This window comes from Hevea brasiliensis, chromosome 7 (assembly GCF_030052815.1).
Source record: "Hevea brasiliensis isolate MT/VB/25A 57/8 chromosome 7, ASM3005281v1, whole genome shotgun sequence".
NCBI lineage: Eukaryota > Viridiplantae > Streptophyta > Magnoliopsida > Malpighiales > Euphorbiaceae > Hevea > Hevea brasiliensis.
Window position 1 is genome coordinate 97,710,254 of NC_079499.1, and position 144,179 is coordinate 97,854,432.

Genomic DNA, 144,179 nt, shown 5'->3' on the forward strand with positions numbered 1-144,179 from the left:
ACTATGCTCCTTGTTCATCGAGACATTGAAGGCTCCTTATTTCAATCTGATGATTGGAAATACCTCCAACAGCTTCTCAGACATCATCCAAGCGGGTGAGAGAATTGAGGCCAACTTAAGGATGGGGCGACTGCAGGAGTTGGCCGAGAACCCTGCGAAGAAGACTGCCAGTTTTGGCAAAAAAAAAGGAGGGTGATGTGCATTCCATCACCCAGCAGAACAATTACTCCCCGCTTCCTCAAAATAACTATTGGCCATATCTTCCCCCTCATGGCCAAACAATTGCCAACATTCCTCCCCCTTTTCCAAATTATCCTCACCCACGCCCACAGTATCCGCCCCCGATAAACTACCAGCCCAGACCACCTCCTCCTCCTGCTCAACCTAGACCACCTCAAAACAACCCGAGACCACCAAGAAACCCTGATCCACCCCTTCCGCTCCCACTCAGCAAAATATACCGATACCTCGTCAGTATAAACCAGATAGTACCGGTTCCCCTTGACCCAATTCAGCCACCATATCCTAGGTGGTATGATGCCACTGCTCGTTGTGAGTATCATGGAGGGGCACAAGGGCATTCAACCGATAACTGCGGGGCACTCAGAGGGAGAGTGCACGCTTTAATCAGGAATGGGTGGTTGAAGATTGAGGGAAATGGTTCCCTCCCCAATGTTACCTTAAACCCGTTGCCCAATCATAATACGGGCAATGGTGTAAACATGATAGAGTCAGACGGAGAGAGGTCGGCACCAGAGGTAGACAAGCTGATTCCTCACTTTGAGGAAATTTTTAGAATGGCAGTAAGGGAAGGTTACCTCCACCCTCAAGCCTCAGAACATGAGGTTGAAACGGGATGCCCCTATCATGGAGGAGCGGCTGGCCATGAGCTGCAAAATTGTGAAGAATTTAAGCAAGAGGTCTAGAACTTATTGTCCCTCAAAGTTCTGAGATGCCAGGCAAAGCCAAAGATGGAGGGCAGAGTAAATACAGCCCGACTCAGCCAAAACACCTCCACTCATAATCACAGAATTACTTTCTCACCCCCAGTATCCTCACCTCCAGTGACAATCATCCGAACCCCACCTCAGCTCCCTGTCACAAACACCCATGCCCATACCTTGGAATTATAATTTCCAAGTTTTCACCCAAGGAGCGTCAAGCAGTACATCGGCTCCTAATCTTGCTTCACCTTCGGCACCTCCAAAGCCGTGCTTCACTCCTCATGAGCATTGTAAGATGACTTATGCTGGACCTACCAGCAGTACTACTCCCCAAACTAATCCTCAGCCCGTCACTGCCACAAAATCCTCCCCACCTGAGCAAGAAGTCGAGTTTATAACTCGAAGTGGGAAATGTTACGGGTATGAAGAAAAAGAAAAGAAGAGAGGGAAAGTAAAAATGGGAGAGCCTCAAGAGAATACAGGAGAGGAGGTTGAGAGAATGGAGAGAGGAGAACCCGCCGGGTCGAAAGAAGAAGAGGAGCTGCTGCTTCAAATAATGAAGCAAAGTGAATATGACGTGGTTGAGCAATTAAGGAAGACACCTGCCCGAATTTCACTGTTATCACTAATTCAGAGCTCAGAGGTGCACCGTCAAGCCCGGCAGAAAATTCTGGATCAGGCCTTTGTGAACCCCGACATCACACCGGGGCAATTTAAGAAGATAGTGGGACAAATCCAGGCATCCAGTTTTGTCACCTTTTCTGAAGAAGAGATAGACCCTGCAGGCTTAAACCACACTAAAGCTCTGCATGTGACAGTGAAATGTAAAGGTTGTATAGTGGCCAAGGTCCTTATTGATAATGGATCTGCACTCAATGTACTGCCTAATGCCACCTTGGCTAGGCTGCCAGTTGACCGGTCCAATATACGTCATAGTGCTATGGTGGTAAGAGCCTTTGACGGTACAAGGAGAGAAGTGCTAGGAGACATCGACTTGCCACTCCAAGTTGGTGCATGCACCTTCAACGTCACATTCCAAGTGATGAACATTGAACCGGCCTATACTATGTTGCTGGGGAGGCCTTGGATCCATTCAGCAAATGCCGTTCCTTCAACTCTGCACCAGAAGATAAAGTACATTATGGATGGCAAAATCATCACTGTAAGAGGGGAAGAAGCCATATTGGTCACCAAGCCACAATCACTTCCTTATGTGGAAGCGGCTGAGGAGTCGTTGGAAAGCTCCTTCCAGGCCCTCGAACTACAAGAAAACATTTCAAGAAATGAAGGGGCTATGGCTATGGTAGCCAAAGTGATGTCAAGGAATGGGTATGAAGAGGGCAAAGGCCTAGGCGCCGCATTGCAAGGGATTGTCGAACCTATACCGGCTATCCAGAAGGTAGGCTGTTACGGTTTGGGTTATGAGGAGGACGCCCTCATGGATGGGTGATTCTGGATGAGGAGTAGACTTCGGGATCAAAGATTTGACCAGAAACTCGAGAGAATGAAAGTAGTCCCGAGAATCACAGAGGTATTCACTAAACCGGTCATTGAAAATCTGGCAGAGGTTGAAGAATCACCCGATGAACCATCTGTCGATGTCATCCACTTGGATTCCTTGTATGAGGCTCTGGTCTCGCCAATAGCTGAAGGGTAAGAACTGGACAACTGGACAGCAGAGGACATCCCTATACTTAATTTCGAGTAAAGTACTTCTGGTTATCTACACTTGATCATTTTGTCCATGGTGACAAGTGTAATATTGTAAATGGACTCTTTTCTTATGTCATAAATGTTAATGAATTAATAGCGCATTTTATATCCAAATCTTTTTTTCCTTTCCTTTTGAATTCCAATCTTATAATATATTCCATTTTCGTTCATTCAGGACCATTCATCAATTAGCACCTAATAATTCAATAGACTCAGAAATTCCTCTGGTTAATTTTGAAATCCCCATAACTGCCATTACTTCAAATGATTATGAGGTGGAACTCACAGAAGAAAGAGATGAACCTTCCCTAGTGCCTTGTGGGGACGAAACGCGCACCGTAAACTTAGGCACGGAAGAAGCGAAAAGGGAACTTAAGGTTGTGGAGAATGAAGAATTAGAAGATATGATCAGTTTGCTCAAAGAATTCCTAGACATGTTTTCCTGGAGCTATGATGATATGGTTGGTTTGAACCCTCATATAGTGACGCACAAAATTCCTCTAATTCCGAGGACAATCCCGGTAAAGCAGAAATTAAGAAGAATGAATCCTGACACACTGCTCAAGGTTAGGGATGAGATCAAGAAACAGTATGATGCTGGGTTCCTGGAAGTAGTCAAATATCCCCAATGGATAGCCAACGTTGTCCCGGTAATGAAAAAGGACGAGAGAGTCAGGGTGTGTGTTGATTACAGGGATCTTAATAAAGCAAGCTTGAAATATGATTTCCCTCTCCCTCACATTGATGTGTTAGTAGACAATGCTACAAGATTGGGCAGTGTTCGTGTATCGATGGGGCATCAGGGTACAATCAAATCCCAATGGATGAGGAAGACAAGGAGAAAACTGCTTTTATCACTCAATGGGGGGTATTTTGCTATCGGGTCATGCCTTTCGGGTTAAAGAATGCTGGAGCCACCTACCAATGTGCTATAGTCACATTATTCCACGATATAATGCATAAAGAAGTGGAGGTGTACGTGGATGATATGATCATCAAATCCCGGGGAGAGGAGAGCCATGTGCAGGTGATGAGGAAAGTATTTGAGAGACTCAGGAAATATCAGCTGAAACTGAACCCTGCCAAATGCATATTCGGAGCTAGATCTGGGAAATTGTTGGGATTCATTGTGAGCAAGAAAGAAATAGAAGTTGATCCAGACAAAGTCCGAGCCATTCAAGAGATGCCATCCCCAAAAACAGAAAGGGAGGCGCACAGTTTCTTGGGGAAATTGAACTACATATCAAGGTTTATTTCCAATCTCACCGCTAAGGCTGAGCTTATTTTTAGACTACTCCGAAAGAACAACACCACTCAATGGGATTCAGTTTGTCAAGAGGCTTTCGAGAAAATCAAGCAGTATCTGTCCAACCCACCAGAATTGGTTCCGTCGGTGGCAGGAAGGCCTCTGATTCTGTATATGGTAGTCCAACAAAGCTCAATGGGATGTGTTTTGGGGCAACATGATGATACCAGCCAAAAGGAAAGGGCTATTTATTATCTGAGCAAGAAGTTCAATGATTGTGAGTCAAGGTACTCTTTCCTAGAAAAAACTTGCTGCGCGTTAGCCTGGACAGCAAATCGCCTCAAACACTACATGTTGAATCACAAGACATGCCTCATCTCCAGGATGGATCCTATTAAGTATGTATTCGAAAGCCCATTCGTGCCAGGAAGGATAGCCAAATGGCAAGTCATTCTCTCCCAATATGACATTGTCTATATGACCCGAAAAGCGGAAAAAGGTAGAGTGATCATTGATCTCCTAGCAGAAAACCCTATCCAGGATTATGAAGCTCTGGATTTTGAGTTCCTTGATGAGCATATTAACGGAGTAGATTGCGGAGAAGAAGAGCCAGCTGATGTATGGGAAATATATTTCGACGGAGCTATCAATTTATCCGGTAATGGAATCGGAGCTGTATTGGTATCCCCGGATGGAAAACACTTCCCGATAGCTATCCAGTTGAGATTTGACTACACCAACAACGTCGCAGAATATGAAGCTTGTGTAATGGGTCTACAAGCTGCTATCGAAATGAAAGTCAGGAAGTTGGAGATATATGGAGATTCAGCCCTGATCATTTACCAAGTCAAGGGAGAATGGCAAACTAAGGATCCGAAGCTAATCCCATATCAGAAGTACTTACTGGAGCGGACTAAGAAATTTGAGGAAATCTCTTTCACTCACCTTAGTCGAGACAAGAATCAATTTGCAGATGCCTTAGCCACCTTGGCTGTTATGACTCAAATGGAAGAAGGGCAGACGACTCAGGTATTAAAGATTAAAGCAAGGAGTGAGCCGGCTTACTGCTTCATGATCGAAGAAGAACCTGATGGTAAACCTTGGTACCACGACATCTTGCTCTACATCAGAACCAGAGAATTCCCCTCAGGGGCGAGCAAAAATGAAAAGAGGATGATTCGGAGATTAGCATTGGAATACTTCCCCAGTGGAGAAACCCTATACAAAAGGAGCTCCAACGGCGAATTGTTGAGATGTGTGGATGCAAAAGAGGCGAAGAGAATCCTTTTTGAGACTCATGAGGGAAACTGTGCAACCCATGCCAATGGGCATATGATGGCTAAGCAAATAATGAGACGGGGGTATTTTTGGACTACCATGGAAAATGATTGCGTTGAATATTTTCGAAAGTGCCATAAATGTCAAATCTACGCGGATCCAATAAATGTTCTGCCTCACCAATTGTTCAACCTCGTTTCACCATGGCCTTTCGCAATGTGGGGCATCGATGTGATTGGCCCCATCAACCCTAAGGCATCCAACGGGCATAGATTTATCCTGGTAGCTATCGATTATTTTTCTAAATGGGTCGAAGCGACATCATATGCCCACATTACATAGAACACATTCCTCAAATTCCTCAGAAATAATATCATCTGCCGGCACGGCCTCCCCAATGAAATCGTCACTGACAATGCCAAGAATTTGAATGGTCCGAAGATTCAGAAGTTATGTGATCAATACAAAATCCGACATCTCAATTCCTCACCATACTGTCCCCAGATGAATGGAGCAGTGGAAGCTACAAACAAAAATCTCAAGAGAATAATCCGAAAAATGACAGTCACTTATAAGGATTGGCATGATATGCTTCCCTACGCTCTTCATGTATACCGGACTTCTGTAAGGACATCAACTGGGGCAACTCTATACTCACTGGTTTACGGGATGGAAGCTGTACTACCTATTGAGGTAGAAATTCCTTCTCTAAGAATTTTGAAAGAATCGGGGATTGATGAGTCGGAATGGATCCAGTCAAGGTTGGACCAATTAAATTTGCTAGATGAGAAGAGGCTAGCGGCGGCATGTCACGGGCAGTTATACCAAAGAAGAATGGCCACGACATTTAACAAAGGTGTTCGCCCGTGTGCATTTCAACCAGGGGACCTAGTCCTGAAGAAGGTGCTTTCGAATCAAAATGATCCTCGGGGTAAATGGTCACCAACCTAAGAGGGACCCTATGTGGTTAAAAAAGCATTTTTCTGGCGGGGCATTGATCTTGACCCACATGGACGGTGAAGAATTTCCAAGACCTGTGAATGCTGGCATCGTCAAGAGATACTATGCCTAAAAAAAAAAAAAAAGAGAAGAAAAGAGTAGGGGTGAAAACCCGAAAGGGCGCTCTTAGCAAAATGTGTGAAAGAAGGTGAAAACCCTCGAAGGGCGCTTTCTGTAAAATGAGTGAATGATGAAAACCCGAAAGGGCGTCCTGAACGAGCGACCTAAAAAAAAAAAAAATTCTAGGGGTGAAAACCCGAAAGGGCATCCCAAGAACCAAAAGGGAGAAATAAGGAACGGGGCATGAAACCGAGGATGGAAATAAACCGTCATGGCATGAGGCTTCAGAGTACTTGAAATAATGGTAGTTAAGAGACTTCAAAGCTAACTATAAGGAATGTGTGAGATCTACCCTTGTACCTTTTTTCTTTGAAACCGTACCGTTGTTTCTTTAAACCATAATAAAGTCATACTTTCTTTGTGTTTATCTCTTTGCTTTTATCTTTCCTATACTCACTCTTTAATATTATCCTTCTTCAATCTCTTTATCTAATGCGCTATTAATCATTTAAAATTTTGCCATAAGATTAGGATTTGAAAATTGATAACCTCACGTACTTTGCTATGAGATTTGCAGGGGATGGCCTAAAAAAAAAAAAAAACTAGAGGTGAAAACCTGGAAGAGCGCTTCTAGTCAAATGGACGAAAGGAAAGTGAAAACCCGGAAGGGCGCTTTTTGCAAAATAAGAAGAAAGTCAAGAACAGAAAAGGGGCATCCGAAGAAAGGAGGTCATAGGTCAAGTCTTGTAACTCATCCTCCATTAATCATTGGCCTTCGGGATCCTGTTAAGTACACTTCATCGGGGAAGAACTTCTCGTGTCGGGATTAGACTTGCTTTGTAAGTTGATTTTAATTTTTCTGCATTTTAAATTTCCTGTTAATCAACCTCTGGTTCCTTGATCTAAGTTGATTTTAATTTTCCTGCATCTAAGTTGATTTTAATTTTTCAGCATTTAAATTTCCTGTCAATCAACCTCTGGTTCCTTGATCTAAGTTGATTTTAATTTTTCAGCATTTAAATTTCCTGTTAATCAACCTCTAGTTCCTTGATCTAAGTTGATTTTAATTTTTCTGCATCTAAGTTGATTTTAATTTTTCAGCATTTAAATTTCCTTTCAATCAACCTCTGGTTCCTTGATCTAAGTTGATTTTAATTTTCCTGGATTTAAATTTCCTGTTAATCAACCTCTGGTTCCTTGATCTAAGTTGATTTTAATTTTTCAGCATCTAAATTTCCTGTTAATCAACCTCTGGTTCCTTGATCTAAGTTGATTTTAATTTTCCTGCATCTAAGTTGATTTTAATTTTTCAGCATTTAAATTTCCTGTCAATCAACCTCTGGTTCCTTGATCTAAGTTGATTTTAATTTTTCAGCATTTAAATTTACTGTTAATCAACCTCTGGTTCCTTGATCTAAGTTGATTTTAATTTTTCTGCATCTAAGTTGATTTTAATTTTTCAGCATTTAAATTTCCTGTTAATCAACCTCTGGTTCCTTGATCTAAGTTGATTTTAATTTTCCTGCATCTAAGTTGATTTTAATTTTTCAGCATTTAAATTTCCTGTCAATCAACCTCTGGTTCCTTGATCTAAGTTGATTTTAATTTTCCTGCATTTAAATTTCCTGTTAATCAACCTTTGGTTCCTTGATCTAAGTTGATTTTAATTTTTCAGCATTTAAATTTCTTGTTAATCAACCTTTGGTTCCTTGATCTAAGTTGATTTTAATTTTCCTGCCTCTAAGTTGATTTTAATTTTTCAGCATTTAGATTTCCTATCAATCAACCTCTGGTTCCTTGATCTAAGGTGATTTTAATTTTTCAGCATTTAAATTTCCTATTAATCAACCTCTGGTTCCTTGATCTAAGTTGATTTTAGTTTTCTAGCATTTTAATTTCCTGTTACCAGCCTCAGGGTGCCGACCCTAGTGGGTTTTAGTTTCCTGATTTTAATGTCAAATTTCAAATTTTAATCGCCCCAAATATGGGTCTAAATCTTTACATAATCCCTACATGGAAATTTTTCTAGTAGGAATTATGTAAAGAGGGGCAGCTGTCGACACCATATTTTGGCCGATCCCTGAAATCAATAAACTTTAAAGCCGATCCCCAACATATAGTCTCCCTTTACCAACTAACCACATTTCCGATCTCTCCTCAAAAGGAATCTAATTAATACTAAGTCCCCGTATCATTTAAAGCCTCACCGATCTCTCAAACCAATGATCAAGTCCCCTGATCAGTCAATTATATTTCCGATCTTGCTTGTCAAATGAGATTGAACCAACATTAGACCTTCGTGCCACCAGTCTTATTGCCGATCTCTCATTTAAAAGTTTGGGAATAATAAAGTTAAGGTTTCGATCCGTTTTAATGATGATCCCGATCTTAAGTGTTCAAGTCAAATTTTCAATTTCAATCAAGTCCCGTTTAGCATTGGTTCCCTGCCGATCTCATGCTTATTGTGTTTTCCGACCTCTTACACTTAGATCAATAATCACTTTTAGTTGTTGTTTTAATATGCTCAGACAATCAAGTAATTAGGCAATTTAGAGATTTTCCGATCACATCCATTCGTTAAACAAAAGGGGAATTTTCATTTCATTTAAAATTTGTACAAAGTCATTCGGCTGGAGGATCACCCCCAGCCTGATCTACATTTTGTTTGCTCCCTCTCTCACCTTCGGCCTCCTCTTCGTCTTGGGGAGCCAAGTCAACCATCTAGGAGAAGTCCTCCTCGGGATAACGCTTCTTGAGCTCGGCCAAGAGATCCATGTGAGCATTTACATAAGCGTCGGCCTCCCTTGTCACCGCCTCTTCCTCTTTCGCTTTGAGCTCCTCAGTGAGGTGAGCAACTTCACCGGCCCGGAGCGCTTGAACTTCCTCAAGAACATGATCTCGCTCGGCCAGAACATGAGCTTGCTCGACCAGCTTATCCTCATAAAACTTCATCCGCCCCTCAATCCTAGATATGTAGTTCTGAGCGGATGAGAGTTGGGATCAGAGGGAAGCCACTTCATGACCCATCTTCTCGACCTCCTTACCCAGGCGATGAGCCTTCTCCCGGACAATATGCTGGTTCACCAAGCACTCCACGTTCAGGCTCATAGATTGGGTCAAGATGTCATCAAGATTTTCCAGGGACAGCCTGTCCCGATCCTCCCGAAGGCAGATAGAAGCCCCCAGAACTTTAGCTAAACCCGGATTCTCCCGAACAGTTCGGTTCTTCTCCAGGGAATGGATCAGCACTTAAGCACTGCGGGAGAGGGTCCTTGAGGTAGGTTGGGAAGGACCCCCTTCCGCACTCGAAGCTACTGGAGGAGGTGGAGGCGGCTCTTCTTGGCGAGGAGGAGATCGGATCACTTCTACGTTGGGGATTTGCTGCCCCGAAGGTTGAGAGGAGCCCCCTTGCATTTCCTCAGCTTCATGCCTGGGTGTCTGGAGCAGCTCGGATCGCTTCATCTCCCGCACTTTCTGGGAGACCTCTCTCTTTCGCTTCCGGCTCTCCTTGGAGGCTTCGCCGCTTACCATACCTGCACAAAGAAGAGGTCAGTGAGATCGCTAAGGTCCAAAGATCTGAGATATAGAAAAATACCGATGCCGAGGTCAGAGAGCTGAAGCCCGCGATCTTCGCCAGTGATCAACTCCATTGTCCAGTGATGTAGTTCGGCAGTCACTGCATCCAAATAAGAGAACTTCTCTCTGGCCGCCTGATCTTTCAACTCCATCACCATCAGGCCTTCTTTCCTATTTAGGGTGAGGCGTTTCGGAAGTAAGGGGCCCTGGTGCAGCTAGCTGCGAGGGAAGCCCTCAAAGCCGTTCGGAATTTTGCTCCTCAGAATGAAGAAGCGATTCTTCCAATTCTTCAGGGAGGAGGGCAGATCGGTAAAAAGCCCGCAATGTGGCTTCTCCTGGAAGAACCAATACTCATCGTCCTTTCGACGAGTTAATCTATGTAGTTCGGCGAATACCTTAGCTATAGGACGGAGTCCCTTAGCTCGGCAGAGGCCTCTGAAGGCTACTAGGATCCGCCACAAGTTCGGGTGAACTTGAGCGATGCACACTTGATGAATTTTAAAACTTCCTTGAAAAAGTCATCAAGGGGGAACCGCAACCCGGCCTTTAGTTGTTCTTCATATATCATGATCATATCGTTCTCCTTGAAGAAATGATCGGCACGAAGATCGCCGTGACACTTAATCAACTCGTATGAATCAGGCCGGATGTTGTACTCCTGGCTGAACAACTGTAGGTCGATTTCTTGCAGGATTGATGGCAGCTCGTCCATGGCAAGATTTTCTCTCCCTGAAGAAGATACATGCCTTGATGGTGCTGCTTGCCCCCAAGCTGGAACGGAGACCCTAGGAGGTTCAGGTCGCACGCTTGGTCCGACCACCTCCACTTCATCAGACGACCATGAGATCTGAACGGAAGGGGGGCTTGCCGCTCTCTGACCCTCGGCACCGCTCATTTTCAAAGGAAAATAGAAAATTTAAACTAAAAGGAGGATCAAAACCCTTACCGGAGCTTGATCGGTGTCGGAAGAACTTGAAAAATCGAGAGAATTTTGAAATCACTCGCGGGATGCTGAAAATGACATAAGAGAGCAACTAGCTGACCCATCCTCTATTTATACCCGTCTGAGCATTTAATGCTCACAGTGTTCCAGGCGGTGCATCGGTTAACGGGATTCGCCAGCTTTTCTGACACGTCTCACTAATATTCCAGAAATTCCATAATAAAAGGGATCGGCTAGTTACCGACCGGTGAATTAAGGCGGATCAGTTAAGGATTGTTCAGTTAGGAACCAGATCGGATAAACACATCAGAGATCGGAAAATAATCAATGCGATAATAATAAAAATGATAGTTGTCAAAATAAAATTTTATTCCAGAAAAGGTCGGATTACATCATTTGGGCGATCTCTAGAGATCGGATTACATAAAAGTTGAATTACATCATTTGGGCGATCTCTAGAGATCAGATTACATTGAAGGTCTGATTACATCGTAGGGGGGGATCTCTAATAAAGACCTATGTCAAAGCCTAGTCTCGTGGCTGAATCAAAAGATGTGTTTGATCAGGAGACCGGCCATTGACATCGGATAGATGTACAGCTTAGATGGGGTGATTATGACTCTCATGAGGATGGAGAGTCATCTCCATTGTCATCGAATAGAACCGAGCTGTAGTCGGGACGCCCAATGTGGTGAGGAGCCAAATGAACTTCAAGGGGCAGTAACCGATGTTAAGAGGGATATTAGCAGTCTTCTCACCCGAAATCAGTTCGTCGACTATATCGGTCGAACGATTCGAGATCGACACGATCGAAGTCCTCGATCCAGAGCTGTAAGTTAGTCCGGTTCTCTCACTGTCATCAAATGAGGTTATCATAATTCTCCGATCACCGGGATCATAAATTTTCAGTCGAGGAATAAAAAGAATAATCGGAAAAAGATTAAAAGCCACTATCATGGCCGGGACTACTGCCAGAGCAGTTAGAACAGGAACTGTGAAAAGGAAGAGGAAAAATCAAATGCGGGGGGCTTCCCGGTTGAAGGTATATATATAGGAAAAATCCGAGCATTTATTGCAAGCAGAAAACGAAGCGGATGCCTCAGAAATCGAAGGAATAAATGCTTTGACTGAACCGAACCAGAAAGAGGAGCCCGGCATGAGAGATCGGAAAAGGATCATGATTGGAAAGACCGGAAAGGAGGGGAGGTTGGAAAACAAAGGGAATAAGACAACTTCTGCTAACTGTCGTCATAATCAGAGCCGAGGTAGTTAAAGCGTTGCAGACAAAATCTCCACCGCACGCTCCAGAATCGCCCGCATTACTGACATGCGCCAGAGTATGTCATGACAGTGCTGTACATCCTAATCTCCACCGTTGATCTTACTTGTAAGGATGAGCTCGGAGCCCTTGGATCAAAGAAGAAGACGACAAGACCAGCGCCTTTCACTCCTAGCCCTCGGATCTCTTTTAACAAGAAAATTTTGGGCCGTCAAATTAGAAGAGAGAAAGGACAAATATTTCGGAAGGGATCTCAGTCGTTCGTTCTGATTCTCTTTAATTCCCGAGCCTCAGATCATGTCCTTTAAAATCTTAACCCTCCATCTCCCTTAAAACAAATCCTGACCCTTCATGGGGAGCACCCGGTTCCTATAAATACCTGCATGAAAACTGTTCAAAGGAGGATGGAAAAATAGTGAATATAGAGGAAGGACTCTAAAACTTAATTCAGTTCATTACTCTGCTATTTTTGAGCTTTCATAAGAAAAACTTTTAAACCAGTTTTTTGAAGTATTTTCTTGCGAAGGGATTTTTGAATACTGAAACTCTCCATTTTCAGTTCGATTCATTATCCGGTGACACTCTCACTTTCTGTCTTTGTTATCTTTATTTTCACTCCCGTTGTTCAAAGCTCAACTTCGTTCAAACTTGGTTATTCTTTTGACTTGACTGCATTTTAGCAAAGTATCCTTCATTTCAAGGCGAACCTTAGTCCTCCGGCTATCAACCCGCAGTCCTATTACGTTTTGTGATTCCGTACTTAGTTCAATAGATTCGGCTCCCTACAGGTGAGTGCTTATATCGCTGCTTTATCAAGTGTTTGCTTTATTTCACGTATTTCCTTTATTTTTATGTTTGTAATTTTCACCAAGTTTATATTGCGTTAAAAAACACGAAGAAGGTTATTCCTGAGTTTATTTCTTTCTTTTTGTTAATCTTCGTTACTTCTGAATGCAAGAGTTCTAGTCCCGAGTAGCATATAAGTAGTTGGATAAAATATAGGTAACTGTATCTTAAGCGTTTCTTTAAAAATGGAAGGTCTGAATAATAAGTCAGGAAAATAGTAAAGCTGAATCACTAGGCTAACACAGAAGACGATTGGGTAAGACGCCATAAGGCGGAATAAAATCAAATCTCAGATAAATAAATGGAACAGATCGGGTATCAAAAGGTACTGGCTAGGCGACCACATAGGAGGTCGGTAAAATTCAGTCTGGTATCCCCTTTCTAGTCACGAGGTATCAAGGAGTTAAAAGAAGCCTTATTCCGATCCCCGGCATCTTTGAATGCCAGAACCCTTAGTCCTAGGCTCTTATGATGTGTAGCTGTAATCAAATTTCGAGAGGTCGGAAAATTCCTTATCCGACCCCCATTAAAATAAAAGAGATCGGAGGAGAGTTCTTATCCGATTCTCACTCCAAAAATTCTAATCTTAATCTAAAAGAAATCGGAGGAGAGTTCTTATCCGATTTCCAATTGAAACTTTAACCAAAAGAGATCGGAGGAGAGTTCTTATCCGATTCTCAAATTGCATTCTAACGAATATGCAAAATGACCCCTTAAACAAAACTGATATGCAACTCACTAAGGGTCGACTCATTTATTTATGTATCTGGGTAACCTGAATTGGTGAAAAATCAAATATTCCCTTTTACCAAGAGGAATAACATCTCCGTTCGAACCTCCTAACTATCAAATTCTAGTTTATAAAGAGCCTGAGGTCAAATCTGCTCACCCTCATTGAGGTACGAGGTGGGGTGCCTAACACCTTCCCCACCCGTTCACGGACCCCGAACCTAGAATCTCTGTTTTTGAAGTGGTTTCATTTTAATTTATTTCCGCAAATGGTTTTCTTTAATTTCCCTCAAAATTAAAGTGGCGACTCCTCACTCTTTCCCACTTCGGTGAGTGTTCGTCCAGGCGACCGCAAAACCTCTTGGGACAAAGAGTGTATAAGTTATGCACATACTTATGCAGATTTCGGCAAGGATGGGAATTTCAGCAAATTGAGTTATGCAGGATTGCATAAGTTGTGCAGACACTTACACAGATTTTGGCAAAAATGAGAATTTAAGGCAAAATGAGATCCGAAAACGCACAAGATATGTAGTTACTTATGCACAATTAAAGAAGATTCAAATCACAATAGAAGTGCATTGAAAATTTGGAAAATGCATGGAAATGAAGAAATTCAACCCTGTAAAGCATAAATCATAAAAAATTATCATAAAAAACACATCAACAAATGTAAAATCCATCTCAATTGCACCATACAAGTTGTGATAGCAAGTTCAGCACAAGAAATATTTGTGAACAGTGCCATTTCAACTCAAATCATGCAAATTAACATTTTAGTACATTAAAGCTCAACAAGAATCTACATTAAGTTGTACTTATTCACCAAAGAAAAATAGGCACTCCAAATTATGCCAATTAAGTGCAGCATGTCCAAATTGAATCACACAACCCAATTAAGTTGAAAACCACAAAAATGACCCACTCACCATAATATCATCATGATAAGCATAGATATATAAAAGAAATAAGCCCAACCTCAACAAAGAAGCAAATAACATATACTGTAGACCCCTTTTGCTGAAGACTTTTTCTGCATAAGCCAAGAAGGGATTCTTTATAGAAAGCAGTGAAAATAAATCAATTTTGGAACAGTTAATAGATAAAATATCAGATTAAGAGTAACTCCCCAGCAGTACAACAACCTTCATCCCTTTGAAATACATTTACAAAAGATAAAATTCAACAATGTCAAAAATTGAATTTGGGGAGATTTAAAACAAAAACAAAAGTAATGCAAAAAGAAGTAAATCAACAAAAGCAAAATAAAAGAGCTTGGGGTGCCTCCTAACAGCACTAATTTATAGTCTTTAGCTAGACTCTTTGTGTATTTTACTAAAAAGAAGGTGCGAGATTAGAGAGCTTGTAACAGCTTGCTCCTTCTATTGGTTCTCCAGTGATGTAATGCTTCAATCTGTGCCCATTGACCTTAAAATTTCCAGATTTTTCACTCTAAATTTCAATTGCTCCATAAGGGAAAACTTTAGAAACTCTATATGGGCCAGTCCATATTGATTTAAGTTTCTCGAGAAACAACTTCAATCTTGAGTTGAACAACAAAACTGAATCACTTTCTTTAAATTCCTTTTTCCTGAGATGCTTATCATGCTAAGCTTTGGTTCTTTTTTTATAAATGCTGGCATTTTCATGGGCATCCATCCTTAATTCTTCAAGCTCATTAAGTTCCAATAGCCTCTTCTCACCAGCTTGTTTGAGATCAAAATTCAAAGTTTGAATGGCCCAATATGCTCTATGCTCTAGCTCTACAAGTAAATGACAAGACTTGTCATACACCAACCTAAAAGGAGTAGTTCCTATAGGGGTTTTATAAGCAGTCCTATATGCCCATAAAACATCATCTAGTTTGATAGACCAATCTTTCCTAGAATTGTTCACTGTTTTCTCTAAGATATGTTTGAGTTCCCTGTTAGAAATTTCAACTTGCCCAGAAGTTTGAGGGTGGTATGGGATAGCTATCTTGTGCACTACACCGTACTTCCTCATTAAACTCTCAAATTGCTTATTACAAAAATGTGAACCCCCATCACTAATCACAACCCTTGGAGCTCCCAAATCTACTCAAAATAAATTTCTTCAAGAATTTCACTACCACCTTAGCATTATTTGTTGGAGTTGCAACAGCTTCTATCCACCTTAACACATAGTCAACTCCAACTAGAATGTATTTATTGCCATATGAGAGAGGAAATGGGCCCATAAAATCTATTCCCCATACATTAAATAATTCCACCTCAAGAATACCATTTTGAGGCATTTCATCTCTTTTTGACAGATTTCCACTCCTTTAATATTTATCACATCCTAACACAAATTTCTTCACATCCTTGAAAAGGTTTGGCTAAAAGAAACCAGCATGTAGAATTTTATTAGCTGTTTTAGAGATTCCAAAGTGTCTCCCATAATCAGAAGCATGACAATGATGCATAACACTCTCTATCTCCTTATCAGGAATACATCTCCTTATTAAACCATCACATCTCCTAAAGAGTAAAGGATCATCCCATCTATAAAATTTTGCCTCATGCAAAAACTTTTTCTTTTATTGCCATGTCATTCCTAGAGGTAAAACTCCACAAGATAGATAATTTACCAAGTTCGCATACCAAAGCAATTTAGCAATAAGAGAGAAAAGTTGTTCATCCAAGAAAAACTCATCAATAGGGACTGCATCCATTTCTTCATCATCCAATTTCAACCTACTAAGATTATCTGTAGCTACATTTTTAGCTCCCATCTTATCTCTAATTTCCAAATCAAACTCTTGTAGCATTAGAATCCACCTAATGAGCCTAGGTTTAGCCTCCTTTTTATAGAGCAAATACCTAATGGCAACACGATCTAAAAATACAACCACCTTTGAATCAATAATGTAAGGTCTGAACTTTTCTAATGCAAAGACAATTGCTAAGAATTCCTTTTCAGTTGTTGCATAATTGGTCTGAGCTTCATCCAGTGTTCTACTGGTATAGTAAATAGCATAAGCCCTTTTATCTTTCCTTTGATCAAGAACAGCTCCAATTGCATAGTTGCTAGCATCACATATAATTTCAAAAGGTAGACTCCAATCCGGCGGTGGCATGATTGGTGCAGTAATAAGAGTTTGCTTCAACCTGCAAAAGGCATCCAAACACTCTTGATCAAATAAAAATGGTGTGTCATGACTTAATAAATTAGACAAAGGTTTAGCTATTTTAGAAAAATCCTTAATAAAACGTCTGTAGAACCCAGCATGCCCTAGAAAACTTCGAATTCCTTTGACATTGGCAGAAGGGAGCATCTTTTTATCACTTCAACCTTGGCTTTATCAACCTCTATTCCCCTGTTAGACACCGAATGTCCAAGCACTATCCCTTCCTGAATCATGAAATGACACTTTTTCTAGTTTAACACTAGGTCAGTGTTTGCACATCGCTGCAAAACTTTAGAAAGATTAGCCAAGCATATGTCAAATGAAGATCCATAAATAGAAAAGTCATCTATAAAAACTTCCATTATATCTTTAATGAAATCTGAGAAGATTTCCATCATGCACCTTTGAAAAGTAGCTGGTGCATTACACAACCCAAATGGCATCCTCCTATAGGCAAAGTTCCATATGAATAAGTAAAAGTGGTTTTCTCTTGATCATTTGGATGGATAGGGATTTGGAAAAATCCCGAATACCCATCTAAATAGCAAAAATAAGAATGCCTAGCCAGTCTTTCTAATATTTGATCAATGAAGGAAAGTGGAAAGTGATATTTTCTAGTAGCATTATTCAATTTTCTATAATCTATGCACATTCACTAACTAGTCACTATTTTGGTGGGAATTAATTCATTATTTTCATTTTTAACTACTGTCATTTCACCTTTTTTAGGGACAACATATACTGGACTTACCCAAGTACTGTCTGAGATAGGATATATTATTCCTGTATCAAGCAACTTCAAAATTTCCTTTTTCACAACTTCTTTCATATTTGGGTTCAACCTTCTCTGATGTTCAATAAATGGTTTACAATTTTCCTCCAAAATAATTCTGTGCATGCAAAGGTGAGGGTTAATTCCCTTGATGTCATCAATGGTGTATCCTAAAACCTTCCTATATTGCCTCAACACTCTTAACAACTTATCAACCTTTAAAGTGCTCAAATTTGCATTTACAATTACTGGATAAGTGTCATTGGGGCTAAGAAATTCATACCTGAGCTGAGAAGAAAGTTGCTTAAGTTCTACCTTAGGTGCATCTTCTTCCTTGAATGATGGTCTTAATTTCACTTTTCTCCACTTGTGTAAGTTGAAAAATTGGAGCAGAAATGAATGGTGGATTACTCTCCAAGTGTTGAGCATATGCAGTCACACTAGGATTATCATTGTCTATGCTTCCTTCATGAACAAAGTAATTTTCAAGTGGATCTTCTGGATATCTCTTTCTGAAATGTTCTTCAACAAGCTTATCAATGATATCAATTCTCAAATAAGTATCAGCTTCAGAATGATGCTTCTTCATGGTATTATTAATATTGAAAACCAATTGGCCTTCACCAACTCTAAGAGTCAATTTTTCTCCCTTAACATTAATCAATGCACCTGCCGTAACTGAAAAGGGCCTTCCCAAGATAATTGGGATATTAGAATCCTCTTCCATGTCCAACATGACAAAGTCAACAGGTATATAGAACTTCCCAACCTTTAGAGGCACATTCTCCAAAATCCCTTCCAGATACTTAATTGATCTGTCAACTAACTGAAGAGAAATGTGAGTTGGCTTAAGATCTCCCATATTGAGCTTTTCATAGATGGAGAGGGGCATAAGGCTTACAATAGCCCCTAAATCACATAAAGCTTTTGTAGAATACGACTCTCCAATATGGCATGGAATTGAAAAACTTCCGGAGTCTTTGAGCTTAGGAGGAAGTTTCCTCTAGAGTATGGCACTACATTCTTCTGTCAAAGCTACAGTTCATGGTCTTCAAGTCTCTTCTTATTTGAGAGAATTTCTTTAAAGAATTTTGCATAAGAAGGCATTTATGAAAGAGAATCAATGAAAGACACATTTATATATAGCTTCTTTAAAACCTCTAAGAACTTCCCAAATTGCTTATCAAGCTTAGCTTTTTGAAATCTTTATGGAAAGGGAAGTTGTGGCTTATAGAGCTCTAGAGGTATATACTTCTCTTCCTTCTCTTCAACTTTCTCTTTACCTTTTTATGCACTTTCTTTCTCACTTTCTTGTTTTTCACCCTCATCAATTTCTTTCTCATTTTTTCTCTTCTCTCTTTTTTCACTCTTCTCATTGTTTACAACCTTCCCACTTCTTAAAGTGATAGCTTGACACTGCTCTTTTAGGTTTTTTAGCTAACTTGGAAGTTTTCCAAAAGACTTGATACCTGAGGAAGATGCTTTTTGTGCAATTTGATTTTTCAACATTTTGTTATGTGTTTGCATCTGTTCTAGCATTGCTTTCATTTCTTTCATCTCTTCATCATGCTTAGTTTGGTTGGCAAGAATCTATTATAACAAAGCTTCTGTGGTTGAACCTTATTCTTGCTGTTTGGGTGGAGGATTCATGTTTTTCTGCTGAAAGTTAGGCAATGGTTGCCTATTTTGCTCATATGGAATTCCTTGTTGATGTTGTGGTTGAAAATTATGACTTGGGATTTGGTTTTGCTGATTTCCTCATGAAAAGTTGGGATAAATCCTCCAAGCTAGATTATATGTTTGAGAGTAAGGATTCCCCATCTGTTTGTTTTCATAATTACTAACATATGCAGCCTACTCTCCATATTCTACTCCATAGCTCATTGTTCCTTTTGCACAAGCAATCTATTGTGAACTTCCAGATGATGACGATGAACTGACCAATATACTTAAATCTTCCATCTTCTTTGCCAAAACATTTGTAAGCACATCAAACTATGCATTAATCATATTGAATGGTGATGCATGCATTTTATATCATCATTTAGGTATAATTTTTACACATAATTTACCCTTGTTCATGGCTATTATATAGATATTAGTATATATTTAGTCAATTTTTCCTTTTTACACTTCTTAGTTTAATTTTTAGAATTTATTTATTTTTTAGGTTAAATTTGGAGAATTTTGGTGTATTTTGATCAGAGCAGCCATTTGGAAGAAATTAGAGTTGAATTGCAAAAATTTGAAGTTGAGTTAAAGAGACCGAAAGTGACATAACCTGTGACACAGCTTGTGTCACAGGTTGTGTCGATTGTTAGATATGAAGTTTTTCTCGGGCAGACGATTTCACAACCTGCGACACAAGACGCAATACAACTGATTCAGCTTGTGTCATTTTAATGAAAATGGCTGACGTGGCACTTTCGTCCCTCTAATTTAACACATCACTTTCTCTAAAATCTTCTGTCTTTTTACCCATTCTAGGGCAGACCTCTGAACCATATAAAAGCTTTTTCTTCTCTTTCTTTAAAAAAAAAAAAAAGAGAAAAAGAGGGAGATTTTGCAAGAAAGAGAGAGAGAGGAAGAGGAGCTTGTGAAATCGTTTTGCAGCAGCAGCAAGGGATGTTTTCTGCAATACTCCAGCAGCAGATCCTTCATCATTTTACTGGGTTTTTTCTGTTCCTTAGTTTATATTTTCATTATTTCTTCATTTCTATACTTGGGTTTGTCTTGAAACCATGATTTGTGAGTAGATCTTTGAAATTCTAAAGATGGGTTTGTAAATATTGCTTTGTATTGTGGTTTAAATGAGATTTGCTGCATTTTGATTTATTACTTGTGAACTTGTTGCCTTGCTTGATGAATGGGCCCTCATTAAGTTAAGTTTTAATCATTGATAGATGGACTGAAAAGTGAATGTTTGGGATAGATAATCTTGCAATAAACTTAGTTTTCTTTGTGTTAGAGATAAGCTAAGAGGATTAAGGGGACTTTCAAAAATCAATTAGAGCTTTAATTGGGTTTTTATCAGGTTTGAAATACCGTGAAAACAGGGTTTGATTTGATAAATACCAACTTTGAAATGCTTGAAAAAAGTTTCAAAGAACTAAGAATTGATTTCTTTCAAAATTATAATTCTCATGTGTTTGGCTAAATTGGGGATAAACCACATGCAAACAATATTGAAAACCCTATCTCTAGAATCACTTTAATTTTTATTGAATTTAGATTTAATTCCTCCCAATTTCATAATTAGCAATTTCAATTTAAATTTTGATAATCTAGTCTAATTAATTTAGTTAATTGTTTGATTTAGTTTGAATTCCTCAAATACCCATTTTAATTTTAAATTTCCTTTTTAATATCTTTAAAATTTACCATTCTAATTAGCTTATCATTTTATTTCCAATTTAAGCACAATTCCCTGTGGGAACGATATTATTTTTAAAACTATACTACTATGACCCATGCACTTGCGGAAGCTATTTCATAGCTAACATATAAAATGGATCAAGGTCATACATTCCAGCAGCTTGCCTCTTTTGAGTTGGAGCTGGTCCTCTTGGACTACTCCAAAGATGAGTATTCTTTGCAATTTTCTCCAACAGCTTATAAGCTTCATCTTCTTGCTTCATAATAAATTGTCCTCCTATTTGAGCATCAATAATCCCTCTAATTGCAGGTGTAACATTGGCATAAAAATTCTGGTTTATCATCCATTTTGGAATGGCATGATGTGGGCATTATCTCTCTAACTCCTTCCATCTCATCCATGATTCATAGAGAGTTTCATCTTCTTTTGGTCTGAAATCTGTCATTTGATTCCTCAATTCTTGAGTTTTTCTAGGTGGAAAATATTGTGTAAGAAATGCATCAGTGAGTTGCTCCCAATTTGTAATATAATTGTGAGATAGAGAGTCAAGCCAATCTAATGCTCTATCCTTCAAAGAGAATGGGAATAGCTTTAATCTTGCTGCATCATCAGATACTCCAGGTTATTTTTGCATTTCACAAATTATAGCAAACTTCTTAAGATGTGTGTGTAGATTTTCTAAAGGATGTCCCCCAAATTGGAAATTTTGAATCATTTGAAGTACCCCAAATTCCATCTTATAGCTATTTGCATCAATCCTTGGTCTTGCTATGCTCTCTCTCAAATCATCAAAACGAGGGAATGCATGATCCATCATACTTTCCCTAGGTACATTAACGTTTATAACTTCTTCACCATGAGCTGTATTTTCATTGTTTCGATCATTTTCAGCATTACCACCACTAATTCTAATTCTCTCATCAGCTATTTCTGCTTCAATTTCAGTTGCTCTCAAGGCTTCTTTCCTTTTTCTGGTTTCTTTCTTGTTGGCTCTACAAAACTTCTCAATTTCAAGATTAAACAATAAGGATGTATCACTTGTACTTTAAGCTCTTCTCATAAAAGATCAAGAGTACCTAAAAAAAGAACAAATAAAACACAAAATGAAAAGATAACAAACATAAAAAAAAAAAAAACTATAAACAACTAAAATAATCAAGAATTCAATCTTAAACAAATAACTCTCCAGCAACGGCGCCAAAAACTTGATGTGGCCCAACCGCAAGTGCACGGGTCGTACAAGTAGTATAGAAAAAATATCATTCCTTTAAAGAGTTTTGTTAATGATTGAATTTTTTATATAGAAATTGACTAATTCAAGCAAATTCCGAAGTTCAAGTGATAGATTGATAGAAATTGAGGTGAAAAATCTATATATGCAAAATTAACAATTTAATTACTAATATGAAGATTCAACTAGATTTGCGATAAATTAAAATGAGTAAATTAAAATATAGCAAGAATTAAAATGACAAGCAATTAAATTTGATTAAAAATTAACAATGAAAAAAAAGGCGATTCCAGAGTTTGAGAATTCATATTCAAGCTATTTTGGGATTTTTAAAATTGGTTATCAAATCTTATAGAAATTATGGGTTTCAATGAGATTAATTCTTAAATCCTTTGAATACCCTTTCGAGTGAGACAAAGAGTGCCTTAATTAACTTATTCCTACTTTCGTGGAGTTAAAATTAATCAAAACCTATTAGTTTCCTTAATTAATCTATAAATCCTCTTAATCCTTAGTCTATTTCTAGGTCTAAGTTAATCAGGTTCAATTTCTTGATATTTATCACAGGGTTTTCTGCTTTTAGTGCTTCAACTATGGATTAAGAATAATACTTAATGGGATCCTACATTAAACATGTCATTAAGCACACAAAAAATGGAAAAAACCTCATAAAAATCACAAAATATGGATTACCCAATCAAAATCCATAAAATATCTTAAATATTACATCCCAACTCCAGAATCTATGAAAAACTACTCACTATCCATAATAATTATAAGAAGTTCTGAGTAAATGTGGAAATAAAACTTGAAACTATATTAAAAACTAAGAAACCCAATACAGGAAAGGTAGAAAATAGTAAAGAAAAGAAGAAAACTCTAAATCTGGTCCAGAAATGGCGAGTAACGCCTCTTGCTTTGTTTTTTTATGGTTCCTCTGCTTTTGCTCTTTCTTCCTTCCTTTCTTCTTATGGCCAAAATGAGATAAAGATACTATTTATATTCTTCTAACAAGTAACCCTAAAATGGTGTGTTTGAGGAAGGGATTCACGTGTAAAAATTCTTCTGCCAGCTCATTATGAAGAATTGCACAAGTTGTGCAAGCTTCCTATGCAGATTCTGTGCAAATTTGGCGGTTTCTAGTACTTCTCGTGATGTTGCATAAGTTATGCAGGCTGGTTGTGCAGATTTTTCATGCTTTAGAGCCCTCAGTGAAACTGCATAAGTAGACTGCATAAGTTATGCAACTGGCTATGTAGTTTTCAGCAGATTTGGGTGCTCTTTCTGTAATGCTGCATAAGTGAAGAGTGAGACTATATAAGTTATGCGGTAAGTCATGCAAGTTTCGGCCAAAGTAGTTGTCCCTTCCATGAAGCTGCATAAGTAGGCCGTGAGACTGCATAAGTTATGCGACAAGTTATGCAGGATTTCATGAAGCTGCATAAGTAGGGAGTGAATCTGCATAAGTCATGCAGTAACTTATGCAGGTTTTGGCAGGTTTGCAAATTGTTTTCTCTTCCTGTGCAGAACTGCATAACTTGTGCAGCAGGTTATGCAGACTTTGGCAATTTTGCATTCTTCAACCTTCATGCTTTATTTTGACATTTTTGGCTATGGGACTCACTCTTCATTGGTACAATTTCTTTTTAATTCATCAAAAACACCATCAAAACAAAGCAAAATTACAAATCAACTCAAAAAATTGAAAATTATAGAAAACGATCTAAATAACTAATAAAATTAGCTAAATGAAATGACCATCAAATTTAGCCTAAATGACTATGCAAAATGCATGTATCACTTAATTACAATCTTAATTAAAAAAAAAAAAACATTTTCCTTAATCCATTCAATTGGGTCGAAGGAAAAATTCCATCGCTCGGCTCCATCCATTATAAATTTTGCATGTACAAGTAAAAAAGAAATTAAAAATTAAGCAAAAGTATTCCAGAATCTCTCCAGGATTTGTTGGCTCTATTTTAAATCCACCACAGCATATATGGTGTCTGATTCAAGCAAGTGTTCATAGTTTCCGATCTCACTTTGAAGGACAAATCAAATGTCTTCGAAAATGGTTACGACTTCTGCATAGAAACTACAGTGCTAAAGAATTCAACTATGAAAAATTCAAATTTATATGAGAATAAATTTAATAATTATTAAATTAAATATTTATATTTAAATTTATATATTTATTATATATATTTTAATCAATTTTATATAAATTTTAATATAAATTATTGGAAAGGCGGCTGTTAGCTGCCACTTATTTTGCATTTATTTAGGGTATTTGTTTAGGGATTTTTGTGTATATATCTGTTTTTACCTTTTATTGTATGATTCTGATACAATTTTGGTAGTTTAGCTTGATTAGGAACCTATTTGTTAGCTGTAATTTTTTTATATATATCTTTGATTTATGGGGCAATAAAGATCAGAATTCTTATTCTAAAATTTCTTAGTTTTTTTTACATGATATCAGAGCCATGGCTGATGAAAAGAAAAATGAAAGTTCTGGATCAGGGAAAAAAACTTCTAGTTCTTACACATTGAATTCGAATGACAACCCAGATAACTTGATTACCCAAGTTCAGTTGAAGGGCGAGAATTACGAAGAATAGGCGCGAGCTATGCGTACTGCATTGATTAGAAATTTATTTGTTAGCTGTAATTTTTTATATATATCTTTGATTTCTGGAGCGATAAAGATAGAATTCTTATTCCAAAATTTATTAGTTCTTTTACATAAATATTTGATTTAATAATTATTAAACTCATGCTCTTATAACATGAGTATTATATTTTCCCAGCTAAAAATAGTCTCTCAATACTCATTCAATGCTATTCTCGGGACTTTGCTTAATTGCCGAGTAGCAATTATTTAAAGCCGTCAACTTTCTATGTAATTGGATATATCAGAGGGATATGGTTGCCATTAAGAACAAGCATTTGCCTTCTAAATTCTAATAATCGACCAATGAAGCAAGGACGTGGACATAAGAAAAAAAAAAAAGCTTTGACCCACCAAATATATGTGTTCCAGCTGGAACAGATAAGATTATCATTTATTGTACGTCTTCCATAGTATTATCCAGTGCAATGCGTAATGAATATTACTATTGTACATATAATTAATGATTTTTTGTTAAGATACACCAACCTCCATCAACGAAAATATTTACGCTAAATTACTTGCCATATTTTTTTTTAATTTTTTTTTACTTGTTATACTTTATCATGATTATCTAATGAAAAAGTAAAATGCATAATTTTCGCATCTTTTAAATTTTTAAATTGTAGGATAATTTAACCCTACAATTGATGTGTCGATGGATGTGATATTCACATGAATTCATAAGAACATAAAAGCTGACATGGGTATCATTTCCAATCATTTTGTTTCTTTCTCATCCATTTTGTCAAAAATGACCATCATTTTGAGTAAGGGTGATCACATATGAAAACTTAAAAGGGAGGAGTCGAACGCTGGTGGTCATCAGGTTTGGCTGCCGAACAACACTAGAATGGCCATCGGAAGTTCGTGCATTGATTTGCTTCTTCACATCACTCTCCCCACTGTTAGCTATTGAGAACGCCGCTCCTTGTCGCTTGTGTTATGCCTGGGTCTTTAGAGTCCTCTGATCTCGTCAGCGGAAGGCACGTTGGCTGGAGAAACTTGAATCGAAGGGGGGAGGGAGGAAGAAGGCTGTCGAGGAGTGGGCGCAGCAAAGGGGGTTCTCACACATTCCTTACGTCACTTTTGCCACTGTGAATCACTGAAAATGACACTCCTCATTGCCTGCATTCCTCTTGGGTCTTCGAAGTCCTCTAGTCTCATCGATGAAAGGCAACTTCATGCGTTTTGCTAACTAAAATTTTAGGAATTAAATTATTCATAAATTAAAAATTTAAGAGATAAAAAAGATGAATCTTATGTTGAGGGGTAAAATAACTATTTATAAAATAAATGAGAGGGCAAATTATGCATTCCACCTGTATTAAAAAGAGGAGGAATTATTAGGTGTACCCGGTGCACATATACCTTCTCTCACAATAATGTAGGACTAACTCCTATATGATAGGAAGGACCCACTTTCTGTGAGAGAATGAGCACTATTTTTTAGTGCTCCTGATGTACCTAATAATTAGCTTAAAAAAAGATGGGGGTGAAAATTTAGCATATTGGCATACTATCCATGACCAGTAGATCATACCCAAATACACCTATAATTTGGGGATTGCACTTGATTATTACAAAATGAGGTAAGAAATTAAAATTATCTTCAAGATTCCATGGTACTCTTTCCATCTTAGTTGTTACTTTAAGAGCCATCCAAAGAAAGAGAAGGATTAATGCCCATCCAAGCGCTAGAAAATACAACATAATAAGAGAATGATGATGATCGTCTTAAAAAATAAAAAAAGAAAAAGAAAGAAAACATAGTGATTTGACTCTAAAAATCCCATCAGAATTAAGAGACCACCAAATAAGTGTATTCGTAAAATTTCTTTTTTAGGAGAAATTTATATATTTCTAATATAGTATAATAATGTGTTTAATAGAAGGTTAAAAAATTTAAGAGTTAAATGTTATAAATTTCAATTTTTAAAGAAGGTTGCATAAATATTAATAAAGTAAAAACTTAACCTAAATATCAAAATTATAAGGGTAACAATTACCCTTTATTAATTTTGTATCAAAACACTAGAACCTTCTTTAAACAACGGTGAAACAGCTGCCAGCTAAACTAAAACTAGAGACGAAGAAATAACTCTGGAAGCAATGCATTGATTCAATGATGAATCCTCCAGTTGCCAGGTAACCATATATATATTAATATAGGAAATGATATGAAGCACATGTAGTTGCTAAAGCAGATGAGCTGCCACAAATCTAAGCGATCAACTGAAACAATATAATCCTTCGTACCACAAATATATATATATATATATATATATATATATATATATATATATATATATATATATATATATAAGTCAATAGCACTCGTGCATCAATCACGGTCTTGCTGGATCTACATGAAGCTAGCTAGCCAGCCAAGTAAATCAAAATTTACATTAAGCATATTGCAGAGAAATAATGAGAATTAATGACAAAGGATAATCTGGCAAAGTGATTTTTTATTACATTATATATATAATTTAGTCTCACTAGTTATTTACAATGGTAAAGTTGGGAGGAAAACAAACTAAAAAAAGGTCGCATTGCAGATCACGAAACACAGAGACCCTTAAAAAAAAAAAATCATCAAATTCTCAAAGAAAGTGCCCTTCAGCTTCAATATATTTGGGTTCTCTCAGTAATTAAGCACGAGGTGCAAAAAGAGAAGGGATAGACATAGACATTAGCACTTAAAAACCCTAATAATTTATGGCCGTGGTGATTCTTTTTACAACTTCTGGGTAATGCAACATGGTTTAATAAGTAAACCACACAAAAACGGGGGAAAAATCTGCAGAACATGAAACCTCACGGCAAGAGAAGAGGAGAGATTTCCAGGCTTATGTCTTTCTTAGAAGGGTCAAAAGAAGAGGAGATAACTAAAGTTTTAGCTTTAGCAAAATATTCTTGACTATGGATGTACAGACGAGAAATGCACAAACTGAATTTCGTCTACATTAACTTCAAAAAAGCCACTCCTAGGTTTTTCACCAGATCCTTCACCGCCATGGAGAATTCAGATTCCATCTGCATTATTATGGAGGTTGATTATATGGATACTCAACTAAAACAAGATTAATTCGAAAACTTTCATATATAAGATTAAAGTTAAATTTCCTATCAAAAAAAAAAAAGACATTAAAGTTAAATTACCTGAGCGATAATGGTAATGTCAAGGGTGCAATTCCCAAAGGGCAAAACACTGCTGTTGATGATAGTTAGGTTGAGATTCTCTACTTCATTTAGTATTTTTGGAACAACTCCATGTTGTTTATCGCAGTGGATTCGAATCAGTACGTCCTTTTCTGAAACTCTTGCTTCAATCTCCGGAAGTGCTGAATCGGAGCCACCATCGGAATTCTCATCACATGAAGAAGAGTCATCGTCAGCAGAAAGCTGAGACTTCTTCACCAGAACAAATGATTCCACAGTTCTCTTCTTGGTCTGTTCCTCGAGTACTTTCACTCGTTCTTGAAGTTGTTTGACATAATTGATAGCATCTCCAAGGACAGAAGCTTTGTCCATCTGTATATGAAAAACATTAGAAATAGTTCAAAAAGGGGGATTGCACCTTCTAAAAATGTACAAAGAAAGAAGGAATATAGCCTGTATTTGAAGAAGAAGAAGAAGAACAGAGTACCTTCTTTAGGCCTGGAACAATGGCTGAAAGAGCTATGAAACGCTGGCTAAGCTTTTCTCTCCGCTTTCTCTCAGCCAGAATGTGATCTTGAGCATGTGAAGGAGTTTTGGCTATCGAATAAGGCCTCTTATTAGTAGTTCTTTGGCTGGCCTTTATTTCGTAATTTTGGTTTTCAAAAGGGGCGGCCTTCGAAATCAAAGGTTGGAAATGCATATTTCTTGGAGATGCAGCCTCGTCCTTAGGCTTCACGGTAGTTGAGTTCAAAGTCGAGAAACACAGCTGGGAATTCGCAGGTGAGGACTCAAAAAAAAGGATTTGAGGGGTAATAGACGAAGGTTTTGGAGAGAGGTACTCCGTGGTGATCATGCTGGTGTTCCAGCTGTTGGTCTTTTGCAGTTTACTGGGTCTCTCAGAGCTGGTTTGAGATGTTTCAATAGAGGAACTGCTTAAAGTTGCAGTTTTGGCAGTGATGGTGTATTTGCTGTTGAAAGGAGGGTAGGAGGAGTAGCTCTCTGAAGAGAAAGATCGCTGGAGGTTTTCTCCCGGTGCAGTTGCCATGTTTTGTGTGGTCAACTCTGCAAGAGAGTTGATATGGTATTCATGGATCAAGTTGTAATCATCCAAATCCTGTAAATAATCAAGAATTATTATCAGAAAATACAAGTTTTTAATAAGATTCTTGATTCTTTGTAAGAAGTTGAAGCTGGGTTAAGAATAAAACTTTCAATATTGCGAAATAACCATATTCCATGTATACCTGCTCGGTAAACCATCTATCTGACGCTATATCCATTAGGGCAGGCTTCTTCAAGAACAGTAGGAGTAGAAGCTGTGTATTGTAAAGACAAAGGTTTAGATGAATCAAACCCTAATACAATATAGAATTTTTGATAATTAACTAAGCCCTAATTAAGGTTCCAAGAATTTGGCTTAAAAAGAAAAGACAAATCTTGTATGTATCCGAACATTTAAGAGGGAAGAGGAAATAAAGATTTCTACCAAAAATCAGATTTTAGACTAACTAATAACAAAAGATCCTAAAAACTTCAATTCTATTGATGAATAATAAAGATGTGAATTCTAAAGGGTTTGAGAAACAAGAAATAAAAATCTAATTAGAACTCTGTGATCTATTGAACCATAAATTTAATGTTTAAAGTCTTGAAAAGCAAAAGTAAAGAAGATGAATGCTTCTAAAACCCCCATAGCTCTAGCTGCTAGAAGAGAAGAGATAGTTGAAATTAAGCTTACCTGTTATTGCAAAGTGCAACTAAGCTATTGTTTCTCAAGTGTCCTAAAAGAAGATGCAGGCTTTAGGTCTTATAGTTGTGTGTCACCCATGAATTCCTCTCCTACCCACGAGTGAAAACTTTGTCCTTATCCTCTGCAACTATTCAAACGCAGGCTGGCTCTCCCTTTTTTTATTTGTTGACGTGAGGTGTGGAATCATCGAGTCTTGATCTTAAACAAAGACCAACTTGATATTGCCTGAGATTTCGAATCCACAAGAATTAGAAAACAATGATTATATTTCCTTTCCAAGTCTGCCAACTCTAAAACGCCAATAAACCAATAATTATTGCATTGTCTTCTAGTCTCAATTAAATACTTTGGCCTGTTGATGTGAAGCTTCATTTCATATCCTTATTGGTAATATTCAATGCATTTAATTAATTATTTTTGGGTGTTATTTTCAATTACTTTCCTAAGACATCCTATATATAATAGAGAGGGCCAATCATCATTCGTCACCTTAGTTTAAATCAGGTGAGATCTACCCATCATTCCTCGTTTATGGTTTCCAATGGATCACTTACAATCTGGCTTCTATTTTTTTATTTACATCAGTCCCTGTAATTTCTTTTATTTTTGGTAGATTATTTATTGTTCTTGTGTATGTAGGCACCAAGGCTGAGTCGCCACTCATCATCGCCATTGTTTTTTTATTAGTGACGAAATTAGACTAACAGTTCTTATTTTTCATACTCCAATCGATTTAATAAATACACTGAAAAATATAAATGAAAATAATTTTATTATAAAAAAATAGATAAAAATATAAGCAAGAGTAGTTTCCTAAATAAAATATTTCATTAGGTCAAGACAATTTGTGATGGTCGGTCCATCACTAGCCAACTACATCCTAGTGTGAAATTGGCGATTTTTTTCTAAGTCAAGGTAATAGATTTTAATTATTTTTTGTTAACGGTCCCCTCAAAATTTTTATTCATATTTAATAATTTATAATTTATTTATTATAATTTTAATGAAAATATCAAAATTATTTAGTTATCATTAAATTATAAAAATTTTAATTAAAAATTAATTATTTGAATTTTTATATAACTATTTTTCAAAAATTATATATAAATCAATCTAATAATTTCAAATTATACAATCTCATGTATTTTTTTAATTTATATTTTACTCTCTCTCTTTTTATGGGTACAATATAAATTTTTTCCTTTACCTTTCCTCTTATTTAACTTTATATTATTTATGTCATTCAAATTTAAAAATAATTTTATTTCTATCTTTACAAGTAAACAAAATTAATGATCATAACCCTTATATAAATTTTGAATTGATCAATTTATATGTATATTTATTTTTATTTCCCAATCTGACTACAATCCAGAATAATTGAAACATTAATAATCAAAATCCACCAAATTAACCCAATCCATTTCCTACCTCAACGATTCATCCTAAACAAAACCATTTTAATCTCCTTAAAAGCAGACTGAGTCTACCCTAATCAATTAATCTCTAATGTATTAAGTATTCTTTTAAGCAATCCTCTTTTATCATTTCCTAAGGAAATTTGTGTACAAAGATACAATAATTTAAAATTTCACATCGGATACAGAAATATTCCTTTTAATTAGACTGAATATTATCATTAATTACTTCTCCAATTTGCTAGGAAAACTATTCTATTTTATTGATTAAAAAATTATATGTATGCATATTTATAAAATAAACCTATATATATAAAATTTGAAGATAATTTATAAGTGAGAACTTATTTAGATTAATACAGCCATAACCAACAAGATTCCCATAATCTTCAAAGGGCATTTTTAATTCCAATAAAATCAACACCTTAAATCTTGCTGTTCAAACTAATGGCAACAAATGACAATCCATTATCTCTAGAAGGCATCATTGGAACTTTCTTAATCACTATTAAAATCCTAAAACTAAATTAAAATTTGTTATGAAACCAAAAAAAAAAAAAAGCGTATAAAAACTACTCATGCTTATTAAGTGCCTACTTGGCATTGTGTTTGGAGGGCCAAAACTGTTTTTCTGAATAAAAGCATCATTTTAAATGTTGTTGAAAAAATTAGTTTGAAAAAAAAACTGTTTTGTTATTTTAGTATTCTTATAAATAAAACTTATCAAATTTAATTTTAAATTATTTTTTTAATACTTTCTTACTCGTTTATTTAAAAAAGTGATTTTCTCAATAATAATTTTGATAATAATATCAAACAGGCCTTAAATTGGGTTACTATTGTTAATTGTGAAATAGTGATAAATAAGCAAATTTAATTATCATGTGCAGCTGTTAAAATTTGTTCCAATTGAGCCGTAATGTAAAATTAATCATCATTATTTTGATAATTTAATATTCATCTTATATATAGATATATATGATTTAATTATTATATTATAATGTTTGGGCACCAATACTTGTGGTAACGTGGGATGGGAACTTATAAAATTAAGGTTTTTAATCCGCACGAATGGAGCACCAAATGTTGTTGTTCGATTATTTAGGACAAGCAACCACTTGTTATTCGTTTAAGACTTCCAAGCATGTAATGTTTTGCATTCACTTGTTATTCGTTTAAGACTTCCAAGCATGTAATGTTTTGCATTTTAATTTATAGCCATTTTGGTCTCTGCTGAATTCTTGCAATTTGGTTGGGCATCGCCCAACAAGATCACTACATATGCAATCTGCTCAAACACAGCAACCAAACTTATTTCTTTTTTTCCTTTTAATTTTCTTCTTTCTAACTAATTAAAGACTCAACTCGCAGCCTAATCTCATTTTTAACCAATAGAATCCAAAACATGATGATTACTGCCAATTCATAGTTAAATTTTGATATAAACAAGTAGCTAAGTCCAAGTGATCTAAAGCAAGAGCCGATTTTAATTGCTCCAACATAGAAGAAAGTTTGAAGTGGACATTGAAGCTATGGTCAGCTATAAGAAAGAAAATGCAATTAAATGATCAATAGATTAATATATGTTTTCCTCCCTTCACTTAATGAAGCCAGAAACTGTTGCTTCATTGGTAAGGTTTTATTTTCGTGTCTTAACTGTATGGACCTGCATTCAAAGAGAAAACGGTAAGAGAACCACCTGAGAGGTCTCCGGTGAGGATCCTCTAATACTTAAGTTGGAGTAGTATTTTGGTAGAGAAAAAGTAAAGAAAGAATGGAGAGAAGAGGAGAGGGAAAGGAACTCCTTCCTCCTTAACTAGCCCTATCTATGGAAATTAATGGGAGCATATTTCTTGACAAGAAATAATTGCCGGTGTTCTTTGGCAATGAGAATCAAATATAGAGAGAAATTAAGAAGGAAAAAAAAAAGATTGAATGAAAATAAGAGTAATTAAAACGAGAAGTGGAGGGCAAAATGGCAAAATGAAGGAGAGAGCATTTTCATATATTATTTAATAATTCAAAATGTCATATATATATATATATATATATATATATATATATATATATATATATATATATATATATATATATATAATGAGATAAAAACAAAGATAATAGTATTGTCGAATTTTTTACGGTAAAGATCAAGAGTTTAACCTTTTTTAAAGGGATCGTATTTTGAGCAAACTTTAAGGTTCGAAATGCCATTTCCTATCACAAGTTGGTCGAGAAACATTGATTTGTGGTGCAAGCAATTCCAACGTATGTGATGGGGTTTTTAAACTTCCAAACGGCTTTATCCAAGAAATTCACTAACTTTGAGCCAAATTTTGGTGGAGAAATTCATGGGATAAGTCTAATATCCATTGGCAGCGTTGGAGCAAGTTGACTTGGTGTAAAAAAGAAGGTGGCATTGGTTTCAAGGATTTGAATCCTTTTAACGATGTTTTGTTAGCTAAACAGGCATGGAGAATAATCCAGTATCCAAATTTGCTCCGCTCCAGAATTCTTAAGGGCATTTATTTCCCACATACAGATTTCCTAAAAGCTCAAGGTCGTAGCTAACCGTCGTGCGGATGGAAGAGCCTTATGATTGGCATGGAAACTCTTAAAATGGAATTGCGATGGAATGTGACTGATCCAACCTTTGTGAATGTTTGGACAGAACCGTGGGTTCCTACATTGCCAAACTTTAGGATTGCTAGCCAAGCCCTCCTGATAGCCATATTCTGTATGTTGCTGATCTCACAGACTCAGCTTTTATTCAATGAGACAGAAATGCTCTATATGCATTCTTCTACCCTATGGAGTGTATGGAAATCCTGAAAATTCCCTTAGGGCGTTCTGGTCGGGAAGCATCTAGAACATGGCACTTTACTCGTCATGGCAAGCCCATAATGAAATCTGTTTACCACATGTTGAAAAAATCTCAAGCTGAAGCCTCATCTACTGCTTTGCCATCAAGATCCAATGCTTCCCTTGAATCATCTTGGACAAAGCTCTGTTCTCTCCCTGTTGCACCTAATAAAAACTTTTTCTATGGAGAGCATGTGATGATGCTCTTGCTACCAAAATAAACCTTCCCAGGCGGCAATGCTCTCCCTCTCCACTCTGTCCGATTTGTAATGATGGTGATGAAATTGTGGGGTACCTTCTTTTTTGTGCAGTCATTCTCGTTCTGTGTGGTTTAGGTCTCCTTTGGGATTTTTCCTGCTGACAGAGGTATTGTAACCTTTAAGGACTGGTGGTTTTGGCTTCAGAATTGTGTAGCCTATCCGGACCTCTTTGAAGTAAAGTATGTAAGTCTCCTTTGCAGGCACATTTGGAAGGCCAGAAATGAAGCTATTGTTAATGCAGTAACACCAAATCCTACACATATTCTCTTAAAGGCTTATAATGAATTTGAGGATCTACGACAGATAGCTCTTCCACAACGGCATTCTTTGCTTATCCCTCAAGGTTCTCCTATTCTTAGCCTCTCAAGATGGTCTCCACCTAATGCTAGTTCTCTGAAATCAATGTCAATGCATCCTATGACTATCAATCTACTTCAGCAGATTTCGGGGTTACTATCAGAAACTCTCAAGGTTGCTTAATTGATGTTTGTCATCATCTTTCCCTAGCCTATCCCCCTCGGCAGCGGAAGGATATGCAGTTCGTGTAGGAATCTCTTATGCAAGCAGCAAGGATCTTTGGCCTTGTGTTGTGGAGACGGATACTTGGCAGTTATTTGAGTAATTTCTAATCCTACGAGTCCTATCCCATGGTACTTAGAGGCTATAATCCATGATATTAAGGAGATTTTATTAAGCTATCCTTTGATTCAAGTTGTACGTATCTCTAGACCAGCTAACAAATGTGCTAATTGGATGGCAAGTGCTGTTAGATTGGGTCTTATTAATGTGGGGTGGGTTTCTAATCCTCCTGCATAATTGCTTGAGTTGTTAGCTGAGGATGGCCTGTAATCTTTCTCTTGAATGAATGCATCTCCTTTTCCCAAAAAATAAAAAAGAAAGAGTTTAACCTTTTTCTTCATCTTTATGTTTGATCTTACCATACTCCGTAGTAATTTCTTTCTAAAGCTCAGTTTGCAATCTCATTTATCGATCATCCCTTCAAATCCTAATGTGACTTGACTTTAGTAGTTAACAATTATTATTATTATTATTATTAATGTGCACCGAAATTATAAAATATTTTTCAGCTGATTTTTTACCGTGTAGCCAAACATCAGAAAATAAATTATTTCTTCCCACAAGTAAATTATTTGTGTAAAAAAATGTCTTACTTTTTCATAACCTATACATATATGGGATTACCAAAAACATTAAGAACTTCCAACCAAACTTCTCAAGTTCTCTCAGGATCGAGAACGTACCTAAGTCTCAAATTCTAAAAGATCTAAGCAAGCAATGCTGAGCCGGATTCTACTGGCGGACAGAATTTAAGTGCTGGAGATCTATAATTAAAAGTTGCTGGTTTATAATATTTTTGTTAGGTTCCTGACTCGGCCCCGCATATGTTTTCTATTCAAAGACTCTCGTAAATGAACTGGTTATAGTTTTATGCCCCATTGAGAAGAGATGTAACATGATGGATTTATAACTTATGACATACAAGACATCTTAAACATTACCGCCCATTGCCCAAACCTTGCATGCTAGTTTGCTTACCTTCACCTTGCAGTTCATACAGAACAGACCTATCAAAAAAAATGCTGCAAATAGCAGCCAAGCACAGCGAAGATGGAGAGAGCACACGAGGAAGAGAAGACTATACTCATCTAGTATCAAAATGATGATAAAAATCCCATTTTACCATTAGCTCAAAAGTCACAAGTTCTAGAGTACATCACAACCAGGCAGAAATAATTTAAAGAAGCTACAAGGCAATAGAACAGGGACCATAAACTTATCTCATGTAGAAATAACATGGGTCTGGACAAAAGGCAGAAGCTTCAGCCAAAAGCGAATAGTTCTTCCTTCATGGTCAAAATCTATGCACAGGTGAAATCATGTTTCAGAACTACCACCAGAAAATTAATCATTCCCTTTCCTGAGTCCAGATCCTCACACTCTTGTCATTCCCAAGGGCACCAGATGCAATCATGTTCTGGGTGGGATGACATGCTACTGATATAACAGTGTCAGTGTGACCTTCCAATTTTTGAACTACTTTCCTGGTTTGAAGTTCCCACAAATATACACAATTATCTTCAGAACCACTGACAATGTACTTCCCATTTGTTATAGAAAAGGTGGATGCAATGCAGAATTTCGAATTAGTATGTCCAGTGTATGTCTTCAGAAATTTCCCTGTTGAGAAATTCCAAAGCCTCTGCAGACATAAAACAAAAGTCCAGATACGGTCACCATTCAAAAAACCAACAAACACTAAAGAAGAGAAACTAGACAATCAAACATAAAACTAGATGAATGATCTTAACAAGGAATGAGCTATCAAATAAAACTATCTATGTTTTGGTTATTCTCCCTTGTATCCCAAATATCCAATGAATGGAAGAACCGACTTGCATATGCAAAAACAACTTAAGCAAACAATAGAAAGCAGCATAAAACGAAAATAAATTAGTATTATGTCTGGCATATTATTCATAGAAAATCTTGTAAGTGCTAGGAGAGAGCCCCACAAATGGACCACCGAGAATATCTCTAACAGAGAGTAGCTAAGTTGCATTTCTACATGGTACTCAAAACTCATAAACTGAACTTCATAAAACCAGGAAATCAGTTCAAAAAATGCACTGATTAAGATGGGTGTCAGGGGAGAGATCATATATCTAAGGTTTAAAACACTTTATATTACCTGCATCCTATTATTTGGGATAGGAAAAAATGACAAAGATTGAAGAATCCACCAAAAGAAATTAACTCGTGCAAATTTAATTCATGTCTAATTTAAATTCAAGTTCTCTAGCATAAGTACAGAAAAGAAACACCATGTAGGAGTTACAAATAGATAGACTTTATAAGTTCAGAAGGTTATTCCATTACATATAACAGAAAGTCAGAAATGTGATCAAACTAACACAAAAAATCAAACGCACAATTGTGAGTTCAGCGGGCCAAATATTTGTCTTGGGAGACAGAAATGCCACTGCTGATCATGAAGAAGCAACCATAAGAGATTGTTAATATTTCCAATAACATGAGGGCATTCAGAAAAGATGCCTCATTGGCCCTAACAGCATAACCCCTCAGAGACTCCATTTTCTTCAGAAAAACTAATTTCCTGCTGTATTTCTATAATGGCGTACACAGACTAATGAGACTGGCTAAATTTAACGAGTGAATCGCTCAACACTCCAAATTTAAAGCAACACGAGCAATTCTAACTCACAACAAAATTTTAGCTCTTGGCTATTCTGTTAAAAAAAAAATCTGAAACTTTGGCATTCAATTAAAAGGAACAGCTATTGAACCAACTTCCAGCAAATAAATTCACTAAATAAATGAATCAATAACAAAAAATTGAGATAAAATTCTGCTTACCAAAGTGTTATCCAAGGTGCCAACAAGAATAAACTTGCCATTGGGCGAAAACTTGACATACGAAACAGGCGGATTCTCGTCATCTATCAAAGTCTTGATACAATGCCCAGTCCCTGCATCCCAAATCCTACACAACCCATCATAACTACTCGAAACAATCAGCGACCCGTCCCTATTGAAATCCACAGCTGTCACAGGATCGGAATGAGCCGGAAGCACCTTCAAACACTTGCCACTTTTCACATCCCAGATCCTAACCGTCTCATCAAAAGAACCCGAGACGATCATATTGGATTGCGGGTTAAAGTTAACACAGAAGACATAGTTGGTATGGCCTTGGAGGGTTTTGATCTGGGAGCCGGTAGTGACGTCCCAAAGACGGATGGTCTTGTCGTCGGAAGCAGAGACAAGGAAGCGGGAGTCGGAAGAGAACGCAACATCCGAGACGCCTTGCTCGTGGCCGTGAAATTCATGGAGAGGTGTAAGAGGGGAAGTAGGGGGATTGGAGGGGGAGAGGGAGTAGGTTCTGAGGGTTTTGTCAGCAGAGGAGGAAGCAAGAAAGCGGCCGTCGGAAGAGAATTTGACGGCGGAGAGAGCACGCTTGTGGCCTGTTAGAGTTTGGGTTAGATGGTAGGGTTTGAAGGATTCGACTGGGTCTGCAGTGGACATTGTTTCAGATTTTAGTTGATTTGAGCGGATTTTAGGTTTTAGAGCGGTTTGCGGTGCGGGTTTTATGTAGGCTCACTGCTCAGTCCTCAGAGAGAGATGGCGTGAGACGAGATTACGGACAAACCTCTCAACTGTATATCATTCTCATGAGAATTAATTGTGACTTTATCCGTCGCTAAAAATAATTTTAATATATAAAAGTGAAGCACCTTTTAAATGTAATATTTTTTTTGATTATAATAAGTAACAAATTGTAAATTTTTAATTTTATTTAATTATTTCATTTTAAATTAAATTATCAATTATTCTTAAATTAATTTTATAAAAAATGATTAAATATATTAATAAAAATCTATTTCAGTCTGTTTATTATAAAAAAATTTATATTAATAAAAATCTATTTATCAATCATTTAAAGTTAATATATAATATTCGATAAAGTGTATTAAAGAATTATAAAAATAAAAGAAATATATATGATAAAAATATATAAATATTATGAAATATATGCTTAAATGTCATGACCCAATCTATGGGTCGGACCGACACTAGGACCTGGGCTAGTCTAAAACCCCCGAAACCTATAGTAAGCCTAACTATTTTTCAACCCAACTCTAAGGCCCATTTGGGCTCAATTTCAAGAATTCAACCGGACAGAGTCCGTGTAACACCCTAGGCAAATCCCACATCGGCAAAACACAGGAGAGATGCTGGGTTTATAAGTTGACGGTTCGTAATTCCTAGTGATGCGTTTTAAAATCGTGAGGGCTTCGATCCAGAGCGGACAATATCACTAGTGGGCTGGGCCATTACATTTGTGGTATCAGAGCCGCTCCGCGTGCAACCTTGAGCGATGGTGGGGCAAACCTCAGCGAGGACGCTGAGTCCCATAAGGGGGGGGGGGTGGATTGTAACACCCTAGGCGAATCCCACATCGGCAAAACACGGGAGAAATATTGGGTTTATAAGTTGACGGTTCGTAATTCCTAGTGACGCGTTTTAAAACCGTGAGGGCTTCGGCCCAGAGCGCACAATATCACTAGTGGGCCGGGCCATTACAGTTCGGCCATAAAATGAACCATTTAACGAGGAGTTTTTGACTCGCCCGACCTGTAAACACAATATATAATAAATTGGAGAGCTCAGTTCACCCTCCACATAATCAAAATGTCATACCTCAAATGGGAGCTCAGCTCCCTCATCCATTCCCATCATGCATATAGTTAATAATTTTACAAGTCCAACATTACTTTTATAATACAGGCTCAAAATAAAAAATAAGTGCTTCTAACACATGCGGAGTCTAAAATTTAACTCAATTATATAAAATACATTAAATACTATTAATGGACCTGCGAAGAAGAAGAGCAGATTAGCCACAACAAATAATCCTCCTGTAGCCTGAAAAAATATATGAACAGGAGTGAGCGTTCAACTTAGAGAGTAAAATACCAATTTTAATCATAATCTCTATAACTATCTAAAGCTAATGCACCCTGTGGAGTGAAATGCAACAACGTCATAATTTTCATATCATAACAACAAAAGGTAATTTGGAGCACTCACACACCCAACACTGTCAAGCAATATATATATAGGAGTTGATCCTCTATACAACCCTCTTAATCCAACCTCTGCCAGCGAGTGTCTCTCAAGCCAGACTTTTGCTTAATAAACCAAATGCAGAGTCCCAGCGAGTGTCTCTTAAGCCATGTCTACCCCGAAGGACCGAGTCCCAGCGAGTGTCTCTCAAGCCGTGTCTACCCGTCCTGTCCATATCTAATACCATACCACACGCACGCCACGCACACACACTGCTTCAAATTACCACAAACAACATCTATGGCACTTTAATAATTATGAATGCAATATAAACGTGCCTAGTCTTTAACTACATAGATACATATTTATAAGTGATGCATGGGCATGCTTGAACATATAATAATATCGAAATTACAATTAAAATTAATATTTTACTCACAAACTTGAACCAAGGTCACTGCGGTGGCTGGGCGGAGGAGGAAGGCTGTCCCGGCTCACCTGATAATTTTATTATAATTATTTAATATATTTGACTCAATACAAGTTTAGAAAAGACCAAAGATATCCTAGGTTGTGCTGAAAATCTGACAGAGTCTCCCCTATACCTATGACCTACCCAACCTACAAAATTATTCAAATAACACTTCTAAACTTAACCCATATCTCATCATCATTATATGGCCCCTCCTGGGCCCTCCAAACCAAGCAATAATCACAACATCAGACAACTCAATTATAAGACTTCAAAACTAATATTTTTCAAAAACTATCCAAACTAACTTTAAAAATTCTATAAACCTGCCCCGCGGTCCTTAACAATATTATAAGACTATTGCAATAGGAATAGTAATTTTCTTATCATCCATGAATATTTTATAAATTTTATTCTAACCCTGTACAAGGCAAAAATTGAGTAATGTAGAGTTCAAGTTTACCTATACCAAATCTGACAACTGGAACATGTTCAGAACGTCTGAATACAGTGGGGTAGCCTATAATCTTGACCCGGTTCTGAAATGGTTCCAGCAGCTTATCTGCTCGGCCTGAAATTGCAGATCCGAGCGATGATTGAATTTCCATGAAATAAAAGAACATACGCGAAGTCCACAATACTAGGGTTAGAATAAAAAAAAAAAAAAATATATATATATATATATATATATATATATATATATATATATATATATATAATTATTTACAAATTAGGGATGTTACAATCTTCCCTCCTTATAGAAAATCCATCCTCGAATTTTACACAAGGCAGAACAATGACACATAGTTGCATATTAAACTTATGAGTACTTACTGTGCATATCCCGCTCTAACTTCCAAGTGCATTCTTCCATAGATTAACTCCTCCACAGGACTAACCATAGGGATTTGCCTTGACCAAATTTGTCTCATCTGATAGTCTACTATGGCTACTAGTTACTCCTTAAAGATCAAATTCTCATTTAACTCCACTGTGTCTGGTCGCAGCATATGAGAAGGATCGGAAACATACTTTCTAAGCATGAAAATATGGAATATTGGGTGGACATGAGAAAGGTTTGATGGCAACTCTAACTAATAGGCAACTGCTCCCACTCTGTCCATGATCTTAAAAGGTCTTATATAATGGAGTGCCAATTTGTCTTTTCTTTTCAAATCTCATAACCCTTTTTATAGGAGAAACCTTCAAGAACACGGTCACCTATTGTAAATTTTACATCTTTCCACCTTGGATCTGCATGGATGGTTAAAAATTTTCATGTCTATCTGCCCTTGTCGTAGTATGTCAGCTACCATCCTCCTTCTGAGTCTAAACCATCACATCTGACTACTCGTTTACCCCTCTCTTTTTTTTTTGTCATCTCTAGTACTATTATAACTCCACTACTCTCGACTTGATATCTGATAACTTTAATCAACTTTGGTACTTACCTCACTTTTATTACGCCCTAACGTGTCTCTTTGTGACTTCAGTCCTCATTCCTTTATTTCAATAATCTCTGTTTCCCAAAAACATTACTTATGTTCCTTAATTTATAGTATCCTATGAAACGCTTTCCTGTAGCACCTATCATATACATCTTGTTTGAAACCTTTACTTATTCTATGACCTCAATGGTCAATACTTATAAATCTTCTCACTCCCATGATACTTCAAAATTTCAATCTCTTTTGTGTCATTACTAAGGTCCTTAAACCAGCTCTTGTCCATCTTATGTAACTAGTTATGTAGAGCTCCATCCAAGTGTCAAGCGTACCCTACACCACTTATCAATATTGAAAAGTGAACTGAGTCTCTTCTCTTATAAGACAAATATATTTGTATTCCCTGACAACTAAGTTAATGCAACTTTATCGTTTCCCACTCCTTCTTTGGAATAGAAATATCTAGACTTCTTCTTAAAGCTTCTTAGTATGTGGCCTACTTCTGACACATTGGCACTCAGATTGAGGCTCTACTACTCCTTTAATCCATCATCTCATAATAACTTGTTTCAAACATCTCTTAGTGTGTTCCTAGCATACCTATTCCTTCTTATCCTCATCATTATAACTAGCTCTACCAAGCTTTCTTCCTATCCTTTGGATCTTATCCACTTTCTTTTCCTATTTTTGCTATCATTGATATCTTTTCAACATGCTGTACTTATTCCTTAATCTTAGTCCTATCTCACCCTTACACCTTTTCCTTCAAGGATGTCCATTCCATCATCAACTTTAACTTTCTTTTTTTTTTCTTTAGTCTTAACTTGATTGCTAGTTCTATTACTTCGAGATTTCTAACTTTACGATTGACTCCTACCAGCACATTCTTCACATTACATAACACTTGTAATTAACCATAAAAAATCCTTTTTGTATCCCCTTTCCCAACTTACCTATTAGAACATTATCATTCCCTACCAGCCTTAGTAGGAAATTGCTCATCCTGGATGGATAGGAGCCCTAGAAATTATAAGTTCCATCTGAACTAACATGGCTGTGGGAAATATGTGCCATGCTTTAATTCTGAATAAGATGCTTCACGTGTTCATTCTCTTTAATATAATCACATATACTGCCCATAGCTTTCCAAACTTCAGCCTCAACTTTTCCCATTAGCAATAATTTTATTCGCTGTAACTCATTAGCAAATAGCACTTCCTCCAACTTATAATTCAAAAGGGTTGTAAGCCCTAGTAACTAGCTTGATTTAACTCTTGTCACCTCTCTGATCATTCTTTCATACTTAATATTAGGTACACCATTATCGTCATTTTCGCCTCAAAAGATTGGATATGTACTAACGCCCATCAAATTTTCAATTAATTGGGTCACTTTGACACGACCTCTCTTCTTAACATAATCTCCTAGAATCGAAACACGAGCTAATTTGAAAAGAAGAAGAAATGTTCTCCCACCATTTATGGTATACCATTGTTTGATAAACAAGATTTAGCTCATACCCCTTAGTCTCCCTTTTTAGTTTCATTATTTCTTTGTAATTATTTTGCATTATTATAAGATATTAGTTGTATCTACCATTTGTTATACTGTTGTCCTGCCTGACATATCATCTTAGAATTTACTATTTCCTTTTTACTCTCCATTTATCTTCCATACTTATAATTATTTGTCCAATGCTCCTTATACTTAGTTATATTCTAGATGATAAAAGCACTCACAGATTCTTTCAGATCTACTCCAATCTTACCAACAATCACTCCTCTAATCCATGTACTTCTCAATATCTTATAATTACACCTATACCTATCTTGTCCTATTCTGACCGTTATTAGCGTTCTGCTATATATTATCATACTATTATTTATTTATTTATTTATTATTATTACTCTTTTTTTTTACATAATTATTCTATCGATCACACTGAAAATATATGTCTAACTCCAATTTTTGACTCTAGGTCTCACCACTCTAAATTTTAATATAAAGCCTTTGTGACATTATCCCTCATCTTGCATATTTATATCCCTTATGTTGACTTTTATCCAACTTACTCCTACTAATCTTGCTTTTTTATCTGACAATACAATTCAAGTTACCATAGCACGCTCAATAGTTACTATCTACTTTGGTCGCACACCTCACCTATTTTCTATTATACTATCAATAACCAAAAGGGTTCTTATGTTATTGGGGGTAGAAAACAGATAAGGTCTAATCCAGATCCTGTAACTCTAAGCTTTAGGCTCAGGCTCCTAACACTACATCAATTATGACCTACTCTAAGTCTTGTGCTTTTGGATTCCATAACTTAATAATGTTCTTCCTAATGCCATCATTTTCTACGCTCTCTATCCTTTTTTTTTTTTGTTTATCTCGTTTACCCTTCCTAAAACCACATTCACCTCCTCGGTATTTTGGCTCTATTCTTCCTAATCTTATCCTAATCTGTTTTTCCAATTTATTTTTTAACCAACTTTTTTTATCTTACCCAAATCCGAACTTTCACTCTTCCATCCTTTAGCTCTATTTTCTTTTTGAACCTGATTGTCATATTTGAAACTTATACCTTTTCACTATCCCTACCACGTCATCTATACCTCAATGTTACTCATAATTGATCCTCTAACTATCCTAGCTAGACTTCTACTGGCATTCAGGCTATCTCTCCTATTGCATTTGAACCGCACTCTATATATATATATATATATATATATATATATATATATATATATATATACATATTCGATGCTAACTTTTGTCATTTTTCTTTTACTTTATTTGGAGTATACTTTAGTCTTAAGCATTAAGAAGCTAAGGATGAACTTAGAGAATAGCAGTCATACTTTTCCTGCATGATCTCTATTCTTACCCTTTTGGACTACATACTACCCCCTACTACCTTAGGGAGAGGATCTGTAGCAACTTTAATTTTTCATATCCATTTAATTAGCTGAAACTTAAAATACTAGGTATCCAAACCCGTCATTCAATTTAAAGGCTTACATACATCTTGATCTTACATCTTATAATTCCTACATGGAACTTGTACCCTCTCCAGAACACCTGAGCTAACAACTCTCTATCTCACGTTACAATCCCATCTGGGACACTACTCCATAAGTCATCATTATCAGTAATAACCTTTGATCCCTTCTGAAAAGATAGGACTATACCCTAACTTACTGTAACAAAGGTATTACATTTACCACCTTGCCAAAACCATGTCAAATTAATGACTCTCTTATCATATCATAGCTCTGTAAATCATTAATTCATAGTTCCAACCTTCCTTAGGTAGTAGGGTTGTACTTTACACCTTGCTGATACACACAAGATATACTATTCTCACTAGGCTCTAAGCAAAACGTCTGTCATACTGCAAAAACCATCCAAAATTTCATACCAAAGACCAGATGGTCTCACTCTATAGATATCACCTTTACTTTGCAACTAATCTGCAACCTCTGGTCTGATGGCAACTCTTGATGTAACTCAAGCTCATGCTAGGGTAACTGAGTTATTGACTCTAGTTATCACCCAACTGTGACCTTTCGATATTCTAGCTCTAGATCCCTAACCAGGAGTTCCCAACTCCTCTGCAGATATAGAACTCTATTCTGGCATAATTATACCAAAACAGAGGCCATCCGCAAACACCCTCATTATGGAACACCACGGGGATGCACGCAGCTATACACAATAATCTCATATCGGTACTGTAATCTGCAGCTTACAGAGCAGACATCAAGAATATTGTATAGTTACCACAATACGTCCTGCAAGACTAGGTCTCTTAATCTCTTATCTCTCTTGAATCTACTATTATCATAAACTTACTCTGATTGGGTCATTCACTGACGATCGCCAGCAATGGTATCCTCACCCTTATCTAGTGCAATTATACTATCAAAACTCACCTTTATGTACTCATGCCCAGCACCAGATAGGCACAACACTTAGACCCATACTGATAGAAATATAGTGTTTCTTGGAGAACGTATTTCCATGGCAGAACTCAACATGTCTGCTAACTCTATTTCACACTTCTATGTACTTCACAAAACTGAGGTGCTAAACTGAAGCACTTTTATATTAATCGAGGAATAACGCAGAATCTAGAAACGAAGAATTACAGAAAAAAGACGAAACGGAATCCTATACTCCGCATGTGATAACTCTAGGTGCACACTTTCCCATGAATCTAAAGCCTAAGCTCTGATACTACTTGTGTCACGACCCAACCTATGGGCCAGACTGTCACTAGGACCTGGGCCAGCCTAAAGCCCCTGAGGCCCGTAGTAAGCCTAACTATTCCTTAACCCAACTCTAAGGCCCATTTGGGCCCAATTTCAAGAATTCAACCTAACAGAGTCCGGCCATAAAATGGACCATTTAACGGGGAGTTTTTAAGTCACCCGACCTGTAAACACAATATATAATAAATTGGGGAGCTCAGCTCACCCTCCATATAATCAAAATATCATAACTCAAATGGGAGCTCAGCTCCCTCATCTAATCCCATCATGCATACAGTTAATAATTTTACAAGTCCAACATAGCTTTTATAATACAGGCCCAAAATAAAAATAAGTGTTTCTAACACATGCGGAGTCTAAAAGTTAACTCAATTGTACAAAATACATTAAATACTATTAATGGACCTGCGAAGAAGAATAACAAGTTAGCCACAACAAATAATCCTCCTATAGCCTAGAAAATAGATGAATAGGAGTGAGCGTTCAACTCAGAGAGTAAAATACCAATTTTAATCATAATCTCTATAACTATCTAAAGCTAATGCACCATGTGGAGTGAAATGCAACATCATCATAATTTTCATATCATGATAGCAAAAACGTAATTTGGAGCACTTACACACCCAACACTATCAAGCAATACATATATGGAAGTTGATCCCCTATACAGCCCTCTTAATCCAACTTCTGCCAGCGAGTGTCTCTCAAGTCGAACTTTTGCTTAATAAACCCAATGCGGGGTCCCAGCAAGTGTCTCTCAAACCGTGTCTACTTCGAAGGACCGGGTCCCAGCGAGTGTCTCTCAAGCCATGTCTACCAGTCTTGTCCATATCCAATACCATACCACATGCACGCCACGCACACACACTGCTCCAAATTACCATAAACAACATTCATGGCACTTCAATAATTATGAATGCAATATAAAATGTGCCTAGTATTTAACTACATAGATATATATTTATAAGTGATGCATGGGCATTCTTAAACATATAATAATATCAAAATTACAATTAAAATTAATATTTTACTCACAAACTTGAACTGAGGTCACTGCGGTGGCTAGGCGGAGGAGGAAGGCTGTCTCGGCTCACCTGATAATTTCATTGCAATTATTTAATATATTTGACTCAATAAAAATTTAGAAAAGACCAAAGACACCCTAAGTTGTACTGAAAATCCGACAGAGTCTCCCCTATACCTATGACCTACCCAACCTGCAAAATGGTTTAAATAACACTTCTAAACTCAACCCATATCTCATCATCATTATATGGCCCCTCCTGGGCCTTCCAAACCAAGCAATAATCACAACATCAGACAACTCAATTATAAGACTTCAAAACTAATATTTTTCAAAAACTATCCAAACTAACTTTAAAAATTCTATAAACCTGTCCCGCGGTCCTTAACAATATTATAAGGCTATTGCAATAGGAATCATAATTTTTTTATCATCCACGAATATTTTATAAATTTTATTCTAACCCAGTACAAGGCAAAAATTGAGTAATGTAGAGTTCGAGTTTACCTGTGCCAAATCTGACAACTGTAACATGTCCAGAATGTTTGAAAACAGTAGGGTAGCCTATAATCTTGACCCGGTTCTGAAATGGTTCTAGTAACTTATCTGCTCGGTCAGAAATTACAGATCCACGACAATTGAATTTTTACGAAATGAGAGTACATATGCGAAGTCCACAATACCAGGGTTATAATATATTAATATATATATATATATATATATATATATATATATATATATATATATATATATATATAATAATTATTTGAAAATTAGGGATGTTACAATAAATATTTAAAAAATATTATTAATTATATATTTGACAAACAAAAAATAATATATACTCTCTCTGACTCATTGCTTTTTTTTTTAATTTTCAATGCATTTATCTCTTTTTTTTTTGTTAATTTTCTACATTTCAATTATACTTTAGTCAATTATTAATTATTTTAATAAAAACAAAATTATCTAATTATTTCTTCAATTTTTGTGTAAAAACCTCAAAAAGCATTTCTTTAGTTAGTTTAATGTAAATCTAATTATTATAACCTTGAGTTTTGGTAATTAATTGATAAATAAAATAATTATTTAAATTAAAAAATTGAAGTAATAATTTAAAAATTAAAAAAAATTAAATAACTAATATAAATGGCAATAACGATTAGTTATAAAGAAATTAAATTCAATATGGTAAGTGCCATGTAACATATGGTAAGTGCCATGTAACAGCAATAAACATAAATGTTACATGACAACTCTAAAGAAAATTTTATCTAATTTATATATGTACATATATCCATGATGAAAAAAATATATATGAATACTTTAGTTTTGATAATCAATTAATAAATAATATAATCATTTAAATTATGAAAATTAAAATAATAACGATTGGTAATAAAAATGGTTAAACAGAAAATAGAAAAAAAATTAAATGATAAAGAAATTAATCTCTATAAAGTAAATATCATGTGATAGCATCAAGAATAAGTATTTTTAATAAATTATTATTATTATTGTTAAATTTTCATAATTTGAAAATATTTCAATAACATCTTCATTAAAATATGAATAATTATATTTAACTTGGCATTCAATCATCTCATTTGGGCTTCAATATTATCACAAAAATCTAAGAGTTGGAAATCGTTCTCGGTCTCTACTTGACCCATTTCTCAGATAACCAATTTTTTCAGAGCTCGTCCGACTCTTGATATTCCACGGGACGGAGAATGAGAAACGATCTCTCCTCCTGTTATAATATATTATTATTTTTAATAAAGAATTAATTTATTTTTATATTTTAAATGCTTAAATATTAAAATTTGAACAAAAATATATGTATATTATAAGATTATGATTCAAACTTATATTTTTATTTATAATTTATGTTTTAATAAGTAAATTTATATTATATAATAATAAATTAAAATTAAAAAAAAAAAGAAAAGAAATCTCTGCGTGAAACTCACCTGTCTCCCCTGCAGGGTGGAGACAAGAGAGTCATCCCCGCCCTCAATTCACTCCATTATCAAAAGCTATTACAACGATGGGTATTTCTTGCCAAAGAACAGGCTAACTAATTGCTCTCTATGCACAAAAGAAAAGAGCATTCCTCGGTTCTCATGTTTTGTGCTGCGCTAGGAAGTTTTCCCCGCTTCATACTCAATTGGGTGCCAACTGCTAAGGGCAATCTATCCAGCTTTAGTTTGGAAGTATTGGTTCAGTGGCGTATACCTCCTTTAAGGTGGTATAAATTGAATATAGATAATTCCTTCAAAGGGAGTAGTGATCTTGCATTTGGGGGAGAATTATTGCGAGATCCTGATAGCCAATATAGAGTAGTGAGTTTACTATGGATTACGGTAAGTGTTCAATAATTGAGGCGAAGAAATTTGTCATGTTATGATCAAGTGTGATTGTTCTAGTGTAGTAGCTTAGTTTCAGGGTGGTGATCAACTGGTTAGTAGCTTGCGCATATCGATGGCTTCTATTTAGAAGATGTTTTAACTTGCATTGGAAGATTTGAGTATCTCATATTTACATAGATTAGCTAATTATGCAATCTCTTTTTTGTAGGATAAAATTATATAACGAAACTGTGTACGATTTATGTACAACGATTTCATTATAATCAATGCTTATAATGAAAACGTTATATATACATCAGTTCTACCAAATAAAAATTCACTTGGAGATCCCCTTTTAAACTTCTCCCTCGACTCTTATGTGTCTCCAATGGTTGATCTTGCATATGGTAGATTGCTTTGAATGTTTTTCTCCCTTCTGTTATCCAAAAAGAATTTTTGTAAAGTGTTCAACGATCTCATAATATCAAGAAAGACTGTATCTGCTTCGGGATCGAGATACAACCAGCACAATCCAAACCAAATTATAATCCAACTAATATTACAATATGATAAGCAAGCAACGCCAAAACCATAGAAGGATTACTATTTACTAAGTCACTGGTGTAGCAGCTAAACAAGACACGTAATAGGAAGAACATCTATTTTCATGCTAGCCAAGAGTATTATCCAACTAATTACTGGCTATGCCTCTCAGTCCTTGCTCTCCATCTCCTCCCTGATACTGAAATGGGGAACAAAAGAAGCACCTCGCACCTGCTTTACATTGACAACTCTCCTATGCTACTGCTGATATGTACAACTGGTGGGAAAAAAAAAATATCACAGGATACAAAAATTACAAGACTTCTACCCAAAATTACAGGGGTGAATTTTGGTGTTAGAACTAGGGGTTACAAAAGATATTGTGCCCTGCAGTAGCAAATGAAGGAACGTGTGATATATTTGGGCCACTAAATGGTTCAGTGTGGTGAAAAATATGGTTTGAGCTGCGCAAGCCTAAGAACTGTGCCAAGAAACCTCGGTTTGTTCCACCATGACCCATCATTGTTTGGCTAGCACTCATTCCAGCATTAGGACTCTCATTTAGACGTTGCCTTGAAGAGATGTTCCATTTTTCCTGTTTGAGAAGGGTAACACAGATCAAAACGTAAATCTGCCAATCCAAATTTCAAAAAATCTAAAATTTGTCATGATATAGACTTTAGATATGCTTGAAAAGACGTATAAATGAACAAGAACTGAAGATGGATGATAATCTCACACAGCGCTAAAACCAAGGGTGCGTTTGGCACCTAAATAACAGAATGAGAATGCAAAATTGTAGGAAAAATATTTAAGAGTAAAGATTGAAGTTAAAAAGTTATAAAAGGAAAAAGAATAGCCAAAAATAATAATAATAATAATAATAATAATAATAATAATAATAATATAAGTAAATTTGCATAATTATATAAATACTTAAAAAATAAAAAAAAAATTAACAAAAAAAAAAAGAGGGAGAGGAGAGAGATTGTGTCCCACCCCCTTTATCCTTTAGGAAGGGGTTGTGTTACCCTTGATTTTTTTTCCCACTCCCCATATTAACCAAACAATGGGTAAAGAGATGAAAAGTTATTCATGTACCCGTAACAAATACATACCTTATGCTGATGGCTAAAATCGGCACTGAGATATGAAGCTGAAGGGAAGCCTTCACTACAAGGGGAAGCCCAAGTTCTAAACTCTGGGCATGAAGTGCGCAAATTTTGAGGATTAATAGGCATGACAAAACAGGACTCTGGAATGCCACCAACCCAATGGTCACTACTCTTCCTCAACCTCAAATATGCTGGAGGGCATTGATAATGAGACAGCATGTAATAGGAACTATGGTGCTCTTCCCTGCAAAAAGTACTACCTGGATCCAAGGCCTCCTGGAAAATGACCTTGACCCAAAGTCTTGATAGTGTTGAAAGATGCATGATCTAGAAAACGAATGGCCAGTGGACTGACTACATCCCATGGGCGCATATCTGCCACAAGCACAAACTGAGGATTGCTTCTTATCTGAAATTCCCAAATGGGGCATCATCCTACAATCTTCAATTATTATTCCATGTTTAGCCACAAATTCCAACAAACGTTTCTCTTCAAGTCCTAACCCCATGAGCAAGTTCCATAGGTTTCTTTGCGCTTCTCATTGGTTGTGGATGATTTGATCCCTCTTTGCCATTTCAAACTGAAGCTCAGTATTAGCCATTCCCTACATTAATGCAAAGTGATTGTTATCTCTAACAGCATATTTTCAAAACCATAGTTATAAGATAAAAGAAAATCCATGGGTTCATATTCCTCTAGTTAAAATGCCCACAAGTACAAAACACAATGTTAATAATGGCAGTTCAAAGTCATCATGGGAAACCAACAATGGAATAAGAAAAATGTCTTGACAAGAGTGAGCACATGCTTACGTGTGCTTGTTTCAAATATTAATAAGATCTTGGACATAACTCATAGTTATTTACATAATCATTTCCCCATGGTGATATATTTGCAACCTACACTGGTTTGTAGCTCCATTTAGTTAAAAAAGCACAATTTTAAATATTGTTGTAAAAAAGCTATATATTATCTTGGAGTTCTTATGATTAAAACAAATTAAATTAACTTTAAATCAATTTTTAATACTCCCTAACTAATATATTTAAAGTGTTTTTATCAACAATAGCTCCAACAACAACGTCAAACAGATCATATGTTAGGTTATGATACAACTAACAAATCCAATTTTCACAATACTTGATTCCATGTAAATTTATTACTGAATAGCATTTACTCACCAGAAGCCTGTATTGACTAAGAATCCGCAAGTAGGTTTTACTTCCATCCTTAATAATGGCTTTCTCAATCATTTCTTGGAGTTGGCATCTATGCTTCTCATTTTCTTCAATTTCCTACAAAGAAATAAAGTTCATGACATGGTCAAAGACAAAAAAAGTTTGGGTTCTATGAGCCCAGAACAAGCAGAGACTTCACCTTTTTGTAATCGACGCCAGCCTCATCATTGTCACGAATGTTATCAAGGATGACTTGTCGCCTTGCTTTCAAAGACTCTACAACTGCTCCTTCCTTCTCAATAGCCTATGACGAAAAATGTTAAGACAAAAGTATTTCATTATTAGAATGAATTAAAAATTAAAAAAGGTCTCTACAATTTTTCCTTCTTGACAGCCTGTGATAGAGAATGTTATACTATTTAAACGACCCATGAATCATCCACAAGTTCCGACAACCCGTGAATTATCCACAAGTTCCATTCCCATATTTCTTCCATATGAACCACTTCCATCTTTCAAAAGGGAAGGAGAAGCAATTATTAGTTACTCTCCAATTCAATTTAAAGTTCAATGAACAATTGCTAAAACTATGGGGGAAAGAGAGAGGGATTCCCGTTAGACATTCTACATTCCATGCTGCCTAACTATTATAACAATAAAATATATTTGAAGAACTGTCGGATAAACACATTTGGAAAAAAATCAAATCCAAGCACATATAACCCTAGCTAAGTAAATTGAATTGCTGATTCTTGTCCACTGTCCTAGATATAGCCATGAGATTGAACGATGCTGGCAACACCTAACTTGTTTTGCAATTGCATCATCAAGATGTTGGAGTTTGCTGCGGTTACGAAGATTAGTCTCGTCAAGTTCAAATAATGCCTTCTGTAAGTTTATACGTTCCTGAACATTTTCACTGGTATCACGGCTTAAAATATCCAACCATGAAAGCTCATCATCTACAGTTTTTTCAGCAGGTTTGACACTTAGTTGGGATTCCTTTTCAGCCAGTTCTTTTCTCAAATGGCAAACCTCAATCTGTACAATTACATTCTGATCAGAATTAACAGCCAACTGAATAACACAAATAAAAAACAAGCAACAGCTTACGTGAAGACTGTCAATCATCCTCTGGTAATTTGACACAAGGGTATCAATCATGCCAATATTTTTCTGGGGAAAAATAAAGGAATTTTCAATTTCAGTGAGCAACAGTAGGCACTAGTTGATGGTTCCAACAACAAAGTGATGCATGGGGAAAGACCAAAACAAAAAATAAAGGGAGAAGAAGATGATGAGAAAAATTGCAATTGAATTATGCATAACATTTAATTAAGAATAACTATGTACCCACTTTGCAAAAGGGGAAGGCCAACACTCTTATCTTACTTTTGGAAATCTTATTAACTAACTACCAGAGGAGTGAAGAGAACATGCAAAAAGCAAAGGATGATCCAACACTAAGTACATAAGAAAAGGATAAAATATATAGATTTTCTTTGAAATGACCTAGGTTCATGCAAGGCAAGTGTGGTTGAATCACATAAAGGAACAAATAGCCTTCCATCAAACCTATGTGATCTGAAGAGTTCTAATTAATTACTTTCCAGGATAAGCATAATCTCACCTGAATATGTGTCTTTATTTCCTTTTCTTGGTCAGCATACTTCAAGGTATTTATGGTATGATGACACTGACAGTTCGCAGGGGATATCGTAGCAATCATGACAGTCTGAGAATTACCACTCAGACCATCTTTAAGTATGCGTGTTAGCTTGCTGTAAAATACCGATATTAGCTACACTAACACAAAGGTCTCAGCCTAAATCAACTTTTATGGTGCCCTTCAGCAAAATATAAATTAAAATGTAACAAAAGATACCTATTGCGGTAAGGGACATAAGCAAGACCCTTCTTTTGCTGTTTCCCTAAGGCATTAATGCAATTTGCTAAGCAAGAAGAGAACAGTAAATATTGGCTCCATCCCTTAGCCTTTGTCCACCACTATTTGCCTCAGAAGCTCTTTCACTGCCAGCAAGATCCACAAGTGCAAGCTTGCCTCGCATGACTTGATTTCTATACTTGTTTCTCTGCTTTCTTTTCACAATTATCTCTAAAACAGCATGTGATCTGGTTACATGGGAAATAATTTATCTTAGAAAAAGGTAACATGGCACAGAAACGGCTAAATGTGAAATAATTTTCCAATGCTGAAACAGTTATAGCACCACTATTAAGGGAAGATGCAAATACCACTGCAGCAGTTAAGCAACTTTTCCTCTCACAATTTAATGACACATTTTCTCATTTTTAACGATTAAATTGTAAACCTTAGCCCTTATGAATGATTACTCTTTAAAATATACAGTTAAAAGAAACCAGAGGTTGCAATACCAAACATTTGATAATGATGTATCATAATTGAATATACTCATTAAAAGTCTTTAATATTCATATGCAATGAAATTATAGTAGCGGGAATCATAAAGTCAATTCATGCGAACAAACACACAAATGAAAAGGATAATTACAAACCGAGATGACGTTGCATTAGCCTCTGTACTCTCTGTTTTCCGTCTACTATTTCCTAAGTTCAATAATTCAAGAATCTTATCAGCTGAATGAACCTGAGATAACAGCAAATATCATCAAGGACTGATAATCTGACCCTACTACGCATATGGAAAAATCCAAGGCCAAGAAGCGGAAAACTTATAATTTTCTTTATAGAAACAATAAAACATCATTGCTTTAGTTTAAAAAAGATTATGACATACTTAGGAGTGATGCACAAGCAGAACCAATATGTGACTATAAGATCTAGTATGCAGTATTCTGCAAACTGCAATATAAAACAAAAGATAAAATAAAACATCATTTTATGTCACAAAGCATGCAGATAAAGAGATTCATTGTCCAGGACAAAACATGTTTTTCAAGCCATTGACTTTAACCAGGCTATGGAAAAAAACGTTCTTCAATAACTGTAGCTATAATTTGAACAAAGTATAACAGAATGTGTTGTTTTGCTTTTGATGGAACATCCAAACTCAATGAATTGCTGAGTGGTCCAGTGACCAAGGAAGACTAAAAGAAATAATGAAAAATAAAAATAAAAATTGATCATTTAATCTGCAAAGAGAAAAATGCTATCATCATAAATTGATTCATATTAAAGGCGTAAATCATCTAATTCAATCTTGTAAGTGATAACTGTTGGAATCCCTTGATTTTAGGAATACAAATTATTAGGCATTAATCATATTTTCCTATTGTGATTAGCTTCCTATTTATTAGATTCCTATTTAGGTCTGGTTCTTTGAATATAAACAGGATCTTTATATATCATTTTTTACCATTAAGAAATACACATAAAATTCCCTCAAATATCATTTGCTTTCACCCTGGTATCAAAGCATTTGATTCATTAAACCGGACTTTAGTACTATTTATCAGTGCTATTCACCATAGTTATTAAAGGCTCAAGGAGCATCAAGGCGCGGGCTTGAGTGAGGTGACACACAAAAATTTTAAAAAAAATCCATAAAAAATAAAATAAATGAGACAATTTCAAAGAACATAAAGTTAAACATAATAATAACTAGCATCCAAGTAAAAATTAAGCTTGCAATCTAATTAAAATCAAAATAAACTACTCATAGTCATAGTTTAGAACACTAATATATATATATATATATATATGTATATATATATCTATCGAAACTTAAGTACTTGACTAGTCTTTTATTGTCTCAAAATGAAAGTCAAGACAAACATAAATGATAATAATCACAATTTAACATATTCAACTAATTAAGCATTATTAACAATTTAACATAATATCTTAATATCTCTAAGGATTAAAAACAGCAAAATCCAGTCAAGAAATTTAGTCAAGATTCAAAAAGCAGCATAATATTTAACATTTTGAATCCATAATATTTAATATTTACTTGCTCATGGAACTAACTAAAAATGTGAAACTGATATCAAGAATCTGTTATAAATTATTCAAGCAGACAAGTCAACTCAAGGGCCTCCTAGAGAGGAATGTAACTCATCTAACATTCAAGCAAATCATCTTTCATATTCATAGTTTAGGTATACTCAAGAGGGGACTAGCCTCATCATGGCCATTTGAAGACATTACATAAACTCCAACCCTTGGTCTAGGCCTCTAGGGTTCACAACTTCACATGATTCAAGAAGAGAAGGATGTGGAGGAGATTGAAGAACAAAATGAAGCATGGAAGCAAAAAAATTTCGGTAGTACAACTGCAAGGAAAGAACATGCTGTGAACAGAGAGAGATCAAAAGAAGAAGAAAAGAATCAAGAAAAAAAGAAAAAAAGAAAAAAAGAAAAGGAGTATGCTGCATGCTTGGAGAATGGAGGGCAGCAGGCTATGTCTGGTAAATGCTCCTTCCCTTCTTCTTCTTCTTCTTCTTCCTCTTCTTCTAGACGACAAAATATGTGGCTATGGACTGTAGGGCAGGTCAGGTTGAGTTTTAAAAAAAAAAAGCCACCTGTCGCTGAACCAGAGAGAGGTGCACCTATCCTCACCTAGGCGCGCCTGTGCGTCTTGTGCCTCCGTGCACCCTGGTGCACCTCGCCAGGCTTGGGTGAGGTCACTCGCCCTCCATGGCCTAAGGCGTCACACCTTGAACCTGCTACACCTCCTGCCTCAGGCGCGCCTTTGACAACCATGTTGTTCACATGCACCGTTCATGAGTACTATTCACGTGCTTGGTATTATTCACGTGCACTGTTCACCGACACTGTTTACAGTATGTGGGACTTTTTCTAGCCTTTTTTTTTTTTTTGAACTGTTCTTCGTGTATCACGCCTCTACTCAGCCTTTGTCCTTGACCTAACCATAAGAGAATATGTCTAAAACAGTGGATTACTTTGAAGGAACAAATGATGTTGAGATTTTTTCCAATGAAGAAGTTCAATCCCTATGATGTCTATTTTCATGGCTTGAATCTCAATCTTCCACAATTGTCTCTTCCAATTTTGTCAAATCAGGTAATATTTTTCTTGTCAATTTTGATAAATCTTGTTGGGTTATAGATTTTGAAGCAAACAAATATACGACCAGCTCTTCAAATAAATTTTCTACCTATTTCTCATGCTCAGAAATAGAAAAAGTCCGTATAGCGAGCGATTCCTTTACCACAATTTCTGGTACAAGTTCTATTAAATGCACTCCCAATCTCAATTCAGTTTTTCATTTTCCTAGCTTTCCTATTAATTTTTTATCTGCCAACTCCATTACCCAAGTCCTAAATTGCGAAATTGAATTTTTTTTTACTCATTGTATATTTTAAGATTTGATAACAAGGAAAATGATTGGCAATGGTAGATTGCGAGATGGTCTGTATCTGTTAGATAACGGATATGATCCCTCAAATCCTCGAGCAAACCAAGCTTTGTTAGGAAAGTCTATAAATGCTAATGAAGAGATTATCCAATAGCATAAGAGATTAGGACATCCATCTTTTTCTGTTCTAGAAATGTTATATCCTAATTTGTTTAAAAATTATAACTCAGATTTACTAGTTTATGATTTTTGTGAATTTACTAAATATACAAGACAGTTTTATCCTTCCATAAATAATAAAGTTTAGTCCCTTTATGACTATTCATTCTGATGTGTGGGGATCTACTCAAACAGTTTCTTTGTCAGACTATAGATGGTTTGTCACTTTTATTAACTATTGCACTAGGTGGCATTGGTGTATTTGATGAAAGCAAAAAGTGAAGTGTTTTCTTGCTTTCAACAGTTTCACAAAATGATTTGCACATAGTTTGATGCTAGAGTTAAAATTTTAAAAACTGATAATGGCACATAATATGTTAATGGTGATTTTAATGCTTATTTGGATTCAAATAGTATAGCGCGTGAAACTAGTTGCGTCAATACTAGTGAACAAAATAGAGCGTCTGACAGAAAAAATAGATATTTATTGGAGGTGGTATAATCTCTTATATTTATTATAAATCTTTCTACACCTTATTGGGAGAATGTAGTTCTTGCTGCAACATATCTTATCAATAGAGTTTCTTTGAGAACGCTGAACTTTAAGAACCCTTTAAAGGTTTTACAAGATCATAATTCTTATACTGTTCCTCCAAAGATTATTGAGTGTATTTGTTTTGTCCATAAAACAAATGTTGGGAAGTTAGAACCTAGAGCTCTTAAATGTGTCTTTTGTAGGATACTCTGGTACTCAAAAGAGCTATAAGTTTTATCATTCTCTTACTAGGAAATATTTTATCAGTATGTATATTACCTTTAAAGAATATGAGTCCTATTTCCCTATCAAGTCACCTCTTTAGGGAAGCATAAGGAGAAAGAGTTCATAACCTAACTATTAGGCTTTAGGGGAGACTATTAGGCCTGGGTCATACCTTAGTAATAAGCCACCTAACCAAAATCAACCACCTCCTTAAATCTCAAGGAGATTGAATAGAATAGATTTGAGAAACTATATGCTCAGAATAAGACAGATACAACCATTGAGCTTGATATGCTTGATCAACCAGCATATCTGGAATCAGTTTCTAAAAAATGTGGTAAGTCTTTTTTAATTTCTGATGATCCTAATTGTGTTTCAGAGTTTAATTCTAATTCTACAATTGATGATTTGATGATCTTGATAATCCCATTGCTCTCAGAAAAAGAGTTAGGGCTTGTACTAAGCATCCAATTTTTAATTTTATTTCTTATAACTCTTTTTCTCCTTCCTACATCGCCTTTGTCTTGTCTGTTTCTATCCCACAGGGTTGGAAGAAAGCATGTCTTGATCCAAAATAGAAGGCAGCTATGATAGAGAAGATGAGAGCTTTGTCGGAAAATAAGACATGGGATCTTGTTTCTCTTTCATTAGGAAAGAGACTAATGGGATCCAAGTAAGTGTTCATAGCAAAATATAAAGCAGATGATTCCTTTGAAAGGTACAAGCCAGGTTAATGGCTAAAACTTTTGCCCCTATTGCAAAGATGAATACCATTAGAATCTTGTTGTCATGTGTAGCAAATCTTAAATGGGACTTACAACAATTTGATATAAAGAATGCTTTTCCGCATAGAGACTTAGAAGAGGTGTACATGGAAATTCCCCCAGGGTTTGATGATGATAGAACAAAAGGGCAAGTTTGTAAGGTCTGAAACAGTTGCCCAAAGCATGGTTTGATAGATTCACTAAGGCCATGATCTCCTTTTGGATACTATCAAAACAAGGCGGATCATACTCTATTTATGAAACACTATAGAAGTAAGATCACATTACTCATTATTTATGTTGATGACATAGTTGTGACAAAATATGATAAGGAGGAGAGGCCCATCTGAAAGAACTCTTAGCTCAGGAATTTGATATTAAAGACTTGGATAGATTAAGATACTTCCTTGGAATAGAGGTTGCCAGGTCAGAAAGAGGAATCTTCATTTCTCAAAGGAAGTATATTTTAGACCTCCTAAAAGAAACAAGCATGTTGGGCTGTAAACCTGCAAAATCTCCTATTGAAACTAACCATAAACTGCAAGCATGAGTTAGGAAATCAGTTGACTTATGAAGATATCAAAGGTTAGTTGAAGATTAATTTATGTCTTACACACTGGACTAGACATACTAATACAGTGACTCAATATATGCATGATCCTAGAGCACCTCACTTAGAAGCTAATTTCTGCATTTTGAGGTATTTAAAATTTGCACTTGGAAATGGACTTATTTTTTGAAAGCATGATCATTTCCAAATAAAAGCCTTTGCAGATGCAGATTGGGCCGAATCACTCAATGATAAGAGGTTTACATCAGGTTATTGCACTTTTGTTGGTGGTAATCTAGTTACTTGGAGAAGTAAAAAATAAAATATGACGACTAGATCAAGCGGAGAAGCATATTATAGGGCTAAGGCACAAAGCATCTGTGAGCTGTTGTGGTTGTTGAAATTGATGGAAGAGTTGAGATTGTCAAAGACCAATAGTTTATCTTCATTTTGTGACAACAAAGCTGCTATTAATATTTTCCACAATCTAGTTCAACATGATAGGACCAAACACATATATAGATTGATCGGCACTTCATAAAGGAGAAGATTGTAGATGGTTCATTGACTGTGACTTCAAAGGAGCAGTTGGCTAATACATTTACAAAGGGTCTAAGCATCAAAGTATTCCACATTTTAGTTTGCAAATAGGGCATGTGTAATATTCATGAACCAACTTAAGGGGAGTGTTGGAATCCCTTGATTTTAGGAATACAGATTATTAGGCATTAATTGTATTTTCCTATTGTAATTAGCTTCCTGTTTTTTAGTTTCCTATTTAGGTCTGATTATTTGTACATAAATAGGAACCTTTTATATCATTTTTTACCATTAAGAAATACACAGAAAATTCCCTCAATATCCGTTTCCTTCATCAATAACCAACCAAAATAATATCCTGAAACACTGGTAAATCAATTAGAAAGCCTATAAGGTGAAAACTCATTAAAGTTCAACCAGTCCAAGAGCCTATCCCAGAAACTCGAAGAAACTAAGTGAAGCAAAAGAAATTAAGTGTTCCATCATTATCATTTCCTCCTCCAACCTCAACAAATAGGCAAGTTTAAACTAGAGTTGATGAAGGGTCCATAAAATTGGACAGTAAAGTCAAGAAAATTTTACAAATAATACAAAATAGGTGTAGAAAACATAGTAGTACATATAACATGCTATGTGTACATTTTTTAAGGCATTGTTAAGTTTAAAACTGAAATTATTATAGCTCTAAATAGTCTATAATGTGAGAATAACTTCAATCATATAACAAGTTGGCAATTTAATATTTTTCATAAACTTCATATATCAAAGTATTTATTTTGAAAGTCATAAATAACAAAATTATAGTAAAATATTAATAGTGAGTTCTTATCCATCGTAATGATAATAACACGGTAACACACAGAAGTACAATACAAAATATTTTAAAATATTTGCATACGCATATATGACCATAGATTGTAGCAAACAGATGGTAGTAAACAATTTAGCATCTAAAAATTGAAACTTAAAAGAAACAAGAAGAGGTTGAACAAGAAGAAAATTACAAGAAATTGATTTGAACACGCAGCAACAACTTTCTAGTAAGAAAAGGTGATGTAGCAAATGTTCAGAAAGATAAAACTGTAACCATTTAAAATCATATATTGATTTTAGCATTAGAGACTACAATTAAAATAAGAGTTTATTTGATTTTGATTTTGTATATAATCTGAACCATTCCACGTTTTAAACTCACAAAATCATGAAATCATACAAGTAAGCTGGCAATTTCAATAACTAGTATATTAAGTGAAATCTAAAGCACACAAAATTCACCCAATAATTGTAAAAGAGAAATATTGCAATTTAGTGAAGAGGCTAACCTGTAATTAGTACATTTTTTAAACTTAGAACTTTGCATGAAAAAGATATGATTAAACCTATGGCTCCAATTGAACAAAAAGGAAGAGAATGAACCTTGATACACTTCAGCCCAACAACAATTATTCCCTGCTGTGGATCCTCTCGGAGTTCCAAATGACCTGATGATTTCTCAAGCAAATCATAGATAACCTAAATTTAAAATCAAAAGTTAATAAGTTGATAACAAGAATAAGATAAGCATCTGTAAACTTTATAACTTGCAAAAGACAACCTACTGTAGACTTCAAGGCAGGAACAAGAGACTTCAAATTCATCAGAGCTCTTACACTTTTTGATAAGATCAAAAATTGTATGCTGAGAACCATAAGTCCAGGATCTTCTTGGGTCCCAACCATTGTATGCGTTTTACCACTGGAAAATATTGAAAAAATAAAAGGCACAGGCAATGATATATCTCAAAAGAATATGAAACGGAGGCATTTTATCATTTACAATGCCAGAAATTGACCACAACTAAATACTTGTCCCACACTCCCACTTAATGATTTACTAAATCTTCTGACATGTCAAATTTTTTTCCCTCAGATGAAGGACACAGCAAGGAGATTTCAAAATGTTAACAAACATCCTAAGGCCAGCCATTGCTGGGTTCAGCGGCATAAAGCCTGAACAGAGGCTTACGCATCAATGAAGATACTATAACCACATTGAGATTAGGCAGCATCTTAAAAAATATTATCCATGTAGTGTGTAAAAGGAAAGATAGGATGCTTAATGAAAATGTTCAAGCTGTTATGATTGAAAGGCACGTCTCTTTCAATACCTGTCGCAATGGGATTTTGCGGTCGCCTGGACGATCACTCACCGAAGTGGGAAAAAGTGAGGAGTCGCCACCTTAGTTTTGAGAGAAACTAAAGAAAACCATTTGAGAAGTTAAATTAAAAATGAAACCACTTCAAAACAGAGATTCTAAGTTCGGGGTCCGTAAACGGGTGGGGAAGGTGTTAGGCACCCCACCTCGTCCCTTAATAAGGGTAAGTAGATTTAATTCTGCGTCCTTTATAAATTAGTTATGAGGGCTTAGGCGGCAATGTTAATCCTTTTGGTAGAAGGAATATTTGATTTTTCACTAAATTTGGATCACCCAGATACATAAGTAAATGAGACAACCTTAGTAAACGGGTGTGAGCATCGGATAAGAACTCTCCTCCAATCTCTTTTAAGTTATTTATTAAAATTTTGAGGGGAGACCGGATAAGAACCCTCCTCCGATCTCTTTTTAATGTTTATTAGAATTTTGAGTTGAGACCGGATAAGAACTCTCCTCCGATCTCTATTTAATAGTTATTAAAATTTTGGATTGAGACCGGATAAGAACTCTCCTCCGATCTCTTTTAAATTAGAATTTTGAGTTGAGACCGGATAAGAACTCTCCTCCGATCTCTTTTAAATTAGAAAGGAGCCTGAAAGGGATTTTTCCGATCTCCCGAATTTTGGTGTCCTAAGAACCTAAGGATAAGGATCCTTAAATTTAAAGAGGTTGGGGATAAGATTTCTCGATACCTTTTGGCTAGATGGGGAAAACTAGACTTGATTTACCGACCTTCCATGTATTCATTTTACCAATATCTATTAACATCCGATCTATTCTGTTATGTTTACTTTGGTTCTATTTCGCTTTATGACATCTTGCCGAATTGCTGTTTACGTCAGCCTAATAGTTTGGCTATCTTCCTGACGTGTTATTCATGTTCTCTCTTTTAAAAGAGACCCCTAAGTTGCAGCTACCTACGTTTACCCAACCATTTACATACTACTAGGAGTTAGAAAAACTTGTTTTCAGAAATGACGGAGATCAATAAAATGAACTGATCACTAAAAAGATGATTTGAGAGTGACTTTCTTTGGGATTGCTTGTGCAGAAATGATCTTGAAGAAAATCGCAGATGTGAGAAGAACAAGGAAAATGCGGGAAATAAACGTAGACACTTAATAAAACAGTAGCATGAACTCTTACAACAACATTTTTCTTGGGTTCTCTTGTACAAAATAATCTTGAAGAAAGTTGCAGATGTATGAAGAACAAAAGAAGTGCGGAAAATAAACGTAAACAGCAGTATGAACTCTTACCTGTGAGGAGCCGGGTCTACTAAAATAGTTACGGGGTGGCAAATAGGGATAAGACCGTGGACTGATTAGCCTGAGAGTGGTGTTCTTCGTAAACTGGAGGGTGCTTAGCTAAAATGCGACCAGATCAAGATGAAAAGAACCGAATAGAATGAAGTTGAGCTTGGACAGAAATGATAAAATGGCAGAAAGTGAGAGTGTGACCAGATAATGAACAAACTGGAAATGTAGAGTTCCAGTATTCAGAATCTTTTCAAGAAAAACACTTCAGAAAACTTGTTTCAAAAGTCTTTTTGATTGAGACTTCTAAGTAGCAGAGTAGTAAACCAAATGAAATTTCAGAGTTCCTCTGCTATAATAACAGCCTCTTGTCTATTTTTTTCTTGCCCGTCCCTTGAACAGTTTTTATGCAGGTATTTATAGGAATCGGGTGCTCTTCGTGAAGGGTCAGGATTTATTTGAGGGAGATGGAGGGTCGAGATTTCGAAGGACATGATCGGAGGTTCAGGAATTAAAGAGAATCAAAATGAATGGTTGAGATCACTCTTCATAATATTTGTCCTTTTCTTCTTTCCATCTGACGGTCCAAATTTCCTTGTCCGGAACGATCCGAGGGCTAAGAGCGAAAGACGCTGGTATTGTCGTCTTCTCTCTTGATCTAAGGGTTCCGGGTTTGTCCTTACAAGTGGGATCAACGGTGGAGATTGGGATGTACAGGACTGTCATGACATACCCTGGCACCTGTCAGCATTGCGGGCGATTCTTAGGCGTGCGGTGGAGATCTAAATGCCTGCGCCTTAACTACCTCGGCTCTCGATTACGGCGACGGTTATTGGAATTTGTCTTATTCCTTTTGCCTACCGATCCCTCCTCTTTCTGATCTCCTTCACATGTTCTTTCCGACCTTTCATGCTGGTCTCCCACCTTCCGATCTATTATTCCGATCTTTTCCCTTCTTCAGGTCCGGTCTTGTCAAAGTATTAATTGTCCCTCGATTCCCGAAGCGTTCGCTTCGTTTTCTGCTCAGCAATAAATGCTCATTTTCCCCTATATATACTCCTGTTGACAGAGACATTTCTTTCATCTGATTTTCCTCTCTTCCTTTCTTACTTTCCCTGTTCTAGCTGCTCGTGGAAGTTACGGCTATAAGCGTGGCTTTGATCTTTTCCGATGAACTTTTTACTCACCCGAAAATTCACGATCCCGGTGATCGAATGACCTTAACTGACGATGGTGAGAGGACTGGATTTGACCGATCTGTATTGCGGACCTTAGTTGTAGCGATCTCGAGTCGCTCAACTGAGTTCATTCGGTTTCTCATCACATTGAGTGTTCCGACAGCGGTTTTCCTCCACATTGGGTGTTCCGACAGCGGGTCGGTTTCGGGTGGTAACATCGGTGACGATGTCTCTCATCTTCATGGGAGTCATAGTCACCCCATCTGAGCTGCACATCTATCCGATGCCAACAGCCGGTCTCCTGGTCAAACACATCTTTTGATTCAGCCACAAGACTAGGCTTTGACATAGGCCTTTTAGATAGGATGTTCCACCGGTCTCTAGAGATCGCCCAAATGATGTAATCCTGAAATGTAATCAGATCTCTAGAGATCGCCCAAATGATGTAGTTAGATCTTTATTGTAGTCCGATCCCTAGAGATCGCCCAAATGATGTATTTTATTTTCAATGCAATCCGATCTCTAGAGATCACAGAAATGATGTGATCCAATGTTAGTATAATCCGATTCCTAGAGATCGCCCAAATGATGTAATCCAATCTTTTGAAAATAAAGACTTTATTTTATCGGTTTATCATCTTATTATTTTTGCATTGATTAATTTTCCGATCTCTAATGTGGTTATCCGATCTGGTTCTTTACCTGAATGACACTTAACTGATCCCTTATTATGCCGATCTCCAATTAACCGATCTCTGAACATTCGGATATTTGAGAGAAGTGTCAGAACAGCTGTCGAGTCCCACCAATCGATGCGCTGCCTAGAACCTCGCGAGCATTAAATGCTCGGACTAGTATAAATAGGGGTGGGAGGGTTAGCCAGTTGTTCTCTCATTCCATTTTCAATCCCCTGCTCACAACTTCGAAGTTCTCTCGTTTTCTCAAGTTCTTCCGACGCCGATCAGACTCCGGTAAGGGCTTTGATCCTCTTTTTAATTTAAATTATTTGTTTCTTTTGAAAATGAACGGTGCCGAAGGTCGAGAGCGCGAGCCCTCCTTCGATTCGATTTCGTGGTCATCGTCTCAAGAAGAAGCGATCGGGCCAAGCGTTCAACAAGAACCTCCAGGCCTCCGCTCCAACTCGGGGCGGGTCATACCATCGAGGCTCGCACCTTCTTCAAGGAGAGAGACCCTTCCTATAGACGAGCTTAGTCGGTTCTTGAGAATCCGATCTGCAATCGTTTGTTCAAGAATACAATATTTGTCTGATTCATATGAGTGATCAAGTGCCATGGCGATCTTCGTGTCGATCACTCTTTTGAAGAGAATGACATGGTCATGGTGTCACGAGCGATTAAAGGCCGGTCTGAGGTTCCCTCTAGCCGATTTCTATAAGGAGGTCCTAAAACTTCACCGAGCATCCATTGTTCAAATTCACCCCAACTCGTGGCGGATCTTGGTAGCTTTCCGAGGTCTATGCCGAGCTAAGGGAATCAGACCTACGGCTAAGGTGTTCGCCAGAGCATGCACTAACTCGCCGAAAGGATGACGAACACTGGTTCTTTCAGCGAAGCCTCATTTGCGGACTCTTTTTCGATCTGCTCTCATCCCTTAAGAATTGGAAGAACCGGTTCTTCATTCTGAGGAGTAAAGATCCGAGCTGCTTTGAGGACTTTCCTCGTAGCTGGTGGTACCAGGGGCCCCTGCTTCCGAAGCACATTACCCTGAGTCAAGAGGAAAGCTTAATAGTGATGGAGCTGAAAAGTCAGGCCGCCACTCTAAAATATTCCTGTCCAAATGCGGTGACTGAATCGCACCATTGGACCATGCAAGCGATCACCGGCCAAGATCGCGAACTTAGCTCTGACCTCGGCATTGGTATTTTCTATATCTCAGTTCTCAGGACCTTAGCGATCTCACTAACCTCTTTTCTGTGCAGGTATGGCGGGTGGTGAAGGTTCTAGGAAACGAAAGAAAGAAAGAGAGATCTCCCGGAAGATAAAGGAGATGAAGCGTTCGGAACGACTTCAAACACCCGATCACGAACACAGGGAGATACAAAGAGACCCACCTCAACCTTGGGTCCGCGACCACTGAAGGCTGTCGGATCTCCTCCTAGATCGGAAGAGCGACCTCCGCCTCTCTCGATTATTCCAGAAATGCAGACGGGGCCCTTCTCAATCTTCCAGGAGGACCTCTTCTCGTGGCGCTCGAATCTTGTCGATTCCTTGAAGGATAACCGGATGTTAGGAGAACCCGATTTTGCCAAAGTCACAGGGTCTACCATCTTCTTTCGGGAGGATCGGGACAGGCTATCCGGAATGGTCTCGATGATATCTTGACTCGATCCATGAGCTTGAATGTGGAGTGTCAGTGAACCGGACCATGGTTCGGGAAAAGATTCAACGTCAGGTAAGGAGGTCGGGAAGAAAAATCGAATTGACTTCCCTCCGATCCCAACTCTCATCCGCTCGGGATTATATATCTCAAGTCGAGGGACAGGCGAAGTACCATGAAGACCGGTGGCGAAAAGTCGTGACACTGGTGAAAGAGAACGGGCTCTCGAGAGAAGTCCGGGCACTTGAGCCCACGAAGCGCTCAGTCGCTCAACTTATAGAGGAGCTTAACGCGAAGGATAAGGAGCTTACAGAGAAAGACAAAGAGCTTAAGGAAAAGATGAAGAGATGGTATCGGGAATGGCGGAGCCTATGTGAATGCTCATAAGGATCTCTTGGCCGAACTCCAAAGCGCTACCACGAAGAGGACTTCTCTGGATGGATGACTGGCTCCCAGAGGCGGCGGCGAAGATAGTGAGGAGGAAGCCAAGGTGAGGGAGAGAGGAGAGTGATCCAAGCGTAGATCAGGTGGGGTGATCCCCGGTAGAATAACTGTCTGATTATGACATGAAATGGAATGCCTCTTTGTTCAATGAATGATTGTGATCGGAAAATTTTAAACCATTGTTTGTATGCGAGTATTTGATTGTATGAGCACAAAAAACAAAAACTAAATGTGATTATTAATCTAAGTATGAGAGATCGGAAAGCACTTTAAGCATGAGATCGGTAGGGAAGAAATCTTTGACGGAACTTGATTGAAAATTTAACTTGAACACTTAAGATCGGAATCCTCATTAAATCGAACCAAAACTTTAGCTCTTAAACTTTCGGAAAGGAGGTCGGCAATAAAACTGGTAAGAAAAGATCTAACAGAGATCAGGGATATACCCAAGAGATCGGTAAATGATTTGAGAAATCGGCAGGGCTTTAACGAATGTTAGGACTTAGCATTGATTCAATTCCTTTTAAGGAGAGTTCGGAAATATGGTCATCTGGTAAAGAAAAATGAATAGAAGTCGGAAATGTCATTGGCTGGCCCGGGGAGACCTAGTGCTGGGGATCGGTTTCAAAGTCTTGTTGATTTTGGGGATCGGCCAAAATATGGTGTCGACAGCTGCCCCTCTTTACATAATTTCTATTAAAGGAAAGAAATTTTCGTGTAGGAATTATGTAAAGATTCAGACTCATATTTTGGACGATTAAGTGTTTGAAATTAGGGAACTAATGACCTAGAAATTGTTAACAGAAGTTGAAATACCAGAAAATTAAAATCAACTTAGATCAAGGAACCAGAGGTTGATAGCAGGAAATTTAAATTGCATGAAATTAAAACCAGATAATGTAGATTGCATGAAATTAAAATCAACTTAGATCAAGAAACCAGAGGTTGATAGCAGAAATGTAAATTGCAGGAAATTAAAATCAACTTTAGATCAAGGAACCAGAGGTTGATAGCAGAAATGTAAATTGCAGGAAATTAAAATCAACTTAGATCAAGGAACCAGAGGTTGATAGCAGAAATGTAAATTGCAGGAAATTAAAATCAACTTAGATCAAGGAACCAGAGGTTGATGGTGGAAATGTGAATTGCAAGAAATTAAAATCAACTTAGATCAAGGAACCCGACGATGATAGCAGAAATGTAAATTGCAGGAAATTAAAATCAACTTAGATCAAGGAATCAGAGGTTGATGGTGGAAATGTGAATTGCAAGAAATTAAAATCAACTTAGATCAAGGAACCAGAGGTTGATAGCAGAAATGTAAATTGCAGGAAATTAAAATCAACTTAGATCAAGGAACCAGAGGTTGATGGTGGAAATGTGAATTGCAAGAAATTAAAATCAACTTAGATCAAGGAACCAGAGGTTGATAACAGGAAATGTAAATTGCATGAAATTAAAATCAACTTAGATCAAGGAACCAGAGGTTGATAACAGAAATGTAAATTGCATGAAATCAAAATCAACTTAGATCAAGGAACCAGAGGTTGATAGCAGAAATGTAAATTGCAGGAAATTAAAATCAACTTAGATCGAGGAACCAGAGGTTGATGGTGGAAATGTGAATTGCAAGAAATTAAAATCAACTTAGATCAAGGAACCAGAGGTTGATAACAGGAAATGTAAATTGCATGAAATTAAAATCAACTTAGATCAAGGAACCAGAGGTTGATAACAGAAATGTAAATTGCATGAAATCAAAATCAACTTAGATCAAGGAACCAGAGGTTGATAGCAGAAATGTAAATTGCAGGAAATTAAAATCAACTTAGATCAAGGAACCAGAGGTTGATAACAGAAAATTAAAATCAACTTAGATCAAGGAACCAGAGGTTGATAGCAGGAAATTAAAATCAACTTAGATCAAGGAACCAGAGGTTGATGATAGAAAATTAAATTGCATGAAATTAAAATCAACTTAGATCAAGGAACTAGAGGTTGATAGCAGAAATGTAAATTGCAGGAAATTAAAATCAACTTAGATCAAGGAACCAGAGGTTGATAGCAGAAATATAAATTGCTGGAAATTAAAATTGCAGAAAATTAAAATCAACTTACAAGGCAAGTCTAACCCTGACACATGAAGTTCTTTTCCTGACGAAGTGTACTTAACAAGATACCGAATGCCGATGATTAACGGAAAAGAAGTTGCAAGACTTGACCTATAACCCCATTTTCTTCAAATGCCCCTCTTCTGTTCCCGATTTTCTTCTTATTCTATGGAAAGCGCCCTCGCGGGTTTTCACTTTCTTTCCGTCCATTTAACCAGAAGCGCCCTTTCGGGTTTTCACCTCTAGTTTTTTTTTTTTTTTTTTTTTTTTGAACGGCCATTCCCTGCAAATCTCATAATAAAGTACGTGAGGTTATCAATTTTTGAATTCAAATTTTATGGCAAAAATTTAACTAATTAATAGCACATTAAACAAGGATAGTATTAAAAGGTGAGTAAATAGGAAAACAAAAGCAGAAGGAATAAAGTATGACTTTATTATGGCTTCAAGAGAAATATGGATAGACTTTGAAAGGGAAGGTACAAGGATAGATTTCACATAATCCTTATAGTTGGTTTTGAAGTCTTTTAACTGCCATTATTTCAGGTTCTCTGAAGCCTCCTGTCGTAACGGTCTCCATCCTTGGCTTCATACCCCCTTCCTTATTTCTCCGTTTTGGTTCTTGGGATGCCCTTTCGAGTTTTCACCCCAAGTTTTTTTTTTTTTTTGACGCCCTTTCGGGTTTTCATCCTTCACTCGTTTATGCATAATACCTCTTGACAGTGTCGGCATTCACAGGTCTCTGAAACTCTTCGCCATCCATTTGGGTCAAGATCAAGGCTCCTCCGGAAAATGCCCTTTTAACCACATAGGGTCCCTCGTATGTTGGTGACCATTTGCCCCGTGGATCGTTTTGGTTCGACAGCACTTTCTTCAGAACTAAGTCCCCGGGTTGGAATTCGCGTGGGCGAACGCTTTTATCAAATGCCCTAGCCATTCTCCTCTGATATAATTGCCCATGACATGCATTGCTAACCTTTTCTCAGCCAGCAAGTTTAACTGATCCAACCTTGACTGAATCCATTCTGACTCATCAATTCCTGACTCTTTCAGGATTCTTAGGGAAGGGATTTCAACTTCAATGGGCAATACTGCCTCCATACCATAGACCAGCGAGTATGGAGTTGCCCCGGTTGAGGTCCTCACGGAAGTCCGGTATGCGTGAAGAGCGTAAGGGAGCATATCATGCCAATCCCTATATGTGACCGTCATTTTCCGGATTATCCTCTTTAAATTTTTGTTTGCAGCTTCCACTGCTCCATTCATCTGGGGCGATGCGGGAGGAATTGAGATGCGGATTTTGTACCGATCACATAATTCACGAATCTTGGACCATTCAAGTTCTTGGCATTATCGGTGACAATTTCATTCGAGACCATGCGGCGGATGATGTTGCTTTTGAAAAATTTAAGGAACGTGTTTCTGCGTGATGTGAGCATACGACGTTGCTTCGACCCATTTGGAGAAATAGTCGATGGCCACTAGGATGAATCTGTGCCCATTGGATGCCTTAGGATTGATAGGACCGATCACATCGATGCCCCACATTGCGAAAGGCCATGGTGAGGCGAGGTTGAGCGGTTTATGAGGTGGGGCGTTTATCGGATCGGCATAGATCTGACACTTATGGCACTTTCCGGAAATACTCGATGCTATCCCTCTCCATTGTGGTCCAAAAATACCCACGTCGCATGATTTGCTTAGCCATCATGTGTCCATTGGCATGGGTCGCACAATTTCCCTCATGTGTCTCAAAGAGGATTCTCTTTGCTTCTTTTGCATCTACACATCTCAGTAATTCGCCGTTGGAGCTCCTCTTGTATAGGGTTTCTCCACTGGGGAAGTATCCCAATGCTAATCTCCGAATCATCTTCTTTTCATTTTTGGTTGCCCCACGAGAATTCTGCAGTTCTCTGATGAGCCGGGATGTCATTATACCAAGGCGTTCAATCGGGTTCTTCTTCAATCGTGAAGCAGTTGGATGTTTCATCCCTTGCTTTAACCCTCAATGCTTGAGTTGTCTGCCCTTCTTCCATTTGGGCCATAACGGCTAGAGTAGCTAAAGCATCGGCAAATTGATTCTTGTCCCTGCTAAGATGAGTGAAAGAGATTTCCTCGAATTCCTTGATCAGCTCCAGTAAGTACTTCTGATATGGGATCAACTTGGGATCCTTAGTTTGCCATTCTCCCTTGACTTGATAAATTATCAGAGCCGAGTCTCCGTACACCTCCAACTTTACGATTTTCATTTCGATAGCGACTTGTAGACCCATCACACAAGCTTCATATTCTGCAACATTGTTGGTGCAGTCAAACCTCAACTTGACTATCGGGAAGTGTTTTCCGTCAGGGATATCGATGCACTCAGATTCCGTTTCCGGATAAATTGACTGCTCCATCAAAATACATTTCCCATACATCGGCGGGCCTCTCCTCTTCGCAGCCTACTTCATTAATATGCTCATCAGGGAACTCAAAATCCAGAGCTTCATAATCCTGGATAGGATTTTCTGCTAGGAGGTCAGCAATTACGCTGCCTTTCACCGCTTTTCGGGTCATGTAGACTATGTCATATTGGGAGAGTATAACCTGCCACTTAGCTATCCTTCACAGCACGAATGGGCTCGAATACATATCTAATAGGATCCATCACGGAGATGAGCCATGTCTTGTGATTCAACGAGTAGTGCTTGAGGCGATTTCTTTGTCGAGCTAACGCAGCGACAAGTCTTTTCTAAGGAAGAATACCTTAACTCACAATCATTGAACTTCTTGCTCAGGTAATAAATGGCCCTCTCTCTTCGGCCGGTATCATCATGTTGTCCCAAAACACATCCCATTGAATTCTTTGAATCGCCATGTACGATATCAAAGGCCCGCCACGCAGGTGGAACCAATACCGGTGGATTTGTGAATCGCTTGATTTTCCCAAAAGCCTCTTGACAAACTGAATCCCACTGCCTAGAGTTGTTTTGTCCGGAGTAATCTGAAAATAGGCTCAGCTTTGGCAGTAAGATTAGAAATAAACCTCGAAATGTAGTTCAGCTTTCCCAGAAAACTGCGCACCTCCCTTTCTGTTTTTGGGGATGGCATTTCTTGAATAGCTCGAACCTTATCTGGATCTACTTCTATCCCTTTGTCGCTTACTATGAATCCCAACAACTTTCCCGATTTAGCTCCGAATATGCATTTAGCGAGTTCACTTCAAGTGGTACTTCACGAGCCTTTGAATACCCTCCTCATCACTGAGCGTGGCTCTCTTCTCCTGGATTTAATGATCATATCATCCACGTACACCTCCACTTCTTTATGCATCATGTCATGGAATAATGTGACCATTCTTGTATTTGGTAAGTAGCCGGCATTTTCAACCCGAAGGGCATGACCGATAGCGAGAATACTCCCCATTGAGTGATGAAAGCGGTTTATCCTTGTCTTCTTCGTCCATTGGGATCGATTGTACCACGATGCCCCATCAATACACGAACACCTGCCCAATCCAGCAGCATTGTCAACTAACACATCAATGTGGGAGAGGGAAATCGTCTTTCAAGCTAGCTTTATTAAGGTCCCTGTAGTCAACGCACACTCTGACTCTCCGTCTTTCTTCATTCTAACGACGACGTTAGCCACCCATTGGGGATATTTGACCACTTCCAAGAATCCGGCGTCATACTGTTTCTTGACTTCATCCCGAACCTTGAGCAGAGTGTCGGGATTCATTCTCCTTAGTTTCTGCTTCACCGGAATTGTTCCTGGGATTAAGGGAATTTTGTGCGTCACTATCTGAGGGTCCAAACCCACCATATCATCATAGCTCCAGGAAAACACGTCGAGGAATTCCTTAAGCAGACAGATCATATCTCCCAATTCCTCACTCTCCACTACCTTAAGTTCCCTTTTTACTTCCTCCGTGCCTAAGTTTATTGTGCGCGTTTCGTTTTCACAAGGCATGAGGGAGGGTTCATCTTTTTCATCGTCTTCTTCTGTAAGGTCTTCCTCAGAATCACTTGAAGTAATGGCAGTTATGGGGATTTCAAAATTAACCAGAGGATTTTCTGAGTCTATTGGATTATTAGGTGTTAATTGATGAATGGTCCTGAATGAATAAAGAATAGAACATGTTATAAGGATGGAATTTAAAAAGGAAAGAAAGAGAGTGTTGGATTTAAAAATGCGCTATCAATTCATTAATAATATTAATGCCATAAGAAAAGGTCTATTTACAGTATTACACTTGTCACCATGGACAAAGTGATCAAGTGTAGATAACGCAGGTACTTTACTCGAGATTGAGTACAGGATATCCTCCGTTGTCCGGTTGTTCGATTCTGCCCCTCAACCCTTTGGCGAGACTAGGGCCTCATACAAGGAGTCCAGTTGGATGACATCGATGGATGGATCATCGGGTGATTCTTCTGTATTTGCCGGATGTTGAATGACCGGTTTGGTGAAGATCTCCGTGATCCTCGGGACTATTTTCATCTTTCCCATCTTCTGGTCAAACCTCTGATCCCGAAGTATTTTCCTCATCCAGAATCGCCCATCCACGAGGGCATCCTCCTCATATCCCAAACCACTACGGCCCACCTTACGAATAGCGGTATGGGTTCCACGATCCCTTGTAACGTGGCACCTAGGCCTTTACCCTCTTCATACTCGTTCTTTGACAGCACTTTGGCTACCATAGCCATAGCCCCCTCCTTCCCGGTATCTTGCAGTTCAAGGGCCTGGAAAGAACTCTCCAACGATTCCTCGGCCGCTTCCACATAGGGAAGTGATTGCGGCTTGGTGACCAGTATGGCCTCTTCGCCCCTCACAGTGATGATTTTGCCGTCCTTAATGTATTTGATCTTCTGGTGCAAAGTCGGAAGGAACGACGATTCGCAGAATGGATCCACGGCCTTCCCAACAGCATAGTGTAAGCCGGCTCAATGTTCATGACCTGGAACGTGACATTGAAAGTACATGCACCAACTTGGATTGGCAAGTCAATGTCTCCCAGCACCTCTCTCCTGAGTGCAGTCAAAGGCTCTTACCACCATAGCACTCTGACGTATATATGATTGGTCGACTGGCAGCTTGGCTAAGGTTGCGCTAGGCAGTACATTAAGGGCCGATCCGTTATCGATGAGAACTTTGGCCACTATACAACCCTTGCATTTCACAGTTACATGCAGAGCTTTATTGTGCCCTAAGCCTGCGGGGTCTACCTCCTCTTCAGAAAAGGCTACAAAGCTGGATGCCTGGATTTGTCCCACTATCTTCTCCAACTGCCCTGGAGTAATGTCGGGGTTCACAAAGGCTTGATCCAGGATTCTTTGTAAGGCTTGTCGGTGCACTTCCAGGCTCGGGATCGGTGATACTTGATGAAATCGGCGGGTGTTTTTCTCAACTGCTCCACCACATCATACTCGCTCTGTTTCATTATTTGGAGCAACAGTTCTTCATCTTCCTTGTGCTCAATGGGCTCTGCTTCCCTGCTTTCTCAACCTCCTCTTAGTGTTTACGGACGACTCTCCCATTTTACTTTCCCTTTTCTCTTCTCTCTTTCTTCGTTCATAACACCTCCCACTTGAGTTATAAACTCGACTTCTTGCTCAGTGGAGAGGATTTTGTTGCAATAACGGGCCGAGAACTGGTTTGGGAGTAATGTTGCTAGCGAGTCGGCATAAGTCATTACAAGTGCTCGTGAGGAGCGAAACATGGTTTTGGTGGTGCCGGAGGTGAGGCAAGACTAGGAGCAGATGTACTGCTTGACGCTCCCTGTGTTAAAACTTGGAAGTTATAGTTCCATGGTACAGTGTGTGTATTGGTGATGGGGAGGTGAGGTGGAGTGTGGATAAGCATTCTGGCGGTGAGGCTAGGGGTGAGAAGGTGATTACGGGTTTGGAGGTAGAGGCGTTAGCTGTATCCGATGGTGTTCACTCCTTTTTCCGTCTTGACCTTGTCGGCATCTCGAACCACGAGAGACAATAAGTTCGGACTTCTTGCACAGACCCCTCACAATCTCGCGGCTCGTGGTGGTGCCTCTCCATGGTAAGGACACCTCGTACTCTCTTGAATCCCGCTACGAGGCAAAGGTAGCCTTCCCTCGTTACTCTGATAAAAATCTCCTCAAAGTATGGAACCGGCTCATCCACTTACGGTGTTGATCCTCTCCCTTAGACTCTATCATATTTACACCACCGCGCATTGTGGTTAGGCGATGGGTTTGAGGTAACATTGGGAGGAACCATTTCCCTCGATCTTCAACCACCCGTTTGGATTAAAGCGTGCACTCTTCCTCTGAGTGCCCATGATTGTCGGTTGAGTGCCCTTGTGCTCCTCCATGATACTCCACAGTGACGGTGGCATCATACCACACAGGATATGGCGGTTGGATTGGGTCAAGGGGCTGGTACAATTTGATTTATCTGACAAGGTATCGGTATATTTCACGAGAGGAGGGGAAGAGGTGGATCGGGGTTCCTTGGAGGTCTCGGGTTGTTTTGTGGTGGTCTTGGTTTGGTGGAGGAGGAGGTGGTCTTGGTTGGAAATTTGTAGGTGGAGCGTATTGTGGGCGTGGTTGTGGATAATTAGGGAAAGAAGGTGGAATGTTTGCGATGGTCTGGCCATGAGAGGGAGGATATGGCCGGTAATTATTTTGGGGAAACTGGGAGTAATTATTCTGACGGGTGACAGAGTGCACATCACCCTCCTTCTTCTTGCCAAAATTGGCAGTCTTCTTCACAGGTTCTCGGCCAACTCCTGTAGTCTTCCTATTCTCAGTTAGCTTCAATTCTCTCACGGCTTGGATGATATCCGAGAAGTGTTGGAGGTATTTCCAATCATCGGGTTGAAGTAGGAGCCTTCAATGTTTCGATGAATAGGAGTAGAGTTCATTGTCGATCCACGGAGGATATACTTGCGACCTTCTCCCTCCATCGTTGGGCATCTTGCTTGAAACCTTCCGGTCTTTCTGCACCTGTTGCGGAGGTCCCTCCTTGTGGGTGCCGCATCACAATTGAATTTGTCTTGCTTTAGAAAAGTATCGGCTAAATCCTTCCAGAGTGCGACTTGCTCTGTCAATTGTATACACCATCTCGGAGTTGCTCAGGAGGCTCTCGTGAAAGAAATGAATGAGAAGTCTATCGTCTTCATTAAAGCGGACATTTTGGCAATGTAGATTGCCAAGTGGATCTGAGGATCTGAGTTTCCGGTGTACTTGTGAAATCGAAACCTTGAATTTGGGTGGTACCACCACATCGGCACCAATCTCGGTGGCGACACATCGATGAACCATACATGTTCGGCCCCTCTATTGCCCTCGATCTTTCTTCTAGAGTGATAGTTTCGTTTTCTCTCGCCCTATGTTCTCCTTCCACCGTATGATGCGCTCCTCCAGCTGGGAGGCGAGGGTGGAGTAAGCTGGAGGATCGGGATTGAAGGGTGAGGCTCGGCATTTGAGATAGCCGGGTAATAGGAAAAAGGTAGGTCATTATTTATGGTCACCGGATTGTGATGTGGACGGGTCCGGATTGATGGTGGAAAGTGAAGGAGGTTGATGCGTAGTGAGAATCAACCGTTGTAGGAGGTGGGGGAGGTAATGGTAGGTTAGGGTCTGAAGTGGGCCTATTTTGGGACATCTCCATCATCATCTTCATAAGTTCTGAAACCTGGTCTTTTAGTTCGGACACTTGTCCTGTAGGTTCTGTACTTGTTCTGGTCTTCCATTAGTTTTCTTGTTAGAGATCTTGTTAAGTACAGTCGCTTGTGTTGAACAGTGTGCTTGGTCAGACTTGATTTGTTAGCAGCAATATTGATTTCATGTGAGGAGTAAAAAAAAGAAAATTTTAAATAAACTTCGAATTTTGCAAAGAAACTAAAAGTCTGATGCGGGCGAAGGATCTGATGGCATTTGAGAGCGAGTTGAAATCGTAAAAGGATAATCGGCTCGACTTTATCATGGCATCGTTCGATAGTCGGCCCAGTGAATGACGGGATTGAATGCGCATTTATGATACATCCATATAGCGCATTTCAATTTTCACATAACCCTAGCGAGGAAGTTCCTACGAGTCATACTATTCATTCACAAATTTTGCTAAACAATGGTCCAAAAATCACTTCATTAAGCGAGTAATTTGTACATCGTATCTTTTACATTGGCCTAGGCTGGAAGGTTCTTTATAATAAGATGACATTTTACGAGATACTCATATAACCTTTCTTCTTGCTTGGCGGGGTCAAATGCTTTGGGGCATACTCGGATTCTGTAATAGTTCTCGTTTTCCACTGTGCTATTGTTCTCTCCAATGGTCAACATTCTCTTTCAGTCCTTGATAGAGAAGCGACATTTTCTTTCTCTTTCCTTTCCTTAGCACACTCTTTCAAGATATCGTTGATGAGTAGTGCTTGTTCTTTTAATTCAAGCTTCTTCTTTTTGTTTTCTTGCTTATACTCTTCGGCGAGTACCTCTTGGTATTTCATTTTTTCCTGAAACTTGCTATTCTGTACTTTCGCTTCTTTTACCTCAGCTTGGAGAGAGTCTCTTTCCCTTTCCCACTGTACCTCTTGCTCCTCGAATCCCATCCTTTCGGCCCTTACCTCTTCCTTAAGTCTCCTTACTCTCCTTTTAAGTTTCTGCGGTTGGCCCTTCAATTTGTTTTATTTGTTCTGCGATTGTGAGTTCTCAGTATTAGCCTCTTGTAGTGAGTCATCCAGATGGCCATTCGTTTCTTCTAATAGGACATCTCGGAGCGGGTTACTGTCTTCGAATTTCACAGTTGAATGTTCTCGGTCCCTGTCAGCTCTCCATTTAAGATAATCGCCCGAGGTGCTTGGGCCCTTAGGCGATCTCTCCATCAGAGTGACGTTTTCCCAAGATTTGCGAGCCTTTTTCAACCCTTCTTCTCCTTTGAGCTCGTGGTAGAAGCGACCTTGGTGGTATTCTTCAATGTTGATCACGGTGTGTTGAGCGAATCGCCTCATTACCAATGCCGGAGTGTAACTTGTGTATCCGGTTACTCCGATCAAGGAAACCGACTGAATACCGCCTGTACCGATCAAAACGGGTCGGCTTGACGTCCACAGCTTCCTCCAACAGTAATCATGGCTATTGAAACTCAAAATCCGTTCCCACCATTGTTTTTCATTCTTCGGGCTGATCACTAACCGGATCATCTTCTCAATGGGAGGCTGGTCAAGGTACCAAGTCAATCCTTTTGTCTCCACAGGACACATGTGACTGATAGTCCAGAGGTATAACAGTTGAGAACAACACTTAAGGGATCCTACGCCTGTTATGCGCGATGGTAAGGGTTAATAAAGTATCCGAAAGGATAGCAGGTATTGGATTAATCTGCTGCCTTTCCACCGTCCAGAACACTTCCACCGCGTTGCAAGTTATGATTCCCAATGGTCCCGGGAACAGAATCAGACCGTAGATTCCCAAAGCGAGAGCTACTGAAGCCCGGTCCCACTGTTTCTCTTGGAGGCATTGATCTAAACATTTCTGGAGATATGTCCAATACCAACCATGTGTTTTTCCCTTGGCAGTTTCTTTGGACTTTACTTCTTCTGGGGGAGAACCCAACATATGTGCCAACCGTTTCCAGGTTTGCCTATGCTCGAGGTGTAAGTAAATCCGGTTCTGCAATGAGTATGGGATCCCCAGCAATGCCTGATATTCTTCCATAGTGGGGACCGTATCAATGTCATTGAAAGAGAATACCCCATATTTAGGATTCCAAACCGACAACATGGCTTTTAATGCCGGGATTTGGACCTTGACTTGCATTAAGGTTGCAATCTTCCCGTACTTCTCTTCAAAACGTACCTTGGCCTGATCGGGAAGCAACCTCCATCCGTTAGACAGACCCTCTAGGCTGTTCATTCTGACCTCTATTTTATTCAGATCTAGCGAAGGTAGCGAGCTAGCAGGTGCCTCGGAAGCATCATTTTGCGAGGGTACCGGACTATGAGCTGATTTGGACCAAAGTTTAGCATTACAGACCTTTTCGCGATCGACTCGAGGATGCCATGATAAAAATGATGCCTATCCTTTTCTGGACTCTTGGTGCAGTAATGCACTGTGAGAAAATTTGTTAGCAAGATAAATTCGGGTAATTTTGAATCATACTGTTGACAAGGTGACACATACACATTTATCAAAGTAGGAAAATGTGTAGGTGTTCTAGTGGGATTCAAGATTAGCCTCAAAAGAAATGACCAAAAGGAAATTAAAGCAGAATAGGGTAAGAGTAAGTATGCCCCTTTTGTCCTACAGTAGGGAGACTCCTAACACCGGGTGAGCGCTACCTATCTGGATAGTTCTATCTTATGAGGTAGTTCACTACGGCTTTCAACTATTGTGATAGTTTAGCTCAGGATCTAACTTTCTAAAAGCCACAGGTTCCCAAATTGCCCATACTGTAAACAGTAGAGCCCCATTCTACCCCCATGATATTATCGGGAAAATTCCACGGGTATCACGGTGAATAGAACGAGTTTCAATTTGAGCAGAAGCCTTCACGGATACTAACGGGGTAAAACCCACGGGTACCGCTACATGACCCCCTCCTACTTTCCTAAAAGGGTAAGAAAGCCCGGGTTAGGACCATAGTGTGTGAGGACATTGTGTGAGTGTTCAGTGTGTGAAGGGACACCTTTACCTCTTCCCAATTTAGGGGGATTTTGTTTTTCCATTTTTCCCTTTTTCCCTTTTTGAAAGGAAGAGCACTGTAAGGAATAGGACAGGTAAAACAAACAAAATAGTTAGCAGCAATAAAAATTAACGCATACAACATCGCCGAATGAGCCTATCTAACTATAATTTGATCGGACAAAATTAAATCTACTTTTGGACCACTAAACCGGGGTTAAAATTAAGTCCCCAGCGGAGTCGCCAAGCTGTCGCAATGGGATTTTGCGGTCGCCTGGACGATCACTCACCGAAGTGGGAAAAAGTGAGGAGTCGCCACCTTAGTTTTGAGGGAAACTAAAGAAAACCATTTGAGAAGTTAAATTAAAAATGAAACCACTTCAAAACAGAGATTCTAAGTTCGGGGTCCGTAAACGGGTGGGGAAGGTGTTAGGCACCCCACCTCGTCCCTTAATAAGGGTAAGTAGATTTAATTCTGCGTCCTTTATAAATTAGTTAGGAGGGCTTAGGCGGCAATGTTAATCCTTTTGGTAGAAGGAATATTTGATTTTTCACTAAATTTGGATCACCCAGATACATAAGTAAATGAGACAACCTTAGTGAACGGGTGTGAGAATCGGATAAGAACTCTCCTCCAATCTCTTTTAAGTTATTTATTAAAATTTTGAGGGGAGACCGGATAAGAACCCTCATCCGATCTCTTTTTAATGTTTATTAGAATTTTGAGTTGAGACCGGATAAGAACTCTCATCCGATCTCTATTTAATAGTTATTAAAATTTTGGATTGAGACCGGATAAGAACTCTCCTCCGATCTCTTTTAAATTAGAATTTTGAGTTGAGACCGGATAATAACTCTCCTCCGATCTCTTTTAAATTAGAAAGGAGCACGAAAGGGATTTTTAGATCTCCCGAATTTTGGTGTCCTAAGAACCTAAGGATAAGGATCCTTAAATTTAAAGAGGTTGGGGATAAGATTTCTCGATACCTTTTGGCTAGATGGGGAAAACTAGACTTGATTTACCGACCTTCCATGTATTCATTTTACCAATATCTATTAACATCCGATCTATTCTGTTATGTTTACTTTGGTTCTATTTCGCTTTATGACATCTTGCCGAATTGCTGTTTACGTCAGCCTAATAGTTTGGCTATCTTCTGACGTGTTATTCATGTTCTCTCTTTTAAAGAGACCCTAAGTTGCAGACTACCTACGTTTACCCAACCATTTACATACTACTAGGAGTTAGAAAAACTTGTTTTTGAAATGACGGAGATCAATAAAATGAACCGATCACTAAAAGATGATTTGAGAGTGACTTTCTTTGGGATTGCTTGTGCAGAAATGATCTTGAAGAAAATCGCGGATGTGAGAAGAACAAGGAAAATGCGGGAAATAAACGTAGACACTTAATAAAACAGTAACATGAACTCTTATAACAATATTTTTCTTGGGTTCTCTTGTACAAAATAATCTTGAAGAAAGTTGCAGATGTATGAAGAACAAAAGAAGTGCGGAAAATAAACGTAAACAGCAGTATGAACTCTTACCTGTGAGGAGCCGGGTCTACTAAAATAGTTACGGGGTGGCAAATAGGGATAAGACCGTGGACTGATTAGCCTGAGAGTGGTGTTCTTCGTAAACTGGAGGGTGCTTAGCTAAAATGCGACCAGATCAAGATGAAAAGAACCGAATAGAATGAAGTTGAGCTTGGACAGAAATGATAAAATGGCAGAAAGTGAGAGTGTGACCAGATAATGAACAAACTGGAAATGTAGAGTTCCAGTATTCAGAATCTTTTCAAGAAAAACACTTCAGAAAACTTGTTTCAAAAGTCTTTTTGATAGAGGCGTCTAAGTAGCAGAGTAGTAATCCAAATGAAATTTGAGTTCCTCTGCTATAATATGACCTCTTGTCTATTTTTTTCGTCCGTTGATCATTTTTTATGCAGGTTTTTATAGGAATCGTGTGCTCTTCGTGAAGGGTCAGGATTTATTTGAGGGAGATGGAGGGTCGAGATTTCGAAGGACATGATCGGAGGTTCAGGAATTAAAGAGAATCAAAATGAATGGTTGAGATCACTCTTCATAATATTTGTCATTTTCTTCTTTCCATCTGACGGTCCAAATTTCCTTGTCCGGAACGATCCGAGGGCTAAGAGCGAAAGACGCTGGTATTGTCGTCTTCTCTCTTGATCTAAGGGTTCCGGGTTTGTCCTTACAAGTGGGATCAACGGTGGAGATTGGGATGTCTGGAGGTGTCATGACATACCCTGGCACCTGTCAGCATTGCGGGCGATTCTTAGGCGTGCGGTGGAGATCTCGTCTGCAACGCCTTAACTACCTCGGCTCTGATTCTGACGACGGTTATTGGAATTTGTCTTATTCCTTTTGCCTACCGATCCCTCCTCTTTCTGATCTCCTTCACATGTTCTTTCCGACCTTTCATGCTGGTCTCCCACCTTCCGATCTATTATTCCGATCTTTTCCCTTCTTCAGGTCCGGTCTTGTCAAAGTATTAATTGTCCCTCGATTCCCGAAGCGTTAAGCCGTTTTACGCTCGACAATAAATGCTCATTTTCCCTATATATACTCCTGTTGTGAGACATTTCTTTCATCTGATTTTCCTCTCTTCCTTTCTTACTTTCCCTGTTCTAGCTGCTCCGGTGGAAGTTCTGGCTATAACTGTGGCTTTGATCTTTTTCCGATGAACTTCTTTACTCACCGACTGAAAATTCACGATCCCGGTGATCGAATGACCTTAACTGACGATGGTGAGAGGACTGGATTTGACCGATCTGTATTGCGGACCTTAGTTGTAGCGATCTCGAGTCGCTCAACTGAGTTCATTCGGTTTCTCATCACATTGAGTGTTCCGACAGCGGTTTTCCTCCACATTGGGTGTTCCGACGGAGTCGGTTTGGTGTGTGTAACATCGGTGACGATGTCTCTCATCTTCATGGGAGTCATAGTCACCCCATCTGCTGCACATCTATCCGATGCCAACAGCCGGTCTCCTGGTCAAACACATCTTTTGATTCAGCCACAAGACTAGGCTTTGACATAGGCCTTTTAGATAGGATGTTCCACCGGTCTCTAGAGATCGCCCAAATGATGTAATCCTGAAATGTAATCCGATCTCTAGAGATCGCCCAAATGATGTAGTTAGATCTTTATTGTAGTCCGATCCTAGAGATCGCACAAATGATGTATTTTATTTTAAATGCAATCCGATCTCTAGAGATCACAGAAATGATGTGATCCAATGTTAGTATAATCCGATCCCTAGAGATCGCCCAAATGATGTAATCCGATCTTTTGAAAATAAAGACTTTATTTTATCGGTTTATCATCTTATTATTTTTGCATTGATTAATTTTCCGATCTCTAATGTGGTTATCCGATCTGGTTCTTTACCTGAATGACACTTAACTGATCCCTTATTATGCCGATCTCCAATTAACCGATCTCTGAACATTCGGATATTTGAGAGAAGTGTCAGAACAGCTGTCGAGTCCCACCAATCGATGCGCTGCCTAGAACCTCGCGAGCATTAAATGCTCGGACTAGTATAAATAGGGGTGGGAGGGTTAGCCAGTTGTTCTCTCATTCCATTTTCAATCCCCTGCTCACAACTTCGAAGTTCTCTCGTTTTCTCAAGTTCTTCCGACGCCGATCAGACTCCGGTAAGGGCTTTGATCCTCTTTTTAGTTTAAATTCTTTGTTTCTTTTGAAAATGAACGGTGTCGAAGGTCAGAGAGCGGCGAGCCCTCCTTCGATTCAGTTTTCGTGGTCATCGTCTGAAGAAGAGACAGTCGGGCCAAGCGTTCAACAAGAACCTCCCAGGGCCTCCGCTCCAACTCGGGGGCGGGTCATACCATCGAGGCTCGCACCTTCTTCAAGGAGAGAGACCCTTCCTATAGACGAGCTTCCGTCGGTTCTTCGAGAATCCGATCTGCAATCGTTTGTTCAAGAATACAATATTTGTCCTGATTCATATGAACTGATCAAGTGCCATGGCGATCTTCGTGTCGATCACTCTTTTGAAGAGAATGACATGGTCATGGTGTACGAGGAACAGTTAAAGGCCGGTCTGAGGTTCCCTCTAGCCGATTTCTATAAGGAGGTCCTAAAACTTCACCGAGCATCCATTGTTCAAATTCACCCCAACTCGTGGCGGATCTTGGTAGCTTTCCGAGGTCTATGCCGAGCTAAGGGAATCAGACCTACGGCTAAGGTGTTCGCCGAGCTGCAGCACTAACTCACGAAAGGATGACGAACATCGGTTCTTTCAGCGAAGCCTCATTGCGGACTCTTTTCCGATCTGCCCTCATCCCTTAAGAATTGGACGACCCGGTTCGTCCTTCTGAGGAGTAAAGATCCGAGCTGCTGTGAGGACTTTCCTCGTAGCTGGTGGTACCAGGGGCCCTCGCTCAAGCACATTACCACGAGTCAAGAGGAAAGCTTAATAGTGATGGAGTGAAAAGTCGGCCGCCACTCTAAAATATTCTGTCCAAATGCGGTGATCCGAATCGCACCATTGGACCATGCAGCGATCACGGCCAAGATCGCGAACTTCCGCTCTCGACCTCGGCATTGGTATTTTCTATATCTCGGTTCGGGACCTTAGCGATCTCACTAACCTCTTTTACGTGCGGTATGGCGGGTGGTGAAGGTTCTAGGAAACGAAAGAAAGAAAGAGAGATCTCCTGAAGATAAAGGAGATGAAGCGTTGAACGACTTCAAACACCGGCCACGAACACGGGAGATACAAAGAGACCCACCTCAACCTTCGGTCCGCCACCACCAAGCCGTCGATCTCCTCCTAGATCGGAAGAGCGACCTCCGCCTCTCTCGATTATTCCAGAAGTGCATGCAGGGCCCTTCTCAATCTTCGGGAGGACCTCTTCTCGTGGCGCTCGAATCTTGATCGATTCCTTGAAGGATAACCGATCGTTAGGGAGAACCCGATTTTGCCAAAGTCCCGGGTCTACCATCTTCTTTTCAGAGGATCGGGACAGCTATCCGGAATGGTCTCGATGATATCTTGACTCGATCCATGAGCTTGAATGTGGAGTGTCTGGTGAACCAGACCATGGTTCGGGAAAAGATTCAACGTCTGGGTAAGGAGGTCGGGAAGAAAAATCAGGAATTGACTTCCTCCGATCCCAACTCTCATCCGCTCGGATTATATATCTCAAGTCGAGGGACAGGCGAAGTACCATGAAGACCGGTGGCGAAAAGTCTCGTGACTGTGAAAGAGACCGGGCTCTCAGTGAAGTCCTGGCACTTCAGGCCAACGAAGCCGCTCAGGTCGCTCAACTTATAGAGGAGCTTAACGCGAAGGATAAGGAGCTTACAGAGAAAGACAAAGAGCTTAAGGAAAAAGATGAAGAGATGGTATCAGGAATAGCCGGAGCCTATGTGAATGCTCATAAGGATCTCTTGGCCGAACTCCAAAAGCGCTACCCTGAAGAGGACTTCTCTGGATGGATGACTGGCTGTCAACCGAGGGCGACGGCGAAGATAGAGAGGAGGAAGCCAAGGTGAGGTAGAGAGGGAGAGTGATCCAACGGTAGATCACCCCGAGCCGATTAACTTGTACAGATTATGCCATGAAATGGAATGCATATTTGTTCAATGAATGATTGTGATCGAAAATTTTAAACCATTGTTTGTCCGAGTATTTGATTGTATGAGCACAAAGAAACAAAAACTAAATGTGATTATTAATCTAAGTATGAGAGATCGGAAAGCACTTTAAGCATGAGATCGGTAGGGAAGAAATGCTGAACGGAACTTGATTGAAAATTTAACTTGAACACTTAAGATCGGAATCCTCATTAAATCGAACCAAAACTTTAGCTCTTAAACTTTCGGAAAGGAGGTCGGCAATAAAACTGGTAAGAAAAGATCTAACAGAGATCAGGGATATACCCAAGAGATCGGTAAATGATTTGAGAAATCGGCAGGGCTTTAACGAATGTTAGGACTTAGCATTGATTCAATTCCTTTTAAGGAGAGTTCGGAAATATGGTCATCTGGTAAAGAAAAATGAATAGAAGTCGGAAATGTCATTGGCTGGCCCGGGGAGACCTAGTGCTGGGTATCAGTTTCAAGGTCTTGTTGATTTTGGGGTTCGGCCAAAATATGGTGTCGACAATGTTGAACCATAGGCAAAGATAGTAGCATTTAGACCTAGAACAACCGCAGAGATCATAGAAGATACACTGCTCTTATAGACATCCTGAATACAAAACCAAAGCTGAGCGAATAATTAAATAAATAATCCCAGAAAATCATCAAGATCAATTACCAAATCTTGTATTTGACTTTTTGCTTTTAACTAAAAATAACAAAAAGTTTCATTTCATATAATTTATAAATTTAAAGAACAACAAATGATGAAATTTTACATACCAAATTTGTACAATGAGGACCAAAGGCGTGATCAAAACAATATATCTTCTCGCTGGTTCGATTCTGTATACGATCGATGTACTCCTTTGATATGTCAGAATCCAGAATAATCACTTCCTACAAAAAATTCTCAGTTTCCACATAAAATTCAAAATCAAATGGAAGAAAATAAAATTAAAAAATTGTCGCACCTTATTGTCATTAACACGAACAATGTCGCGACCACGTTCTCTCTCCGTTAAAGGCCTGCACTTGACAGCAACCTACAACAAAAAGATTACAGTAACTGTAACCCAAAATAGTTTACTATACGGAAGTCATATTGAAGTATACAAGGACTGACCGTGAGAGTTGTGGTTCTCTTGTTAGCCGGAGCTCTAATGCTAGGCATTATTCAAACACCATTAAACAATCAATTGGAAGAATGGGGAGCTCGCATAACCAGCTTGAAAAGCCACACAAGTCAAAATAAAAATGTTTATAGTTTCCCATCCAAAAACGATGGCACTGAAAAATGGAAACAGAAGCTGAATCTCTGAAGAGAGATTAAGAGAAGCTTCAAATCATTTCCTGAGAAAACACATTCCAAATTAACAGAAATAAGAACACATTTCTCGGGTTCTACAAGCTCACATTGCCTCATAATCCATTAGAAAAAAGAAAAACAGAGTCTGCAACGGACGATGCGAAAATTAAAAACCAGAAGCGAAACCCAAGAACACGTTTTGCTGGAGGAGCAAGAGTAACGAGAAAATGACAGAAATCTTTGAGAGAGAGAAGGGGAAGGATACGGTGGTTGGTGATGTATGGTAGTTGCAGTGTAGCGCGTGCCTTTAGACATGATGTGTGAATGCACAGTTGTTGGAGATATCAAACTGAATTAAATAATCATGCCAGAACGATTAGAAATTTTGAGTGCTTATTTACCATTAAAGTGCTCAAATTATTATTTTAAATAAAAATATTATTTTAGATATTATTAAAAAAATAATTTAAAATATTATTTTATTATTTTATAATTAAATTTTATTAAATTTAAATTATTTTTTAATATTTTTTAATTAATATATTTAAAAAAATTATTTTTTCAACTATAATTTCAATAATAATATTAAATAGATCAAAATTAGTAAATTCATTTTTTTTATTCAATTCTAATTTTTTACTAAGAAATAATTGTATAAAACTTTTTTCAAGAATGAAAACTCGAACTCAAATGATCCTATTCAATCTATAACAAAACCTAATCAATATTGAAATATAAATAATTGAACTAAAATCATGTAGAAATTTTAATTTGATTTCGATTTTTAAACAAACTCAAACTAGAATAAAAATCCAAATTGTATACCCTTAGTAAACACAATACAAATATGATATGAAAGTGGGGGATTAGAGTTAAATTTATTTGTATTAATCTCGAAATCATGCCGACCTATTTATAATATAATAATAATCATATTGTGTTACAAATTGACTCATTAATTCAATTTAACATGTTTATAATACACTTTATTATTCATATCATATATTCACTTGCCGCTCATTAATTTATTTTGACCAATTAATTTATAAATAAATGACATTATTAAAATGATGAATTGATAAATATAAATCTAATTATTTATTATATTAGCGATTTATTAATTTATTATAGTTTATTTGTATTTTCTTTGTTAAATTTTATTAATTTGTAAATTTATGTAATAAGTTAAAAATTATATTATTTTATAATTATTTATTATTTTATTTTTATTAAAAATATTAAATAACTAAATGTTGAAATATTACTTATTTATTTAATGCCAATTTTCATATTTTTATATATTATTCAATTTATACATTATTAAAATTAATGTATAAATTTTGATAATATATTTTAAAGAGACTAAAAATATTAAATCGCATAAAAAATATTAAATAAATTATATTAAATTGACTTAAATAAATTGATTCATATTAAATTGATAATTAATATAGTGTTTATTTAATTTAATATAATTTAATATTAATTATATCATATCAAATAATTCATATAATAAAAACATCATTTGTATTTAAATTTTTGATACGATCACGAATTCAAATTAAGTTTGAATAATGATTAAATGATAAAAATAAGGGAAGAGAGAAAAAATTTTGTTCGTGTAAAAGCAGGGTTGTCGGATGATTGTGACCGTTGGATTTGAATGGAGGGTGGAGGAAATTTTTGAAATTTTGTGATATTGATGGTCTTTTGGCATTGAATTTTAAGAATCGGAAAAGTATTTTTCCAAAAAAAAAAGAAATGTTCTATTAGTTTCATGTTTTTATATTTATAACATACTGGTTATTTTTTAAATGTGCAGCATATTTTCTATATTTGTTATATATATTAAAATATTATTATATATAATTTTTTATTAATTTTTATATTATATTAAGTTTATATTATTAATTTTATATTTAATAATTAATTTAATAATTATTTTTATTGAATATTTTAATTTTAATAACTATATAAATAATTAATTATTAATAATTAATAATTAATAAAATAATTAATAACTATTAAAATAATTTATAATCACTAAAACAGTTAATGTTATTGGATAAGATTAAAAACATAAGTTAAATTGATTAAGATATTAATTACTTAAAAATAAAAACGTTAGTTTAGAAACAAAATAATAAGCTAATCCAATACATAATTAACTTTTATAAAGTTGATGACACGTATTAATTGGGGGTCAGCAGTCACATCTCAGGAGGAACTGGTGGATGAGCCATGAGAACCCACACATGACACAACACCCACATCTTATTATTATAATAATAAATATCGGTAATTTTTACTTTAGGAGCAATCAGCCCTCACTTTTTCAGGTAAATTTTATTTATGGTGCATAAATTCTAAGGTTGGTAATATTATAGTATATAAATTTTAAAATTTAACTTAAAATTTTATAAATTATCATAAATATTATTTTAAATCTCATACAACCTATAATAATTGATTTAAAAGTTAAAGGATGACGTAACAGTCTAGACAAAATTAAAAATCATCTTTTTCTTTTTTTTCTCTCTTTCATGTAATATCTAACTCTTACTTTCTCAACTTTATTATTTATCTTGAATATCTTGCCCTTCGCATTTCTGTTTCTTTTTGATAAAAGGTGAAATCGAATTTTCTTTTGCTCTCTTCTTTTTCTTCAGTTTTGTAGTTGAAGGATATTTTTGTACTTTTATTTTTCTTTTTTTCATTGATGATGTCTCAGTTTAATGGGAGAAGGTTATCACTCAATAGCATTCCTCATTGCTGATGTGAAGAAGAAGCGAAATTAACAACATCATGAGCCAATGCACACCCTTGAAGAAGGTTCTATGACTGCACAAACTATGGGGTAAGTAGAAATGAAATTTTCATCTAGATCTATTGTGACACCCTTACCCGTCTACAGTGTAGCCGAGCAAGTTATGTCACTCAGTGTGCCAGAGCACTAATTTATATTTCTATTAAAATTTATCACTTTATAATTCGTTTATTTTCAATTTTGATAAATCTGAATTTATCCGCAAATTTTATAGAAAATCCGGTAGAGTGCCGACTATAAATTGGAAAAACAGTTATTCTGAACCTGTTTAAAAACACTTCCAAAATAATTTCAAAATCCAAACTCCATTATATATATTCAAGTCAATCTCAAAATCTCAATCTCAATCACGATACTATTTTCAAAACTTTTCTGTTCACTTCATCACTTGAAGCATATTCACAAATAATTCTCAACATTTCATTTATCAATATATGTAATGCAGAAAATCTCAATAATATGAAATTTCATATATTTACATTAATACATAATTACATGAGTTTATAGTTACAATCCAAATTAATACAAAATGACAAAATACAAAATACTCCCAAAATCCTATGTCCTATCATATGCACTGCAGGTGTGAGGTGACTCGGGACTCCGGATGCAAATCTGAAAGCTCACCCGGTCTGATGTCTGCTGGGCTCACCAGCTAGGTCTCTAGTACCTGCGTGTGGCAAAAGCAACGCGCTAAGCAATTCTGCTTAGTGGTGACAATATAAAATAAAATAAAATAAAATAAAATAAAATAAAATATGATAAAACAAAGATGCAGAATGTGTGTTTACAATTTTTGGTAGACTTAACTTCTGATATTATTTGCGTTATTATTCAATTAAAATTTTGGTAAGGTTCTTTAACATTGCCCGAGTAAACCATACTAATTGACTGGACTGGATAAACGGGTAAACTAGCACTGGGTACTAAGTACCTCGGACCATCACACCATCGGTCACATTGTGTCTCCGGTGTGCAACAGAACAGCTAATAAGCTGTAATAATGATCAAGGTTAAAACACAAGTATATCAACTCAAATAACATAGCCAAAGGCTATTATTTCACAGAATGGCATGGGAAAGCCATGAAACACAGAATGGCATAAAGTCATATGCAGTACTGCTAACAGAACCCTATTGGCATGCTAAGCTATCCAAGCCAATCTTGTTAGGTATACTAGGGCATTTTACACTTTTGAATTTTACAATTTTTGAATTTCAAGTTTTGGTGTTACTATTCACTTCATTAGTCAATCAAAATGTTGACTTTTGCATAGACAATAGGTACATTAGTTTTAATACTCCTAACATACCACATTTTGCATTCAAAATTTGTTGGTATTGGTTGCCCATACCATTTCTAAGCTTAATGCTAATTGAGCAGAAATTTCAGTTTTCTTGCTTCATTTTTACTGTTCTATTAGTTATTTTTGCAGTAGGAATTTGGCAAAATGATCAACATGAAAGTTGTTCCTTATTTTGTCTAGTTGATTTTTTTTTTTGAATCACTCCATTTGGAGTTTTGTAGCTCAAGTTATGGTCCAAAAACCATAACTGGCCGGATTGAAATTTTTCTGGGCTGAACATATCTACAAAGCAGTGAATGAAGGATCAGAACTCACTTGTTGGATAGGTTCTGGTCATAATTTGGGGTAGGTTGCTTCATGAAAGTTGTTGGTCTATATCTTAGCTTATTGATGGTAAAATTTCAGGTCAATTGGACCTTTCTACATTGAGTTATGGCCAAATGAACAATTACTGTTCATTTAGTCATTCTGTAGAATCAGACTGCAGGTCACCGACTGCAACTCACTTGTTGGATAGGTTCTGGTCATAATTTGGGGTAGGTTTCTTCATGAAAGTTGTTTTTCTATATCTCATCTTATTGCTGGTAAAATTTCAGGTCAATTGGACCTTTCTACATTGAGTTATGGCCAAATGAACACTATTCATTTGGTCATTCTGCAGAAACAGCCTGCAGGTCACCCTGATTTGAGCAAGCTTTTGGTCCACTTGGTTTAGTTTTATGGGCATGGTTTCTTCACCAAAGTTGTGCCATTATGTGTCTAGTTTCATGTCCAATTGGCCTTGCACCAATTGAACCTCTACAATTCAAGTTATGGCTGCCCAAACCTGCTGGACTCAAGTCCAATTCTGCAGGTCACTCCATTCTGCAGGTCCCTTTCATGGCAGCCACACCAAACCCAATCCCATCACTCAACACACTTCATTTTTAATTTAATCAGAACTAAATGGTCACTAATTGACCATTAAAACTCACTTTCATCATTACATGCTCAAAGTCCCATTTTTCCACCCCAAACCCTAACCCTAACATCTCAAACATTACCCCACATGCATTTTCACTTCATTTCATCAATCCACTTAGTAAATACATGTTGTGGGCAGCTATGATGGTCTTTTAATTTCATTAAACTCACCACAAACAAACCCTAACCATGGCTGCCAAAAATCTAGGGTTTCCATCCAAATGTTATTCAACAATTTTTCTTTGTCATTTACACATATTCAAAGTTCTTAACATGAATTTAAAGAAAAATTCATGGTTAGGTCACTAACCTTTGTTGGAGAGTTTCTGTAGCTTAGAAAACTTCTTGATTTTCCTTTCTTTTTGCTGCCTAAAGTTTCCTCAAGGTGCTAGGTTAATTTTTTGTGAAGAAGGCTAGGGTTTTGGAGTGAGATTTGGTGAGGTTAGGAGCTTGGGTGAGCTTTAATGGAGTTTTTCCTTCCTCTCTCTCTCTCTCCACGTTTTTGGCTGCCCCAAATGTTGAAGAAGTCTGATTTTTTTTGTTCCATTTCCAGCTCATTTGTCTCTTTTAAGTGAGCTTATGCCATGTGTCAACATTGGGTTGGTTGGGAGACTTTTAATGACAACATTATGATGTCATAATTTCAATTTCTTCCATTTTTTCCATCCTTTTTTTTGTCTAATTAATTTCAATTAAATTTTTAATAATATTTATTCATATTTTATGTTATATAAATTATTTATTTAACTAGACAAGTTGGCCCGAAAATCATCTCTGAAGACGAAATGACCAAAATGCCCTCCGTTTGGCTTTACAGGCCAAAATTGTCTTTACCAATTGAAATTTTTTTTCTAAGTATTTTCTTGGCATTCTAATACCATAAGAACCTCAATAACCCTTCTCTGGAGTCTCAAAAATTATTTTATAATTTTTCCCCCAGGTCTAAGGCTCCTGGTTGCGAGAACCGCAACTTCTCACTAGGTTACCCATCGCTAGGGCATCGGCTCATTTAACTTGGTTGTATTTTATTTTTAAAATTTTTCCTAAATTTTTCTTATTAATATTTGAGTTACTTATGGTTCCTCACTTTGGTTTAAATTTTTTTTTTTCCAAACGTTCTAGCTGTCCGGACCGACACTGGTCACCGAAATAGTAGACTGTACGGACTAGCTAAAATGAGGATGTTACATCTATACTTGGGTAAAATTTTTTCTATGGCAGCATGATATGGGCAGTCATGATTTAGGTAAATTTTTTTAATGTGAGTTTTAAGGTAAGAGAATATATTTATAATGATATGGGTTATGGATTTTTTTTATATGAATAATGTTATGATATGTATTTTTTTTCAATTTTTTACAAAGAATCAATTGTTGTTATTATTTTGAGTGGGTTGATCCAAAATTTTCAAGGCAAGCAAATGTTGTCATAGTTGGGCTACTGAATCGAATCAAAATGATGGAGCTTGAGAGAGATGTGGAAAAGAAAAAGATTGAAAAAAAATTGTGGGAGATGGAAAATGGTTGTGACATGTTTCTTGTTGTGTGTGATTGAAAGAATTTTTTTTTTTTTGCTTAGTATAAAAGCTGGTTAGTAATGTTGAGATCTGGGCTAAAATTTTGTTAGTATTTTATAGTTTGCTCTTTTGTGTATTTTGGTAGAACTTTATGTGTAATGTAATTTGGGTTAAGATATTACTGCTTTGTATTACTTAATATATTTAATCAATTATGTGATTTTAATCATTTGGAATACTATAATCATTATGATATTTGATAACTCTTGTTTGGGTTAACACTGCATAATTTTTTTTTATACCATATTATTTTTTATTGTAATTTTAATCTATTATGTAATTTCAATACATTTGGACTGAAATATTTAGAAAATAACTCAAAGTTATTAAATTTCAATTTTATTCTATAAATGAGAGGGTATAAAAATTCATTAAATCCTTCACAATATCAGTAAAATCTAAAGTAAATAATAACAAAAATTAATATGAAATAAATTATATTTATATATTCATATAAACAATCAATATTCAATAACAATCATGTTTCACATATCCAAGATATGCTTCAACATTGAACCAATAATATATTCATTTGATTCAATATTGAAGTACAAAAATTATTGCTTTACAAAATCAAGACATATCAATATACCAACTCTACTAAAATATATACTCAAATATGATATATACTTGTGGTATTACTAAAACCACAGCAAAAAGCAATTAACTAAGATATCTCACTAATAGATCATTGAAAAACTACTGCTAAATATTTAAAAAAATATCCAAATTACCTAAAATAAATTAAAACAAATCATTCTCAAACACATGAAAAAAAGAATCAAAATAGAACATCAATCCTTAGTTGACTTTGCCTTTTTTTGCATATGTGCTCAATTTGTCTTTGCCTCCTCTCACTTTAAGTTTCCTTGCTGCATTCGACCTTCCTTTTACCTTATGTAGTTGTACACCAAGCTTGATATTATTGCAAAATTTAGCTGAGATTTATCTTGTATTGGCAATGTTTGATTGGTACCCTATTATGTAAAAAATAGGTATAAACAAATCAAATGGCACATAACATAAAGTGGGAAAATAAATAAACATATACTTTATAATTTATAACATAAAAGAAAATTTTCCATTAAATCCATCATCCATTGTAGAATTACTGGATGAGTTGGTTTAGACATTGTGCTATGATGCATACTTGCTTCAGTTTGTATCTCGGATGCCTACAATATTAAAAATCATTAAATTTGTTGCTAACTTGATTATATTCATTTATATGTAAATAGAATGACTTTCATGTGCCATTAAAATAACTTATACATGTCCTTGAGTTGTTATCTTCGTATTGCCTTCATAAGTTTCTGCGGATGTAGCTCTTTTACCCTATAAATAAAAAAAAAGAAGGTATATGTAAGATAATAATTGTTGTATATAACATGACAATGCCAAATAAAAAAAATTGCCTTTATTTAAATTAATACATTTGTAGTGGAAGTTGATATGCTTCCATCAACTCCATGATGCCTCTTATTATGTCCAATTTGCTCACAAATTGAATACCTAATGCTTACTGCACATTTTCTACTTAATTTGCCCCTGGCTTGTGCTTGTTCAAGCTCTTCAGCCTCCTTTTTTCTTACCTTCCTCTTCCTACCTCTTTTTTTCTCAACTGGATCTGGATGTGCAAAAGAATACCTTGTGCTTGACCTAGGCCACATCTCATATCCATTAATAGGATTAATATAGTGGGCATATACTTTTGCATAAGTATCAACTTTATAACACTCATGTATATAATATTCTGGATGCTCATTATTTCCAAAGATAACTGAGCAAGCATGTGCACAAGGTATCCTATTTAAATCCCACTTTCAACATGTGCAAAGTCCTTTCAACTAGGCTAACAACATATTGGCTTCTAGCACCCGATACTTGCACATTTAGTCCTCCAGAGAAGTGTGGTTCAAACAAGAAAGACAACTCTCTCATCTCATTTAACTTCTTCTGTATTTTAGGACATATCCCACCATTCCATTTTTTTATATCTTCCTTTTTCTTGAACAACCGCTTCATTAGCTTGGATCTTATCATCTCTAAAAGTGAGATAATTGGCTAATCCCTGACATCTAAAATGTATTTGTTAAAGCACTCACAGAGGTTGTTGGTTAAAATATCACAACATGCTTCAGTTCCAAATAAAGCCCTACTCCAATTCTCACAGTGTATCTCTCTTAACCACTCTCTTGCCTCAGGGTTTTTTTCTTCCATTTTGCCCAACCAATAATTAAACCTAGCTGTATATGCAGACCTAGCAATATTCCACAACAAGTCTTTCAATTCCTTACCTTTAAAACTTCTCCTAAAATTAGTGTAGAGATGCTTAAAACATAACCTATGTTTAGCATTATGGAATAACTCACTCACAGCTCCTGCAAGTTATGTTCATCATGCACCCCTACAAGAAATAATATAATTTAATAATATTCAAGTTATCAAACATAACTTTGTCAGTGCACACATATCAATTAAAAATAACATTACTTGTTGGAGAAATATAATATAATATAACAATAAACAATACATAAGGTAACATATTTAATGCATATAAGCTTTCATTATAAAAGCATGATTAACACATTACATAAGTTATATAATGTCTTTTTATAATGGGTCAATCATCAAAGCACCCGACAGAAAACAAATTGACACTAAACACTAAGAGAAAGATTTTACAAACAATGACCCACACACATTATTTATTATAAAAGCAACATATTTAATACAGAGAAGCTTTTCCAAGTCAAATATCACTATTCAAACATACATCATTAAAGCAATCAGTTTGTAGCTAACCCTGATTGTGGGCCATGTTTGCTTCCATAGTTGCGAAACTGATAGTAGTCCGTCTTCAAAGTAAAAAAAAAATGTGCTATCAAATGGACCCTCAAATATTCACCTTCGAATCAACTGATAATAAAAAACAATATACCCAAAATGGTTGCTTTATAGTGGACCATATTAAAACTTTCCAACAAAATCTAAACAAAATAATATTGAATTAAACATACCCATTGAAAAAAGCTATAACAAATAATGTACCTTAACTGAATCGGGAGAAAACAGTAAGGAAAGTTCCAAACAGTGAACTTGATAGTGATTTGTGAGGTAATGGCAAATTCGTTAGAAAAACAATGACCAAACTTACAATCCTTCAAGGGAATAACAAGCAAACTGACGGATCGATGAACCAAGAGTAAACTGAGGAATTGAGGGAACAATAAGAGAGAGAGAGAATAAAGATGAGAAAAATAGCATTCAAGCTAACAGTGACAAAAGAAGTTGCGTTCTATGAGTTAAATAAAATCCTTGGTCGACAATGAAGAATGAGTCATGGAAAGAAATAATCGATGGATTTCAAGTGATAATTTGTGATGAAGAATGAGCTTGATGATGAAGAAATTGAAGGGACACAACATGTATCAAAGAGAGAGAAAATGTAGATGAAAGAGTGAGAAAGTAGAGTAACACACGTTGGAGGATAGACAAAAAGGAATATATGATTCTTAATCTTACCTGGACATATCACATCATCTTTTTATCTTTAAACCGGTTATTGTAGGTCGTATGAGGTTTAAAGTGACATTTACTATAGTTTATGAGGTTTTAAGTGAAATTTTAAAATTCATGTACCGTATTGTTGCCAACCCTAAAATTCATATACCATGGATGAAATTTACCCTCACTTTCCCTTGTCATTATCATCATGTATGTATGGAGCACTAAAACTGTTTTTTTTTTTTTTAAATTATTATTTTAGATATAATTTTAAAAAAATAATTTAATTTTTTTTTATTTTAGAAAAAAATTATTATTTTAGATATAATTTAAAAAAAATAATTTAATTTTTTTTTATTTTAGTGTTATAATGATAAAATTTTATTAAATTTGATTTTAAATTATTTTTAATATTATCTAATTAATATATTTTTAATTTTTTAAACAGTAATTTTAATAATAATATCAAATAGATGCACGCTAAAAATCAAAATCACAATTGAAAGTGAGAACTGATGATTATTTTGATTTGTTTTAGAAAATAAAAAAATAAATATATTTTAATTTATAATAGATTAAACTGAATTGCATTAAATTAAGTGGAAAATTAATTCAGTTTGGTATAATTTAGTTTGATTTATTTTTTTTTACACTTCATATTGATTTTTTTTCTTTATTTTAAATTCATTTCATATTTAATTTTGGTTATATTTTTTATTTTTAACCATAATTTAAGGTCTAATAATAATTAATGAAAAAAATAAATTATTAGGTTCGATTTTTTTTTATTTCTTTCTAAAAAATACACCAAATCAAATGGATTAAATTTTTTAAAATAAAAAACCAAATTAAAATGATTTATCTAGAAAATTAAAATTTCAAATAAAATCAGTTGAATCATTTTTTTATGGTTTGAACTGAATTTTGCTCACATCTAATCACAACTATTTACTATAAAAGGAACATAAAGATATCATCATAAATTCAATAAAAAAATTACATGAAAGGCAGAACTGAAATTTTCATCAAATTATTTACTAATTTTCCAACATTAAGCTTAAAAATAGCAAGAAATGATGAATTCTTAAATGAGACGGAAAGGTATATAAGCTTAAAGGGGAAACAGAAAATGAAATATAGTCTGTAATGCAAGCAATCATATTGATTGTCTTGAGATCAAGGACCACAAAAATGTAAATCCCATCTGCAGATAAATTGCACAGCAGTGCACAAACACCCAATCCTCTTGATGCGAGTATGGACCAAATGAATATAGAAAGAGGGGTCTTTTATTTTTTTTTTTTAAGAATAATACTATAGGAATTAAGTTGATCTGTCTTTGTTGCGGATCAATGAAGATAATTTTATCATTTTATATTACAAATTAAATCTTCTACAGCATTGTCCCTTAACATCCCTGCTCAGGAGGCAATGAGTATGCTTGGCACATGATTAACAATCGCCCTTCACCACGTTGAGAGATTGATTCCGCAGAGAGTAGACTATATTTGTAATGTTTTAACTTGAGCAATGAGGAATCCCATACAATCTATCTCCATTGAAGACAGATTCACCCACCAAACCAGAGCATCTGAATTGGGAAGGAACAGAATTGGGAACATTTCACATGAAAGATGCAGAGAAGGCACATGTATTGATTGCATATGCTACTAGTATATGACAAAATTAGCTACTAGTCGGACCCTTTCCACTTCCAGCTTGAAAATACCAATAATACATGGAAAGGGCTATACAATTTCCATCCATGAAACTCAGAAAGCAACCTAATTTAGTTTTGGGAACAGATTGCTCATTCAAGTTTATGAGATGATGCACAGAAAGCAACAGAAGGAAAATTCTTACCCACAGAAATCAGTATCACTGCCATTAACAAGACTCGATGGGGTCAGTTCATTTGATTCTTTCACTATGAACAGTGTCGCAAGGTCATTTGCGGTCGCCTCGACGAAGCTCTTCACCGAAGTGGGAAAAGTGAGGAGTCGCCACTTTAATTTTGAGGGAAATTAAAGAAAACTATTTGTGAAGGTAAATTAAAAAGCAACCACTTCGAAAATAGATATTCTAGGTTCGGGGTCCGTATACGGGTGGGGAAGGTGTTAAGCACCTCACCTCGTCATCAACGAGGGCAAACAAATTTAATGTTATGCTCTTCATAAGTTAAAAAGATAATTAGAGGGTCGGGATAGTGATGATGTTAATCCTTTGGGCGACATAAAGGAATATTTGATATTTCACTTATTTTGGGTTTCCCAAGAACACGAGTTCACGAGATTGCCCTTTAGTGAATAGGTATTGAGTAAAGTTATCTTATGTATTGGAGTTGTGTTATTTTAATTTGGATTTTGTTAAGAGAGCTCGGATAAGAAGTTTCTACCGATCTTTAGGTATGTTTTTTAGAGTTTTAAGCGGGAGATTTCGGATAAGAACTCTCCTCCGATCTCCACATATTTTATTAAGGTTTTGGCTGAGAATCGGGTAAGAACTCTTCCCCGATCTCTTAAAGTATTCGATTTAAAGTTTTTTTAGTGGAGGATCTCGGATAAGAACTCTCCTCCGATCTCCGTGTTTTTATTTAAATGAGAATCATGCAAGAACTCTCCCCTGATCTCTTAAAGTGTTTAGTTTAAAATTTTAAGTGAAGGATCTCGGATAAGAACTCTCCTCCGATCTCCGTGTTTTTATTTAAATGAGAATCAGGTAAGAACTCTCCCCCGATCTCTTAAAGTGTTTGGTTTAAAACTTTAAGTGAAGAATCTCGGATAAGAACTCTCCTCCGATCTCCGTGTTTTATTTAAATGAGAATCAGGTAAGAACTCTCCCCCGATCTCTTAAAGTGTTTGTTAGGATCGTATACCGTAAGGACTTTGAACTAAGGATTCTAGAGCCAGAGAGCGCCAGAAACCCGTGCAAAGCTTTTCTTAACCCACTAAGCCTTATAACTAGAGGGTGGATACAAGACCGAACTTCTCACCGATCTCCTATGTGATCACCTTATCAGAGCTCTTTGGCTGGCGATATCCGATCTCTTTTAGTTACTAGTCTGAGACCCAATCTCATCTCGATTCCCGCTCTATTATGTTATCTCCTGGGCTCATTTCGTAACCTGACCTTATAACTTATTCCTCTGATCTACTATTCGACCTTTTGTTATTTTTATTTGTTCGAAAAAAAAACTTCGCGTTAAGATACTTCTATCAATATCTTTTAAGTTACCTAGAAGTTGCCCACAACCAGAACACCTATTTTCGAAGGAAATGAAAACTAAGAAGAAATGAATAAAGTTTACGAATGAATAACTATCAGCCTAAATAATCTACGTTGGGATTTTAGTGCGACTAAACATAATGGAAAATTGAAGAATAAAAAACAGATAAAATGAAACACGAGCATCCAACGAAATAACAGTCTAGACACTTATCTGTGGGAGGTTGAGGCTGTTGAGCTAACTCTGGTATCCATAAATCTTATAAAGGTGGAAACCGACGGCCAAAAGACTAAAACTTACTCGAAATAGCAAGAACCAGGTCGGAATGAAGTTGAATGAGGAGAGTAATATACCGATATCGGGGAAGTGGGAATGAAACTGAGTAAAGAAAATGGCCTTTCAGAGCGATGAACAAGCACTGAAAAATGGAGATTTCAGGGTTCAGAACTCCTTCGATGAAGATACTTAAGAAAACTGGTTTCTAAAGTTTCTTAAAAGCTCAGAATGGCAAAGTAGCAAGACTGAATTAGATTTTAGAGCCTTTCCACTATAATCACCACCACCTTTTTCGACCCTTCCTTCTACAGTATTGCATGTAGGTATTTATAGGGAGCGGGTGCTCTTAATGAAGGGTCAGGATCTCCGCATGGGAGACGGAGGGTTTAGATTCAAAGGGACATAATCCGATGTCTAAGAATTAAAGAGAATCAAAATGGACGGCTGGGATTCTATTTAGAATATCCTTCCTTTCTCCTCTTAATCCAACAGCTCAGGGTCTTGCCTTACAAGATGGATTCGAGGGTTGGGAATAAAAAGCAACAGCTCAGGGTCCTTCCTTACAAGTATGATCAACGGTGGAGATCAAGCTGTACAGGACTGTCGTAACTGTTTTGGCGTCTGTCAGCTAGGTGGGCTTTTCTGCAGATGAGGCGTGCGGTGAAGATTTGATCCACCTGCAACGCTTTAACTAACTTGGCACTGATTATGAAGAGAGTTGATTGGAAGTCATTTTATCCTCTTCGTGCTTTTCGATCTCTATTCCTTCCGATCCCTCTATTATGACCCTCTCCTTTTCTGATCTTTCTCATATTGGGTCCCTCATCGGTTCCCGATCTCTCCCATTCTAAATTTTTCCTCTTTATCCGACCTGCCTTAGTCAAAGCAATTAATTCTTTGGTTATCGATGCATCCACTTTGGTTTCTGTATGCAATAAATGCTCAGGCCCTATATATATGCACCAGCGAGAAAGCTCCTTCACACTTCACTTCTCCTCCTTCCGTTTCTCCATTTCTCCTATTCTAGCTTCTCCGGTAACAATTCTGACTATGGTGACTGCTTTTGATCTTTTTCCAATTGTTTTATTTGCCCTTCGCCTAAAAATTTATGATCCCGATGATTAGAAAACCATGAGGACAACATCCGATGACAGTGAGAGAATCGACTAATTTACAGATCAAGATCGAAAGTGACGATCGTGCTGATCTCGAATTGGTCTACCGATATAATCGGTGAACCGATCTCGGGCAAGAGGAATGCTAATTTCAATCATAATGTCAGTGACTGCCTCTTGAAGTTCATTTGGCCCCTCACCATATCGGGCGTCCCGACTGCAGCTCGGTTCTGGTCGACGACATCGACGATGACTCCGCTCACCATCATGAGAGTCATAGTCACCCTATCTGAGCTGCACATCTACCCAATACTTGTGGCTGGCTTTCTGATCAAACACATCTTTTGATTCAGCCACAAGACTAGGCTTTGACATAGGCTATTATTAGGTAAGATGTAGTGCTGATCTTTAGAGATCGCCCAAATGATGTAATCCGATATTTAAAGATTTCCCCAATGATGTAATCCGATCTCTTGAGATCACTCAGATGATGTAATCTGATCTTTTAGAATTGAAATGATATTTTATTTGAAGATTTTTGTTTTATTATTGTGTTAGTTACTTTTCCGATCTCTGATATGCATATCCGATCTAATCCCTAAATGAATCGCCATTAGTCGATCCGTGGTTTTGAAAGTTTGCTCAATTCGATAACCCTAGCTAACCGATCTCTTTAATTTGATTTTATTATTGTATTTCTGGAATCTTCCCTTGACGTGTCAGGAAAGCGAGCCGATTCTGCTAATCGATGCGCCGCTTGGGACTTCATGAGCATTAAATGCTCAAACGAGTATAAATAGGGGGAGGGTAAGTCAATTGCGTCCTTATGTCATTTTCAGAACCCCCCCTAGCAATCTCAGCATTCTCTCTTTCTTCAAGCTTTTCCAGCACCGATCACATTCCGGTAAGGATTTTGATTCTTTTTCTCGGTTAATTTCTTTTGTTTTTTTTGAAAATGAATGACGCCGAGGGTCAGAGAGCCACGAGCCTGCCTTTTGTCCATGTTTCGTGGACCTCGAAAGAGGATAATGTGATTAGATCAGGTGGCCGAACCAGCAGGGCCATCATTCCGGTTACTAGATCGGCTACTGGATCGAGGCAAGGGGCTTCTTTGAGGAGAGAAAACTTGCTAATTGATGGGTTACCTTCAATCTTGAGAGAAACCGATCTCCAATCTATAAGTCAGGAGTACAATCTGCGTATCGACTCCTTTCAACTGATCAAATGCCATGGCGATCACTTCTTCGATGAGAGCGATCTCATCATGGTGTATGAAGAGCAGCTGAAGGCCAGGCTTCGTTTCCCTTTGGACGAATTTTACAAGGCTGTCCTAAAGTTCCACCATGTCTCTGTAGCTCAAGTGTATCAGAACTCCTAGCGAACTCTAATAGCTTTCCAGAGCCTCTGCCGAGCTAAGGGACCGGAACCCACGGCTAAAGTCTTTGCCGAGATATATAGGCTTGCCCGAAGGAAGGATGACGAGTTCTGGTACTTTCAGGCTAAGCCTAACTGCTTCCTCTTTACCGATCTCCCTTCTTCATTGAAGAATTGGAAGAACCGATTCTTTATTTTGAGGAGCAAGATTCGAAACGGCTTTGAGGGTATTCCACGGAGTTGGCAACACCTGGTCGCTCTGATCCCGAAAAAGATCGCCTTAAATAAGGACGAAGACGCCGTGGTGAAAGAGTTAAAGTCTCAGGCGTCCACCCAGAAATTCTCTTGCTTGGACGCAGTGATGGCTGAATTGAAGTATTGGATGATGAGGCTGATCACTGACGAAGAATACGAGCTTTAGCTCTCTGACCTCGGCCCTGGTACTACCCATATCTCTGGTTTCTGAATCTTAGCGAACTCACTGGCTTCTTCTTTGTGTAGGTATGGCGGGCGGCGATGCTTCCAAAGAGAGCCGCAAGCGAAAGAGAGAGGTCTCCAGAAAAGTGCGGGCGATGAAGGGGGCTACCATTGCTGATGCTCAGACCCCTTATCGTGAATTAGTAGAAGTGCCAAGCTCTCCTCCCCAATCTCAGGGGTAACCGATCCCTAAGGTAGAGGTCATCACTCTTGCTCCTCAGCAAATCGAGCTTTTGCCTCCCCCGCCTCCTCTGATCTTTTCCAATGTGGAAGGGGAATCTTCGGGTCCTACGGTTAGGATACTTTCCCGGGGTGCTCAACTTCTGATCCAATCGCTGGAAAGGAACCGCTCTACAAGGGGGAATCCCGGCCTGGCCAAAGTCATGGGAGCTTCAATCTGCTTCCAAGAAGATTGAAACCGGTTGGCAGAGGAGAGCATGGATGATATCTTAGCTCAGACAATGAGCTTAGGCTTAGAGGCCATTACAAATCAGCACGTACTCAGAGAGAAAGCCCATGCCTTAAAGAAGGAGATCCTTAAGGCAGTCCAAAACACCTCAGCTGCACAAGCTCAGCTCTCCTCTGCTAACGACTACATCGCCAGAATGGAAGATCGGATGAAGCATTATGAGGAGAGGATAACAGAGGTGGAATGAGAACTTGAAGACTCCCGAGCTGGTCGGTCTGCCAATCTCGCTCGTTATGTTGAAGACCTTCGAGCGAAGGAGAAAGAGCTCAGAGCGAAGGATGAGGAACTTCAAGCTAAGGAAGAGTAGAGCACCACAAAGGAGGCCGGGGCTTATGTGAACTCCTATAATGACCTTCTGGCCGAGCTGAGGAAGCGGTATCTTGAAGAGGACTTCTCCTGGATGAATGACCTCACCCCAGAGGCCGAAGATGAGAGCGATGAGGATCCACAGAGAGAGAGAGAGAGAATGAGAGATATGATGATGTACTCAGAGAACAGGCTGGGGGAGACCCTCCAGTTGAATGACTTGTAAATTTTTATTTTTAAATGAAGTGAAGTCCTCTTTTTTGTTTAATTTCTTGAAGAGATTGGAAAGTGTCCCAATTGTATGAGTACTTGATTGTTTGAACGTATTAGAATATCAAACTTAAAAGCAACTATTAACCTAAGTATAAGAGGTCGGAAAAACATTGTAAGCATGAGATCAGACTAAGCCATGACCAAACACCGAGTAAAACTTTAGAACATTAGAATTGGAAAGACTTGATTCGAATTCTTAAGATCAGAATCATCATTAGACCGGATAGAAACCTTAACTTTATTTTAAGGAATATTTGGGATATACAATTGAGGAACCCGATTCTAGCATTAGCTAAATGACTTTCCACAATATTTGTAAAGAGAGATCGGGGAGCAAGACTGGATGGTACGGAGACTTGACATTGGTTCGAACCCTCTGATAAGAGATCGGAAAACAATTAACTAAGTGTGGGATCGGTTTATTTCATGATCGAGTAAGTGATGTATTCGAAAAAGTCATTTGTGATCGAAGGACGTCGGCTAGAAGTCGATTTTAAAGTCCTTTGACTTCGGTGATCAGCCAAAATATGGTGTCGAAAGCTGCCCCTCTTTACATAATTTCTAGTGAAGGGAATAAAATTTTCCCGTATAGGAATTATGTAAAGATTCAGACCCATATTTTGGGCGGTGGGAGTATGAAAAATTAGAATGTCAAGAATCAAAATCAATCTTGGATTTAGGAACCAAAGGTTGAGGGCAGGAAATTAAAAATCAACTTGGATCAAGGAACCAGAGGTTGATAACAAGAAATTAAAATGCTAAAAATTAAAATCAACTTAGATCAAGGAACCAGAGGTTGATATCAAGAAATTAAAATGTTGAAAATTAAAATCAACTTAGATCAAGGAACCAGAGGTTGTTAATAAGAAATTAAAATGCTGAAAATTAAAATCAACTTAGATCAAGAAACCAAAGGTTGATAGCAAGAAATTAAAATGCTTAAAATCAACTTAGATCAAGGAACCAGAGATTGATAGTAAGAAATTAAAATGCTGAAAATTAAAATCAACTTAGATCAAGGAACCAGAGGTTGATGACAGGAAATTAAAATGCTTAAAATTAAAATCAACTTGGATCAAGGAACCAGAGGTTGATAGCAGGAAATTAAAATGTTGAAAATTAAAATCAACTTAGATCAAGAAACCAGAGGTTGATGACAGGAAATTAAAATGCCTAAAATTAAAATCAACTTGGATCAAGGAACCAGAGGTTGATGACAGAAAATTAAAATGCTTAAAATTAAAATCAACTTGGATCAAGGAACCAGAGGTTGATGACAGGAAATTAAAATGCTAAAACTTAAAATCAACTTGGATCAAGAAATCAAAGGTTGATGACAAGAAATTAAAATGCTGAAAATTAAAATTAACTTAGATCAAGGAACCAGAGGTTGATGATAGGAAATTAAAACGCTGAAAAATAATGCTAACAAAGCAAGGTCAACCTGTCACAAGAAGTTCTTCCACATCGAAGTGTACTTAGCAAGATTCTGAAGATAAATGATTAATAGAGGACGAGTCCCAAGACTTGACCTACACCTTTATTTCTCTTACTTACTTCCAGGATGCCTTATCTGTTCTCGACTCTTTTCTTATTTTGCGAAAAGCGCCCTTGCGGATTCCCATTTTCTCATCTGCATATTTAACTAGGAGCGCCCTTTCGGGTTTCCACCCCTAGTTTGTTTTTTTTTTTTTTTGATCATTTCCTGCAAATCTCATAGCAAAGTACATGAGGTTATCGATATTCAAATCCTAATCTTATGACAAAGTTTTAATAGATTAATAGCGCATAAATAAAGGTGTAGAAGAAAGATAACATTAGAGTGTGGGTATATAAGAAAGATAAATTAGAATGTAAGTAAGAAAGATAAATTAGAGTGAAAGAATGACTTTATTATGGCTTGAGAAAAAAAGGTACAGCTTCAAAGAAAAAAGGGTACAAGAAGGGATCTCACAAATTCCTTGTAGTTAACTTTGAACTCCCTTAACTGCCATTATTTCAAGTAATCTTTTGATGAACGTTCGTGCCGTGGTGACTTATTTCCTTTCTTGGTCCCGTATTCCCTTCCTTATTTCTCCATTTTCTGGTTCTAAGGGCGCCTTTTTGGGTTTTGGCTCCTAGAATATTTTTTTTTTTTTGCTTGCTTTTTCAGGGTTCCTTTTCGAGTTTTCACCCTTCACTCATTTTACAGAAAGCGCCCTTGCAGGTTTTCGCTCCTCTTTCGCGCATTTGCTAGAAGCGTCCTTTCGGGTTTTCACTCCTACCTTTTTTTTTTTTTAGGCATAATACCTTTTGACAGCATCTGCATTCACGGGTCTTGGGAATTCTTCACCGTCCATGGGAGTCAAAATTAGTGCACCACCAGAAAACGCCTTTTTAACTACATAGGGTCCCTCATAAGTTGGCGACCATTTGCCCCAGGCATCATTTTGATTTGGAAGAATCTTTTTCAAGACCAGATCTCCCGGTTGAAATTCGCGCGGGCAAACGCCTTTGTTAAATGCCTTAGCCATTATCCTTTGGTATAATTGCCCATGACACGCTGCTGCTAGCCTTTTTTCATCCAGCAAGTTCAATTGGTCCAACCTTGATTGGATCCATTCTGACTCATCGATTCCTGATTCTTTCAGAATTCCTAGGGAGGGAATTTCTACCTCGATAGGCAGAATAGCCTCCATTCCATAAACCAATGAATATGGAGTTACCCCAGTTGATGTTCTTACAGAGGTCCGATACGCATGAAGAGCATAGGGAAGCATATCATGCCAATCTCTATAGGTGACGGTCATTTTCCGGATTATTCTCTTAAGGTTTTTGTTAGCGGTTTCTACCGCTCCATTCATCTAGGGACGATATGAAGAAGAATTGAGATGCCGAATTTTGTACTGGTCACATAAGCTTCAGATCTTTGGACCATTCCAATTTTTGGCATTGTCAATGACGATTTCATTGGGGAGGCTGTGTCGGCAGATGACATTATTTTGGAGAAATTTGAGGAACGTATTTTGCATGATGTGGGCATATGACGTCACTTCGACCCATTTTGGAAAAGTAATCAATAGCTACCAAGATGAACCTATGCCCATTGGATGCCTTGGAATTAATGGGACCGATCACGTCGATTCCCCACATTGTGAAAGGCCAAGGTGAGACAAGATTGAACAATTAATGAGGTGGGACATTTATCGGATCTGCGTAGATTTGACATTTGTGACACTTTCGAAAGTACTAGATGCAGTCTTTTTCCATAGTAGTCCAGAAGTATCCCCGTCTCATGATTTGCTTGGCCATCACATGCCCATTGGCATGGGTTGAGCAATTCCCCTTATGAGTCTCAAAAAGGATTCTCCTTACTTCTTTTGCATCTGCACACCTTAACAATTCGCTGTTGGAGCTCCTTTTGTACAGAATTTCACCGCTGGGGATGTATCCCAATTCTGATCATTCTCCTTTCGTTTCTGCATGGCCCCGGAGGGTATTCCCTAGTTTTGATGTAGATCTGGATATCATGATACTAGGGTTTGCCATCAATTTCTTCCTCGACCATGAAACAATAAGCTGGCTCACCCCTTGCTTGGATTTGCAATACCTGAGTCGTCTGCCCCTCATCCATTTGAGCCATGATAGCTAGAGTGGCTAAGGCATCTGCGAATTGATTCTTGTCCCTGTTGAGGTGAGTGAAAGAAATCTCTTCAAATTTCTTAATTAATTCTAGTAAGTACTTCTAATATGGGATTAGCTTCGGGTCCTTGGTTTGCCATTCTCCCTTGACTTGATAAATGATTAAGGCTGAATCTCTATACACCTCTAACTTTTTGACCTTCATTTCGATGGCGGCCTGTAAACCCATCACACAAGCTTCGTATTTCGCGATGTTGTTAGTGCAGTCAAATCTTAATTTGACAGCTATCGAAAAGTGTTTTCCGTCAGGGGGTACTAACACAGCTCCGATCCCATTACTAGACAAATTGACTACTCCGTCAAAATATATTTCCCATACATCAGTCAGTTCCTTATACTCGCTGTCGACTTCATTAACATACTCATCAAGGAATTCGAAATCCAAGGCTTCATAATCTTGGATCGGATTTTCTGCTAGGAGATCAGCAATTACGCTCCCTTTTACTGCTTTTCTGGTCATATAGACAATGTCATATTGAGAAAGTATGACTTGCCATTTTGCTATCCTCCCTGGCATGAATGGACTTTCAAATACATACTTGATGGGATCCATCCGGGAGATGAGCCATGTCTTATGATTCAACATGTAGTGTTTAAGCCGATTCGCCGTCCAGGCCAACACGCAACAAGTCTTTTCTAGGAATGAGTACCTTGACTCACAATCATTGAATTTCTTGCTTAAGTAATAAATGGCCCTCTCCTTTCGACCTGTGTCATCATGCTGCCCTAGAACACACCCCATCGAGCTCTGTTGAACTGCCATGTACAGAATCAACGGCCTTCCTGCCACTGGAGGGACCAAAATTGGCGGATTTGACAGATCCTGCTTAATTTTCTCAAAAGCCTCTTGACAAACTGGATCCCATTGAGGGGTGTTGTTCTTTCTGAGTAGCTTAAAGATGGGTTCAGCTTTAGCAGTGAGGTTGGAAATGAATCTCGAGATGTAGTTCAGTTTTCCCAGTAAACTGCACACCTCCTTTTCTGTCTTTGGGAATGGCATTTCTTGAATAGCTCGAACTTTGTCTGAGTCTACTTCTATTCCCTTCTCACTCACTATGAATCCTAATAGCTTTCCAGATCTAGCCCCAAACACACACTTGGCTAGGTTCAATTTCAGCTGATACTTTCTGAGCTTTTCAAATACTTTTCTCAACACTTGCACATGAGTTTCTCCCTCTCTGGACTTGATGATCATATCATCCACATACACCTCTATTTCTTTGTGCATCATGTCATGGAATAATGTGACCATAGCGCGTTGATAAGTAGCCCCAGCATTCTTTAACCCAAATGGCATGACCCGATAACAGAATACCCCCCACTGAGTGATAAAAGCGGTCTTATCTTTATCTTCTTCATCCATAGGGATTTGGTTGTACCTAGATGCTCCGTCAATGCATGAACATCTACCCAATCCTGCAACATTATTGACTAGCACGTCTATATGTGGGAGAGGGAAATCATCCTTCAAGCTCGCTTTATTGAGATCCCTGTAATCAACACATACCCCGACTCTCCCATCCTTCTTCATTACTAGGATAACATTAGCTATCCACTGAGTGTACTTAACCACTTCCAAAAATCCAGTATCATACTGCCTTTTGACTTCATTCCTAACTTTGAGTAGGGTGTCGAGATTCATTCTTCTTAACTTCTGCTTTACTGGAATTGTCCCAGAAACTAAGGGAATCTTGTGTGTCACTATCTAAGGGTCTAATCCGGGCATATCGCCATAGCTCCATGAAAATACATCCAAGAATTTTTTGAGCAAACTGACCATATCTTCTAATTCTCCGCTTTCCACAACCCTAAGTTCCCTCTTTATTTCTTCAGTGCCTAGATTTATGGTGTGCGTTTCATCCCCATAGGGCACTAGGGAAGGTTCATCTCTTTCACCCCTTTCTTCTACAAGTTCTTCTTCAGAATCACTTGAAGTAATGGCAGTTACGGGAATTTCGAAATTAACATGAGGAATTTCTGAGTCAATTGAATTATTAGGCGTGAATTGGTGAATGGTCCTGAAGAAACGAAAGTGGAGTATATTATAAGAATGGATTTTTAAGGAAAAAATAATTGGATGCAAAATGCGCTATTAATTCATTAATTCATTTATCATAAAAAAAGGGTCCATTTACAACATTACACTTGTCACCATGGACAAAATGATCAAGTGTAGATAACAAAATGTACTTTACTCGAGATTGAGCACAGGAATGTCTTCTGCTACCCAATTATCTAGCTCTTGCCCCTCAGCAATTTGTGAGATCAGGGCTTTATATAGGGAGTCTAGTTGTATATCATCAATAGACGGCTCTTCGGGAAATCCTTCACCTTCCTCCAGATTCTCAATGGTCGACTTGGTGAAAATATCTGTGATTTTTGGGACAACTTTCATTTTCCCAATTCTCTGGTCAAACCTTTGATCCCGGAGCGTGTTCCTCATCCAGAATCGCCCATACATGAGAGCATCTTCCTCATATCCCAGGCCAAAGCGATCGATCTTTCTGAATAGCCGGTAAGGGTTCAATAATTCTCTACAACGCGGTGCCCAATCCCTTGCCTTTTTCGTATCCGCTCTTAAGCATCACCTTTGCCACCATAGTCGTAGCCCCTTCTTCCCTCTGGGTAGTTTCCTGTAACTCTAGTTCCTGGAAAGAACTTTCTAAGGACTTTTCAGTTGTTTCCATATAAGGAACTGATTGCGGCTTGGTGACCAACATGGCTTCTTTCCCCCTTACTGTGATGATCCTGCCGTCCATGATGTATTTAATTCTCTGGTGCAGAGTGGAAGGTACGGCATTTCCTGAATGGATCTAGGGTCTCCCTAGCAGCATGGTGTATGCAGGTTCAATGTCCATCACTTGGAATGTGACGTTGAAAGTGCATGCCCCGATTTGGAGTGGCAGATCAATGTCTCCAAGTACCTCCCTTCTTGTGCCGTCAAAGGCTCTTACCACCATGGCACTTTGCCGTATGTTTGATCGATCAACTGGTAGTCTTTCCAGGGTGGCATTAAGTAAGACATTGAGAGAAGATCCATTGTCAATCAAGACTTTGGTGACTATGCACCCTTTACACTTGACTGTCACGTGAAAAGCTTTAGTGTGCTTCAAGCCAACCGGGTCTATTTCCTCTTTCGAGAAAGTGATAAAATTGGATGCTTGTATTTGTCTAACTATTTTCTCGAATTGCCCCGGTGTGATATCGAGGTTCACAAAGGCCTGATCCAAAATCTTTTGCAGAGCTTGGTGATGCACTTCCTAGCTCAAAATCAGTGACAGCAATGAAATCTAGGCAGGAGTCTTCCTTAGTTTCTCGATAACATCGTATTCACTCTGCTTCATTATTTGAAGCAACAGTTCCTCTTCTCCCCTCGGTTCAGTAGGTTCTCCTTTCTCAACTTTCTCAACCCCCTCCTCCATGTTCTCTTGTGGCTCTCCCATTTTTACTTTCCCCTTCTTCTTTTCCCTCTCTTCATTCCCGTAACATCTCCCACTTCGGGTTATAAATTCTACCTCTTGCTCTATTGGGAAGAAGTTACTGGTTGTTTTTGGGTTTGATTGGGGAGTAGCGTCATTGGAGGGTCTGGCATAAGTCATTGTAAAGTGCTCGTGAGGAGCAAAGCATGGTTTGGGAGGAGTGATTAGTTGAACTTGGGCATGGTTGAGGATAGGAGTTGGAGTGCTGTTGGATGCACCTTGAGTAAATTCCTGGAGATTGTAATTCTAAGGTATTGCATGGGTGTTGGTGACTAGGAGTTGAGGCAGAGTTCGGATGACTGTTATTGGTGGTGGTGGTGGTGTTGGTGCCCTGGGAGCAGAAAAGGTTAATCTGGGATAGAGAGTGAAGGCATTCCGGCCGAACCTGGTTGTGTTCACTTCACCCTCCAACCTCAGTCTCCGCTGACATCTCAAAGTTTTGAGTGACGGCATCCTCCGGACTTCTTGTTTGAACTCCTCACAGTTTTGCAGCTCGTAATTAGTTGCTCCTCCATGATAGGGGCATCCTGCATCATCTTCAGGCCTCGATGCTTAAGGGCAGAGGTAACCTTCCCTCACTGCCATTGCAAAAATTTTCTCAAAGTGAGGAATCAGTTGATCTACCTCCAAGGTTAGCCCTTCATCCTCAGGTTCTATCTTGTTCACACCACTGCCCATACCATGATTGCGCAGGGGGTTTGAAGTGACATTGGGGAGAGAATCGTTTCCTTCAATTTTCAACCAACCGTTTCTGATCAGGGCCTGTACTCTTCCCCTAAGAGCTCCACAATTGTCAATTGAGTGCCCCTCCATGATATTCACATCAAGCATTGGCATTATACCACCTGGGATATGGTGGTTGAATTAGATCAAGGGGGATCGGCACTATTTGATTTATACCGAGAAGGTATGAGTATATTTCACTGAGTGAAAGGAGGAGAGGTGGATCAGGATTTCTCTGTGGTCTAGGATTATTTTGGGGAGAAGGTGGTCTTGATAGAACTGGCTGGGCAAGCGGTCTGGTGTTGTAAGCTGTTTGAGGTGGATACTGTGGGCGTGGGTGAGGAAAATTTGGAAAAAGGGATCGAACATTAGCTATTGTCGGGCCATGAGCGGGAGGATATGGCCGAAAATTATTCTGAGAGAATGGAGGTTGGGTTTGTCGGGTGATGGAGTACACATCACCTTCTTTCTTCTTACCAAAGCTGGCGGTCTTCTTTGCAAGATTTTTAGTCAACTCCTGTAATCGTCCTAACCTTAGGTTAGCTTCAATTCTTTCACTAGCTTGGATGATATCTGAAAAGCTATTGGAGGTGTTTCCAACCATCATATTGAAATACGGAGCTTTTAATGTTTCAATGAACAAGGAGCAGAGTTCATTGTCAGTAACTGGAGGATACACCTCCGCTGCTTTCTCTCTCCATCTCTGGGCATACTCTTTAAAGTTTTCCCTTTCTCTTTGCACCATATTTTGGAAGTCTCTCCTTGTGGGGGGCGACGTCACAGTTGAATTTGTACTGTTTCAGGAAGGCATCGGTCAAATATTTCTAGGAGTGCAGTTTGCTCTTATCTAATTGAATGCACCATCATAAGGCTACCCCGGAGAGACTCTCGTGGAAGAAGTGGACGAGGAGTCTATCATCTTCCGTAATGGCGGACATCTTGGCGATGTAAGTAGCCAGGTGAATGCGAGGGTCTGAATTCCTGGTGTATTTATCGAAGTCCGAAACTTTGAATTTAGGTGGCACCACCACATCTGGCACCAATCTTAGCGATGACACATCTATCGAACCGTACATATTCAGGCCCTCTATTGCCCTTAATCTTTCTTCAAGAGCAAAAAGCTTCTCATTCTCTCTTGCTCTGCTCTCTCCTACTGCATGAGCTATTCCCCCTGTTGGGAGATAAGGGGCAGGGTGAACTGGAGGGATCAGGATAGAAGGGTATAGATCGGTATTTGAGACAGCCGGGTAATAGGGAAAAGGTAAGTCATTGTTTTGGAGGGTCGGATTGACAGTGATTGTCAGATCCGAAATGGGTGGTTGAAAAGTAAAAGAGGTTAAAGCTTGGTGAGAATCAACCGTTGTAGGAAGTGGGGGAGGTAATGGCAAATTTGGTTCTGATGCAGGCTTATTTTGGGATATCTCCTTCATCAGTTTCATGAGCTCTGAGACTTGATCTCTCAATTTTGGAGACTTGTCCCTGTAGGTTCTGGACTTGTTCCTGATCTTCCATTATCTTCTTCGTTCGTGATCTTGTTAAGTACACTCGTCTCGGTTGAACTGCTTGCTTGGTCAGGCTTGCTTTGCTTGGAGCAATGTTGATTTCCTGTGGGAGAAATCATTAAATGAATTTCAAATTTTGTTAAAAAAAATCAAAGGTCCTAACTTGGACAAAGGATACGGTAGCGTATGAAAGCCAAGAATGGAATATGTAGAAGGATAATTGCGTTAATTTTATCATGGCATTGCTCGATAGTCTAACGGTGAATGACTGGATTGAATGCGTGTTAATGATACTTGTCCATATGGCACATTCGCCTTTTCATATAACCCTAGCGAGGATAGTTCCTACGGGAGTCATACTATTCATTCACAATTTTACTAAACAACGGCCCAAAGTGATTTTATTAATCGAATAATTCATACATATGTTTTTTCACATTTGCCTAGGCTCAGGGAGACCTTTTAGAATGCAATGGCATCTTTTGAGGTATTTGTAGAGTCTTTCTTCTTGTCGGACGGGGTTGAATGTTTTCAAGGCGTATTCAGATTCTAGTAGGAGCTCTTGTTTTCCTTGCGCAATTATTCTTTCTAGCTGGTCTTGATGGAGGGTAGCTTGTCTTTCTTTTTCTTTTCTTTCTTTAGCACACTCCTTCAAAATGTCGTTGATAAGCTATGCTTGCTCCTTTAGCTCAAGCTTCTTCTTTTTGCCCTCTTATTTATATTCTTCCATGAGTATCTCCTGGTATTTCATTTTTTTCTTGCAACTTGTCATTCTGAACTCCTGTCTCCCTTATTGCACCTTGGAGGGAGATCTTTTCCTTTTCCCATCACGTTTTTTGTTTCTCAAATTCCGCCTTTTCTGTCATTGCTTCTTCCCTGAGCCTTTTTACCTCCCTTTTGAGGATTTTTTGTCGGTCCTCCAACTGCCTTATCCATTCTAGTAATTGCTAGTTCTCGGTATCCGATCTTTGTAGAGAGCTGACCAAATGAGCATTAGCTTCTTCTGAAAGGATGTTCTGATGAGGGATGCTACCTTCAGGTTTTGTTAGCTTGGCAGTTGGGTATCCTTGATCTCTACTGGCCCTCCATCTAAGGTAATCTTTCATGGCGCCTGGTCCTTTAGGCGATCTTTCAATCATAGTGATGCTCTCCCAGGATTTGCAGAATATTTTCAATTCTTCCTCACTACCGAACTCGTCATAGAAATGAACTTGATGGTGTTCTTCAACAATGAGCGTGAATTGGGTTGAACCGAACTGCCTCATTACTAACGCCGGGACGTAACTCGCGTATCTGGTCACTCCGATCGAAGATACTGAATGATTACTCCTCGTACTGAACAAAATAGGTTGACCCAATGTCCACAATTTCCTCCAGCAATAGTTATGACTGTTGAAGCTTAGAATCTGCTCTTGCCATTGCAGCTCGTTCTTTGGACTGATCGCTAATCTAGCCATTTTCTCAATAAGCGGCTGATCAGGATACCACGTTAACCCCTTAGTCTCCAAAGGACACATGTGACTGAGGATCCAAAGATGTAGCAATTAAGAAGAACACTTAATAGTTCCCCTGCCTTGTCGTCGACAATAAGTAAGAGTCAATAGGGTCTCTGCAAGGATTTCTGGTATTGGATTGACCTTTTGCTTTTCTACTACCCAGAACATCTCCGTGACACTGCAAGTTATAATTCCCAAAGGCCCGGGGAATAAGATTAGGTCGTAGATCCCCAGAGCCAATGCCAACAAAGCTTGCTCCCATTGTTTGTTGTGGATGTACAGATCCAACTGCTTCTCGAGGTAGGTCCAATACCAACCATGTGAGTTCCCTTTGACAGTTTCTCTTGCCTTTGCTTCCTCTGTGGGGACCCCCAACATATATGCAAACCATTTCGAAGTCTGCCTATGCTCCAGGTGTAGGTAGATCCGATTCTGCACACATAAGGGATCTCTAGTAGCGCCTGATATTCTTTCATAGTGGGGGTCGTATCAATTTCATTGAAGGAGAACACTCCGTACTTGGGATTCCAGGTTGACAGCATGGCTTTTATTGCTAGAACTTGGACTCTGACCCGTATCAAGGTTGTAATCCTTCCATATTTTTCCTCAAACTTTGCCTTGACATGATCGGGAAGTGATTTCCAAATGCTAAATAGCTCCACAAGACTGGTCATTTTGACTTCAACCCTGCTCGGATCTAATGGAGGTAACATGCCAGTGTTTGCCCCGGTGGCATCACTCTGTGAGGACTCTGAACTATGAAGCGGTTTGGACCATGGTTTAGAGTTCTGTTCTTGTCTAGGAACTTCTTCCGTCGACTGACTCAAGGATGCCATGTTGAAGTTTCTGTTTTACCCTTTTCAGACTCCAATTCACAACTCCTGTGGAGAAAATTGTTAGCGGAATAAATTCAGGTAATTTTGAATTATACTTCTGATGTGGTAATATCTATACACCTATCAACGTAGGAAGGTATTTAGATCATTCTGACAGTATGATTCAAAATAATTTTCTTTTTTTTTTTAAAAAAAAAGAAAATTAAAAATACAAACAGAGTAAGGTAAAAGTATGTCCCTTTTTGTCCTAAGACAGAGAGAGTCCTAGTACCGGGTAAGTACTATCTAATTGGATAGTTCTATCTTACGAGGTAGTTTGCTACGGCTTTCAGCTAATGTGATAGTTTAGCTCAAGGTCTAATTTTCTAAAAGCCACAGGTCCCCAAATCGTCCCTACTGTAAACAGTAGAGCCCCATTCCACCATCATGATACTAACGGGAGAATTCCACGGGTATCACAATAGATGGAATAAGTTCCAATCTAAGCAGAAGCCTTCACGGATACTAACGGGGTAAAACCCATGGGTACCGCTACATGACTCTCTCCTATTTCCTAAGAGGGTGAGAAAGCCCGGGTATAAGGATGAAGTGTGTGAGGACATTGTGTAAGTAATTGGTGTGTGAAGGGACACATTTACCTCTTCCCTTCATGGGGGGAGTTTTTTTTTTACATTTTTTTTTTTACGAAAGTTGCTGTGGGAAATAAGACAATTGAAATAAGTAAAAATGGTTAGAAAGAATAATAACAAATCAATATATCAAGATTTTTTTATTTTGTAAAATTAAACCCTCCCCTAATTACGATTTCAATTTATATGAGCATAAAACTAAATCTGTTCTTAGACCTCTAAACCAGGGTATTAAAAAAAATGTCCCCAGTGGAGTTGCCAAGCTGTCGCAAGGTAATTTGTAGTCGCCTCGGCGAAGCTCTTTACCGAAGTGGGAAAAGTGAGGAGTTGCCACTTTAATTTTGAGGAAAATTAAGAAAAATCATTTGTGAAGGTAAATTAAAAAACAACCACTCCAAAAACAGAGATTCTAGGTTCGAGGTCCGTATACGGGTGGGGAAGGTGTTAAGCACCCCACCTCGTCCCTCAACAAGGGTAAACGGATTTAATGTTATGTTCTTCATAGGTTAAAAAGATAATTAGAGGGTCGAGATAGTGATGATGTTAATCCTTTGTGCGACATAAAAGAATATTTGATATTTCACTTATTTTGGATTGCCCAAGAACACGAGTTCACGAGATGGCCCTTTAGTGTAAAGGTATCGAGTAAAGTTATCTTGTGTATTGGAGTTATGTTATTTTAATTTGGATTTTGCTAAGAGAGCTTGGATAAGAAGTTTCTACCGATCTCTAGGTATGTTTTTTAGAGTTTTAAGCCGGAGATTTCGGATAAGAACTCTCCTCCGATCTCCACATATTTTATTAAGGTTTTGGTTAAGAATCAGATAAGAACTCTCCCTCGATCTCTTAAAGTGTTCGGTTTAAAGTTTTTTTAGTGGAGGATCTCAAATAAGAACTCTCCTCCGATCTTCGTGTTTTTATTTAAATGAGAATCAGGTAAGAACTCTCCCCCGATCTCTTAGAGTGTTTAGTTTAAAATTTTAAGTGAAGGACCTCGGATAAGAACTCTCCTCCGATCTCCGTGTTTTTATTTAAATGAGAATCAGGTAAGAACTCTCCCCCGATCTCTTAGAGTGTTTAGTTTAAAATTTTAAGTGAAGGATCTCGGATAAGAACTCTCCTCCGATCTCCGTGTTTTTATTTAAATGAGAATCAGGTAAGAACTCTCTCCCAATCTCTTAAAGTGTTTAGTTTAAAATTTTAAGTGAAGGATCTCGGATAAGAACTCTCCTCCGATCTCCGTGTTTTTATTTAAATGAGAATCAGGTAAGAACTCTCCCCCGATCTCTTAAAGTGTTTGGTTTAAAACTTTAAGTGAAGGATCTTGGATAAGAACTCTCTTCCGATCTTCGTGTTTTATTTAAATGAGAATCAAGTAAGAACTCTCCCCTAATCTCTTAAAGTGTTTGTTAGGATTGTATAGCGTAAGGACTTTGAACTAAGGATTCTGGTGCTAGAGAGCACCAGAAACCCGTGCAAAGCTTTTCTTAACCCACTGAGCCTTATAACTAGAGGGTGGATACAAGACCGAACTTCTCGCCGATCCCCTATGTGATCGCCTTATCAGAGCTCTTTGGCTGACAATATCCGATCTCTTTTAGTTACTAGTCCAGGACCCGATCTTATCTCGATTCCCACTCTATTATGTTATCTCCTCGACTCGTTTTGTAACCTGACCTTATAACTTATTCCTCTGACCTACTATTCGACCTTTTGTTATTTTTATTTGTTCGAACAAAAAACTTCACGTTAAGATACTTCTACCAATATCTTTTAAGTTACCTACAAGTTGGCCACAACCAGAACACCTATTTTCGAAGGAAATGAAAACTAATAAGAAATGAATAAAGTTTACGAATGAATAGATGAAGTAAACATCGGAAAATAACTATCAGCCTGAATAATCTATGTTGGGATTTTAGTGTGACTGAACGTAATGGAAATTTAAAGAATAAAAAACAGATAAAATGAAACACGAGCATCCAGTGAAATGACAGTCTAGACACTTACCTGTGGGAGGTTGACGCTATTGAGCTAACTCTGGTGTCCACAAATCTTGTAGAGGTGGAAACTGACAGCCAAAAGACTAAAACTTACTCGAAATAGCAGGAACCAGGTTGGAATGAAGTTGAATGAGGAGAGTAATATACCGATATCGGGGAAGTGGGAATGAAACTGAGTAAAGAAAATGGCCTTTCGGAGTGATGAACAAGCACTGAAAAATGGAGATTTCAGGGTTCAGAACTCCTTCAATAAAGATACTTAAGAAAACTGGTTTCTAATGTTTCTTGAAAGCTCAGAATGGCAAAGTAGCAAGGCTGAATTAGATTTTAGAGCCTTTCCACTATAATCACCACCACCTTTTTCGTGCGTCCCTTCTACAGTATTGCATGCAGGTATTTATAGGTAGCGGGTGCTCTTAATGAAGGGTCAGGATCTCCACAGGGGAGACAGAGGGTTTAGATTCAAAGGGACATGATCCGATGTCTGGGAATTAAAGAGAATCAAAATGGACAGCTAGGATCCTATTTAGAATATCCATTCTTTCTCCTCTTAATCCAACGGCTCAGGGTCTTGCCTTACAAGATGGATCTGAGGGCTGGGAATAAAAAGCGTCGGACCTATCGTCTGCTTTTTGATCCAAAGGCTCCGGGTCCGTCCTTACAAGTATGATCAACGGTGGAGATCAAGGTGTACAGGACTGTAGTAACTGTTTTGGCGTCTGTCAGCTAGGAGGGCTTTTCTGTAGATGAGGCGTACGATGAAGATTTGATCCGCCTGCAACACTTTAACTAACTCGGCACTGATTATGAAGAGAGTTGATGGGAAGTCATTTTATCCTCTTTGTGCTTTCCGATCTCTATTCCTTTCGATCCCTCTATTATGACCCTCTACTTTTCCGATCTTTCTCATATCGGGTTCCTCATCGCTTCCCGATCTCTCCCATTCTAGATTTTTCCTCTTTATTTAACCTACCTTAGTCAAAGTAATTAATTCTTCGGTTACCGATGTATCCATTTCGGTTTCTATATGCAATAAATGCTCAGGCCCTATATATATGCACCAGCGAGAAAGCTCCTTCACACTTCACTTCTCCTCCTTCCGTTTCTCCATTTCTCCTATTCTAGCTTCTCCGATAACAATTATGACTATGGTGACTTCTTTTGATCTTTTTCCAACTGTTTTCTTTGCCCTTCGCCTGAAAATTTATGATCTCGGTAATCGGAGAACCATGAGGACAACATTCGATGATAGTGAGGGAATTGGACTAATTTATCGATCAAGATCGAAAGTGATGTTCGTGCCGATCTCGAATCGGTCTACCGATATAATCGGTGAACCGATCTCGGGAAAGAGGACTACTAATTTCAATCATAATGTCGGTGACCGCCTCTTGAAGTTCATTTGGCCCCTCACCACATCGGGCACCCCAACTACAGCTCGGTTCTAGTCGACGACATTGACAATGACTCCGCTCACCATCATGAGAGTCATAGTCACCCTATCTGAGCTGCACATCTATCCAATACTTGTGGCTGGCTTTTTGATCAAACACATCTTTTGATTCAGCCACAAGACTAGGCTTTGACATAGGCCATTATTAGGTAAGATGTAGTACTAATCTTTAGAGATTGCCCAAATGATGTAATCCGATATTTAAAGATTTCCCCAATGATATAATCCGATCTCTTGAGATCGCGCAGATGATGTAATCCGATTTTTTGGAATTGAAATGATATTTTATTTGAAGATTTTTGTTTTATTATTGTGTTAGTTACTTTTCCGATCTCTGATATGCATATCCAATCTAATCCCTAAATGAATTGCTATTAGCCGATCCGTGGTTTTGAAAGTTTGCTCAATCCGATAACCCTAGCTAACCGATCTCTTTAATTTGATTTTATTATTGCGTTTCTGGAATCTTCCCTCGACGTGTCAGGAAAGCGAGCCGATTCTACTAACCGATGCGCCGCTTGGGACTTCGTGAGCATTAAATGCTCAAACGGGTATAAATAGGGGGAGGGTAAGTCAATTGCGTCCTTATGTCATTTTTAGAACCCCCCCCCCCCCAGCAATCTCAGCATTCTCTAGTTTTTCAAGCTTTTCCAGCACCGATCACATTCCGGTAAGGATTTTGATTCTTTTCTCGGTTAATTTCTTTTGTTTTTTCTGTAAATAAACGGCGTCGAGGGTTAGAGAGCAACGAGCCTGCTTTTCGTCCATGTTTTGTGGACCTCGGAAAAGGGCAATGTGATTAGATCAGGCGATCGAACCAGCATGGCCATCATTCCGGTTACTGGACCGGCTACTGGGGCGTCTTTGAGGAGAGAGAACTTGCCAATTGATGAGTTACCTTCAGTCTTGAGAGAAACTGATCTCCAATCTATAAGTCAGGAGTACAATCTGCGGATCGACTCCTTTGAACTGATCAAATGCCATGGCGATCATCGGGCCGATCACTTCTTCGATGAGAGCGATCTCATCATGGTGTATGAAGAGCAGCTGAAGGCCGGGCTCCATTTCCCTTTGGACGAATTTTACAAGGCCGTCCTAAAGTTCCACCATGTCTCGGTAGCTCAAGTGCATCCGAACTCCTAGCGGACTCTAATAGCTTTCCGGGGCCTCTGCCGAGCTAAGGGACTGGAACCTACGGCTAAAGTCTTTGCCAAGCTATATAGGCTTGCCCGAAGGAAGGATGATGAGCTTTGGTTCTTTCAGGCTAAGCCTAACTGCTCCCTCTTTATCGATCTCCCTTCTTCATTGAAGAATTGGAAGAACCGATTCTTTATTTTGAGGAGCAAGATTCAGAACGGCTTTGAGGGTATCCCATGGAGTTGGCAACACCTGGTCGCTCCGATCCTGAATAAGATCGCCTTAAATAAGGACGAAGACACCGTGGTGAAAGAGTTAAAGTCTTAGGCGTCCACCCAGAAATTCTCTTGCTTAGACGCGGTGATGGCCGAACTGAAGTATTGGATGATGCGGTTGATCACTGATGAAGAATACGAGCTTCAGCTCTCTGACCTTGGCCCTGATACTACCCATATCTTTGGTCTTTGAATCTTAGCGAACTCACTGCCTTCTTCTTTGTGTAGGTATGACGGGCGGCAATGCTTCCAAGGAGAGCCGCAAGCGAAAGAGGGAGGTCTCCAGAAAAGTGCGGGTGATGAAGGGGGCTACCATTGCTGATGCTCAGACCCCTCGTCGTGAATTAATAGAAGTGCCGAGCTCTCCTCCCTGATCTCAGGGGCAACCGATCCCTGAGGTAGAGGTCGTCCCTCCTGCTCCTCAGCAAATCGAGCTTCCGCCTCCCCCGCCTCCTCCGATCTCTTCCAATGTGGAAGGGGAATCTTCGGGTCCTATGATTAGGACACTTTCTCGGAGTGCTCAACTTCTAATCCAATCGCTAGAAAGGAACCGCTCTACAAGGGGGAATCCCGGCCTAGCCAAATTCATGGGAGCTTCCATCTACTTCCAAGAAGATCGGAACCAGTTAGCAGAGGAGAGCATGGATGATATCTTAGCTCAGACAATGAGCTTTGGCTTAGAGGCCATTGCAAATCAGCACATACTCAGAAAGAAAGCCCACGCCTTAAAGAAGGAGATCCTTAAGGCAGTCCAAGAAGCCTCAGCTGCACAAGCTCAGCTCTCCTCTGCTAACGACTACATCGCCAGAATGAAAGATCTGATGAAGCATTATAAGGAGAGGATAGCGGAGGTGGAACAAGAACTTGAAGACTCCCGAGCTGGTCGGTCTGCCAATCTCGCTCGTTATGCTGAAGACCTTCGGGCGAAGGAGGAAGAGCTCCGAGCCAAGGATGAGGAACTTCAAGCTAAGGAAGAGGAGAGCACCACAAAGGAGGTCGGGGCTTATATGAACGCCCATAATGACCTTCTGGCCGAGCTGAGAAAGCGGTATCCTGAAGAGGACTTCTCTTGGATGAATGAGCTCGCCCCAGAGGCCGAAGATGAGAGCGATGAGGATCCAGAGAGAGAGAGAGAATGGGAGAAATGATGATGTACTTAGAGAATAGGCTGGGGGAGACCCTCCAGCCGAATGACTAGTAAATTTTTATTTTGAATGAAGTGAAGTCCTCTTTTTTGTTCAATTTCTGCATGAGATCAGAAAGCGTCCCAATTGTATGAGTACTTGATTGTTTGAATATATTAGAACATTAAACTTAAAAGTAACTATTAACCTAAGTATAAGAGGTCGGAAAAATATTGTAAGCATGAGATCGGACTAAGCCTTGACCAAACACCGGGTAAAACTTTAGAACATTAGAATTCGAAAGACTTGATTCGAATTCTTAAGATCGGAATCATCATTAGACCGGAGAGAAACCTTAACTTTATTTTAAGGAATATCTGGGACAAACAAGTGAGGAACCCGATTTTAGCATTAGCAAAATGACTTTCCACAATATTTGTAAAGAGATATTAGGGGGCAAGACTGGATGGTACGGAGACCTGACATTGGTTCGAACCCCTCTGATAAGATATCGGAAAACAATTAACTAAGTGTGGGATCGGTTTATTTCATGATCGAGCAATCGATGTGTTCGGAAAAGTCATTTGTGATCGAAGGACGTCGGCTGGGAGTCGATTTTAAAGTCCCTTGACTTCGGTGATCGGCCAAAATATGATGTCGACAAATAGGATATACAAAGAATCAGTGTTTTTTCAATTTCTTATAAGTTAGAATAAAAGACTATATACAAAATTGAACTATCAACTTCGCTGCTGTAACTGAAACAATAGGATTTTGCACATTTATTAAAGGTAACAGTGCACAAAGCATCCTATATTCGTGGGCTCTAAAGAGGGTGGATATAAGCTACTTTGCTTAAATTGACATTCAGGTAACAAATGGAGTAATTTTACCGTTACCAAAGCCACGTTCATACTTCATAAAAGTTTATCCGGCTTCACAGACCTGTTCACTTCAAGCAATGGCTCCATGCTGATATTGGCTTTTGCATTAGCGGAGACTTGATATTCCCCATCTTCAATAAACATGTACACTTTCAGAAAAACCTCCGTCCCAGGCATAAATGAAAGTTTTTAAGATAAATGAGAGATTCAAAGCACTCGATGGTCATTGACCTCCTAATTTCTGTAGCATCCGAAAAGGGTTCGAGAATTAACACATGAAATTCAGACACCTCAATTTGTTACACGCTTTGTGTATATTCATGATTTCATGCTTCGAGAAAATCGTGGCTTACGGTAAAACAACAGAGCACTGCTTCCTCAATGCGTGGAGAAATTGATTTGCAAATTAATAAAATTAAAAATTTTTTAACCATTAAGAAAAAAATTGTACAGAAATTGTAGTTAATTGAAAAAAAGGAAGCAAGCAAACCTTCCACCAGAGAGGAGAAAAATGGTTGCCTCGTGAAAACAGTTTATATGCAAACATTTACCTTTTAATTAAGAAAAAAATAAATTTAAATTTGCCATTGCATCAAAACTCAGTAATGGGTTATTCATCACGTTCCAATTCCAATTCCAATTCCAGAAAATCTTTTGGCGAGTTCATGAAAGATAAGATAACATTTTCATTGGGCGAGAATGATACAAATAAATTGGCCAGGAATAAGTACACTGCAATATTATTCCCAAGTCGAAATGCAACTGCCAAAAATACCTTCACTATAATTAAATTGCATCTAAAACTGGCAAATACTACATTCCTACAATTCCAAGTCCCATTCTTCAAAAGCTTAAAGCACAACGACAACCCCAGCTAGTATGCTCACTCGGTCAATGTTGGCTCAGCTTACGCTTCTTCACCAACCTTCTCTGCCGCTCACGCCTTTCCTCTTCCTCTATCAGGCGAAGTTGCTCCTCATCCTCCTTCTTTGCAATTTTTGCACTGTATTGCCGCGTACAAACAAGAACCAAGTTAGTTAAACAAGTGGACAGAACCTAGAACATCAACAGATAAAATGAAACCCCGCACAGAAATATAGAAAAGTAAACAAAGTTAACCATGGCCAAACAAAAGACTTGTCTGAGGCAAATTTAATCCCCCATCTTATGAAAAAAACAATAATTTCTTATACGTTTTTTTTATGAAATGTTCTTTTTCGTATACAAGCTAATTCCACAAATTAAACAGAGCACGCATTCAAAAATATTAAGAAACTGATAAGAGCAGGGGTGAAAAAGAGCAGATAAAAGATCAAATCAGTAGTTACTACTCGATATAAATACTTCAGATAAATTTTGGTAGTAAAAGTTAAAACAAAGCATGACTAGTTGACAGCATTCGCAGAATCAAGTATCTTCCTTTCTTTTTTTGGTAAAAAGTAAAATATAAGCCAAAAACTTGATAACAATTTTCAACAATAATAAACAATTACATTTAGTTAATTTAGTGAACAGTACTAACCTTCTTCTCTCTTCCCTCATGATATCATCAAAGTTTGCTTCCATCATACTATCATCATCATCATCATCGTCATCATAACGATCAGCGTACCTTTTTGTACTGCAAATAAAAAAAAACTACTATAAAACTTGTGCTATTTCAATCAGATTAGCAACATCAGTAAAAAGATTAATTTGATCTCTGGCATGTCGACAAATCAAGATCACTTAGTACAATGGTCAAAGCATAAAGTTCACTTTTAGTTACAATTTATATACTAACTGCCAAAAGAACCAGGTTCTTGTTGAAATAAATTTTAACTAAAATCAGGCAGGAAAATTTAAACACGCGAACATTCGTGAGAAAAAAAATCAGGGTACAGCAAATTTTGGTCCCCCTTTTAAATTCAACATTTTAGTCCTTGGATTTTATAAATATCAAAAGTTGGTCATTTTTCAGGGAGTTTTATGACATTCCCACTAGTGATTATTATAAGAATAAAAACGAGTTGTTGCATCTACAAATGAAACAACACAAACATACATGCTCATATTTGTCAAAGTTATCACAAAAAATATGCCTGGATGGTTTAGGCTGGCTTATTAAGATTTCAGAATCATAAATAAGGCCAGCTCAAATCCAATAAATTGTTAAATCAAAACTGAAATACGATTGCAAACAGAAATCTTGACCCATGTGTGGATGTAATCATTTTACATGGAAGAAAATATGTATGCTCATAACTAATGAGATGGTTATCCAATTGGTCGTCAAAAATTCATGCAAGCTTCCTAAGTTCTAACTATTAAGGAACACATTTTTTTTAAATCACTTGAGTATAAAAGCATGTCAAAACAAAATAGGGAAGAAAAAAAATCCTTACTTGAACATTTGCCTGATCATGTGAAGAGCCTTAACATCATCATCATCATCTTCAACATCAGAGAACGGTCTGGCAGGCTTTTTCTTGGGACGGTTATTTTGCAATGATGTACGGGATGACATTTGCTTGTCTGGCTTATTTATCTGTTAATTTTTCAGGAACTAAAAGATAAGACAATTTTTCACAAAGATTAACATTGTCACAAACTAAGAAAAATTGAGTATTGGCCTAAACCTGAGGTTTTGAAGAAGCCACTCGCTTATTTGGCATAATTACACTTTTCTTTGGTTCTGGTAATGCCCTTTTCTGTTCAACTTTTTGCCTTGGAACAGATGACTGCATTTTTGGAGGGAGAGGTTTGTGTGCACCAGGAAGGATTGTTTTTGCACCTGGTGCAAAGGACTTCTTCTCCACAGTGCTAAGAGGCATCTTTGAAGGTAAGCCTTTTGGCCCTGTAGGCCGGCCAGGACCAGACCCATTGTTGCTACCAAGCTGCCTTCTCGAGTCCATTGGTGTTGAAGTGGGTTTGCTGGTAGAAGTTGACTTGTGCAACCCTGATTTAGAATGCATCTGGCCATTCATAGGAATTGGTTTCCTTTCTTCACGACCACCACCACGAATATCTCTGACACTACTGCCTGATGGCTGTTTATACTTTTGTGGCACTTGTGCAGATCGTGCCTCTTGAACATCAGCAAAAATCCTGTATAAGTTTTCTTAATAAAAACATGTATTAAGCATCAAAAACCAGATTTGATTAATAAAGCAGCAATTTACCAGATTTTGGAGCAGTGACTGTCTGAGGCACAGACTGTCTAGGAGGAGCTGGAAGTTCTGCATCATCAGACAACAGAAAGGAGTAATCTCTTGTATCCTTAAGTTTCTGCACCTTTGTTTTTAGCTGCATATACAAGAAATACCATGATTCTTATTGTTACAGCTAAGAATTCTTTCCATAGCTAGAGTTAGAGTTAGACCCCCAAGGGCTCCAACCCACTGCACCCACCCCAAGCACCACACAGAGAGAAGAAAGTGTAAAGGAGGGCACGGTGTCAATAGGAGGAAATAAATAAAGAGCTGCTCAGAAATTGGATATACCTCATTTCTGACTTTGGGTAGTGGTTGATGAACTCCATTCTTTGAACCTGTGCCAGTTGAGGAAGAAGTCCTTTTGTCCTGCAGGAGCAGCAAGATCATCACAATAAAATCTAATCTAAAATATATTCACAGAAGTTCGCAGTGCAGCACTGTCACTCAGCAAATGTTCTCAGGGTAACAAACTAGGTCTATAACCACGCAGTTTAGGAAGCAGTCTAGGATCAATAGAACCGAAGAGCTAGAGAACAACCATCAAACCAATGCCTAAATGATGCATTGCCATTGATACTTTTAACATTATGAAAGTGGAGAAAGAACTTAATTTCTGTGGCTTCTCTCTCCTCACCATCTCAAGTTGCAAATATGAAAATTCTTGATTCATTTATATGGCATAGTAAAAGGAAAAAAATTCCCTAAAAAATTTATTCAAATTTAGGGATCTTCCTCCCAGCCTTGAAGAAAGGGGCAAGTGGCTTCCTTTAGTATGCTAGTGCACTGTGGAAAGCTCTATTCATAAATTACAAAACCAAAGCAACCTCAATAAAACAAGTAAAAAGGGAGTTGTCATTTTCCCAATTCATAGAAAGAAAGAACGCTCCATAAGCATGTAAGAGCGAGCCTGAGATAGGATTACGTTGGCAGTAATATGCATTCAATTTTACATCTAAAAGTTTAAGAAACATACATGATGGGAATTTGAAACTTTGAAAGCCAAATGTGGGTTTTCTAGTAATGACTTGCTTTCTTGAATTACTCTTTGGGCAATAACTGGCTGTGAAGGACCAAAGAATGACCCATAACTGCAGAAAGATGCCAATTAGAAATATGAAGCAAACCACTAATCATCATATACCAGGACTTTATTAAAGATATTTGCAATTATCTACTAATCAAAACATAAAAACAGAATTTCAATTCAATTTTATGTCATTAACTCTATAAAGAATATGAAATCTCTCGCCAGTGGTGTTAGGCCAAGACAATATATATGATACACTGAAATGTATATTGTAGTTTATCTTTTCACATTGACCAATGCACAAATATTGCATTCAAATCACATTATAAACCTAGCAATGTTCATAGATGAACACAAGTTTGAAGACCTTCTGGCCCATTTTCAAAGCATGCAGTTTAAATATGCGTTGATGGATTGGAATTGGGTAATGAGTTCTCCCCCAATTAGTGTAGCTATCTAGAAAAAACTACAATAAAATTGAAACCTGGTCATACCACTCAACTGGAAATTCAATTTATATTTCTCACTTAAGCCAAGAAATGTATGCATGAATATCGATCAAGTATTTATTCCAAGCTGCATTTATGAAGGAATTACCTACATGACTACATGTTATGGGTGTATCTGCTTTTTGCATGAAATAATCCCTTGAAATATAATGTGTATTCTCAAATAGGAATCTGCATGCCCAACTACAGACAGTCTCTCTCAAAGGGAAAGTGATTCGTTAGGCATCTTCAAAATTTTTGTCTACAAGTGTGTGGCTGCATATGTATGTTCACTAGAGGCCATAACTCATGATATCATCACTTGTCTACTTGTGCAAAAAGGAACATATTCCACCAAGAGAAGAGAGAATAGTAAGCTCGTTTGCATTAAGAAATAAGCACATCACTCACTTATCGGAAGGAAGTTTTTTCTTTATCTCATGGGATTTGGAAACAGAAGAACCACTTTCCCTTTGCATTTTCTTCCTAATTTTCTCTTTAATTCGTGCTCTTAATTCAAGATATTCAAGTTCCTCTGCACTTGGCTTTCGCTCTTTTTCCTCCTCATATTCCCCCTCCTCCTCGCCTTCTTCCTCTTCTTCATATCCTTCCTCCTCATATTCATCATAATCTTCAACCTCCTACATAAAAACCACCCTTATTATCTTATTAATTATTAAAAGACAAAAACCGTTCAAATGGCAAGCATCTTTTCATTAGACAAAACCTAGATGGCTTACATCTCTTTCATATCCCCGCATTGCAGTTTATTATCTCCACTGCAATCAATGCAGAGTTGCTCCTTACAACTACTGGATGCCTGAAATGTAAGAACGCAGATTAATCAAACAGAAAATAAAAATTTCAAAGTGGAAAATTGAACTTTAGAGAAAATTAACTCTGATAATTTCAACAACACTTGACAGAAAATGTGCCATTTTGGAGAAAAAAAATGTAGAACATAGATCGAAGTACTACCTTTTTATGAAATTTTAAAATTACTTGGTTTTGATTAGAATGAGAACTGAGAGCATCAAATCCCCCCCCCAAAAAAAAACCTCCATCATTGAACACAAAAGAAAGAACTTACAAAGGAAAAAAGTAAAAGGAAATTAGTAGAAAATTTATTCAACGGGAAACGGCATCGAATACCACAAATTAGTTTATGAATCGAAAAATAACATCGAAATAGAAAAAAAATTCTTGAGTAATTTTCAGTATTGATTGGAGCTGTAAAATCATGAACCCTAATTGCATTTCAAAAGGGAAAAATATTTTATCAATCTAGATGAGAAAAAGCGATCGACAATTAAAAAAAGAAACATCAACTAAATTTTACAATTAAAATAAATTTTAATTAAAAATTTCACAAATCTAATCAGAAATTACGTCAATTACCTCAAATTTTCTCCAAATTCGATGAAATCGGATTGAAATTGAGCGATTCTTTACCGCGAAACCAGACGCAGACCTCGAAAGAAACCGAGACGAACCCAAACGCGAAGAGACAGAAAAAGCAATCCCTTAGATCTATATGGCAAAGAGACGGCGACCAAGGGAAAGGGAAATTGTGAGTTTAGGTTATCGGGGATAAAGAGACCCAATGGAAAGACCCAGAGACACGGGGAAATACGCTAACGTGCGACAGGTTATGCATTGCGCACCCACTACGTATCTCCTTTTCAACATTTATGGTGACTCCAGTGGCTGCTTCCATTGGCAAAATATAATTATTTTATTACGAAAATAAAATAATTATTACATAAAATATAATTATTTTATTACAAAAAATAAAATAATTTTACATAAATTTATAATTTGTCTCATAAAAATTTTCTTTTTTCGTAAAATAATTAATTATAAAATTTTTATTAATTTAAAAAGAAAATAAAATTTCTTTATTAAAAAATACATTTAATATTTTTTTAAAATCTAATAAATAATATTTAGTAAACCTAAACTATTTTTATAATTTTTTAATAAAATTTATCATACATCATTATTTCTTTGATTTTTTTTAAAAATATTATATGTAATTTTTATTTGAGGAATTTTTTTAAGTTAATAAAATTTTTGTAATTAATTAATTAGGTGAAATTATTTTTTTAATAAAGTAATTATATTTTATATAAAATCAAATAATCATAAAATTTTCTAACATAATTATTATATCATTAAAAAAAACTATTTCCACCATAAACGTTTGATAAAAGGTTAAAAAAATAATTAATAATATAAAACTTAATGATGTTTAATAAAAAGGGATAAAAATTAATTGTGTACTAATTAATATTGTTATAAAAATTAAAAAAATACATATTTTATTGGCATTGTTAAGTTAAAAAAAATCAAATATTAATATTTAGGTTCTATTCAATAATAGTAGCTTTTAATATTTTAACTAAAATCAAAATACTACTTCTCTTATTTATTTATATTATTTAATAGCATAATATTTATACTAATATTTAAAGGTTGAGAAAGTAAATTATGAAAAGTTACTATCTTAATTTTTAGATGTTAAAAGAGCATTTTAACTAATATCAATAAAATTATATCGCTACTTTTATATTTAATAGCTAATAATTTAACAATTATTTTTATCAAATATGTAATACCTTAAATTTTAAAATAATTATTTTATGTGTAGATTATAATATTTTAATGTATTAAAATATTATGATAATTAATTTGAATTTTCTGAATTTTCAAAATTAAGTTTTTATTTTTCAAGATAATTAATTTTATTAATTTTTTAAAAATTAAATTAACGATCACATGATAAGTTTAAAAGTATATTTAGACTCCATAAATTTTTTTGAGTTTTCTATAATTTTTTCAAAATTTTTTAGTCTCATTTTGGATTCCAATGCAGAGTAAAAATCAATTTTAGGTACTTGAATCAGACCGATTGAATCGAACCAGATTGAATCAGACCGGTTGAATTGAACCGGTTCCTTTCCTTTTTCTCCTTCTCTCCCCACACAATTTGCCCTCCTCCCCTTCTCTCTTCTTTTTCTCTCTCTCCTCCCTCCCTCACCACTGGCCGACCGTCCCCAGCCCTCCCCCACATGCCAGTGCACCTCCAGCCACCCACCCTCGCCACTGCTCCCCCTGTTGACCAGAAAAATGTTCCAAAAGACCTCCCTCTTGTAGCACACCATTTCAACTTCCCCGCCTAATTTCGGCCAATCTGGTCACCAATCGGACCTGGTCTTGTTTCCTTTGCGTCCTACTCTTCAAGAGCTTTCCATGGATACCTATTTCACCCATTCTCATCAGGAGGTTTGTGCAAATCAAGCATGGAAAGTTTTAGCCCATTTTGACTTTTTGGCTAGATTTTTCTCAAACCGTAAACCCCACGCTCCCGGCGAGAGCTTCGAAACAACACTAATTTTGAATTTTTTCGATTCTGAAAATTCGATAGGTCTCATGAACTTCATAGTGATTTTTCGGGTCTTTAATAAGACTTTTTAATTAAATAAAAATTATATTCTAATTCCTGGTATTGTAAACTTCGCATAGGCGTTCTCATTTGGCAAAAATTTTACTGGCGACTAATACAGCATTTTCAGGCCAGAAAGGGAGCTGCCAGACTCACTTCGAAAGTGGATCAATATTACAGTGCTTCCTACTATTTTCAGATGCCCCAGATGTGTTTCAGGTGTCAGAATTTACGTAGATAAATTCGAACTATAAATTGCCCTTTTTACCTAATGCCGGGTTTAGGATAAAAATTTATAAAATATTTGTGGATAGTTTGAAAATTGTAATTTCATTTGCAATAGCATTATAGCATTGCTAAAGACTGCAATGCATGTTTATAGAATTTTTAGAGTTAGTTTGGGTGGTTTTTGCAAAATATTAGTTTTAACCCTTATAGCTGAATTATGAAGTTACTTGAGAATTGTCTAGTTTAAAGGGACCAGGATGGGCCGTATTGTCATATTTTATCTTCTGTAAGGTATAACATGATCCCGTAGTATACATAATGAAATTACCAAACTTCGCTTACCGATAACCCATTAAATATACTACAAGGGATTTTAACCAATTCAATTCGTTTCAAATTCTGAAATAGTTATGAATAATTATTAAAGAACTTTCAAGTGAAGTTTATGCCATGAATTGAATTTTTAATTTATTTGAGATTTTAAAAATTTTACAGAAATTTCGACAAAGTGCAGGCTAAAAATTGAGAAAATAGTTCTTCAAAACCTGTTAAAAACACTCTCAATATGTATAATATCTACAACTCCATTTAAATCAACACAATCCAATCTTAACCAACACAATTTCAAGCAATCTCAATATCATTTAATTCAGTTCAATTAACATATAAAATTTTTAATTCAAGAAAAAGAGAATAAAATAATATTATTACAAATTTTACTGTACAGTTGCTCATTTAGTTCCATTGATACATATGAACAAATAATTTATATCAAAAAAATTTTTACAAGGGTATAAAATATTATACCCGTAAAAGATCCCAAAATTGCTTCGACTGCAGCTATAAGCAGCTCACTCTGCTACTTTATCTTTCTCCCTATCTGCGATAACAAGAAAAAGCTATTGTTGAGTAATTTACTCAGTGATGCACAACAATAATTTTTAAAAGTCACTAAAAATATAATCACCCATTGGTAAGCAAAAATATAAATATTTTCACAATCATAATTCACAAAACTAATGCCAATATTTTTAATAATAATTTATCAAAATAAATTGTAAATAATAGCATTGTCAATAATTAACACAACTTAGGTCATGACACAAAAATTCAAGATCAATGCCATGTTGTACACTACAACAAAGAAATCTACAACCTCACTAATAAAAATTAATGAGGGAGGTGGCTAGCTAGCTATATAAGTACTCATCCGAACTCAACCTCAAACTAGCTAGCCAGAGATGGAGGAATATATCAATCTCAACTCCATAGATGGAGGAGGAACACAATAAAATTGTCATGCCAAGTATAATTTCAATGTTCAATTCAAAACCATATAATTCAAATATTTCATACAATTCATAAATCATATTTCATTTCAAATTCTTATTTACAAAGTAGGCAACACACTATTTCTCAAATAAAATTCTCAAAGTCATAACAATAAAAAATTATTCACAACACTTATTCAAATAGCTTTTCAAGTAGAAACAAAGAATTTAAAATTTATTGTGCATAAACATCATTTACTTGCCTTGAGTTAATCTACTATTCCTCCTTCCTTGGAGGGCTCCTTTCCAACTGAAATACATAATTAAAGTGTTTAAATAGCCATCCAAATCATTTCTAATAATTAATTCAACAACTGAATTTTGTATATTTAATTTACTTATAAAGTCTCATAAGATTTGAGTTCTTTGCATTTGATGTTAGTGTGGTTACTATTCATATTACTATTCATGAAAATTTTTTACTACTTCATAAATAATAGGTATACAACTTCTAATTTTATGCTAGTACCACATTTTAGGTTATAAACTTTTTGGCAATAGTTGCCAATTACATTTCAAGTCTTCTTAGAAGAAATTTCAAAATTTCAGTTTTTATTACTAATATTTACTGTTCCATTGGACCAATCTATAATGGGAATTTAACTAAACTTTCTTCATAAAAGTTGTTCCTTAATGTCTCTACTTTAATTTCTTTTTTGAATCACTCTATTTGAAGTTTTTTTAACTCAAGTTATGGCATTTTTACTATGACTAGCCGAATTGGGTCCATGTCTAGAATTTCTGGACAAATTGTGGTTTTGACAGTTTTAATGAGCTAACTTTGGTTAGCAATTTGATTAGGTTATTATCAAAATTTGAATTTATATTCTTCATGAAAGTTATTCTACTATGTCTAAACTTTCCATGAGTTCAAGAATCATGTCATTTTCACCTCTCTACACAAAGTTATGGCCATTTAAACATATACTGTTAATTTAGTCAATTCTATCCAAAATCAAAACACCAATTTCGGATTCAAGATAATTTTAGGTCAACTTGGAGTCAGTTTTTTGGCAAAGTTTCTTCATAAAAAATGTGACATTATGACTCTAATTTCATCTTCAATTAGCCTCATACCAATTGAAGCAACACAATTCAACTTATAGCCATCTAACCTTGCTGGACTCATTGGTCCAGAATTCAGCAACTCAACATACCTCACTTATCTCAATTCCATTCATCAATTCTCCATTATAAGCACACTAAATGACCATAATTAAGTATTACAAACACTAATTGGTCAACATATCATAAAAGCCCTAAATTCCATAAACCCTAAGCTCTCATCATCCCTAACTTATGTAATTCTCATGCAATTACTATCCAAATCATGTTCACATTCTCATTTAAGCATAATTTCATGTTCAATTCCATCAAACCCTAATCCCGCTCATGCTGGCCAAATTCCTTACCCACCATTCATACAAAATTTTCTTCATTTTCTTCATAATTTTAATGCATTTCAACTAAATTTCAAATAGTATTCAATAATTTAAAACTAATTTATACATACCTTAATTTATAAATTTTCTAGTTCTCCAAATCTCCTTTTTTTCTTCTTCTTTTTGTTCTCAATCACTCTACCAATGTCTAAAATCAAACTTTAATATTGGAAGTTAGGGTTTTTATCGTGAAAAAGGAAGGAAGATCAAGCTTGTAAGAGTTAGCAATGGTGGAAGGGAGAGCAAGCATGGTGGCCGGCCATGATAAGAGAGAAGATGAAGATTTTTTATTTAATTATTTTCTTTTGTCTTCATCTTTTTATGTAGATAAGTGTCAAATTTAAGTTTTAAAAATTAAAATTTTAATTGCGTTATGCTTATATCTTGATGATGTCATAAATCCATTAAAATTTAACACTTTTCATTTCCAAATTTTCTTTTCCATACTCATGTCTTTACATTTTTAAGTATTTTTCATTATTTTAATCTCATGCATTTTAATGGACATTTGGGTCAAGAGTCACCTCTAAGAATGAATTGAGCAAAATACCCCTTATTGGGTCTGATCAATTTTTCTAATAGCACTAGGTTACTTCCTGAACTCTGATTCAATTATTTGAACTTATTCTCTATGATTTTTTATGGTTTTCACATCACCATTAGTTTCGCAATTATCCCTAGGCCTGGGGCATCCTAGGGTCCCATACGAATTTAGAGTAGCAACTGAGCTCGCAGTCACTTTCCGGTTCGATCATCCATCGCTAGGACCTCGACTCATTTAACCGATTATGCTTTATTTTTCTTATTTCCATATCACCTTTATATGATTTCTATTAATTTTTATTTATAGCTTTTCTAGATGACTTAGATATAGTTTTAAACATCCTGACTGTCCGGACAGACACCAGTCATCAGAACAGTATAATGTATAAACTACTTAGTATAGGGGTGTTACACGTATGATATTATTGTGATGTGGGCCTAAGGCCTTTGGATTTAGACGTCTTGTTTGAGTTGCTTTGCAGGTTGGGTAGGTCTTAAGTATAGGAAAAACTCTGTTAGATTTTCGGCTTAAAATAGGATGTCCTTGACTCTTTAAAATTCTTATTTTGTATTAATACTGATAAAATTCATGCATATAATTATTTAGATGATCAAAGTCAATCCTCCTCCTCTGCCTAGCCACTACAGTAATCTCTGATTGATTAATGAGTAGATATTGATTTTAGTTGTAATTTCAATATTATTTTATATTCAAGGCATGCCCATGCATTCACTTATAAATATATGTATATAGTTAATTACTAAGTACGACTTGTATTGCATATTTATTTGATGAAATTATTATGAATGTCGCCTTAGGGTAATTTGAAGCTGTGTGCTTGTGTCGGCATGCGTATGGTGTGATTATGGATATGGGTAGGACGGGCAGTCGCAGTTGGAGCTTGACTCACTAAGACTCAATCCTTATATGTGGATAAGTCGAGGTGAGTATGACTTTGAGTTGATCTCGCTAGCCCCCGCATTTGAATTATTAAGAGAAAGTCTGGCTCGAGTTAATCTTGCTAGCCGGTGTTGAAATTAAGAAAGTTGTATAAGAGATCAAATCCCATATGTATATACACTTTAATGTGACACACGGGTGTGTGAGTGCTCTAAATTATCTTTTATGTGAATATTGTTTGGAATGGAATGAAAATGGGTGTATATTGTATTTCATACATAGAAATGCATTAGGCTTAAATAGTTATAGAAATTGTATTTAAAATCAATATCTGACTCTATAAGTTGAACACTCACCCATGTTCAACTATTTTTTCTCATATGATAGGTGGTCTTTTTGTGAATAACCTGCTTTCTTTCTCGCAGGTTTACTAGCAACAGCTTATTTGTATTTCATTTTCCTTGATTTATATTCTAGAACTTCGCATGTACCAGTAATATATTAATCTTGTTTAGGGTTGTAATAATTTTAAACTATTAGTGTTTAAACTTATTATGTGAATGTACATGGGTGCATGAGATAGATTGTTTCTGTAGATGAGAGAGTTAAGCTCCCATTTGATTATTTATTTATCCTGAGAATTGTGAGGATGAGCTAAGCTCACCTAATTATGTTATTTTGTGTATTACAGGTCAGGTGAGTTACTGTTCCCCATTGGATAGCCTAATTTATGGTCAGACTCTGTCAATTTATTATCTTAAAATTGGACTATATTTATGGGTTTTTGTTTGAGCTAGGAATAGTTAGGCTTACTACAGGCTTCAGATGCCTTATACTAACCCAAGTCCTAATGCCGATCTGGCCCAGATGTTCGGGTCGTGACAAAGTACTTTTGATTTAATAGATATATAAATAACTAATCACTAACAACTAATATCTAACGACTAACAGCTAGTAAAACAGTTACAGTTACTAAAACAACTAATAGCTATTAGAACAATTAATATTACTGTACAAAGTCTTTGTAATGCCCTCACTTTACGTAGTCCATACATTCTGCTGCTTCGGTGATCTAATGTCTGCTCGGATAAGTCAGGATGTCTGGGACTACACTTCAGTGATAGTGAGAAGGCATAAAATGATGAAATAAATAATAAGAAAACACAAGAAAAATTAAGAAAAAATAAAAGAGATGAAATAAAACTAGGTTAAATGAGCCGGCATCGTAGCAATGGGTGACTGCACTGGGAAGTTACGGCGAAGGCAACTGCCGACTCCAGAACCGTGAGGAATCCTCGAAAATAATTTTTGAGACATGAATAAAGGGCTATTGAGGTGTAATTAACATTAGAAATGTCAAAGAAAAATTAATGAATTAGTACAAAGAAAAATGAAAAATCAAGAAACCAACAAAAATCAGTGTTACCAAAAAATCAAAAATATAACCCGAGAAGGGGCATTTTGGTCATTTGACACCTAGAATTGACTTTTGACCTAAATTTCTATTAAAAATAAGTGGTATTATACTTTGAAAATGTCATGAAAAATAAAAAATGGGTATATAATATAAATAGTGAAAGAATGAGGGTATAATTGCAATTAGAGGAACCTTGGAATAATTTAACTTTTAATCAATATTAGTGGAGCACTAAGTGGACATAGGTGGACATATATAAACCCAATATGGATAGATTAAACTTCATCTTCTGCATTTTTCCTCATTGTCGAATTCATTTCTAAGAAACCTCCATGATCGACCACTTTTCAAGCTCTCTCTCTCCATGATCAAGCCTTGATTCCACACAAGTTCCTTCACTAATTCTTATCTACACACCTTGGGCAGCATATTGGGAGCAAAAAAAAGGAGTTTTGATGAAGTTTGAGTAAGCTCTAAAAAGAGGTAAGTGTCCAATTCTTTTTCTTTCTTAATTAAAGTTGGTATTAAGCTTGAGATAAGTAGTTTGGTGAAGAAATTTTAAAGTTTTGAGGAGTTATTGAAGTGTACCATTTTTGGCAGCCATGGAAAGGGAAGGTAAATGAAATATTCTTACACATAATTGATGATATTTAATGGGCATTAAGCTTGATTAAAGTAATTTGTTGTGTTGGTGAGGTAATCCCATGTGAATGTGTATTTGAACAATTGAATTTGGGGGTTTGAAAGGAAGTGTGAAGACTTTTGTGAATTAGGCAATTCGGCAGCCTTTTAGTTCCAAGAAAAGTGTTTAATGTCATGGAATTGTTTGATGAAATATGGTACCAAGGATTGAAGAATGTGTATGTAAATCATTAGTGGGAATTATATGTGTTAATTAGGTGTGTTATGTATATATATTATTGAATTTAGACTTTGTAATTCTGAGTTGTATTTAGTGTATTGAAAATGTGTATATTCTGCCCAAATTGACTATAATGTGATGTGATGAATGGATATGGTATAATACAAATCCAGAATTAGATATGGGAAGTGAAGTTATAGCAAGTTGAATGTGCATTGGTTGGTGTTTGAGAATTGTGTTAAGGGCAGTATACATTTTAAGCCATAATTGAATTTGTGTGACCCAAATTGGTATGAGACCAATTGGAAGTAAAATTATATATAAAATAGACCAACTTTCATATAGAATTATTGCTAAAATTCCATCCGAAAACTACCCATAAAATTGACCTAATCCGGAATTGGTAACTTGGCAAACCCAGAATTTGACCATATCAACAGTAGTCAGTCTTTTGACCATAACTCACTCAAAACAGGTCCAAATAACCTGAAATTTATATCAATGAAAAGCTTAGACATAGAGCTACAACTCTTATGAAGATACCAAAACACAGAAATGAGCAGAACCAAGTCAAAATACTTGCCCAAGTTAGGGTGCCAAATCTGCCAAAATTGAATTTGACCTAAAATTGACCTAACTTTGCATTAAAAATGCAATATGTCCAGCTTTAATAAATTGACCATATCTTGGTCTATACAATTCAGAATGACTTGAAATCAGTGGCAAAAATTCAATAAGACATAGACCTACAAATTTTCTCTTTTGACCAGAACCTAAAAACTAAGGGAAACAAGACATTTAGCTAAATCAATCTTGCATACAAAATCTAGAAATTTACCATTACTATACAATAAAGCCTTAGAAATAAAATTGACAATAAATGCCAACTTGTGAGAATTGTAAAATGCACTATATTGACAACATATTGGAATTATTATGAGATGTAATACTGAAACACTGTAAATTGTATGTTTCAGTTGAAAAGGATATTGAGAAGCATAAGGAACATTGAGTTAAGGCCAAGAGGCGACTCATAAAAGGTTTGTGCACAACTAGTTTTTAATTGATTTTGTTCTGAATATTTCATATGATTAAATGACGTTATTTTCCTTATGTATTATGTTATCACGTATTGGATTTATTTCAATGATTATTGAAATTGTTATAGTATGCATGAATTTAGCTTTGTGAAATGGTATTTCAACAATTATTGAGCACTGTTGTGGATTGAATAAATTAGTTTTGGAAAATTTGTGATAAAATATGTTTTGAATTGTGATGAGCATAAAAATTATTGGATATTGGAATTGACATTGAATTGAATTGTATTGTGATTTATGCTCACAAAAAAGACAAAGAGATTTATGATATTGTTTTATATCTCACTATAGATGTTTGACTAGATTATTACCCATCTTTCTCATTTGTTGAGGAGACAATGAAGTTAGCTTTGTTTTGATTACCATGGTACGTGCACAGGTTTAGATTCTCCTCTTATTAGAGGTTAGATCTAAGTTTTTCATGGCCCTTTCGGAAGTTTCATTATTGTGGTGTGTACTGTGTATGATGATTCAACCTCCCTGACCATAGGGAATTAGATTCCCGATTCGATCTCCCGAATCATAAGGAGTTAGAATCGCTCTGAAGATGGCCCTTTTGGATTAATCTTGCAGAGTTAGTGAGATAAAGAATGGTTTTTGAATTGTGATTTTAATAAGGATTTATGTATATTTGATTTTATTGAAAATTAATATTTAGTTCCATAAATTGCTGAAATTAATTTAAATGTTCAGTTGTGGTTTAATAAATTGAATTTCTTGATCAATGTCACTTTAACAAATGATTTATATTTTTGGTAACGAAGATTTTGACTTTTGAAATTTTGTTGAATTTCAAGACTTCGAAATTAATTGTTATAATTTTGTCAATGTATATTGTATTACATTTTAAATTATAGTTGTGCACCACTGAGTTCACCACTCAGCGATAACTTTGCACGCTGTCGCAGGTGGAAAGAGTATAGAGCAGTTGAGTAAGCTTCGTTGAAGACACATTGGGACTAGCTTCGGGTATATCATAGGTATACCTTTGTACATAGATTTTGATGTATTCATGTAATTGTATGCATGTAAATTATTTGAGCAGTTGTACAACAACTTTTGTAATATTATTTTAGTGTGTAATTGAAATGAAAATTATTTGTAATATTAATTTTAGTGCTTTAATGAATGTACTATTTAATTTCTTCTTGAGTTTGAATTTATGTATAGTTTTCTTTATGATGAGTTTAGGTTGAAAATGAATTGAGATAGTTGATGCAAATGATTTATACATTTTTTAGATTTAATTGTGTTGAGAAATGATTTGAAATGAAGTTATGGTTAAGCAAAAATATTAGAAGTGTATTTCTTTGCAGGTTTTGAAGAACTGTTTTCTTAAAAATACAGCCGGCACTCTGTTGAAATTTTTGTAAAAATTGCAAAAATTTTAATTACCTGAAAATTTGATTTATGACTTTGTGTTAAATAAATGTTTTAAATATTTATGAAAAATTTATCCACCACTTTCAAAATGAATGAAAATTGTTTTAAAATCCCTTGTAGTATATTTAATAAGTTATCAGTAGGCGAAGTATGATAATTCATTAAGTGTACTACGAGATCATGTTATGCCTTATGGAGGGGTAGGGTGTGACAGTCTTAATCTTTAAAAAATGACACAAATATTAATTAGCTTTAAAATTAAGCTAATTTCTTACTATAATCCAAATAATAGTAATAATTAAAAATTATAGAAGTTAATAATTGCACTTTATTAAATTTATACTAAGTACTCTCTTATAATTTTTTTTTTCTTTGTGAATAGAGAGATTAAAAGGGTAGGCACTCAGATATAAGTTGGATAAATGAATAATCAATATTTTAATATATAAAGCAAGAAGATATTTATAAGAAAATGTCATATGCCATTTTCTTGAAAAGTTTGTTATATGTCACCCTCCATAAATAACTTTATTTTATATTAATTATTATTTAATTTTTTTATTTATCTTTTAATTATTATTATTTACATGATTACCTTAACATTTATGATTTAAATTATTATTTTATTTAAAATTTAATTTTTAAAATTTAAGATATTAAATACAATATTTTAAAATTATTTATATTAATTTTTTTATAAATTTATTTATATAAAAACATTATTTGTAATATGTCACTCTTGTTTATAATAATAATAATAATAATAATAATAATAATAAAAGATTTAAAGAAAATTGATAATTAATTTGTATCATACATTATATATATATATATATATATATATATATATATATATATATATGCCTTTCCTTGGTGCTACCACATAAACTTTCATATCCATTTCATTTTTTGGTACAATTTTAAATTACATTTATAAATGACAATTTTTCCTTTAAAGGAAAATCAAGACCTACGTTTATTTAAAAAGAAAAATCATAATCGTTTTGATAAAATATTTTAAACACAATATTACAATTAAATTTAATATTTAATTGCTGATAATTTGTTAATACTTTTAATTTTAAAATTTAATGAATGTTATCATAACTCTCCAGTTACTGTCATGACTAAAAGTTTAATTTTTTTTAAATATTTCCTCCAAATTAGAACTAAATATAAAGGATATTTGAATTTTTATGAGAAATTAATGATTGAATTTTTTTAAACAAGTATAATTATTAAAGGTAACATATCCATTAATTTTTAATTTTTTTCTTTAGAAAAGAGAAAAATCTTATGCATTTCTTAAATAGATGTAATATATAATTATTAAATATAATTATTATCTATTATTATGTTCCTTAATTTTTAATTTGAAAATATCAATGACAGTAAAATCAAGATCCATATTTATTATAGTCAATGACAAGAAAATCAAAACTATTTAGTAGAATACTTTTAAATATATTGACTAAAATTATATTTTGTGACACCCCTTTCCCGTGTACAGTATACCAGAGTAAGCAATGTCACACGGTGTACCGGCACACTCTAATATACCTTAATTAATTTTTATCATGCTTTTGAATATAACTTGAGTAATATAATGTATTTGGGCCATTTATCGAAATTATAATTTATTTGAGGTTCCGAAAATTTTAAAGAAAATCCGGCAGAGTACCGGCTAAAAATGGAGAAAACAGTTCTTTGGAACCTGTGAAAAACACTTCCAATAACCATATTCAATCATCTCAAACTCCAATATCATCAATAACTCAATATTTTTCAATTTCAGTTCTCAATCATCATTTCTCAGGGTACTCATATATAAACAATAAATAAATACTCAAATTACTTCCATACATAACCATAAATCTTCATTATTTACATGAACCTCAAAATACATTACATAAGTTTATTTACATATGAGAAAATAGAAATTTAGTTACAAAATACCAAAATGACACCTAGTGTCCTACCAATGCACTGCAGAAGTTGAGGTGACACGGACATGCGAGGCGGAAGGATGGACTCACCCAGTCTGCGGTCTACTGGGCTCACGATCTGTATCTCCAGAACCTACGCGTGGCAAAAGCAACGCGCTAAGCAATAATGCTTAGTGGTGCAATAATAAAATAAAAGAAATAGCAAGAAAACAAATATGTAGTGAATGTATATGTTTTATTCGTTTTGAATTTGTACATCATTAACTTTGTCCACTTTCATTCATTTTGTTGCCCAAGTAACCTATACTAAATTACTGGACTGGATAAACAGGTAAACTGGCACTGGGTATCTAGTGCCTCGGGCCGTCACACCATCGGTCACATATGCATCTCCCGGTGTGCAATGTAGCGGCTAACAAGTCAGAATAATATCAGGCACAAGGCCACATCTCAATACAAGGTCAGAAT

At 37.0% G+C, this 144,179-nt stretch overlaps 5 protein-coding genes and 1 non-coding gene across 12 annotated transcripts; 1 reads left to right on the top strand and 5 right to left on the bottom strand.

Annotated features, from left to right (window-relative positions):
* The first annotated feature begins 21,265 nt into the window (after positions 1 to 21,265).
* Positions 21,266 to 21,372, top strand: LOC131181959 (small nucleolar RNA R71). The gene has a single exon (XR_009150429.1). It is a non-coding gene; the product is annotated as a small nucleolar RNA R71 (small nucleolar RNA).
* A 5,898-nt stretch (positions 21,373 to 27,270) lies between these two features.
* On the bottom strand, positions 27,271 to 29,850 carry LOC110646008 (transcription factor bHLH18). Its single transcript, XM_021799291.2, has 5 exons — positions 29,718 to 29,850; positions 29,224 to 29,295; positions 28,467 to 29,093; positions 27,980 to 28,351; positions 27,271 to 27,853 (listed from the first exon to the last, which is right to left on the bottom strand). The coding sequence occupies exons 2-5, from the start codon at positions 29,257 to 29,259 to the stop codon at positions 27,779 to 27,781; spliced, it is 1,110 nt and encodes a 369-aa protein (XP_021654983.2). The 5' UTR covers positions 29,260 to 29,295; positions 29,718 to 29,850; the 3' UTR covers positions 27,271 to 27,778.
* Positions 29,851 to 35,945: 6,095 nt separating this feature from the next.
* Positions 35,946 to 38,480, bottom strand: LOC110646009 (COMPASS-like H3K4 histone methylase component WDR5A). The gene is made up of 2 exons (XM_021799292.2): positions 37,663 to 38,480; positions 35,946 to 36,487 (listed from the first exon to the last, which is right to left on the bottom strand). Exons 1-2 carry the CDS (start codon positions 38,329 to 38,331, stop codon positions 36,194 to 36,196), a joined length of 963 nt encoding a protein of 320 aa, XP_021654984.2. The 5' UTR covers positions 38,332 to 38,480; the 3' UTR covers positions 35,946 to 36,193.
* Positions 38,481 to 49,956: 11,476 nt separating this feature from the next.
* LOC110646011 (kinesin-like protein KIN-8B) lies at positions 49,957 to 61,897 on the bottom strand. 7 transcript variants are annotated; one of them, XR_009150096.1, is made up of 9 exons: positions 61,793 to 61,890; positions 54,818 to 54,909; positions 54,165 to 54,412; positions 53,910 to 54,060; positions 53,393 to 53,455; positions 52,479 to 52,583; positions 52,283 to 52,396; positions 51,104 to 51,705; positions 49,957 to 50,580 (listed from the first exon to the last, which is right to left on the bottom strand). XR_009150096.1 is itself a non-coding variant. In XM_058150254.1 (8 exons), the coding sequence occupies exons 4-8, from the start codon at positions 54,006 to 54,008 to the stop codon at positions 51,640 to 51,642; spliced, it is 447 nt and encodes a 148-aa protein (XP_058006237.1). In that variant the 5' UTR covers positions 54,009 to 54,060; positions 54,165 to 54,412; positions 54,818 to 54,909; positions 61,793 to 61,890; the 3' UTR covers positions 51,103 to 51,639. The 7 variants fall into 7 exon arrangements, 6 of the variants coding, with proteins under 6 accessions (XP_058006232.1, XP_058006237.1, XP_058006236.1 ...); XM_058150254.1 differs by lacking the exon at positions 49,957 to 50,580 and having other exon boundaries at positions 51,103 to 51,705; XM_058150253.1 differs by lacking the exons at positions 49,957 to 50,580; positions 51,104 to 51,705; positions 52,283 to 52,396; positions 52,479 to 52,583 and adding exons at positions 52,802 to 53,320; positions 55,060 to 55,124.
* LOC131169157 (kinesin-like protein KIN-8B) lies at positions 54,232 to 87,803 on the bottom strand. Its single transcript, XM_058149464.1, has 8 exons — positions 87,304 to 87,803; positions 87,152 to 87,223; positions 86,961 to 87,077; positions 86,702 to 86,787; positions 61,975 to 62,110; positions 61,793 to 61,888; positions 54,818 to 54,909; positions 54,232 to 54,412 (listed from the first exon to the last, which is right to left on the bottom strand). The coding sequence occupies exons 1-8, from the start codon at positions 87,349 to 87,351 to the stop codon at positions 54,232 to 54,234; spliced, it is 828 nt and encodes a 275-aa protein (XP_058005447.1). The 5' UTR covers positions 87,352 to 87,803.
* Positions 87,804 to 125,070: 37,267 nt separating this feature from the next.
* On the bottom strand, positions 125,071 to 130,777 carry LOC110646007 (uncharacterized). Its single transcript, XM_021799290.2, has 10 exons — positions 130,512 to 130,777; positions 129,854 to 129,933; positions 129,525 to 129,754; positions 128,572 to 128,686; positions 127,887 to 127,964; positions 127,566 to 127,689; positions 127,023 to 127,471; positions 126,789 to 126,931; positions 125,927 to 126,025; positions 125,071 to 125,407 (listed from the first exon to the last, which is right to left on the bottom strand). The coding sequence occupies exons 2-10, from the start codon at positions 129,872 to 129,874 to the stop codon at positions 125,296 to 125,298; spliced, it is 1,371 nt and encodes a 456-aa protein (XP_021654982.2). The 5' UTR covers positions 129,875 to 129,933; positions 130,512 to 130,777; the 3' UTR covers positions 125,071 to 125,295.
* Positions 130,778 to 144,179: the final 13,402 nt, after the last annotated feature.

Bases quoted from the DNA above. Each gene is read 5' to 3' on its own strand.
- LOC110646008 (XM_021799291.2), bottom strand. From the start codon at position 29,259: ATGGATATAGCGTCAGATAGATGGTTTACCGAGCAG. The intron at 29,094-29,223 runs GTATACATGGAA...GATTATTTACAG, and splicing joins ATAGATGGTTTACCGAGCAG to GATTTGGATGATTACAACTT. The intron at 28,352-28,466 runs GTACTCTGTTCT...TTTCATATACAG, and splicing joins TTGTTCCAGGCCTAAAGAAG to ATGGACAAAGCTTCTGTCCT.
- LOC110646009 (XM_021799292.2), bottom strand. From the start codon at position 38,331: ATGTCCACTGCAGACCCAGTCGAATCCTTCAAACCCTACCATCTAACC. The intron at 36,488-37,662 runs GTAAGCAGAATT...TTATGTCTGCAG, and splicing joins GCACCTTGGATAACACTTTG to AGGCTTTGGAATTTCTCAAC.
- LOC110646011 (XM_058150249.1), bottom strand. From the start codon at position 51,424: ATGCATCTTTCAACACTATCAAGACTTTGGGTCAAGGTCATTTTCCAG. The intron at 50,581-51,103 runs GTATGTATTTGT...CTTCTCAAACAG, and splicing joins ATTTTAGCCATCAGCATAAG to GAAAAATGGAACATCTCTTC.
- LOC131169157 (XM_058149464.1), bottom strand. From the start codon at position 87,351: ATGCCTAGCATTAGAGCTCCGGCTAACAAGAGAACCACAACTCTCACG. The intron at 87,224-87,303 runs GTCAGTCCTTGT...TTTTTGTTGTAG, and splicing joins AGAGAACCACAACTCTCACG to GTTGCTGTCAAGTGCAGGCC. The intron at 62,111-86,701 runs GTCGACACCATA...AATATTTTCCAG, and splicing joins TTTGCCTATGGTTCAACATT to TGGTAAAACGCATACAATGG.
- LOC110646007 (XM_021799290.2), bottom strand. From the start codon at position 129,874: ATGCGGGGATATGAAAGAGAT. The intron at 126,932-127,022 runs GTTTAGGCCAAT...AAAAATTAACAG, and splicing joins TGGCTTCTTCAAAACCTCAG to ATAAATAAGCCAGACAAGCA. The intron at 126,026-126,788 runs GTAAGGATTTTT...TTTTATTTGCAG, and splicing joins ATGATCAGGCAAATGTTCAA to TACAAAAAGGTACGCTGATC.